Raw genomic sequence first — 144179 nt, forward strand, 5'->3', positions numbered from 1 at the left:
CAACTACACAACTTCATCTTGATATATGTTATGCAATTCAATGTCATGCTTTGAATGAAACGGATATAAGTTCTAGCATTTAGTTCTATCATTATACAATTGCATTCTAAGTAGCAACCAAGCAAGGAATAATGAGATCATGCAACAACTTTAGAAAATAAAGAATCACAGATTATAACTCTCCAAAGAACGTTTAGGCTCAAGTCTCACAAGGTTGTAGCGTTTGTATGAGTTCCTTCCTTCAAGCATGTTACAAAAACGAATTTTTCTTTTATGATTGCATGTGAAGTCATACATTATAACCATAACCAAGCATATACCAAGAGTAAATCACACTTTTCTCCATGTTTATAACTCTTTTTAACAGTCATGCAATTACAAACCAAATCCTTATCATTGTGTTGGAAGGTACCCTAAGACACAAACACACAAAAACGACTCAAAACACTCTTTTTAGGCTGTTCAAAACATGTTTTTCAAATTTTTATGTGATTTTCGGAGTTATAAAAACAAAACATACTAAAACACTCTAAAACAACTTTAAAACACCTTAAAACAGTAAAGAACAACATTTGAAGTTATGGGTGATAAAATCCCACGAATTTGCATCAACATACTTAGTTACCCCCCCCCCCCACACTTAAATCAAACATTGTCCTCAATGTTTTAAGCATAGATTCACACAAAACATAAGTAAACACACAAACAGCACTAAACATACTAAACATGGCAGAATGTAACTAACAAAGAGAAGAGTTTAGAGACGCAAATCTGGAATTGGAGTGCTTTCTCGGTCTTCCTTTGTTGAATGCATGGGTTGATCTAGGTGATTCCACAGGCTTAATCTTGAACTGGTTTTCACCCATCGTTGATTTTCCTTTGTGCTACTCTTGAACTGGGCAGCAGGATTCATTTGGTCTTCCCCGAAGGTCTGAGCTTCCTCCTTTTATCTGTTTCTTTGTTCAATCTTTCCAATTCGTATTGAAGAGGGTTAGAGGATAGCTCAGCATATGCAGTTGTTGCTTGTCTCTACATGCTTCAATGTATCATTTTCACTTGCCTTACTCGCTCCCCTTTGCATAAGTGATCCCTTCTCTGGAAGTGTATCAACCGTTGAAGATGACTACTCGAGAGCAACGCTAGGTAAGCAATCAGGAATAAATTCCAGGCAGTTGGCTCCAGATCGGAAGACTGACTCCAAGTGCCGGCTGATTGCTTCTTTCACTTTGCCATGCGAGTAAGAACAAGGACAAAGAAAAAGACAGGGAAAGAGCATGATATGAGATACTTTTGCTTTTGACCTTGATGATATGAGATACCTTTGCTTTTGAAGAAGCGGTGAATGAATCAGCATATGCTTCAATCCTCCTGGGTCATATGTACTCCAGGCATCTAGTATCATCTTTGGGGAAGAAGAAAAAATTGAGTATTTCGAAAGGCTTTGCTGGGAATGCACCCTCAGAGGTGAGGAAGAGTTGAGCATTTTCTTCAGGTCTGCCTTGCCATAAGAGATGAAGGTCGACATATATAGGGATTTCTCAATAGCAAGTGGTGGTACTGTTTTTTTACCCTTGTCGACAAACGTCTCTTCGATATCTGAACGACGCCTCTTCGATTTCTGAGCAGGCGCCTCTTCGATTTCTAAACGACGCCCCTTCTCTTTCTGAACGACACGTAGTAGTGCGGATGCGGCTCTTTTGACAAAGCTGCACGCGTTTTCTGAAAAGCAGAGAAAGCATCGCCGAACTTTGCGCTTGTCGGCAAAAGACGTGTAGTTGCGATGATGGCCTCCACGTGTTTTCAGCTTTGTCAGAGATCTTTTGACAAAGTTGAACGCGTTTTCTGAAAAGCCGAGAGAGCGTCGCCGAACTTTACGCAGGAAATTCCGTCTTTTTATAGAGCTATCGATCACCCCAACAAACACACTCTGAAGATTTCCCATTCTTGAAAATCGTCTCCGGCCCTTTGAAATTTAACTCCATCCACCCCTTCTCTTTGAACACTTTTGAAAAATGGCAAACCCATCGAACCTTAGCTTAGAATTGAGTCTCAGCGGTAACGTATGGCGCCCTTCTTTCTTATCTTCTAACGGTCCTCTTACAGGTGAAGACTCCGTGATGCAGGACGCCACAACAGCTACAATAGTAGCTAGGAGCCTCCTCACTCCAAAAGATAGTAGGCTGCTGTCAGGACGGTCCGATGAGTTGGCCGTTCAAGAGTCCCTCGCTCTTAGTGTTCAGTGTGCGAGCTCTGTGTCCAACATGGGCCAACGCCTGCTTGCCCGCTCCCGTCAGGTGGAATCATTGATGGCAGAGGTGGAAAGTCTTAAGCAAGAGATCAAGCAGCTGAAGTATGAGAATAGAAGTTTGCATGTGCTTGCAAACAACTATTCGTCGGGCATGAAGAGGAAGCTTGATGAGCTGCAAGAATCCGAAGGTCGAATTCAAAGTGACCGTCAAAGGCTTGCGGCTTATCTCCAGAGGCACCTTTTTCCTGGGTCATCTAGCGTTTGGCCAAGTATTGAGGCCTCGAATGCTCTATCTTCGATGCCTCCCGCTCCTATGTCTTCTGCTCCGATGCCTTCCGCTCCGATGCCTTCCACTTCAAGAGTTTTGCCAAGTAGTGGGGCATCAAGCAAACAACCTTTGTGAAAGTTACATTCTTTTTTTTTTTATTTTTTTTTATTTTTTTATTTTTTTAATCAAATGGCATGAACTTTATCTTTGAATGGAAGGTGATACTTGAAATGATCCGGTAATAGTTTAAATTCAAGATTGGGTGCCTGAATCATTAACCACATGTTAGTATAAAAGAAAATTGAAATTCGGGGAGGCGGCTTACCTGTGTGCTCCGAAATGAACTCCAGAATAAACACCCCTTCGAAAGTTATGACTTGTCCCGTGTCATAAAATCCAACTTCTTTGGGAATTGTGGTTTCAAATATGTCCTCTTTGATGCCTTCTACATCTTCTCCAGCCACTACCTTCTCTTGAATCATTCTTCTTGGTGTACAAAGTCCTTTGAAGAATTCAACACCATCTAAAACTTGCTGTGTTGCACCAAGAATTGGAATAGCATTTTGCACCCTTGGGAAGGCTTCCACGATGTCCTTTTTACTCTCTTCTTGGTTGGGAATCAAAAACCTGCTAGGAAAATGGACATTGGGTGGAATAACATCAGAATAACATGGAATTGGGACGTCCTTACTTGTGGTGGGTGGTTTAGAGGGCTTAGGGGGCTGCGGCAAGGGTTGTTCTACCCTTGCCGTGTGCATGTCTTCTTCCTCCTCCTCAATTAGCAGCTCCTCATCCACTTCTAGGCTATGTTTGGGCATTTTTAGGTCAGCTCCAACCTCCATAACACTTCCCAAAGTGATAGCATTATGGATTTCAAAATCTTCCTTCGAGTTTTCAATAGTTGAGTTGGAGAGTTCACTTTGCTCTTGAATTTGTAAGCCCTGAACCAAACAAATTAATTCATCAAGCTTTTGATTATAATCTATTGACGAACTTGAATTTAATTGAGCATATTGCATATGAAGTTGTGGTGGCTGCATAGGTCTTGAATAGAACTCCTCATATGGCTGCCAATATGCTTCACGTTGAACTTGTTGAGCTTCCCACCACATAAAGTTTGAATGATCCCTCCAATCTCTTTGTGGACATTGATTGGCTTGAAATCCTTGCCTATATGAAGCACCAAATGTAGGGACACTTGATGCGAGAATTATACGCACACAAATTAAACCCTATTTGTGACAATTGTAGTAATGATGTAAGTAGGGATCGTTCTAACCGGGGATTAACTAGGGGTGCTAATCTATTTTGAATTGACTTGAAAACACAAAAACTAAATGTAAAGACTCTTAACAAGACTACTATGACTCAGAATAACTTTGAAATATTCAACTGCCTAAAACAATTAAATTGACTTAAACAGAAACTAGAACTTGATTTAGACGAATTTGAAAGTGTTTATGACTCCAAATGCTTAAAGACACAAAAATAAAACAAATACGAATGATTAAGACTCAACGAAATATGGGGGAAATGTGTTTGGACGATATTTAAATTAAATGGACAGAATATAATTAAGGGCAAAATGTAAATATGAATGTGATGAAAATATGGATGATGGAATAGCCAAGGGGTTCTTCTCCACACATGTTACACTTGCATACAAGATTGATTTTCAGTTGGTCTTTCGATAAGTTATGAAACTCAACACCCCGGGTTAATTAGGTCCGCTTAAATTAACCGTCAAGTTCTCCTTAAGTTAATGAATTGGATGGGTTAGCGCAACGCAATTCACCACATTCTCCAAAAGTCCTTTACGTGAAAAGCACAATAAAGATACAATCAAAGATCATTAAGCATTATGAAAACTATAAGTGTTGACGAGGCATTCGTTACTATGATGAGCATGAAACTAGTGCCAAGAATTCATTTAACGCGATTGTTTATAAGCAACCTCCACTACTTGTGAATATAAGTTCATAACAATTAGGTGAAATTCACTTATATTCTAGCGTCATATTTATGCATGAAAATTAAGCGCGCATTCTTAATAAACATTCATAAATAAGTTATCAATCAAACGGTTAAACAAATTGAATCCACAACTTATGAAATTCCAACGAAAGTTAATCAATTCATATTGCAAATATAAACATAGTTTCGAATCACCCCCTAGCTAAAGGGGGTTTAGTTCCTCATAACTTTGAAATCAAAGAAACACCTAAACATTCCAACAACTCAAACTTGAATTGTATGAACGTTTAGGCCCTCTTATCTTCCATTCCTCATACGTACAAAACAAAGAGAATTAAATTATAACTTTGAAATCAAAGAAACACCCAAACATTCCAACAACTCAAACTTGAATTGTATGAACGTTTAGGCACTCTTCTCTTCCTCTTCGTTGTGGCACAAGGTCTAAGGAGATGTTTAGGGCTTTAAGTGTATGTGGAATGGAGTGGGGAGTGGTTGGAGATGGAAGAATGGATTGATGGGGAAGGCACGGCACAAAAGGGAGTTTGTGTGTGTGAATGGATGATTTTCTGAAATGGAAGAGTGTGTTTTTGTGTATGAATGCATGGGTTTTTATAGGGGGAATGGGAGAATATGTGGATGATTGTTTAAGAGTGAATGTGGCTGTTATGATTGAGATTGCATGTGGATGAAATAATGATGGAAAAAACAGCTAGGAAAATAGGGAATGCATGTGGAAGTGTGGCTGCAAAGATGAAGAAAAGCTGGAAATGTTAGGGGGGGAACTCACGGCATTGATTGTGTTTGATTGAATGTGCATGTGAATTAGGTTGTGAAAGCATGTGGATTAAAGGGGTGTGAATGCATGTGCAATGAGTAATGAAATGGGAAAGCATGGTTGAATGATTAAATGGCTGAATTGGATTAAAGAATGGGAGTGATGCACGGCAAAGGGTGAATGGGTGATGTGTGAATGTGGTTGATTTGTGGTGCAATGATGAAAGGCAAAGTACATGTGCAATGTTGGAGAATGAATGTGTTTGCATGTGAATTAAAACTAGAGTGAATGATGATGAATGCATGTGGATTAAAGAGGGAGAATGTGGTGTAATGATGAAGTGGAATGCTGGAAATGCAATGGGAAGGTACGGTTAAGGGTTGTGGTTTGTGTGAAGTGTGTGTGGATGGTGGTTTTGCATGGCTTTGATGGATTGTTTGATTGGGCTAGAGGTTTTGCATGGCTCAAAGGATTGTTTGATTAGGCTAGGCCCTTTGTTTTATGTCCAAAGTGCATACAAGGCCTTCAAATTCGTCCAACACTTTGGCTCCAAGCATATGCTATCCATTCCAAGCCCAATTTTGCTCCAAAATGCTCCAAAATGCATCTTTTTGCTTCCTTAGCCATATGAACCTAAAAACACACGAAAATGGCTTAAACTACTAAAACAACTAGGAATTAACAATATAAATGCACGAAAACAAGCTAAGTAAGTCGCCTAAATATGCTCCTATCCACACTCTGCATTGTGGTCCTTTCGGCATACGGAGACAATTGAGAAGTAAGATTTGCCAATTGAGCTTGAATGCTAGCAAAATCCATATCTTACTTCTCTAGTACCTAAAATCAAAGAAAGAGAACTAAATCAAATATCAAAAGTAACAACAAACAAAGAAAACAACACTAAGTTAGAAACTAAAACGAAAACAACTAAACCAAAAAGAAAAGAACCAAGGGATTAGCAAAGTTGCTAATCCCCGGCAACGGCGCCAAAATTTGATGCGAGATTATACGCACACAAATTAAACCCTCTTTTTGTCAATTGTAGCAAAATTTGATGCGCGATTTATACGCACACAAACTAAACCCTATTTGTGACAATTGTAGTAATGATGTAAGTAGGGATCGTTCTAACCGGGGATTAACTAGGGGTGCTAAACACTTGATTCAAATAAATAAAACTAACTTTTAAAACACGTAACTTACTTAACAAGAACTCAAAACAAGTACACAAGACTTCAAATACTTGAAAACACAAAAATAAAACAAATACGAATGATTAAGACTTAACAAAAGATGGGGGGGGGGGGTTGAGTTTTTGACGAAATTAACTAAAATGCACAAATTGTAATTAAAGGCAAAACGTAAATATGAATGTGATGAAAATATGGATGATGGAATAGCCAAGGGGTTCTTCTCCACACATGTTACACTTGCATACAAGATTGATTCTCAGTTGGTCTTTCGATAAATTATGAAACTCAACACTCCGGGTTAATTAGGTCCGCTTAAATTAACCGTCAAGTTTTCCTTAAGTTAATGAATTGGATGGGTTTGCGCAACGCAATTCACAACATTCTCCAAAAGTCCTTTACGTGAACAGCACAATAAAGATACAATCAAAGATCATTAAGCATTATGAAAACTATAAGTGTTGACGAGGCATTCGTTACTATGATGAGAATGAAACTCGTGCCAAGAATTCATTTAACGCGATTGTTTATAAGCAACCTCCACTACTTGTGAATATAAGTTCGTAACGATTAGGTGAAACTCACTTATATTCTAGCGTCATATTCATGCCTGAAAATTAAGCGCGCATTCTTAATAAACATACATAAATAAGTTATCAATCAAACGGTTAAACAAATTGAATCCACAACTTATGAAATTCCAACGAAAGTTAATCAATTCATATTGCAAATATAAACATAGTTTCGAATCACCCCCTAGCTAAAGGGGGTTTAGTTCATCATAACTTTGAAATCAAAGAAACACCTAAACATTCCAACAACTCAAACTTGAATTGTATGAACGTTTAGGCACTCTTCTCTTCCATTCCTCATACGTACAAAACAAAGAGAATTGAATTTAAACATTGAAATCAAAGAAACTCCTAAACATTCTAACAACTCAAACTTGAATTGTATGAACGTTTAGGCACTCTTCTCTTCCTCGTTGTTGTAGCACAAGGTCTAAGGAGATGTTTAGGGCTTTAGGTGTATGTGGAATGGAGTGGGGAGTGGTTGGAGATGGAAGCAATGGAGGAGAAAAACTGCAGAAAATGGAAGAGGATGCACGGCATAGAATGGGCAGTTTTGTGTTGTGTGTTGTGTTGTGAATGGAATCAATCAATTGTGGCTGCAATGCATGCTTATTTATAGGTAAATGAGAGGGAACATGACAGCTAGGAATAGGTGGAAATGTGGCTGCAAGTTTGGTGAATGATTATGAGTGAATGCATGTGAATGTGGCTAGGTTGGAAAGCTGGAATTACATGTGGAGTGTGCTGAAATGGAGATGTGAAAGCCACGGCAAGGGTTGGTGTTTGTGTGGCTGCATGTTTGGGTTTGTTTAAAGGGTGCATGTGGGTGAATGTTTATGATAAGTGTATGATATGTTAAGTGATAAGTGAATGATATGTGATAAGTGAATGATATGTGTATAGTGAATGATATGTGTATGATAGGTGGTTATGATAGTTTGGTCTTCAATTTCGTCCATCTACTTGGCGTTTAAGCATATGCAATCCATTTAATGCCCCAAACTACTCCAAAATGCATCCTTTCGTCAAACACGTTCTATGATCCTGAAAACACACAAAAGAAGCATAAAGGACTAAAATAACTAAAGAAACATAACGTAATTGTACGAGAACAAGCCATTTAAGTCGCATGAATATGCTCCTATCAAAGAACTTCTCCAAGAACGCTCTCTTCATGCTCTCCCAAGAAGTAACGGTCCCGGGTGCCAATTCATAAAGCCAATCCTTAGCCTTTTCCACAAGAGAGAATGGAAAAGCTTTCATCATTAGAATGCTCCCATCGACATTTATGGGTGTCATGCTCGAACAAACAACCTCGAACTCCTTGAGATGCTTGTTGGGATCCTCCATGGAAGGCCCATGGTATTTCGGAATGTGGTGCAACAAGCTTGACTTCAACTCGAATTCATTGGTCTTGCCTTGGGCAGCCGCGGGGTATTAAATGCATAATGGTGCGGCATTGGCCAACCCCGAGGCCGAAAGCTCTTTAATGGTCCGATTGTCCGCTGCCATAACTTCTTCTTCCACACTTTCAAACTCAGCTTCGGCCTCTGAACTTGAACTAGGTTCACTAGGTTCGGGATGCCTCCTCTTTCTTCTCAAATCACGTTCAAAATCGTCGTTAAAGTCCAAGATATGTGCATGCACAGTTTGAGAACTCCGCGTCATGCACTAGTACCTAAACAAAACAAAATAAGAAACTAGGTAAATTACACTAAAAACATACGGCAAAAACACAAGGGATTAGCAATTTTGCTAATCCCCGGCAACGGCGCCAAAATTTGATGCGAAAATAGTTAAGCACACAAATTAACCCTCTTGTTGTCAAATTGTAGTAAGGATGCAAGTAGGGATCGTTCTAGACCGGGGATTAGGAGGGCTTGCTAAAACCTCTAAATTGACTCAAAAACATAAAAACAAAGTTAAAAACGTTCACAAAGACTCAAAGGACTCAAAACAAGTTCAAAAGACTCAAAACTGCCTAAAAGCACTAACTAGGCAGTTTCTGACCTTAAACCCAATGTTGGACGAATTTAAGATTATGGCTTGATTCAAAACACTTTTAAAACATAAACTAAACAGATTCTAAGCACCAAGGAACAAGAAAGTAAAGGGGGGTTTTGATTTGACGAAAATTGAATTAACAAAACAAGTTAATAAACTAGGCAGATTGTATAAACGGATTTGAGAAACAAGATGATGGATGGATTAGTTAGAGGTCCATTCTCCACACATGACACATTTATATATGAATCGATTCTCCAATTGCTTTTCATTAACTATGATGCTCAACACCCCAAGTTAATCGTGATGCACTAATGAACTCTCAAATTTTCCTTATGTTATTGAATTGGATGATGCATGCGACAATTCAAATCATTCTCCAATGGTTCTCAACATGAATGCATAGAAGAGATACAATGAGAGATCATTATGCTCTATGAAAATTATAAGTGTTGACGAGGCAATTGTAACTATGAATGCGTGATACTCTTGCCAAGAATTCAATTAACGCGGTTGTGACTAGCAACCTTCACTACTCATGTTTATAAACTTGTGACGATTAGGTGAAACTCGTTTATAAACTAGCATCGAGTTTATGCATGAAGATTAAGTATGCATCCCTAATCAACATACAAAAACAAGTTTTTAATAAACATGATAATTGAATTGCAATCACAACTTAACAAATCACAATTGGAAGAAATCAATTCATATTTCAAACATGTTCATGGCTTCAAACTTTCCCCTAACTAATTAGGGGTTTAGCCACTCATGATTACAACAAACTTAGAGAGTAATAACAAAGTAAACATTGAAATCAAGGAAAGGAAGTACACCTAAAAATTCCAACAACTCAAACTTGAATTGTATGAACGTTTAGGCCTCTTCTCCTCCTCTTTGTTGGTGCGGCACAAGGGGTTTTGGTGAGTTTTGGGGGTTATGGATGATGTAGAATGATGTGTTTAGGGTAGGGATGGATGTAGGGGAAGGCAAGGAGTGTTTTTGGGCAGAAAATATGAAGAATGGTGAAGTATGGCTGTGTTAGAGAGAGGGAATGAATTTCTAGCGTGAATCAATGTTCCCCCTTAGTGCCTTGCTGCAAAGCCTTATTTATAGGGCTAGGAAAGGTAGGAGACAAGGTAGGAGACAAGGTAGGAATTAGGCACCATGTGTGAATAGATAAAGCCTTCTAGAAATAAGGTTTTTAGGCCCCCTTGCAGCTCCCTAACTGAATTCAAGCCTTCAAATTCGTCCATCCTCATGCCTCCATGCTTGCACTATCCAATCTTGGCCCAAAAATGCTCTAGAATGCTCCAAATTGCTTCTTTTTGCATACTTTGACACTAAAACCTTGGCTCCAAACATAAGCTATCCATTCCAAGCCCAATTTTGCTCCAAAATGCACCTTTTTGCTTCCTTAGCCATATGAACCTAGAAACACACGAAAATGGCATAAAGGACTAAAATAACTAAAGAAACACAACGTAAATGTATGAGAACAAGCCAATTAAGTCGCATAAATATGCTCCTATCAATGCTTTGGATCGTTAGATCTGGATCCAATACCTTCTTGTTAAAATTGTATAGAGGCGAAATGTTCGAATCTTTATTCTTTTGGAAAGAAGAAAGAATCACAAAGTTGTTGAGGTTAATTCACTTAGATGTTAGTGGCACTTGTCCACAACATAATACTACTCATGTTGTATGACATTCACCGAAGATCACTCTCGGTTGGACTATAGTTTATTTTGAATAAACACAAGTCCGAATACTTTGCAAAAGGTTTCAAAGAATTCAAGAAATGTAAGTAGATGGGTAAGACATCTAAAGTATTTACCTCCTTAGATTTGATCCAAGGAAAAAGTAACACTTTAGATTAATTTCCTTGAAAAATATCAAGGAAAGTAGCATCGTAAGATAATGAATTTCTCCATTAGGAGAAGAATGAACATGAATAAGATTTAGTTCGTTGGACATTATCAATTACCCATATATATATGATATATACTTCTAAGACAACCTAGTTCCTATACCACAACCTCCAAGGTAGTCCAGAAGGATTTATAAACCGTCTCAGTTGAATGGTTTGAACTTTATGACTATGTCATAGAGTTGCACCTCTTAATTCGAAAGAAATAAGAATGAAAATCCTTATGACTACATTGAGTGTATATACGATATATACTCAAGGAAATGGTAAAGTACCATTTGACCCGAAATAATGAAACCTTCACAGCTAATTGGTAGCTTAAGGTGACTACACTCAAAGAGAATGGTTGACTTTGAAGAAACCATCTTTGACGTAGTCTTGGTTTCAATTAATTCGAAGATTGCTAGCTACAACTAAATGGTGATTTAATGTTTGGACATAATATGGGTTTCCGAAACCATTATTAAGATAGTCTTGATAATATATGTCTAAAACTATAAATCACAAGACAGGTTAGTTGTAGAGATCCATCCATCATGGATCTTAGCAAGCTAGTGGGAGCTATAAGCGTCTTATGAGAAAAGATCAATTGTTTGATTTCTCATAAAGATGTAAATGAATCTTTTGTTTACTAGGTTTACAAAAGATTAGTGGGAGTTAATCGTATTCCTAAATTTAAATATATATATGATATATTAATTTTTGGAAAAGAAAAGAGTACTTCTTCGTTAAAGTTATTCTATAACGATAGAATGTATATGGGAGATATAGTCTATATAATTGAATGGAAATCTATAATGATATATTTCAAGATATAATTGGATTATATCAATCCCTAAAATAGACAAGAGATGCTAGGAAGTTTCTCATTTGATGATAAACTTCAATTAGAATGACAATTCTAGTGAGACTAGGAAGTTGTTCTTCTCAAAGGGAATGTACCCTTTGACTCCCAAAGAAATAATGCGTAAATAGAATCATTTATGCATAAGCAGAAAGGTGATTTATGTATTTCATATTGTATGAAAAACATTGATATAAGATGTACCTAGAAAGGTACAAGACAATATCAGTGCAAGCCCAGGATCAGAACCATGGCAACTGTCAAGTGAGTCCTTAAGTATTTGAGAAATACTAAAGGATATATTACTCAATAATTGAGAAAGAATTAGAGTAACGTAATGGAAGCGTAAATGTATTAGATTATGAATCTAATCCATCATTGGATATTTCTTCATTATGAATGAAGAGATAAACATATATCTCTTTATTATGACTAAAAAGATATTTGGATGGAAACATTAAAGTAATGACTTTAGTGTGTTCCATTATGAATGCAAAATATATTGCCATATAGAAGTTTACAACAATGTTGCTTGGATGGGAAAGTTCATTTATGAACTCTCTATTCGGTTCCAACCAGAAAGTGTATGACACTAATGGGGCGATAGCTCAAGCCAGGGAATCAAGGTCTCATCAAGGTCCGAACTCAAATGAGAGACTGAACCACATGATTAGGAATCATGAATAATGGTGACGTCGTTATTCTCAAGGTTGCTTCTATGGATAACATATAGATATCCATCTTGTTTAGGCCTACTACTCAGCCATTTATGAAATGAATTACAGAAGAGGTATCATCACTGATAACCAAGCTGATTGGCTCTAGTGCAAGTGGGAGATTGTTGGAAATGTGCCCTAAAACCAATCATATGATGATACTTTACGGACATTTCACAAAGTTAAACTAATGTAGTTTAAATGTAAAGGGCAAAGATTATTGTTTGAGCCGTCTCATATAAATGTTATATGCTTAAACGATAAGTCCAAGGAATATGTGATTGGAAGAATGCGATCTAAAGAAGTTAGATTCATGAGACCATTCTTTCGTTGACACATCCTAAACGTTCCTGATCATAGGATTGTCAATTGGGCATTGACAGTCCGTTAAGATCAGTACGTGCTATGTCTTCTCTCAGGGAGAGTGACTAGTCTCGAGTCATTGGTGTGTGTGACATCAAGACAAGTACGTAGATGCTTAATAGAGAATGAGTTCACTGAACACGATCAACGAAGAGTTCTCATATTCATGTCACATGAGAACTCATGGTTGGGATAATGCAAATTAGTCTTTTGACCTGAGGCATCACAGTTGTCTTGTGGTTAGGTCCTTAATCTTTGATTATGTCAAAGTCACTCCATTAGGAGGGTGTCCACGGCATCATTGGGGTTAAGCCACTTAGCCATGGAGGCAAGTGAATGCGCAACAAGGGATCTCTAACCTTCAAACTGTTTGAGGGAGAATACTCTATGATATGATTAAGAATCTTTGGCCAAAGTATGAATGAGATTTAGGAATGTGTTCCAAATCACATTCAAGGTAATCATATAAGCACAAGACTCACATTGGATAGTAGACATGAATAAACTATCAAACCAAACAATGTGGTCAAGAGTATTGTATTAGAGAAAGACCGTATTGCATTTGTAATCCTAAAACTGAATAGGTTCTCCACCTCTTCTGATTAGCTTGGGTAACCATGACATGCTGCTAGGCGTCAACCATGGTTTGTGGAAGCCCTAAAAGTGTATTATCACTAACGGGAGAATTGAAAGTAAGTTTCAATTCACAATCGATTAGAAAGAGTTTTAATCGCCCACTGCCTCGCTAAAAGGAACCTAATGGATCGTTCACCGAGTAAGGTAGAGTTTGAAGAAACAACGGAGATGAGTAAGAATAATTAAATGGTTTAATTATTTATCTAATGCTAGGATTAATTAATATGTTAATTAATCAAACGAATAAGTTCGTTAAAGACCTCGGGTTAGTTTTGGGCCGCACGGCCCAATGGGATTTGAATGTCAAGCCCATTAACTCAAGTTGTATGACAACTTGAATAAACAAAGGGCTTGAAAGCCCAATAAACCCTATAGGCCGGCCATGTTAGAAGAATAGGGCTTTTGGTCCATTAGGTCACTTATTTGAAGGGACTATATAAAGGACTTTATAGCCTAAAATTCATTAAGGGTTGTTTTGGGGAAAGGATGAGAACACAAGCTCTCCTTTCTCTCTAAAATTTCGGCCACCTTGGAGGGATCATCTAGCAATCAAACTCCTCCAAGGTCACTCATTTCTTCTTCATTATGCCTTGGTGATGAATCATTAGAGGTTCTCAATTTTGGGAACTTTGGAGAAACCTTTTTCATCCATCCAAATCCATAGATCTAAGATGCAAGGAATGAAGGCCCTCTCTTTGGGTGATTAGCCTTTGTTTAAATACAAAGAGGAATCTACGAAGGTATATATATTTCAACTCACTTTGTTTTGAGTTGATTATTGGTTCACCATTTTACTAGGCTTTGAACATTCATGGGTAATGTTTTGTTTTTAAGTGCATGCTAGCATGATTCCGCCTTTAATTTGTTAATTGCATGCTAATGATGTTGCTTAAATGAACATGTCATCTTCCAAAATAATCCTTCAGTTGGTCATTTGAATCCAAATTTCATATCGTCATTTTTATCATATCATGGATCGTGTTGGTTTCAGCGCCACAAGGTGAAGAGCTCAGAAAGAGCTACCACTTCGCGAAGACCAAAGGAATCCTGTTCTCGTGTAAGGCTAGGTTGTACAAAGGTATAAACTACACCATAAATTAGGATCTAGGAATTGAGCTTGTGTTGACACTTTGTAAGAATCTTGTTTATACTAATGGATTGGTGACACACCCCGACCCAGAAAGTCCACTTGGACCCTGAATCGAGCTGTGTTGGCTGACACCTGAAAGGTGACAAAGCCATAAAATGTGATAGAGTGTAGAAAAAATGTGAATAATTTGAACCTAAAAATTTTAAATACCAGAGTACGTTGTGAGTGGGAGCGAACCCATTTCACACACGACGTCAGAGCATAATTTGGGTAGTATTGTGTTCATCACACGCGTGATGTGAGCATTCTTGGTTTTGTGTCTAATGCTCGAACTTTGCCACCTCGTCGATTACGGAAAAATATGTTAACTTTTCTTCAGTTTTGGGTAGTTTTGTGGTCTGTACGACAAGACTAGGTGTAAATAAATACACTCAAGTGCTACAATCACGTGAAGACTGTGCGAATAATCGCGGGTCACCTACAGGTTGGAACCATCTAAATTGGTCTGTATAACAGGACTATGCACCTACCTTGGATCCAAGGTGAGCGTAAGGTGCGGGAGGTGAACATCACGTGAAGGGTTGTGCCCTGGCCACAGGCGGGAGCACTAGCACCGAGGTGCAGGTTTATGAGCTATGATATATCTCAACACAATCATACTCGCTACCATCACTATCATCAACATGTACTCACCTGAAGCTTACCTGGGCGTCCGCAGCGTCATTTAGCACTTTAAAGCATTCACAATAGTTAGGTTCAAGTGATATCCATATGAATATGCCATGATGCAATCTAACCCAAACATTTCATGATATTCCCAAAATATATAATATGGTGTAACATGTACAATCAATAACACCCTACTCCCAAACTATTTACTTTTGAGAGTAATCATCAGTGATAAGCCCAATTAGACACTAGTTAAATTAACTATCATTACTTACCTTTCCTTTCTTCAATTTCTTGATTCTTCATGCATTGATTTATGATTACCTTTTAATCACCAAATCATAAAGTTAAATCTCACACTTCCCACCAATGTCCCTCACATTGCTCAATTCACTAAACAAGGCTATTGTCTCGATTATTTAATCTCATTTATTATATGGCTGCGTCTAACATCTTGTTAGACTACCTACGTACCCTAAACAGGGATCAAGCCATTCGTAGTTCGCAATGATTAATTGTAGGTAACAAGCATAGATCACTTTAGAAGTGTTTGTGGAACTATCAATTATATGCCTATGAAAGAAAAAGACCCATTGACCTGGAATCCATGCTATGATTATCTTGCACGCACATCGAGACATCACGATCTATCGTCACCTGTGACCAATTATCAAATCACGTCTCAAAGTTCTTACTAATAGAATACATAATTTACATAAAACATATCATCAAGGACCTTTAAGAATAATTTGAGACCCATTGACCAAAAGTCAACCCTGTATCACTCGATTGGGTAAGGTCTACAACCCTGTATAACTCTATTCGAAAGATCTGCATATCAGATTTCCAATCCGTAATTTCCAAAGATCCACATTATGCTTCTAGATTAATATACTAAAATTTTATTACGATCCAATGGTTGGATCCTCGTCAATTCCCAAAATTGATTAGCGGTTAACGTTTTATTTTATGAACTTATAAATCCAATTCGGAAAGATCTGTATTCGGATTCCCAATCCATAAGTTCCTATGTTCTTGAAATATTATGTAATACAATGTAACGAATTTTGGTGACGATCCAACGATTGGATCGTCGATTCACATAAATACCTATTAACGTATCGTAGAGAATTTAGGTTCTAACGATCAACTTACGTCATTCAAATATCAAGACTAAATTCAAGACATTTAACATAGCCTAAAAATAGCATTGGCAGCCCACTGGCCACGCGCCGCTGTGGGTGGCGGTCAGCCGCCCCGACTCGTCGGAAAATCTAACTATTTCCAAAAATTACCAAAATTTACAGGAATGAAGATCTCAAAGAGAGGAACAACTTTCATACCTACCACAAAGTCCAAAAGGGGACGGAAGATAGTCAATTTTTCCCACGAAGCCGGCGGGTGCCTAAAGTTTCCCAATGTCGATTCGTCGTCTACGGTGATCCAACTGGGTCAAGGTTGGTTGGGTTTTGCTCCTTGGAGGATGGGCTACAAAGCCCAAGTGGTGGCATCTGCCATTGCTTTGCCGATTTGCTGAAAAATCAAAAAGGGTGGCCGGAGCACTGTGAGAACCGTAACTTTCGTGGCCTCCACCTGCCACATACCGTGGTTAATCAAGGTGGTTCTTGGGTGGGTTTTGTAGAGGGGAATGAGAGCTTCAAGATGGTGGTGGTGGCGTCGAAAAACTCCACTGGAGTTGGCCAGAATCGGCCTTGGAAAATGGGTGGTCGCAAGTGGAAAAACCCATGGGAAAGCTGGGAGCTTTCATTTTTTTTTTTTTTTTCTTTCTTTCTTTTCTGATTTCTCATTGGTCCTCCATCCCTATTTAATTTGAGTGGTCCATTTTTCTCTTTACCTAAGGCTGATTAGTTATTCTTCCCACAAGGTGGGAGTTCAAATAATTTAACTACCTTTAAATAACCAACTTCAAACGTCTGTAATTATACCGTTATAATTCGGACTCGCAAATGGCTTTCGCCTATGCATTCGTAGTGGCAAGTACTATGAGGATATGCTAAAAGAATAAGTCATACGTCACTCTAACCGATGATCAACGGAAGTCAAAGTCCTTACCTCTAGGGCATTTTCGTAAATTCACGCTTCTAAAATTAATAAAAACGTAAAATTTGGAACGGGTTGTCACCCTCGTTCGATTACATTTATTTGTTTACTTATTGTTGGGATTAACCCAATGCTATTATACACTTACCTTCAGAATAGGTAAAACCGCAAGTGTGTGGGTGAAAACTCTTAATGTTCAATTTCGATTTAAATATATCTATTTTGACTTGATGCTTTCGTAAGAGACTTTATACTGTAGTATTGTTTTGAAAGAGAATGAAAGTTTGAGTTTTGAGGCATGAAAGAGGAATCACTACACTCTAATCGTGACGGAAGGACATTCTCTTTTGTACAACATCTCTAGTTGATTTCAAATTTCGAGGACAAAATTTTTCTAAGGTGGGTAGATTGTGACAACCCGTTCCAAATTTTATGTTTTTATTAATTTTAGAAGCTTGAATTTACAAAAATGCCCTAGAGGCAAGGACTTTGACTTCCGTTGATCATCGGTTAGAGTGACGTATGACTTATTCTTTTAGCATATCCTTGCAGTACTTGCCACTACGAACGCATAGACGAAAGTCGTTTGCGAGTCTGAATTATAACGGTATAATTACGGACGTTTGAAGTTGGTTATTTAAAGGTTGTTAAATTATTTGAACTCCCACCTTGTGGGAAGGCTAACTAATCAGCCTTAAGTAAAGAGAAAAATGGACCAATCAAATTAAAAGGGATGGAGGACCAATGAGAAATTAGAAAAGAAAGAAAGAAAAAATAAAATAAAATTGAAAGCTCCCAGCTTTCCTGTGGGTTTTTCCACTTGCGACCACCCATTTTCAAAGGCCGATTCCGGCCAACTCCGGTGGAGTTTTTTGACGCCACCACCACCATCTTGAAGCTCTCATTCCCCTCTACAGAACCCACCAAGAACCACCTTCATTAACCACGGCATGTGGTGGGTGGAGGCCATGAAAGTTGACGGTTCTTACGGTGCTCCAGCCATCCTTTTTTATTTTCCGGCAAATCAGCAAAGCGATGGAAGATGCCACCACTTGGGCTTTGTAGCCCATCCTCCCAGGAGAAAAACCCAACCAACCTTGACCCCGTTGGACCACCGTAGACGACGAATCGACACCAGGAAACTTTAGGCACCCGCCGGCTTCGTGAGAAAAATTACCTATCTTCCGTCCATTTTTAGACTTTGTGGCAGGTATGAACGTTGTTCCTCTCTTTGAGATCTTCATTCCTGTAAATTTTGGTAATTTTTGGAAATTGTTGGATTTTCCGGCGAGTCGGGCGGCCGACCGTCGCCCACGGCGGCACGTGGCCAGTGGGCCACCAATGCTATTTTTAGGCTATGTTAAATGTCTTGAATTTATTCTTGATATTTGAATGACGTAGGTTGATCATTGGAACCAAAATTCTCTATGATATGTTAATAGGCATTTATGTGAATTGACGATCCAATTGTTGGATCGTCACCAAAATTTGTTACATTGTAGTACATAATATTTGAAGAATATAGGAACTTACGGATTGAGAATCTGACGTACAGATCTTTTCGAATTGGATTTGTAAGTTCATAAATTAAAACGTTAACCGCTAATCAGTTTTGGGAATTGACGAGGATCCAACCGTTGGATCATAATAAAATTTTAGTATGCAATCTAGAAGCATAATGTGGATCTTTGGAAGTTACGGATTGGAAATCTGATATGCGGATCTTCCGAATCGAGTTATATAGGGTTGTAAACCCTACCGTCGATCAAGGATCGACGGTTGACTTTTGGTCAATGGGTCTCAAATTATTCTTGAAGGTCCTTGAGGATATGTTTTATGTAAATTATGTATTCTATCAGTAAGAACTTTGAGACATGATTTGATAATTGGTCACAGGCGACGATAGATCGTGATGTCTCGATGTGCGTGCAAGATAATCATAGCGTGGACTCTAAGTGAGTGGGTCTTTTTCTTTAATAGGCATATAATTGATAGTTCCACAAACACTTCTAAAGTGATCTATGCTTGTTACCTACAATTAATCATTGCAAACTATGAATGGCTTGATTCTTGTTTAGGGTACGTGGGCAGTCTAACAAGACGTTAGATGCAGCCATATAATAAATGAAATTAAATAATCGAGACAATAGCCTTGTTTAGTGAATTTAGCAATGTGAGGGACATTGGTGGGAAGTGTGAGATTTAGCTTTATGATTTGGTGATTAAAAGTTAATCATAAATCAATGCATGAAGAACCAAGAAATTGAAGTAAGGAAAGGTAAGTAATGATAGTTAATTTAACTAGTGTCTAATTGGGCTTATCACTGACAATTACTCTCAAAAGTAAATAGTTTGGGAGTAGGGTGTTATTAATAGTACATGTTACGCCATATTATATATTTTGGGAATATCATGAAATGTTTGGGTTAGATTGCATCATGGCATATTCATATGGATATTACTTGAACCTAACTATTGTGAGTGTTTTGAAGTGCTAAATGACGCCGCGGACGCCCAGGTAAGCTTCAGGTGAGTTGATGTGATAAATAATAGCACTCAAATTAAACCCTCTTTTTGACAATTGTAGTAAAGATATAAGTAAGGATCGTTCTAGGCCGGGGATTAGGAGGGATTGCTAATCTAATGAAAACTGACTCAAATATACAAAAATATGCTTAAAAACACTTAAACAAACTCAAAGACTCTTAACTAAACCTATATGATTCAAAATAAACTCAAAAGACTCAAAACAACACAAAACAATAAAAAAGACTCAAACTAGACTCTAAGACTTAATTTGGACGAAAATAGAATTGGTTTTGACTCAAAATACTTAAAACACACACAATGGGACATATTTGACTTAGCAAAATAAAGGGGATTGGGTTTTTGATGAATTTAAGATGAAAACAAGTAACTAAAAGACTTAAGTAAACTTTGGACGAATTTGAGAAAACCTATGGACGATTGACTAGCTAGAGGATTCTTTCCCACACATGATACATTCAAATACAAATTGATTTCCAGTTGTTTTTTCGATAAACCATGAATCTCAACACCCCAGATTAACCGTGACATCACTAAGTAACCCTTAGATTCTCCTTTAGTTATTGGATTGGATGACATCATATGACAACCCAAAGCATTCTTCAAAAGTTCCCTACGTGACATCATAATAGAGATACAATCAAAGATCATTACGTTCTATGAAAATCATAAGTATTGACAAAGCACTTGTAACTATAAATCATGATACTCATGCTAGGAATTTACTTAACATGATTGTGAAAACAACCTTAACTACTTGTGAATATAAGTTTGTAACGATTATGTGAAACTCCCTTATATTCTAGCACCAAATTCAAGCATGCAAATTAAGTATGCCTCCCTAATCCACATACAAGAATAAGTTATTGTTTGGACCTAAATTTACGCTATCGGCCCATACAATCAAGGCCGTTAGATGAGTAAAGTTCTAGACCGTTGGATGATAAAGTGGTTGAGATAATTTTCAATTATTATTAAGGAATAATATTGTGGTTTTAATCATAATATTATCTCTTAATATATATTGGATTATCTAAGCCTAATATTGGCTATATCCAGCGGATCGTTTAAAGATAAATGATATCTAAAAGATAGGTTGTTGCTTACCTTGAGAAGTCTTTGACCTAGACTCTAGCTGATGAGTTTGAATTAAAATCAAATTCTACACAAGTGAAGCCGCACCACACATCTGCTTCTATAAATACAAGCCTGCGAACACCATTCAAGAGACCTTCAAATCAGCATACAATTGCCCTACGCAAAACCTCTCAACATCTTGAGATTTTTTCCTTTTCTTTTTCTGCCGACACACCTTCAGTTTGGATAAACAGCACTGTGGAAGCGCCCGGCGAGCACCTTCAGTTTGGATAAACAGCACTGCTGCCGCAGAATCAGCCGACCGAGAAGCATCTTCAGTTTGGATAAACAGCACTGCGTCGAGGTCGACCGATTATCTATCCAAGTCTCGGTCGAGAAAGGTTTTCGAACCTTTGTTGGCAGAGGTCACCTTGCTAAGCTTTCTCGGCATAGTTAGGTGTTACGAATTACATTGCTCGGCGTACTGGTCGCCGAGTGGTTTATGATTGGATACTCACAGGTGAGTTTCAGGGTTCGGCATTCCGACGGCCGAACTACGTTTACCGTCAAGACATATATCACGTTCGAGTACCTGTGCCCATACACCTTGGTCTCGATTCGACGTGCTTATACTCTCACGAATATAATCACAGTGACCGAATCGGGCTCGGACGATTTGTGAACTCCGCAGAATTAGTAGCCTTGTCTTCAGGCTGTAGAACCCAGAGACCGAGAGTGTTCCTTCCTCGGTCGCAATCGCAAGTTAAAGAAGTCAGCAACGCGCTCAAAGCTACATCAACAAATTTTACTCCTCGGCCAGGCTCGGCCGACGAGTTGGCACGCCCCGCATTTGACCGAAGGACGTAGTTAGCTTATTAGTTACTCGGCCTGCGCGTCACGTAGGTTTTGTAATTTTTAGGGTCAACAGTTATCCATCAAACGGTTAAGTAAATTGCATTCACAATTTATGAAATCACAATTGGAATTAATCAATTCATATCATAAACATAATCATGGTTTCAAAGTCTCCCCTAGCTAAAACGAGTTTAGCCTCTCATGTTCACAACAAAACAAAAAAAACTCGAATTCAACATTGAAAACAAAAGATAGATTACACCTTAAAACGTTCCAACACTCCAACTTGAATGCAAAAACGTCCAAGGCTTCTTCTTCTCCTCTTCTTCCTTGCTATGCTGCAAAAATCCAATAAATTCAAGTCGAATTCAAAAGACCAAACAAATTAAACACTATTCCTTCCATCATATCCACATATCCAAGAAATCAAGGTGACATATTACCAGCGCCAAACTTGATGGCGTTCCAAATGTCTGGCTCTTTCGCCCTTGACAGGTCAATGCACTTGGCGTAGCAACCACCTTCGATATTTGACACACCGTTCTCAGTCCAGCAGTGTTCATCATCTCCAATCAAGTACCTATTGTGACCCGTAGACAGAGTTGTCTTTCCAGTACCTAAATAGTAAAATGAAAAGAAAAGGCAAATACCATAAGAAACAATTAAATTGTCATAAGCTAACAGACAGCGAGCAAGAGTAAGAGAGCACATATCATATGGCTGCGAGACCAAGATGACAACCGCGATCTATTGACGATACTATACCTGACAATCCAAAGAAAAGGGCAACATCTCCATCTTTCCCTATATTGCGGCCAGAATGCAGGGATAGGATTTGTCACTTAGGCATGAGATAATGCATGACACTGAAAAGACCTTTCTTCATTTCCCCAGTGTACATGGTGTCGAGGATGACCATTTCCCTCCGAGCAAGATTAAGGTCTATGCTAGTAGAGGATGTCATGTAGTGGGTGTAACGATTACACGGGAACTGGCCAGCATTGTATACAGTGAAGTCCGGAGTACCAAAATTCTCCAGCTCTTCAAGAGTGGGTCGAATACACCTGCGACCCACCAAGTTATAGAATTGTACGTACACTAAGCTAATATCACACGTGTTTGCACCTAGCTATATGGAAACCTACGTGCTTAGGGACGATACATAGAGAATACTCGGAAAAGATTACATGTCAAAACTCATACGCAACGTTAAGAGGACTTATCTGGCAGGCTTACCCAAAGGAGGAGGGAACATATACACTGCAGAGAAAGAAAATTGTTCATAAAAACTCTAAAGCTTTACTTACATGTTGTGCATGAACAATGAGTGATAAGCTTTGGCAGACACGACCCGAACTTTGATTCTGTTTTCTGGATCTCAGTGACTATATTTGACAAGGCATTTAGAAAACTTACCACACTGGATTTCTTCTCTTCATAACCTGGTGAGACTCTTTTTGAAATGGAGTCGGCTAAAGGAGGATCCTCTAGTACATCTACAAGGTTTGCCAAATCAGGTACATCTTGAACTGCTTCAGGTTTATGACGGGGAATGTTTGCATTTTAAGGAAGGAGGGTTCCCAAGTCTAAAGGTATTAGGTATGACAAATTAGGAGTGGAAAAGATTATCACGGATGAGGGAGTAATGCCTTGTCTAGAAAAGTGAATAATCCAGCACCGCAACTTGCTGAAGAAGGTCCGATCAGGCATTGAGCATTTAAAAATTTAAAAGTTGCTAGAATTTTTCGATATGCCAAATGAATTAATCCAGCCACTACTTCCTGATAGTGGGGAAGATCATTGGAAAGTTGCTCACGTTCCAGCAGTTTACTTTTCTTATTGGAGAGGTGGGGCTGGGGATGTGAATTCATTAGAGATGATTCATCCAGTAACTTTTTCTGCCATGAGGAGGCTTCAAATATCCTATGGAAGGCATAGTTTAGGCTATGGCCTATATTTATTTAGTTTGTCATTCGCGGAAGGGGAATTCTAACTCGCAACCTCTTCCAACATTGTGGACGAGAGATAACACTCGACCAATAGAAAGTTGGTGGCTTTGGCCTATGATCAATAATTATAAAGAAGTCTATCATGAATTCATGATCAAGCTTCTATTCCTGCTTATAACTTGAATTAATTCTTGTACTCTTTTACAACTAATAATTTTTGGCTTTTTATAATCATGCTTTCGGTTGACTGAAAAATAACTTCATTTATATGAATTATGCACAGCATCAAACAAAAATCACCGTACATGGGATGGGCTCCTCATGTTCAGTAGTGAATTTCCGAATGTTGTGAACGCCTTCCTACTAGTACACCAGGGAAAATGGTTCCTGAATGTTTTTTAGTTTTTCTTTTCAACCAAAAAAACAAAAGAAAAGAAGACATGTTACCCCCCCCCCCCCCCCAATAGTTTCAGTTTCACTTTAAGCAGTTAATGACTGAATTGACAATAAAAATAAAATAATTGCAATTACCTGGCCTGGGCATGGGCAGGGCATTTCTTAAATATCATTTATCCTTTCCTCTGAAAATTGTAATAGCACCCTATGTGGTTGGTCACAGAAACAAAGACAAAGTAAAACTAAGAGTCCTAGGTACTTCATTGGCAGCCTCCCTACATTGCACCTGAAAACAGATGCTAACTCATCCATTCTCTCTTTGTGAGCATTATTCCCGGCTACCAAATGCTTTGCTCCAATCTCCGTTTTTATGCTTTTCATGGGCTGAGTTGTCATCATTTTTTATTACTTGGAGGAATAGATCTCCTCTGTCTCAGCATTGCATCACATAGCTTTACAGCATCTACATTATCTCTTACATTATGTCCTCTTACAATATTTGCTCCGCCCAGGACTGCGGCAGTGACAGAAGCAACAGTAGCAGCATCTCTCTCAGTTGCGGCAGTGCGATTACAAACTTCACCTAAAAATTTCTTTCTCGAAGGTCCAATTAGCATGGGCGCATGAGACAAAGCCAAACTTCTCCTCCCAATCTCTGCTTGAATATTTGGTAACCCCATCAAGATTTCCAAATTGTGTTCACAGTTCTTTGAAAATCCAAGTCCAGGGTCAATTATCATCCTCCAAGCTGGGATGCCTAATATTTCAGCTTCTCTCACCTTTGAGTATAACTCAGACACAACCTGCTTACAAACATTATCATATTGCAGGTTCTCGCTGTTCTGCATTGTCGATGGATCTCCCCTCATGTGCATTGCAATGTAAGGAACTTTAAGGTCAGCAACGACTTTTAACATGTTAGAGTCCAACTGCCCGGCAGATACATCATTTACAATATGAGCACCCTTACTGACTGCTTCTTCCGCAACTTCTGAATAAAATGTGTCCACAGATACAATCTTTCCCTCTGCTTCAGGCAGCCCAAGAACTGCTTCTAAGACAGGAATTAGTCTATCCAGTTCTTGTTGAACTGAAATCCTAGAAGCCATTGGCCGTGTAGACTGTGCGCCAATATCAATCATATCTGCCCCCTCTAAAATCATTGAACGGACCTGAGAAATTGCTGCCTCCACAGACTGAAACTTTCCTCCATCACTGAAACTATCTGGGGTCAAATTAAGGATACCCATTACCGAGGTTCTTGTTGACCAGTTCCAAAAGCCGTTTCCAATAGGCAAAACCCTCTTCAGTCCTTCCTTTCCAATAAGTGGTTCACCGCCCAATTTCTCCCAAGAATCAAAAAGCCCATCAGAATGGTTTGAGAAAGAATGCCAACAAGAAACTGTATCGCTGTCAATACTTGAACCCAGCAAATCCATTAGTGGGGCCATTACAAATGGTCTTTCCCAAATTCTTTCATGGGGGACCATAAGAATCTCAGAACTGATTCTTTGCTTTCCATAGAACAATATATCCAGGTCGATTGGCCTGGGACCATACCTAATACCATCAGTACGACCCATGTCCTTTTCAATTTTCTTCAGTGCTCCTAACAACTCATGAGGCCCAAGTTGTGTAACAGCTCTAACAGCAGAGTTGAGAAAATTAGGCTGATCAATCACATAGGCTGGTGCTGTCTCATACAAGCAAGCATGTCTTGTGATGTGTATGCCTGATTTTCTCATTAACTGCAAGGCTTCATTGAAATTATGCAGTCTGTCACCCACATTGCTTCCCAAAGCAATCACTACCTCCTGGTCTGGAGAATGAACTTGTGCTGAGAAGTTTGGGGATGAATGTATGAAAGAAGAACATGATGCTGCATTGACAGTGTAAACAAGCATCAGGAAGGCTGTTTAAGCCTCTATACTCAAAATGAAGCATTAGTGATACAAATTCATAGTCTCTTTTCCCATCGACTGCCTTTGTCGCTATTATACATGCAAGGATTTCTTCAACAATGAAAACATATTTTTATATTGCTACGACGTAAAAAACACGAGTGAATGGAACTTGGGTTTACCTCGACAATACTTTGTGACATCATTCAATCGCTTCACTGTGGGCACGAGCTGCTTGACTATATTCATGTTAGAACTAGGAAGCAATCTACAGTCGTATTACTATTACTCAGTTTTTGACATTTCAATTTCTCAAACACTAAACTTGAAAGAAACAGAAATTGAGTGGGGGGGAAATTAACCTCACTCAAAGTTGGAAGTTGAATCGAGCAGAAGAGGAGAGCAGGGCAGCCACTTGGCGGGCGATTATTGTGAATTAGCTTCAAGGTGACCAACTGCTTGGAATGGAGCAGGAGCTAGGGCTAGGGCTAAAGAGGTAGCCCTCCCATGGCCGCAGCACTGCATTGATAATCCATTGAATTATTCTGCAATGGCATTGGGTGTGACTCAGACTCACAACAACAACAGAAGCTAAGAAAACAATCTGGAGAAGACAGCTCTCAACCAATTTCCCAAACCATATCAACACAACACTGCTAATCCCAAATTCACAAATTCTACTGCACCGAAATTTAATAAAGAAAATCACTTGGACCAAAACTAATTGTATATATATATACTAGATAGTTTTGCCTGCGCGTTGATGCGGGATCACAAATTGTGTGAAAAATTTGTTTCAAAGATATAAAAAGATTATATGACAGAAAATGCTGAATAAATCTTTATATACGAAAGATTTGATTGATACAATCTATATACAAAAGATGATGTGCATGTGAAAAAGATTAATCTTTACTTACATTCCTACATTCTTACATTTTTCGAACTCACCTACTTTAACTCCTCCACACTCAATAGGCACGAACCTTCATCTTTCTTGTTGGATTAAAAGCTGGCAAATCGCAGAGCTGAAACCATTTTCATTCAATCACAAAGTTGTAGAATCAAAATATCAATTTACGAAATCACAAATATGCAGATTAAATTGCATGTAAAGAAATGTGTAAATAGAAAAGTATCAAATTGCAAAAGAAATGTTAACACAACACCACTACAATAATAAGAAATCTCAAATATTAACATCTACCACATATGATTTTTTAAAATGGATACCGGTAATAGATAACTTATAGCTTTCACTTGCTTACTGTTGTTAATGAGATACAAAATACAGCCAACAAAAGAAAACATAACAAATACCAAAAGAAAGATTAAGCTCCCAATCAAGTATTTAAATGAAAGAGATGTAAAGGTAGTCAAATAACTGAAAAACATCAATGTTTCAAATAATAACCATCACAAAATTATTCCACTCAAAGTCCCCTAAATAACACATCATGGGCATCCTGCCACGATTATCTGAGAATATATCATTGGTTACTGTTGAAAATATACTGCATTATCTTGAATTCAATGTACAAACAATGAAGAATGCACATGAAGAACACACAATTTCTTTGCAAAACAATTTTATAATGTTATAATGTTGAATTGGAAATTCAGAATGAACTTCATTAGTTCAATATGAAAAATTCAAGAATTTAATTACACTGAAAAATGAAAATCATGAAGCAACGAAGAAGCAAGCAAACTACAGAACTCAAAGAACCAAACATGCCAGAACTGAAACATTAAAAATAGCTTTTACCTATTTCAAAGATAAAAAATCCCAGATATCAGTATATCAGCACTCCCTGCAAAACACCAAAATCAGAAAATTAGAAAAATCTAATTTGATATCATTGTATCTTAAGAAACCACCAAATTTCCAATCAAAGAAAAAGTAATAAAAACCCCTGCATAAAATAATCAGAAGATAAAAGCTGAAATTTGTAAAGCATTTGTGCAAAGCACTTATTAGAGGAACTTACATATGGATGAAAGTGTTGGTCTCTTGTATCATGTTAGAGCAGCATTAGCTGGAATTTACAAATATAATACATTCTGAGCATTCGAATGATTCACTTTGCACAAAACCTAATCATCCAACTGTGCAGAAAAATAAAAAATGCACAATGACAAATTTCAATCTATAGTACTACAATAAAGAACGGAGAAAAAGTTACTTATTACAACCCCAGTTTTTATTGGTGTCATTACCCCCAATCTTGTACCATATACCAAGGTACTGAAAACATACTGTTTCACATTTAATTACACTGTTTCACATTCAACTGTGCACACATAAAATTAGTATCAAATTTATTTCAGTAATGGCTCAATGGTGTAAGGATTCTTTATCGCTTGTTTTGACTTAGACAAATTTTTTCATCATTGCGGCTTTTTTTTTTCTAATACCATCACGTAAAATAAATGCAAACCAAGAATATCTAGAACAATATAAATAAGGAATTTCAAAACATTATAGCAGAAAATCAATTACATGCAACTTTTCTTTAAACACTCTTTAAATGTGACAGCCCGTCCCGAATTAACATTTTCATATGTGTGAAGTGTGTTTAATTATCCTAAATCTTTATTAAAGTTGGACGGTTTGTTTGATTGTGTGGAATGATTAAAGATAGGGCACTGTGCATACACGGGTTGCACGTTTCTTCTCCTTTTCCTTTTCCTTTTCGTGATTTCCTCAAACCTGTTTTTCATTCTTCCTCTCTCCCCGTCAAGCTCTCTTTCTCTCCCTCACTCTCAAACACACGGCAACAACACCAATTCTTCAAAACTTCACGGATCGACGAAAATAAAATCACCATCTTCTTCGTTTCGACGATACGAGTCCAACCATACCAATTTCAGGTAAGAACTATAACGTTTTCACGTCGAAAATACGAACTCCGGTTTAGGTACTATTCATCAACTTTTTATTGGTTGATTTTTCGGACTTTTCAAGCTTATAGGAAGCTTCTTGAGGTCCCAAGGAGGCTTGAAGTAGTTCGTTGGAAGTGTTTGGACGTAAGAACACGGAGAACGACAAGTTCAAAGTTTGGCCGGAGCTTTCGGGGATTTGTATGGTGAATCCACGCCGAGTTAGGGGTCGAGGCAGGTATGGATGTGTTCGTCTCGTCAATACCTTCATTTTGATATAAAGTACGTTGAAAATGGTTAAGAAATAAAGAAGTTATGACACTTTGAAGTTTACCCAGAAATTCCGGCAAAACACCCACCTCCGGCGAAACCAGTCCGGCGACGCGAGGAAGAAGACGCGCGCGTGGGCAGCGCGTATACAGGGCGCGTGAGGGCGCGTGAGAGCTCCAAATTGAGTTCTAAAAATTGCCACGTGTTCGTGACGTCGTGTAGATCACCGTGGTATATTCACACACCCAAATTGAGCAACGTATGAGAAAGTTATTGACGAATGTTTGTGTATGTGCGTTTAAATGATGATTTTATAATTATTCTTTTATAGGTGAAACTTGTACGAACGACGAATGTAACCAAACTAGGCGTGAGGGTTACGAACCGGCTACTTACCAGTGAGTGGGCAGTTATTTTTCAGTATATATATATATACGTATGCTTGACGTATTTCCTAGAAAACGTATTTTAAAAGAAATACGAATTAAATATCCTGTCATATATGCATCATATTTTAATATGTGCATTACCATAATTATGCATACTGTTGCATGGTGCTGAGGAGGCCCAGGTAAGCTACCTTTGAAATACATTTGATATACATTTGATATACGTATGAAATACATTTGATATACGTATGAAATGCATTTGATATACGTACGAAATACATTTGATATACGTATGAAATACCTTTGAAATACATTTGATATACGTACGAAATACATTTGATATACGTATGAAATACATTTGGAATACGATTGAAATACTATGGAAATACAAATGAAATATGATTGAGATATGATTGAAATATGATTGAGTTATGATTGAAATATGATGAATTATATGATTGAGATATGATTGAAATATGATTGAGATGCGATTGTGACATGATCGAGATATGTTTGTGATATGATTGAGATATAATTGAGATACGATTGAGATATTATGCTGATAACGATCATGAGATATGATTGAGATATGAAGAATGATATGATAGAGATGTGATTGAAAGCTCATTTACTTGCACACGTATATTAGTGCTCCCGCCTAGAGATAGAGGCACAGTCTTCACGTGTATGTTCACCTCCCGCACCGCATGCTCGCCTTGGATCCAAGTTAGGTGCACAGCCTGTCGTATACACCACTTATGTGGGTACGACTTGTAGGTGACCCGCGATTTATCGCACAGCTTCACGTGATTGTAGCACTAGAGCATATTATGTTATATACAGTGATGAGTTGCAGACCACGCGAGGTGGTACTGAATGTGTGCAAGATATACATGATGTGATGAGATGATTATGAGCTATATATGCAGCCGAGGGCTGAGTTGATTGTGATGAGATGATTATGAACTATATATGCAGCCGAGGGCTGAGTTGATTGTGATGAAATGATTATGAGCTATATATGCAGCCGAGGGTTGAGTTGATTATGATGAGTTGATTATGAGCTATATATGCAGTCGATGACTAAGTTGATTATGATGAGTTAATTATGAGTTATATATGCAGCCGAGGGCTGAGTTGATTAGAATGAAAGAGTATGAGCTATGTTTATAGCCGAATGTTGAATTGATTATATGTTATTCCATCATATTCACATAGAGATGATGAGCATTCTGTTATGATACTTGGCATGACATACATTCATATTGTCTAGCATAATTTGAGATATATTACGCATATGATTATATACTTTACTTCTGGGAAACTATACTTGTTTTACGGCGAGGGGTTAGTATATTCAAAAGAGAAAAGAAGGTTTTGAATACGTTCGTTTTTGCTGACCCACTCAACTTTGTTTTGCGCCCCTCCAGGTTTAAGATATCAGAGCTTGGTGGCTACGAGGAATCCAACGGTGTTCTGACAGAATGGACAAAAATTAGGACTCACCTTTGGGTGTTTCATCTTAGAAATTGTATTTTTAAAGCTTCCGTACTGTGTAAATGGTTACGTCACTCTCACGTGACGGCCGGCATGCCCTCCTTCAGGACGGGGTGTGTCAGTTGGTATCAGAACTCTAGGTTGCAGTCCTGTATATCTTGAGAAATTCCTAGTGTCTTCTGTCAGAACTTTACCGCCTCGTAGAGAGCCACGTCATTCAGATAAGCCTAGCTTCCCCGATATAGCTCAGTTAAAGGAAACTAATACTATTGTGATTCAGTTACTTAGTCAACGGATTCCTTTTGGGATTGTTTATAAGTTGAAACTGAATCACTTTATGAAATAATGATGGACCTAAGGGAGCAAAGCGATGGCTTAATCATTTGGAAAAGACGTTTTGGATTATGCAAGTTAAGGAAATCTGTCTTTTGAAGGTAAGTCAAGATGACTACCTGGCTTCTGAGTATTGAGTTGCATCCAGGTGGAGACTGGAGGCTTATATGATGTCACCGGAGGAAACAGCTGATTGAAAAAAAAAAAAAAAAAAAAAAAAAAATTGTTTAAAGAATTGGTTAAGAAAAGGTTTATTCCTCCGGCATATATGGATGATAATAAGCAAGAGTTTGCGATTTGAGACAAGGAAAGATGACGGCAAATAAGTATTATAGAAAGTTTACGGACTTGCCTTATTACCATCCGGATGTTGTTGATAATCCGACAAAGATGTCTCATCGTTTTAGGCTGGGTAATAAGAAGAAGTGGCGTTCTTTGGCGACCACTACCTACTGTACTTATTACAAGGAGTTTTACGAGATTTTATTAACAATTAAGGACTCTGAGATTATGTCCAGCGATAATGATGAAGAAGAATAAAGGAATGGGAATCAGAGGAATGATGACAAGGATAAAGGCCAGTCATCTCGAGAACCTCGAAAGATTCGGAACTTCAAAAGAAGTGAAGCTAATTCTAGTTCTTTTGGCAAAGGTTTTAATGCCATTGACCAGAGGCGAAGTGATAGATGTATTGGTAATCCCAGATCTCAGAGACAAGGTGATTTTGGTAAAGGAAATGTACCTTTGTGCTATAGGTACAATAATGGACACTTTTGAGAATGTAGGCGAGAAAGCAGTGGACGCTTTACAAGTGGATAGATGGGACATAGAACTGCAAATTATGTCCAAAGCCAACAGAAGCCCTAGCAGTCTTCTTTGCCACAACTAGCGCCGATCCAGCAAGTTCCTGGATCTATTAATTATGGTCAGTTAGGCCGTGGTGTACATGAGCGAAGTATTTACACTAATAGAGGTTGTGGGAGACGACAACAAGCCCAGGGATGTGTTAACCACACATCACTGCAAGATACTCAGAATTATTCGGATTTGATTAGGAGTACGATAATTATTCTTAATGACTTAGCTAGAGTCTATTTGATAATAATGTAGAAATTTTACGTTATTAATGATATTGCCTAGAAAGTAGTAAATAAACGCGGTTGAGACGTGTGTATGTATTTCCCAATGAGTGGCAAAATAGTAATATTACACCCTCGAGAGTTGTTGCTTACTTATCGAGACAACGATGATTTATCAGTATTGCGGGCTGCAGACCGTAATATTAATAATTTATTCGTGGATTCGTTAAGCAAGTAAACCGGTAGGTTATCCTATGTTAGTATCGTACTTATTCAGAGTGCTCAGTAATAGTAGAGTATGTATTGTTGCCAGCTACTTTTGTTCCATTAGATTGTGGATTTCAATGTTATTCTAGACATAGATTGGTTACTTTATAATCGTGACAAGATAGATTACTATGGGAAACCAGTTATTTTTCATCAGTCTGGATGACTAGAGATTACTTTTGTAAGTATGCAAAGTGGAGTGAGGTAGGCCGTTATTTGTGATGTGAGAGCAAAGAGATTATTATCAAAAGGCTGCCAAGGATACTTATCTCATGTGGTGCTAAATGATGTCACTTCTAGTAATGTGGAAGAAGTGGGAGTAGTCAAACATTTACCTCACGTTTTCCTTGAGAATTTACCTGGATTGCCGCCAGTCAAAGATGTAGAGTTCACTATTGATTTGTCTCCAGGTACAAACCTTATATTATAGAATGATGCCTTTTGAACTAAGAGAATTGGAAATTGGTTGATAAAGGTTTTTATTCAACCTAGTACAGTACGTTGGGGGAACCCCAGTTTATTGGTGAGAAAGAAAATGGACGTTAAGGCTGTGCTTTGATTATAAGCAGTTGAATCGAGTAACAATTGAAAACCGTTATCCGTTACCTCACATTGATGGTTGTTTGATCAGCTTCGAGGTGGTTGTATATTTTCTAAGATGGACTTGAGGTTTGGATATTATTAGTTGAAGATTATCGGTGAGGATGCCCTTATGATAACTTTCAGGACTCGTTAAGGTCATTTCAAGTTTTGGTGATGCCATTCGGAGTGACGAATGCATCTACTACTTTATGAATTTGATGAATGAAGTATTCCAATGATATCTAGACCGATTTGTTGTTGTTGCTATTGAAAAGATTGATAAGACTAGAGCAAAGTATGCTAAATATCTTAAATTGGTATTGCAAAGATCGAGGGAACGTCGATTGTATGCTAAGTTTAGCAAATGCCAATGTTGGATGAATCAAGTAGCATTTTTGAGATATGTTATATCTGCTTCAGGTATTCAAGTGAATTCTTAAAAGGTAGCAGAAATTGAGAATTTAGAACAACCACGAATCGTGATTGGGATTCGGAGTTATACTAGCTTAATAAGCTATCATGGACGGTTCGTGAAAGATTTTTCAGTCATTGCCTTGCCATTGACGAGAAAAGAGGTTAAGTTTGAGTGGGATGATAATTATGAGTAAAGGTTTCAACAGTTGAAGTATTCCTCACTCATGCACGTATTTTAGTACTCCCAGAAGATAGTGGTAATCATGAAGTCTTTAATGATACTTCTTTGATTGATATTGGATAAGTGTTAATGCAGCAAGGAACGAAGGGGAAAAAGGAATGATCCCAAAGTTCGAGAATCGGAATGCATGTTTATACAAGAGAATATGACGTACGTGCCTAATGATGTGGAATTAAAGAAAGCAATTTTGACGATGTACACTGTTCAAATTCTGCAATGCATCCCGGAAGTACTAAGATGTATCATACCATTAGACCATTTTACTATTGGCCAGATATGAAAAGAGAAATTGCAGAGTATGTCAGTTGGTGTACAGTTTGTCAGCAGGTCAAAACGAAAAGGAAGAAACCGTTTGGTTTAATGCAACCACTTCCCGTTTCACAGTGGAAATAGGAAAATATCACTATGGATTTGTGTACAAGCTTCCTCGTACACAGAATGGTTATGATGGCGTTTGGGTGGTTGTAGATCAATTTACTAAGTCAGCGCACTTTATTCTAGTGAGAGAAAAGTATTCTCTGAATAAATGGGCTGAGTTGTTTATCACTAAGATGGTGAAGTATCATGGAATTCCAGTAAGTATTGTTTCGGATCGAGATCCTAGATTCACTTCTAAGCTCTGGACAGCTTTTCAGGAAGCACTTGGTACGAGATTGCTTTATTGTTGATAGGAGCATATTCATGCGACTTAAATAGCTTGTTCTCGTGCATTTACGTTATGTTTCTCTCGTTATTTTAGTCCTTTATGCTTCTTTTGTGTGTTTTCAGGTTCTAAGGGCCTAGGGAGCAAGTAAGTGCATTTTGAGGCCATTTGGAGCATTTTTGGGCATGGATTGGATAGCTTATCCATGGAGCCAAGAGGATGGACGAATTTGAAGGCCTTGTATGCATTTGAAGACACAAAACAATGGCCCTAACCCAATCACATAACACATTATGCCATACAAACCAACCTATTTTAGGCCCATTCTATGTACTTAAACCCTAGCCCTTTAAACTAGTTCATTTATCACTTATCAAACCATTCACTTATCACTCACCACATATCATTCACTTATCACTTAACATATCATTCATTTATTTCACTTCCATACTCCTCTTAATTCCACATGCATTCTCACACATGCACATCATTCACTCACATTTCCACCATTCATTCTTTATTCCTTTCCAAACATTTCACATGCATTTCCACCTTCCTACTTCATCATTTCACCACATTCTCCCTCTTTAACTCACATGCATTCATCATAATTCACAACACAAAACAACTTCATTGCCGTGGGTTCCCATTTCCTTTCCAAACATCTCACATGCATTTCTTCATTATTTCCTAACCCTACATGCATTATTTATTGCATCTTCACATGCATTCACACACACTTTACACATTCAAACCGTGAGCCCCATTCCTATATGCCATTTTCAGATTTCCACCCACTAACCTAGTCATCAACACATGCACTTCCACCTTTCATCCACAATGATTCATGATTCATTCACTTTGCATCCTTTAATTCAATCATATACTTTTCCATCATTAATTAGCCACTTGCATCTTAAACAAACAACCATATGTTCCCTCCACTACTCCTATAAATACCCTTGCATTCATTCATTCAAGAACATCTCATTTTCATACACAACACACCACAAAACACTTCCATCTTCTCCTTAGCCGTGAGCTTCCCATCTCTCCCCTTATAATCCAAAAACCATTTTTCCATTCCCCTTCCACTTCTCCACCACTCCTTTTCCATTCCACACTTCCATCCCCCAAACCAATTATCCCTAGACCTTATGCTACAATAAAGAGGAAGAGAAGAGGGCCTAAACGTTCATACAATTCAAGTTTGAGTTGTTGGAATGTTTAGGCGTTTCTTTGATTTCAATGTTTAATTTCAATTCTCTTTGTTTTGTATGAGGAACTAAACCCCCCTTTAGCTAGGGGGGGATTCGAAATATATGTTTATGCTTGCATTTTGATTTGATTACTTCTAATTGCGTTTCATAAGTTGTGGATTCAATTTGTTTAACCGTTTGATTGATAACTTATTTATGTATGTTTATTAAGAATGCGCGCTTAATTTTCATGCATGAATATGACGCTAGAATATAAGTGAGTTTCACCTAATCGTTATGAACTTATATTCACAAGTAGTGGAGGTTGCTTATAAACAATCGCGTTAAACGAATTCTTGGCATAAGTTTCATGCAATCATAGTAACGAATGCCTCGTCAACACTTATAGTTTTCATGATGCTTAATGATTCTTGCTTGTTTCTCTATTATGCAATTCATGTAGGGAACTTGTGAGGAATGCTTTGGGTTGTCGTATGCAATCATCCAATTCATTAACTTAAGGAAAACTTGACGGTTAACTAGTGATGTCACGGTTAATTTGGGGCATTGTCGTTCATAATTCAATGAAGGAATAACTGGAAATTGATTCATATGCATAAATATCATGTGTAGAGAAAGAACCCTTAGCTAGCTTCCCATCCATTCATTTCCGTCAAATCCATATTTACAATTTGTTTTGTTTCCAAGTATTCATTTTAGTTTAAATTCGTCCAAATCCAATTCCCCCCTATTTCGTTGAAATCTTAGTCTTAATCTTTCTTATTTTTAGTTTTGCTTTCTTCGAGCATTAAATAGTGTTTTATATTGTGTTTTTATGTTTTTAAGTCAATTTAGAAGGTTTTAGCAAGCCCTCCTAATCCCCGGTCTAGAACGATCCCTCACTTATCCATTCTACTACAATTGTCAAACGAGGGTTTAATTTGAGTGTCAAGTAAATCACGCATCAAATTTTGGCGCCATTGCCGGGGATTAGCAACTTTGCTAATCCTTTGTCTTTATTTTTATATTATTTTTTTGTTTTTCGTGCATTCTTATTTCAGATTCTTAGTTTGTTTGTTTCCTTGTTTTTTTTAGGTACTGTGTATGACTCGTAGCTCTCGGCCTATTATAGAGAACATCTCCGACTTTGACGGTGATTTTGAGCGCACTTTGAGGAGAACGAGAAGTCAACAAGAGCCACCACAACCTCCACCACAACCTGGGCTTGAAGAAGACGAAGTAGGTGTAGAAGAAAAGCCCACGGATCAGATTTTTGAAGAAGAACAAGCCATGGCAGCAGATAATAGAACCATCAAGGAGCTTTCGGCCTCGGGTTTGGATAATGCATTGCCTCTTTGTATCCAATACCCCACGGCTGCAGAGGGGAAGACTGAGGAATTTGAACTCAAATCCAGTTTGTTACACCATATTCCGAAGTTCCATGGCTTGTCTATGGAAGACCCCAACAAACACTTGAAGGAGTTCGAGGTGGTTTGTTCGAGCATGACCCCCGTCAATGTGGATGGGAGTATATTGAAGATGAAGGCCTTTCCATTTTCACTTATGGACAAGGCCAAAGATTGGCTCTACGAACTAGCCCCGGGAACTGTGACTTCGTGGGAGAGTATGAAGCGTGCTTTCTTGGAGAAATTCTTCCCTACTTCGAGAGTGATTCTCCTACGGAAGAAAATTAGTGGTATTCAACAGAATCATGGTGAGACATTCCCGGCTTATTATGAGCGCTTCAAGGGCCTTGTAGCTTCATGTCCTCAACATCAAATGAAGGAGGAACTTCTCCTTCAATATTTCTATGAGGGCCTCCTTCCTATCGAACGTCAAATGGTTGATGCATCAGCGGGAGGAGCATTGGTGGACAAAACACCAAGGGATGCCAAGATTCTCATAGCCAACCGAGCGCTCAACGCTCAACAATATGAAGGAGTGGGTCAAAGGGAAGCCCCACGACAACAAAGTGTAAATGAGGTGAGTGCTATTTCTGAAATTCAATCACAACTTGCTAATCTTACTTCTCTTGTTTCTCAGGTTGTGATTGGTCCAAAAGCACAAGAACACCAAGTTTGTGGCGTGTGCTCAATTCAAGGGCATCCATCCGACAAGTGCCCTCAACTAATCGAGAATGGTGGGTGGGAATCTGCCAATGCAATTGGTTTCCAAGGACAAAATCAAAACAACCCATACTCGAACACTTACAATGCCGGATGGAGGGACCATCCAAACTTCAAATGGAGGGAGCCACAACAAGCTGCCCAACAAGGAGGATTTAGGCCAAACCCCCCTGGTTTTTATTCCAAGCCGTATGCACCCCAACAACCTTCGGCATCATCTCATTCAGGTACGTCCTTGGAAAGTGATCAAGCTATGCAATTACTAACCTCTATTTCGCAGGGGTTGCAAAATCAAAACAACCGAATAGCAAATAACGAGAAGGAGATGACGGATATGAAGAAACAAATAGGGCAGATTTCTGAGTTCCTTGGACAGATTAGAGAGCAAGGAAAGCTTCCTAGCTCAACCACAGTCAATCCAAAGGGAGGATTCGAATCCGCCAAGGCCATCACCCTAAGGGGTGGAAAAGAAGTTGGGACCGAGCCAAACAATCCCAAATCTGCCCAGAAAGTAGATGAAGAGACGACACAACCTGAGGCAGATCACCCTAACTCGGCCAAATCAGGTAATTTAAGTTCAAATTCATGTACTTCACGTCCTAATCTGCCCAATGTACCTTTTCCTCGCAGGTTCATGCAAGAAAAAAAGGAAGAAAGCGAGAAGGACATTCTTGAAACGTTCCGGAAGGTGCAAGTGAACATACCGCTTCTCGATGCAATCAAACAGGTTCCAAAGTATGCTAAATTCCTCAAGGACCTATGCAATACAAAGAGAAGAAGGGCAAACAAAGAGGTAGTGAAGGTAAGCGAGAATGTGTCCGCTGTTTTGCAACGTAAACTGCCTACCAAGTGCAAAGACCCCGGTAGTTTCACGATTCCTTGTGTGATTGGACATAATCGTTTTGAACATGCCATGCTTGATTTAGGTGCATCCATAAATGTCATGCCTTATTCTATTTATGCATCTATGAATTTGGGTGAATTAAAACAAGATGGTGTAATTATACAATTGGCCGATCGTTCTAACGCGTATCCAAAAGGAGTTTTGGAAGATGTGCTTGTGCAGGTGAACCATTTAATTTTTCCGGCTGATTTCTACGTCCTAGACATGGAGCATTCAGCCCATTCTACATCTTTGCCGATTCTCCTTGGTAGGCCATTCATGAAGACGGCCCGAACGAAGATTGATGTATACAAAGGCACCTTGACAATGGAATTCGATGGGGAAGTGATTGATTTTAATATTTCTGAAACTATGAGATATCCCGTTGATGACCATTCTTGTTTTTCCATTGATGTTATCGATTCTTTGGCGCAGGTATACCTTGAAGAATTGAACGAGGACGCCCTGGAAACAACCATCACTAAGGCCATAGAGTGCAAAAATGAAGGATTTTGGCCAATGCAAGGCCACGGCAAGGAGGAGGAATTCTTTGCAATGGGTTCTAGTGAAGAAATAATTGAGGTTGTGGCAGCCCTTGAGTCATTGCCACAACAATATGGTAAGGTTCCACTCTCACTTTCAAATTCAGTTTCCACTAAGATGCTACCTTCTGTTGTTCAGGCACCATCGCTTGAACTTAAGCCGTTGCCGGACCATTTGAAGTATGTGTTTTTGGGAGAAGGCGAAACATTGCCCGTCATCATTTCATCAAGTCTCACGGCAATGGAGGAGGAGAAGCTTGTGAGGGTGCTGCGAGAGCACAAAACGGCCATAGGGTGGACTTTGGCCGACATTAAAGGAATAAGCCCTACCACATGCATGCACCGTATACTTCTTGAGGAGGGGGCTAAACCAACTCGAGAGGCTCAACGCCGTCTCAACCCTCCGATGATGGAAGTGGTGAAGAAAGAAATAATCAAGCTTTTGGATTGCGGAGTGATCTACCCTATCTCCGATAGCCGTTGGGTCTCTCCAGTTCAAGTCGTTCCCAAGAAGTCCGGAGTAACTGTTATCAAGAATGATGAGAATGAGCTCGTGCCTACACGCATTCAAACTGGATGGCGAGTATGTATCGATTACCGGAAGCTAAATGCCATGACTAGGAAAGATCACTTTCCTTTGCCATTCATCGACCAGATGCTCGAAAGGTTAGCCGGTCATGCTTTTTACTGTTTTCTTGATGGATACTCTGGATATAACCAAATTGTGATAGCCCCGGATGATCAAGAGAAGACCACATTCACATGTCCCTTTGGAACATTTGCTTATCGTCGCATGCCATTTGGCTTATGCAACGCACCGGCCACTTTCCAAAGGTGTATGGTAAGTATATTTTCCGATTTTGTTGAAAAGATCATTGAGGTTTTCATGGATGATTTCAGTGTATTTGGGAGTTCATTTGATAATTGCTTGGATAATCTGACCTTAATTTTGAAACGATGTGTTGAAACTAACCTTGTCTTGAATTGGGAGAAATGTCATTTTATGGTGAAACAAGGTATAGTTTTAGGACATATTGTTTCAGAAAAAGGAATTGAAGTAGATAAATCGAAAATAGACCTTGTACGTCACTTACCCTCTCCTACTTCGGTTAGAGAGGTACGTTCGTTTCTTGGCCATGAAGGGTTCTATAGGCGTTTTATCAAGGACTTCTCCAAGATGTCCAACCCTCTTTGCCGATTGCTTCAAAAAGATGTGCCATTCAAGTTTGATGAAGAGTGTAATTCGGCATTTAACCAACTCAAGGAGAAGCTAGTCTCGGCCCCCATTATTGTACCTCCAGATTGGAGCCTTCCGTTCGAGCTCATGTGCGATGCATCCGACTATGCATTAGGAGCTGTTCTAGGACAAATAAGAGACAAGCGGCCGCATGTCATATACTATGCCTCTCGGACTCTCAATGATGCCCAATTGAACTACTCCACGACGGAAAAAGAACTTCTAGCTGTGGTTTTTGCTTTAGATAAATTCCGTTCATATTTAATTGGTACTAAAGTAATCGTTTATTCTGATCATGCAGCTTTGAGGTACTTGCTCACGAAAAAGGAAGCAAAGCCGAGGCTTATCCGTTGGATTCTTCTTCTTCAAGAATTTGATATTGAAATCCGGGATAAGAAAGGAAGCGAGAATGTAGTGGCTGACCATTTAAGCCGAATGATCCACGAGGAGCATGAACATGCCGTACCTATCCCTGAAACTTTTCCCGATGAGCAGCTGCTTTCCATTGAGGTAAGTGAACCATGGTATGCAGATTTAGTGAATTACTTGGTGGCTAAACAAATTCCAAATGAACTAAACAAGCACCAACGTGATAAGCTTAAAAATGATGCACGTTTCTATGTTTGGGATGACCCTTATTTGTGGAAGTATTGCTCAGATCAAATTATACGTAGATGTGTGCATGATTCTGAATTTCACTCAATTCTAAGCTTTTGTCACACATATGCATGTGGTAGTCATTTTGGCACACAACGCACTGCCCTCAAGGTTTTAGAGTGTGGTTTTTATTGGCCGACTATATTTAGGGATGCTAGAACCTTTTGTATGTCTTGTGATCGTTGCCAACGAATGGGTAACATAGGTACCAAGGACCAAATGCCGCAAACCCCTGTCTTTAATGTTGAAATTTTTGATGTTTGGGGCATTGATTTCATGGGCCCTTTCCCTCCATCTTATGGTTTCACTTATATCTTGCTAGCCGTTGATTATGTTTCTAAATGGGTGGAAGCAAAAGCCACCCGTACTAACGATTCTAAGGTGGTTGCAGATTTCGTGAAAACTAACATTTTTGCTAGGTTTGGAATGCCGAGAGTAATCATAAGTGATGAAGGGTCTCACTTTTGCAATCGGACCATTGAGGCGTTGCTAAGAAAGTACCATGTCAACCATAAGGTCTCCACACCTTACCATCCTCAAACAAATGGCCAAGCCGAGGTGTCTAACCGAGAAATCAAACAAATTTTGGAGAAGACCGTTGGACCAACAAGGAGGGATTGGAGCTTACGTTTAGATGATGCACTGTGGGCATATCGTACGGCGTACAAAACACCCATTGGGATGTCACCTTTTCGGCTCGTCTATGGTAAGCCATGTCATTTGCCCGTAGAGTTAGAGCACAAGGCACATTGGGCCGTGAAGACTTTCAACATGGACATAGATGCAGCGGGAGTTCATAGGAAGCTCCAATTGAATGAACTTGAGGAGATTCGGAATGAAGCCTATGAGAATGCCCGGATGTACAAAGCCAAGACCAAAGCATTCCATGATAAAATGATTCGAACCAAGACCTTCACAGTTGGGCAGAAAGTGTTACTTTTCAACTCTCGCCTACGTTTGTTTCCTGGTAAGTTGCGTTCTAAATGGATTGGCCCGTTTGTTGTTACTAACGTTTTACCTTATGGTGCAGTCCACATAAAAAGCTTAAGGAATGGCGTAGAATTCAAAGTGAACGGGCATCGGTTGAAGCCATATTACGAGCATGGTGTGGGGCAAGTGGTGGAAGACATTCCTTTCCATTCCGTGGGCTCAAATGAAGATTAAAAGAGGGTACTCGTCCGGCTGAAGGACGTAAAAGAAAGCGCTTCGTGGGAGGCAACCCATGCATCCGAATAGAGAAGAACTTGGAAACCCCTTTAAGAGACTTATTTTTATTCCTTTCTTTTTCTTTACTGCCTTTACTTTGCTTTCTTTCTCGTATTTGTTTATTTGCTTGCTCTGTTGTGACTTTCTGCTTAAAACATTGAGGACAAAGTTTGATTTAAGTGTGGGGGGGTAAACAATTTGTATTTGCATGAATTTCGTGGGATTTATTCACCTATCACTTAGAATGTTGTTTCTTGCTGTTTTAAGCGTTTTTAGAGTGTTTTAGTGTGTTTTATAGTGTCTTGGTATAAAACTCCGAAAATTTGATAAAAATTTTTATAAAAAAATAAAATAAAATAAAAAAAAAAAATTCTTTTCTTTGTTGCTATTTCGTTTATGCCTTGTTAGGTTGTTTAGTTGTTATTGTTTGTTTGTTTATTAATTGTGTGAGTCTATGATTGTAACATTGAGAAAATGTTTGATTTATTGATAGGCATTGCTAAACAAAGAAAGATGGTGCTTCATAAAGGTTGTTTGCTTGAGGCCCCACTACGTGGCTTTACTCTTGAAGCGGAAGGCGTAGGAACAGAAGGCATCGGAGCGGAAGGCGTAGGAACAGAAGGCGTAGGAACAGAAGGCATCGGAGCAGAAGGCATCGAAGATAGAGCATTCCAGGCCTCAATACTTGGCCAAGCGCTGGATGAGCCAGGAAAAATGTGCCTCTGGAGGAAAGACGAGAACCTTTGACGGTCACTGTGAATCCGACCTTCAGACTCTTGCAGCTCATCAAGCTTCCTCTTCATGCCCGTCGAATAGTTGTTTGCAAGCACGTGCAAACTTTTATTCTCATACTTCAGCTGCTGGATCTCCTGCTTGAGACTTTCCACCTCTGCCATCAATGATTCCACCTGACGGGAGCGGGCAAGCAGGCGTTGGCCCATGTTGGACACAGAACTCGCACACTGAACACTAAGTGCGAGGGACTCTTGAACGGCCAACTCATCGGACCGTCCTGACAGCAGCCTACTATCTTTCGGAGTGAGGAGGTTCCTAGCTACTATTGTAGCTGTTGTGGCGTCCTGCATCACGGAGTCTTCACCTGTGAGAGGACCGTTAGAAGAAAAGAAAGAAGGGCGCCATACATTACCTTGACGCGGCGCGGCCGCATCACTGCTAAGGCTCAATTCCAAGCTAAGGTTCGATGAGTTTGCCATTTTTCAAAAGTGTTCAAAGAGAAGGGATGGAGTTAAATTTCAAAGGGCCGGAGTCGATTTTCAAGAATGGGAAATCTTCAGAGTGTGTTTGTTGTGGTGATCGATAGCTCAATAAAAAAAGCCAAGGCGACGCGTCCACCAATTCAAAAAGCCAGATTTTCCGGCGTAATTTAGGCGACGCGTTCTCGGCTTTTCAGAAGACGCGTCAACTTTGTCAAAAGATTTCTTCTTTTCAGACAACACGTGGAGACCATCATCACAACTACACATCTTTAGCCGACAAGCGCAAAGTTCGGCGACGCTTTCTCGGTTTTTCAGAAGAAGTGTGCAGCTTTGTCAAAAGGAGCCGCATCTGCACTACCACGTGTCGTTCAGAAAGCGAAGGGGCGTCGTTCAGAAATCGAAGGGGCGCCTGCTCAGAAATCGAAGAGGCGTGTTCAGAGATCGAAGAGGCGCCATTATTTCAAAAAGCCGGATTTGCGGGATCAAAACGTTTGTCGACAAAGGTAAAAAGTACCACCACTTGATATTATCTCTATATATGTCGACCTTCGTCTTTTATGGCAGGGAAAACCTGAAGAAAATGCCCAACTCTCCCTCACCTCTGAGGGCGCACTCCCAGCAAAGCCTTTCGAAATACTCAATTCTTTCTTCTTCCCCAAAGATGATACCAGATGTCTGGAGTACAGATGACCCAGGAGGAAACAGCACAACAAATACATGTGCTGATTCATTCACCGCTTCTTCAAAAGCAAAGGTATCTCATATCATCAAGGTCAAAAGCAAAAGTATCTCATATCATGCTCTTTCCCTGTCTTTTTCTTTGTCCTTGTTCTTACTCGCATGGCAAAGTAAAACAAGCAATCAGCCGGCACTTGGAGTCAGTCTTCCGTTCTGGAGCCAACTGCCTGGAATCTATTCCTGATTGCTTACCTAGCGTTGCTCTCGAGTAGTCATCTTCAACGGTTGATACACTTCCGGAGAAGGGACCACTTCTGCAAAGGGGAGCGAGTAAGGCAAGTGAAAATGATACATTGAAGCATGTGGAGACAAACATAGGCTGAGTTATCCTCCAACCCTTTTCAATACGAATTGGAAAGATTGAACAAAGAAACAGACCAAAAGGGTAAGCTCAGACCTTCGGGGAAGACCAAAAGAATCCTCCAGCCTAGTAGCACAAAGGAAAATCAATGATGGGCGGAAACCAGTTCGAGAGTAAGCCTGTGGAATCATCAAGATCAAGCCTCAATGCAATCAACAAAGAGAAGATGGAATTTACACTCTATAACCAGATTTGCGTCTCTAAACTCTTCTCTTTGTTAATTACATTATGCCATGTTTAGTATGTTTAAGTGTTTTTTGTGTATTTACTTATGCTTTGTGTGAATCTATGCTTAAAACATTGAGGACAATGTTTGATTTAAGTGTGGGGGGGGTAACTAAGTATATTTGATGCAAATTCGTTGGATTGTATCACCTATCACTTCACATGTTGTTTCTCACTGTTTTAAAACTGTTTTAGTGTGTTTTGTCTTAAAAATTCGAAAATCCCATAAAAATTTGAAAAAAATTGTTTTGAAAAACCCAAAAAGAGTTGTTTTAAAGTTGTTTTTGTGTGTGTGTTTGTGTCTTAGGATACCTTCCAACACAATGATAAGGATTTGGTTTGTAATTGCATGACTGTTAAAAAGAGTTATAAACATAGAGAAAAGTTTGATTTACTCTTGGTATATGCTTGGTTATGGTTATAATGTATGACTTCACATGCAATCATAAAAGAAAATTTAGTTTTTGTAACATGCCTGAAGGAAGGAACTCAAACAAATGCTACAACCCTGAGAGACTTGAGCCTATAACGTTCTTTGGAGAGTATAATCTGTGATTTCTTGTTTTCTAAAATCGTTGCATGATCTCATTATTCTTTGCTTGGTTACTGCTTAGTAGGCGTTTCATCATATAGTTCCAAATGCTAGAACTCATGCCCATTTCATTCAAAGCATGTTATTGATTTGCATAACATATATCAAGATGAAGTTGTGTAGTTGCCACCATAGCCAAATAGCCTCGCTTCCCATATTTCGTATATGTTGTAAGTTTTACCCCCGTTGAGCCATGTTAACCCATGTTCTTTGTTAACCCACTTTATCTTCACCTAACCTAGAATATGACCGTCCTTACCCTTGTTCTTAAAAGATAGTGAGCATGACTTAATTGAATTCCTTTTGAGTTACATTATGAAAGAAAATAAGTGTGGGGGAGAGAATGTCTAAGTGTTTTTGTTTTGAGATTCAAGAGAAAAGAAAGAAAGAAAGAAAAAAGAGCTTAAAAAAAAAAAAAAAAAAAAAAGAAAGAGAAAAGAATAAGTGATTGAAGAAAGGTTCCAAAACACCAATTCTGGGCGTAAATTGTCTAAATTCTCCCTTTTTGTTCAAAAGTTGAGTTTTCATTCAAAAGTGAATTCTAAGTTGATTCAAATGCTTGCTCACTATTTCTTTAAGAACCTTTGTTTTCCATATCCCTTCTTTGTTATCCACATACCCCAAGCCCCGTTACAACCCTTGACTTCTATCTTGAGTGTTGTGTATTTCAATTTGTGGAGTTTGAACTTGGTATGAGCTTATGGTGTCACTGGTTCTCGCGTCTAAGTAGTAGCATTCCATTCATGAGATCATATCTAAACTTGATTATTAACTCTAGAATTTGCGTTCTTTGTGATACATATATGTGAGTGTCGTTTTCATGTTTACATCAATCTTCTCACATATGACTAGATTAGGGTGTGTAGTTAGAAAATCTGAGTAAAAATTGAGTGCATATCTTGAAAGAAATTGAGCAAATTCTCTAAGGCATGTTACTACATTCAAAACATGGTTTTAAATGCTTAATTGTGAACTAGTATATGGTGACTATGATTAAGAATGTACTTAAGTGTGAAGATGACTAAAATCTGTGAGAATGATGATTTTTAACATGTCATGTGCATTGGAAATCCCTAAGACGGTTGTTGGAAGGTTTAGGTTGTGTTTTACGTGTTTAGTGTCGTTTTGTTTATTCGTTTTTATTCTGTTTTGCTCGAGGACTAGCAAAAGCTAAGTGTGGGGGTATTTGATAGGAGCATATTCATGCGACTTAAATAGCTTGTTCTCGTGCATTTACGTTATGTTTCTCTCGTTATTTTAGTCCTTTATGCTTCTTTTGTGTGTTTTCAGGTTCTAAGGGCCTAGGGAGCAAGTAAGTGCATTTTGAGGCCATTTGGAGCATTTTTGGGCATGGATTGGATAGCTTATCCATGGAGCCAAGAGGATGGACGAATTTGAAGGCCTTGTATGCACTTGAAGACACAAAACAATGGCCCTAACCCAATCACATAACACATTATGCCATACAAACCAACCTATTTTAGGCCCATTCTATGTACTTAAACCCTAGCCCTTTAAACTAGTTCATTTATCACTTATCAAACCATTCACTTATCACTCACCACATATCATTCACTTATCACTTAACATATCATTCATTTATTTCACTTCCATACTCCTCTTAATTCCACATGCATTCTCACACATGCACATCATTCACTCACATTTCCACCATTCATTCTTTATTCCTTTCCAAACATCTCACATGCATTTCCACCTTCCTACTTCATCATTTCACCACATTCTCCCTCTTTAACTCACATGCATTCATCATAATTCACAACACAAAACAACTTCATTGCCGTGGGTTCCCATTTCCTTTCCAAACATCTCACATGCATTTCTTCATTATTTCCTAACCCTACATGCATTATTTATTGCATCTTCACATGCATTCACACACACTTTACACATTCAAACCGTGAGCCCCATTCCTATATGCCATTTTCAGATTTCCACCCACTAACCTAGTCATCAACACATGCACTTCCACCTTTCATCCACAATGATTCATGATTCATTCACTTTGCATCCTTTAATTCAATCATATACTTTTCCATCATTAATTAGCCACTTGCATCTTAAACAAACAACCATATGTTCCCTCCACTACTCCTATAAATACCCTTGCATTCATTCATTCAAGAACATCTCATTTTCATACACAACACACCACAAAACACTTCCATCTTTTCCCTAGCCGTGAGTCTCTCCATTTTCTGCACCATTCCCTTCCCTTTCTCCTCCATTTCTTCCATTTCCATAATCCCCCAATCCATTTAACCCACCAACAACATCCCTTAGTCCTTGTGCTACAAAGAAGACGAAGAGAAGAGGGCCTAAACGTTCATACAATTCACGTTTGAGTTGTTGGAATGTTTATGTGTTTCTTTGATTTCAATGTTTAAATTCAATTCTCTTTGTTTTGTAATATGAGAAATGGAAGAGAAGAGTGCCTAAACGTTCATACAATTCAAGTTTGAGTTGTTGGAATGTTTAGGTGTTTCTTTGATTTCAAAGTTATGAGGAACTAAACCCTTTTTGGCTAGGGGTGATTTCAATACCATGTTTATTTATGTGATATGAATTGATGAATTCCGGTTATGAACTCTTGATTCGTGAATGCAATTGGCTTAACTATTTGATGATTAACTTATTTGTGTTTGTTGATTGAGGGTCGACACTTAATTAGCATGCATGAATATGTGACTAAAGTTTAAGAAGGTTTCACATAATCGTTACTATCTTATACTTGAAAGTAGTGAAGGTCGCTTGTCACGATCGCGTTAAGTTTAATTCTTAGCATGAGTAACATGATGTCATAGTTGCAAATGCTTTGTCAATGCTTATGGTTTTCATTATTCTTAATGATCTTCGATTGTATCTCTATTATGATGACATGTAGGGAACTTTTGAGAATGTTTTGGGTTGTCGAATGATGCCATCCAATCCAATAATATAAGGAAAATCTGAGGGTTAACTAGTGATGTCACGGTTAATTTGGGGCATTGTCGTTCATAATTCAATGAAGGAATAACTGGAAATTGATTCATATGCATAAATATCATGTGTAGAGAAAGAACCCTTAGCTAGCTTCCCATCCATTCATTTCCGTCAAATCCATATTTACAATTTGTTTTGTTTCCAAGTATTCATTTTAGTTTAAATTCGTCCAAATCCAATTCCCCCCTATTTCGTTGAAATCTTAGTCTTAATCTTTCTTATTTTTAGTTTTGCTTTCTTCGAGCATTAAATAGTGTTTTATATTGTGTTTTTATGTTTTTAAGTCAATTTAGAAGGTTTTAGCAAGCCCTCCTAATCCCCGGTCTAGAACGATCCCTCACTTATCCATTCTACTACAATTGTCAAACGAGGGTTTAATTTGAGTGTCAAGTAAATCACGCATCAATTGTACGGCGTATCAGAATGACACTGTTATGAAGCTTTATATGGAAAAATCGTGTCGTACACCTTTGTGTTGGTCAGAGGTCGGTGAAAGAGTTTTGGTGGGCCCTGAGATAGTGGAGGAGACTACTCAGAATGTTCAAGTAATTAAGTCTAACTTGAAAGTGGCCCAGGATCGGCAGAAGAGCTTAGCAGACAGGCATGCTACTGATCGAGTATATAAGGTTAATGATTAAGTATTCTTGAAGCTGACTGACGCGTGGATCTCTGGGGCAAGTTTGCCATTTAACTGTACCAAGCAGGTAAGACCACGGGAAACAAAGTACACACCAAGGGGCATTTAAGCCATTGCACTGGTCATCCACAGTAGCACCCTGATTGGGTTTTAGTATATATAGATATATATATATATATATAGAGAGAGAGAGAGAGAGAGTTTACCTTGTTGGGAGATAGGAGAAGTTGACAGTGGAGCGGAGAGCGCATAGAGAAGAGAGAGACGAGAGAGTCAGCGCGGGTTACGTTAAAGAGGGAGAGGCTGCTCGGGAGAAAAATGTGTGGAGCTAAACCTAGGACTCTTCCTAACTGCAGTTCCACCGTTGCTAAGGCCCGGGCTATTCACCGTTTAATCCAGAACAGTAACTATTTTTAATGAACAGTAATTATATTTTACATTTCCATTCTTATATTGAATAGCTTTAGTAATAAGTAATAAAATATTAGTATTTTTTTTTAAATAATACAAACAAAAACCTTTGTTTTTTTTCATATGGTGCCGATGCACTCCAAAATCTTTTTTTTTTAATTATTTTTTTCTTCTTCTTTTCACATGGTGCCAACTAAGGGTGGTTTTGGTCCATTACCGTACCAAAATTTCTGTATCAATTATCATACCAAATATTTGATACGGCAAAATCTATTATCATTACCATACCAAACTTTCAGTATACCAAATAGTTGGGTTGGTATGGTATACCAAGAGTAATTGTCATTTTGTTTTACGCCACTTAGTTTATCCAAAATATAATATTTTTTAAATTAATGTAGAAGTGTAAAAAATATAGAAAAATATATATAAATGCTCGTAATGACAAGCTTTACAACTTTCGTGAAGAGCTTAACTTTGAAATTTGCCATTATAATCATATAAATCATAGATCAAAATTTAACCGTTGATTGTTGTTTACATTCTTCATTTTTCTCATCAAATTTTGTTTTTTTTCGGATTTTCTTTTTTGAAAACATGTTATATTAGATGATGTAGAAAGATGAATTGGATTGTTGATATTATCTTCAGAGTTTTACGGTTAGTGAAAATATTGCTTAATGTTTATAAAGTTTCTACAAACTATATGACATCAACTCATATTTCAGTTAACCATAAATATTGAAACGTGATATCAAAGATCTGACCCATTCATCTTCTTACACCCGCCAGATGATCATGTTTTCAAAAAAGAAAATTTTAAAAATGAAATTCAATAAGAAGAATAAAGCGTAAATGACAATCGCCGGTTAAATATAAATTTAAGGTTTATGGATTATAGTGTTGGATTTTGAAGCTGACCTCTTCATGAAAGTTATAAAGTTTGTCAGTACGAGTGATTGTATATTTTTTTTTTACATTTTTTACACTTCTACAATAATTATTATTAATTTTGCCCTCAAATAATTATATGAATAAATACATAATATAATATTAATATTATTGGTAGGTACAGTATACCACCGGTACTGATTTTGGATACCAGTACTGTACCAAAACAGTATGGTACGGTACAAATACCGTACCATTACCAATTGGTACAAATTTTTGGTAATAATTTGGTATGGTATGGTTGGTAAGGCGGTTGGTATGGTAATTTAGTAAAAATTTCCACCCCTAATGCCAATGCACCATTCCAAAAGCTGTGTTTTTTTTTTCCTTTCTTTTTCAAGCTCAACAGCTCTCTCTCACTTGAGCTCCGAAGGCAGGGCCTCAGACTCTGACAACATCAATAGCCGATCCGCACAAAAATTCACAATTTTTCCTTAGTTCGCCACCTCCTTAGTTAAAATCTTTCTTTCTCTCTCTCTCTCTCTCTCTCTCTCTCTCTCTCTTCCCCAAAAACAAATCCCAAATTGTGACAGTCCGTCCCAGAATATTTGTACTGTAGGTGTGAAAAGACTAAATTGCCCTTGAACGTTAAATTGCGTGTGGGGTGTTGTTTAGTTTGTTTTTTTGGTTGTTGACTCAACTAAGACCACACACACACACCCACATACACCTAAACACCCGTGGACCCTCCCTCTCTCTCCTCCTTCTCGGATTTTTTTGCATTTCCGTACAAGTCGTACGGACATCACCCAAATCAACCATTTTAGGCACGGATCGACGTCTAAAAGGTAAGATTCGAACTCCTTGCAAGTTCTTGAGTTCATTTATACCATTTGTGAGACTTGAAACCTTCGAAAACCTCAAGAACCCTAACCCCAGATTTCATGCATTGTTCATGCACACATGATCGTGAAGTTTTTAGGAGTTTTTAAGGTCATATAGAGCTTTAGAACACTCTCACAAAGCTCAGAGAAGAAAGTTGAAGTGTTTAGGACATAGGGAAGCCCAGTTTCAATGAGTTGCAGGTTTGGTTGGAATATCGTGGGTTTTTTCGGGCGAGATTCCGTTGGTTTTAGGTCCCCAAAGTGGTAAGGTTTTGTTCTACTCTTCGTAAGCTTCATTTTCATACAAAATTCGTGAATTTTGATTGAGAAACGAGTGAGGTTTGAATGGAAGTTTTTCCCAGTTTTTCGACGACAGCGACGGAGTCCGGCGGCTAGTCGGAGAAGAAAGGGGAATATTCCGTTAGTTTTAATGGAATATTCATAAAGACAGTAACGGCGTCAGGTTAGTTTTAACGGAATATTCCTAATGGCATTAACTATCGCCGTCAGTGTGCTAGGCACGTGCTTGCGCATGGGCGGCGCGTGTGGCCGTGCCTTGCCCGACACGTGGGTAGTCAGAAAATTATTTTAAAAATATGGGGATGTTCATGAGGTTGAGTAGATCATGTTGGTATATTCAAACACCCCGTTTGAACATTGTATGAGAAGTTATTACTTAGTATTGGTTATGTGCTTTAAATTAACATTTATATAGTTGTTTCGCATATAGGTGAGACCTATCCTGAGGACGAGCGCAGTCACTCGAGCCTCGAGGGCTACGACCCTTCCACATACCAGTGAGTGGGCTTTTGGTTTTCCGTATATATCTATATACTTGAGAGTTTTCCCAGAAAATGAAATTGAATGTTTATTTGTTTTAAAATGCCATGCAAAGTGTCTGCCTATTTATTTATGCATTAGTAGTTGCATATATGTATGTTTGGTGCTACGGACGCACGGGTAAGTGCCAGATAAGTTTATAGTTTATGGTTGTGAATTAGTGGTTATGTGAGATGCATTGAGAGTTCATAAACCTGCACCCCGGTGTTAGTGCTCCTGCTTAGAGTTAGGGCACAGTTCTTCACGTGATGTTCACCTCCCGCACCACACGCTAATCTTAGATCCAAGTTAGGTGCACAGTCCTGTCGTACATACCACTTTAGGTGGTTCCGACTCGTAGGTGACCCACGATTATTCGCACAGTCTTCACGTGATCGTAGCACTCGAGCGTATTTATTTACACCCAGTCCTATCGTACAGACCACTTTAGGTGGTTCCAACTCGTGTGCAGGTATAGTTGTTGAGATGTGGATTCGAGCTCTACATTCAGCCGTACAGGTCACATTAGGTGACTCCGGCTGACATATCATTTGCATTGATTGATATCACCTGGTTTACTTATACTTTATGCTGAGAAATTTGTCGTGACATATTTATGAATGTTGTTATTCTGAGCATGATTTCGTTATATTCATATATTCTATTTTCTGGGAACTTATACAGGTTTTACGGAGAGGGGTTAGAACTTTTGAGAATGAAATGATTTTGAAAAGCTTTGTTTTTGCTCACTCACACTTTCTGTTTTGCGCCATTCCAGGTTTTAGGTAGAAGCGCTTTGGTGGCTCACGAGAACTTTGACGGTGGTTCTGACAAACAACACAAATGTAGGATCACCTTTGGGTGTTGTGTAATTAGTATTCGTCCTACTGGACTGCACTTAGACTTTTTGTGCTCTGATTATATTTATCACACTTAGTCGTACACTAGCGTATTACTTTAACTAGTTTATCTAGTAGTTTGGTTTTTATTTATTCGCTTTTCTATTATTATTTATACTTCCGCACTGTGCACATGGCTACATCACTCTCACGTGACGGGCAACATGCCTTGATTTCGGTCGGGGTGTGTCACAAATCATGCGATCTGGACGCGCGAGTGGAAGAAAGGGGATCGCGAGTGCGTGGAGGTGAAGGCAGTGTGAGGTGTGGCAGCAGCTGCAGCGGAGGAGGGACTGGGGTGCGACGGCAAAGGAGGGGGATCGCGAGTGCCCGTTGGGTTTTACATTCTTTTAATTTTTTTAAAATTTTAAATTTTTTATTAATATTTTTTATTTTTATTAATTTTATATTGTGGTTGACGTGAGCCCATGTCACATTGCCTTCAGGAGCTCGGGCTAGCATGAATCATCGGGCCTTTCCCTAGGGCCTGCTCAGGCTCGCTTGCCAGCACACGCTGGGCTTCATCACTTGGGCTACATGGCCCTGTTCTTGCGCCTATCCCTTGGGCTGGAGCACACAGTGGACTTGCTCTAATTAAGTTTAGATACTTCTATTTACACACATTTTTATTTCTCACTTTTTAAAATTTTTTGTTATTAATCTTTTTAAATTCATTTGATCCAACAGTATTGTGTGATAAGCATCATTCTAAAAATTCTCACCTAATGCTACTTAGCCCTAGTCTTGATACTAGGCAGCTGACTACCGTCTTGATTAGTTCATAGATGTTTGAAAATTAAAAAAATGCGCCTACATCTACTTAGCCGTCTGCCTAGCTCACCTAATCTCACAAAGAATCTTCGTTCAATAAGAATAAAATGACAAAAATTCCCTTAGTTTTTGTTGGATTAATTTGGTTTATTTTTTTTATTCAATACGAAATGATCAAAATGATTAACGGTGAACAATCTCAATGACAACTTCTATCAATTTCAAATCACAATGACAAAAATGAAAAGTTAGCCAATCTCAAGGGTCATTTCAAGCTAAAAAGCCAAAGATTTATAATAAAAGTACTAGTAGAAACACTTGTGAGCAACGCTACTTTCTGCTTTCTTGAAAGAAGCAATCTCCAGCTGCAACGGGCACCAGAGAATACAATTTTGTCAAAGCTGAATTCATGCAACCAACCCTAAAACCTAAAATACATGTCACACAAATACTCTGATGCAATGTAACCCCATTTTGGCAATGCACGCACTGCAAAAATGAAGGATTTTTAGGTTCAAACGGTCATCCATCAGCGAGTAACAGAACACGAAACATTTACGGCGAAATGAACTAGTAGCGAGAAGGAGAAAATCATTAAAACTAATGAAAAAGCATAAAGTTAGGTTATCTAAGGAAAGGAAAATTCAAAATACAAAGGTATAACGACAGCGCGTTTTAATCGATTCACCACGTCTCTAGGCATGCCATGCCACTAAACAATGGAGTATTACTCCCAAGTACAGTACACAAGGCCGCTCCTTCCAGGAAAATGATTCAACAAAAAAGCATCACCAATAAGAAAAGCAGCATAAACAAAGTTGGCCCGAAGTGCTCAATCAACCGAAAACTAGTGTTTCCTGGCCGCCCTTGCATTTTGAACCCCCCGTTTTTCCGATAAGGATTTGTTACACTAGGCAGAAAATAAAGCAAGAGGCGACTCAAGACGCAACCAAATCAGGTGTTTCCGCCTCGATCGATAACAAAGCAGTATGGACTTTGTCCAACCAACCGTCTAGCCTATCACGCAAAGATTGGATCTGTGGAATCCCCAAAACTCTTGGTTGCACCCAGGACACATGCACCGTCTCCTCAACCTGATCGATTATTCCCTCAATCAGATGAACCTGCAGTCAACATCTCTCCCATAATTATTAAATAGAAAATAGAAAGAAAGCAACACTTTCTAACTACAGAATAAGCGAATAAGTCATCTAACACCCTGCTTGTCTGCAATATAGAAAATCCAAATGCAAATCAGATTAACAAAGAAACTACCAAAAACCATACGATACATAATAATTACCAAATCATAACGTATTCAGTCTCCTTTTATTTATAAAATTAACAGTGCCAAGTCTTAAGTAAACCCCGCAAAAACAGAAAGAAAAAAAATCCGATTAATTACTTCCTTGTTAAGGTAGAAACTACTATCCTAAATCTTCCCTTGTTACAACTATTGTACAAGACAGCTATACAACTACAAAACAATTGGATGCAATAAAGGCCTTAAATTTATTGTCTGAAACTAAATTGTATGTAAAATAATATTACAAATAAATACAAGAACAACATATAATTATTTATACTCATTTGCATGTCACATGCTGCATGCTGCATGCAACATACAATATATCCTAGGTCAGTTATATTGAATTGAAAGTGTGGAACCCACAACATATGTGCAAATAAGATTTGAAATGCCAATACCATATACATAGGATCTAACATGTCTCAAACGTGTTCAAGTGATCAACTTTAGAATACTAGCACTTTACCAAGTAAAAAGTTCAGTCTCTCAAATCATAAGCTTCTCATTTTTTTTTTTTTTTAAATTCCTATTCTGAATGCAAGAGTTATGAAAAGTATCGTTGTGAGTACTTAATCTATACTTGTTACTAAGACATGCATTGAGAACTGTCGTCATAAAAACCATTCTTCTCTACTGGTATACATTTGCAAGTGGGGAGAAATGAAAAGGCAGGGGTTGTAGAACTTTAGTTTGGACAATCCAAATTAATTCACTGTCCATCAAGTTTAAGAATACAGGAACTTACGGAAAGGCTCTTCACAAGAAGATGCTCCACATCCTAAACAGAAAGTTTGGTGCGCTCTGCAATGATACTCAATGGTATAGTCCGATCTTCAGATGGCCGGCTGCAAGGACCATATCAATTTAGTGAATAGTAGTTCAAAAGCACACACCTTTGTTACAGATTACAAGTGAAAGGACAATCTAGAACACACAAACCTGAAGATAATTTCCATCAAGCACAGAATGTTAATCTTCTCCAAAAGCTTCTTCTCATTTTCAACTAATGCTGGTTGTGCTCTCAAAGCAGCATTGTGTACACGACATAATTCTTGATACCGAACTAAATCACCAGAGTTGAACGCTTGAAGAATATAGTAAAGCCACTCTACCTTTGTCCCTAGAAGGCTCTTAATCTGGATAGATTGTTAAAATTTGTCATCTATTAAAAAAGAAAAGTGAAGCACAGATAACTTATAATGTAGCCTACAGGCTACACATATCAGAAGAAACACATGGCAACTACATAGAAACTTTTTAGGTATGTAATTAATATCTATATAAGCAGTAGGTCATCCACTAAAACACTAATGGACGGTGCAAGCGTCCACGGTAGGGTAGATAAGAGAAATTCAGATCCTAAAACCACATGGTTCACTAAACCATTATGCAAACCCAATGTACAAACATTTATCCATGTAAAAAGAACCAAGTATGCACATATCATACAAAGATCCAGGCAACTAGGTTTGAGATGACAATCACTTCATGATAGTCTATAGCAGTAGAAATCAAAAGTAATTTATCAGGCTCTAGGTGGGAAAGTGAAAATAAAACCAAAGTAAAAAAAGGTACATGAATTGCGGTAATAACTGGTGACTGTACAGTGTATGATAAATAGCAGTATCAACAAGACTGCATTGCGAATCTACATACAGGCTTAGTTGCGCATGCATTACTTAGTTTCTGATCAATTTCAAATCCAATGTCCTAGTATTTGGTGCAAAAATATTTCATATAAAGTAACAAAAACACCTTGTGCATCTTGAAAGGGAACTCTTCCACGTAACACGCAGTGCACAGGAAGCAAAATATTATGAAACCAAACAAAAAACCCAGCAAAAATGTTCTTACGATAGGATGCGCAAGCAGCTCTCCAAAGTTGTAGATATTATCTCCCAGGAGTGCAGAAAGGGACAAATCAAATGCCAGATCCTTAAATACGATGCAAACAACCAAACCGTTAAAAATTATCATGGATTAAACAAAATAAACTACCAATCAGTCACTCAGAAGTAAAAGTAAAATTAAAAAGTTACCAAATATGAACAGTTGACTCATAGGAATCTGAAAGATAAATATTACTGTCGGCAGAGGCTATCACTCACACCCTAATCACAACTGTTCAAATGCAAACTGAACCAGTAAAGAGTAAAAAAGTATGAAATGAGACCCTTAATTAACTATGGGTTGAACAGAGTCAATGTTCAAGGAAGCCTGCACACTACAAGTGCACTTAGCCAAGTTAATGGATTCTCCTAGAAGGGTACTAACATGTAACTACAAACCTTTCCAGTTCTTGCAAACCAGAAATGCCCAATTAACTGACAGAATGTTTCCGACCAAGAGCATCAGCCACAACATTAGCATGCCCAGGATGGTACTCGATCGAATAGTCATAATCACTGATAAGCTCCATCCACCTTCTCTGTCTCAAATTCAGCTCCTTCTTGGTGAGAACATACTTAAGACTCTTATGATCCGTAAAAATATGACATTTCTCTCCATATAAGTAGTGCCTCCAAATCTTCAAAGTGAAAATCACTGCTCCTAACTCCAAATCATGAGTGGGATAATTTCTTTGGGGAAGTTTTGGTTTAAATTCTTCGGGAGATTGTGGGGAAGTTTTGGTTTAAATTCTTCATATGAAAAGGGTATAGTTTTCCTCTGTGCATTCATGTATTTGTGCCCTATTCTTAGTGTAATCTGTTTATTCTTGGTGTAATATGTTTCTTCATATGAAGTAGTCTCATTATTCAGCTCGAAAGCATAAGGAGATAGAGAGACTTCTCATCATACATATACTTTCGACATCCTTTGTAAAACTTATAACATATTCCCCTCAGTGACTCTGCACTTTCTGTCAAGCCTTGTATATGTTTCCAAAATAGCATAATAGCATACATCAATAAGCAAACATCAAAACTTCAAGTGCCCAAATTGTGCAGAGTAACAAGTGTCGGTTAAAAGGTTTTTTTTTGTTATGATCACTGTTACTGTTAGTCACAATGACCATCTGCAAAGTTGTAAGCTTTCAGTATATTGTTACGTGCTTGCTGCTATAGTCAACATTGTATACCTCTGCGTTTTGGTTCATTGGAAATGCTGGTGTTGGTTTGACCTTTTATCGTTACCATCAACATTCATATTATTGCAATGTATTATATTGTTTTCAGTTTTTAGAACACCAAGTTTACATATGCAACGAAACTGCAAAGAAAAAGAATTTCTTATATGTATATTGTAACGACACGTCCCCAATTATTACGATTTTTATAATTTTTAAATGTGAATTTACGAAAATGCCTTCGAGGAAAAGTGTTGACTTTTGTTGACTGCCGTGTCATGTCACATAAGGTTCATTTCTTGGCGTATCCTTGTAGCACTCGTCACCACGAACCCGTGGGCGCAAACGGATCGTGATTTGGAATTATAACGAAGGAGATATTAATCTTTAAAGCTGGGGGCATTTTAGTAAATTGGTTATTTTATGGAATATTCTAGATTTTGGAGAAAAATCTAGTAGCCACATGTGTGGCCCAGATTAAAGCAAAATGGTGATGAGCGGTGAAGATAGGAAAGTAAAGGATAGAAGAAGGGAGAGGTGTGGGCAAATGGGGAGATGAGAGAAAAGAAAGTGCCCAATCAGAAATAGAGAAATAAGGGGAAAGGAGAAGGGTGAGAAGCACAGGATCATGGATCCCTACCGGTTCTCTACAACCCGACCCACGGAAACTGTGAAACCCGATGGGTTTCGATGGGTTTCCGGCCAATTTCCGACGATTTACATTGAGTTATCACCTGGGAACTTCTCACTAGCCTTCCCTTTTTCAATTTTCCACACAAATTAGACAAGATTTGGTATTGGTTTCATGAGAATGGCACCGGCGGCACCATGGTGTTCTTGGTGGTAATTCGCCAATTTTTGAAGCAAAGTCCTTCGATCTCTACCACCATTAGGCTCCTTGAACCTAGAAACAATGCCCAATCATTGGTTAAGGCGTCAGAGCTTGTATGGAGTCGAATCAAGAACCACCCATTTCTAGGGTTCCAACGGGTTTTCGTGAAATTAGGGCTTTTCCCAGTCAAATTGGCCTTACTCACATGTATGAAAGTTGCTCTAGTCATTGAGATCTTCATTCTTGTAAAATTTGGTAATTTTTGGAAATAGTTGAATTTTCCGGCAAGTCTGGGCGGCCAATCGCCACATGCGGCTACACGTGGGCCGAGACGTCCCCTGACCTTCCTAGGTTAAATTTGAATACTCTAATTCTATTGGTGAAGTCCGATTGACGAATTTCCATCATTTGAACGTAGTTCCATGAAAGTTCGCCGCTTGATTATTATAGTAATCGACGATCTGACCGTTGAATCGTCACCAAATTTTGATACATTATAACACGTAATATTTGAGGATATTAAAAACTTATGGATCGGGAATTCGACGTACGGATCTTCCTAATTAGGACATGTAAGTTATATATTCTATTGATAAGAATTCTAAGACATGATTTGATAATTGTTCTAGGCGTCGATCGTTCGTGACGCCTTGACGTTTGTGCTAGAAGTTGTAGCGTGGACTCTAGGTGAGTAGGTTTTTGGTTTTATATATATATATATATATATACACGTATATATACTTTACGTTTTTCCTAGAAATTGTTTTAAATGAAATGTGATTGAAATGTCATGTCATACTTGTGTTATATTTTAGTATATGCATTAGTATAGCTTTGCATAATGTTGCATGATGCTGCGGAGCCCAGGTAAGCTACATGTGAGTACATTATGTTGTTAGTGGTTGTGATGTATATGGTTATGCTTGGATGCATTTGGTACTCATTATCCTGTACCCTGGTGTTAATGCTCCGCCCGAGGTCAGGGCCAGCCTTTACGTGATCGTTCACCTCCTGCACTGTATGCTCACCTTGGATCCAAGGCAGGTGCCAACTTATCGTACAGACCACTTTAAGTGGTTCCGACTCATAGGTGACTTGCGATACTTCGCACAGCCTTCACGTGATAGTAGCACTTGAGTGTATCTATTTACACCCAGCATGTCGTACAAACCACGTTAGATGACTCCAGTTGGCATATCAGTTTACATTGATTTATTTCACATGGCTTACTTATTTCATTGCTAAGATACTTAACATGGCATATACTTGGTTTTCACTACTCTCGGGCATGATTTCTATATATGTATGTATTATTATTTTTTGGAAAATTATACGGGTTTTACAGCGAGGGCTTATAATGTTTTCAAAAAGGTTTTTATTAAAAACTTTATTATCAGGCCCACTCACCCTTGTTTTTGCACCCTTCCAGGTTTTAGCTGCTAAAAGTCGATATTGACAGGGATTTGTGGCGAATCTCAGTATAGGTGGCTACCTCTAAGAGTATGATCCTTACCCACACTACTGTACTTTACTTATGCTCTGACGTTGCGTGTGAAATGGGCTCGTTCCTGCTCGCAGTGCACTCATGTCCTTAGGCACTTTTAGGTTTAAATTTATTCACATTGTCCACATCATTATACTTTATTGCTTCGTCACCTTACAAGTGTCGGCCAACACAGCTCGATTCAGAGTCCTAGTGGACATTCCGGGCCGGGGTGTGTCATATATATTATAATATTATAGTTGCAGTAGTTACCTAATTGCCCCCTAAATTTCTGATAGAGCGTCCATAACCTTCGGTAGTTGAACCCCATCACCTGAAGTTAATGTATTGAGAAACTTGATGTATTGGCATAGGAACATGATGCTGTTTCTTTGGCCTGGTAACACCAAATTTAGTGAACTTAATATTTATGCAAAAAGATTGGATATTAGTCTATTATCTTTAGTAATTGCCTGAGTTTTAACATTAATAATCTGTACTGCAGAAAATGCTAAAGAACTTCTTTTTACGTAGGAAGTGTGTGAAAGTGAATATCAGTCTTTTGGTCTTAAGTGAATGTAGCTTTTAGCTTTGTATTAATTTCGATGTTTCTGTTTACATTGTTTTAGCACGTGTTTGAGGGATGTCAAACAAGGACTTTGCAAATGATCTTGATGATAAAGCTAATTGGCCAAAACCTATTGAAGACTACTTTATTAGTATGTTGTATGAAGAGACAAAAAAAGGTTTGCAAACCAACACTTTAGAAAAGAATCAGTGGGATGCTATTGGCATGAAGTTGTTTGACAAATATGGTAATAGATACACTCGTGAAAAATTGAAGCAAAAATATAATCAGTTGTGGAAGATTCACCGTGAGTTGGCCAAGCTTGTTAATCATACTGGGATGGGTTAGGACCATGTTGTAAACACTGTTCAAGCATCGGACGAAGTTTGGGCAATTTATATTAAGGTATTTATTATATTATATAATGGTTAGTAAGATGACTATGGATATGCTTTTGTGTTTGGTATTGAGATATTTTGCTTTATGATGAACTATAATTAAATGAGTACGGAAATGACTATTTTGGTAATATGATTAATGTTATGTTAATATCCTATAATATTATCTTGTCACTTTGTTTAGCTATTAATTACTTGATAGTTGTATAATATAATTATTTGTATGTCTATATAGGATGGAATGTATTTAAATCATCATTATATATACTAAAACTCAGTTGAGTTTTAGCACTGTTCAGAAATAGTAAAAGGGCAGAAATGCCCTTGGCTTTTTTGTTTGCTTTGCCGTTTTGCTGCTGCTTTGCACAGTTAAATATCCGTTATGCCCTTGATTGCCACGCGTTGATCATCCTTCGTCTGTGCGGTTAAATTCCGTCACAGCGAATAGACGACGTTTCCCTTCTAGCCCACGCGTCCATCATCGATGGCCCTTTCAGTTCGACTTCTTCTCGATTTCGCTTCTCTCTCGCCGTTCTCATCTTTTGGGTATTTTGGAACCTAGGTTTATTTCTTTTCCGCATCGCCGTTTCACTTACTGTTTAGCGTTGTCATCTTTCTCCAGATCGACAGGCCAATAAAACCTGGCGAGGTCAGCATGTACTTCTATGGAATTTACCGCCTGCGATCTCAGCCATTCAATCTCATTATTTACATGTTTAATTTAATATTCATGCAATTAATTGTGCTTTGGATTAGGGTGGAAGTTGATATGTTTGATTTTATGCATGTACTTTATTTTTTATGTTTTCTGTTAGAAATTAATTTACTTTTCCTTTGAAATTGTTGAGCTGTTAGAAATTAATTTACTTTTCCATTTCTTACCCACATAACCTAGAGTCTCCTGATGAGTTTTTCGTCTTTCTCAGTGTGCCTTATTTAATTTTTTTTTGTTGTTTTCGATTTACAGATGTATTTTGTGTTTAAATTTTCTTTTTATAATTTTGGAGGTTTTGTTTGTGTGCTCTGATGCTGTGTGTGGCTGTCTGATTTCGTTCTTTTTTTGCTTTAAGGATTTTTCTGGAGGGCTCCCTTTGGAATTGCCGAATGCTGTTGTTTGTCGGGTGGAAGCAGAGTTAATTGCTACTAAAAAGGTATAGAAGCTTAGCTAAACCTTAATTATCATGTAAAGAAGTAAATAACTATAAAAGTAGCTTCACTATGGTCTGTAATCATATACCACACCTTTGCATGGCTCTTATCTACCTTTGAAATTGAATTTGGGATTTGATTATTTCAATTAATTTCTCCGGTTTATATTTCAAGGTCAGCCGGTTTTGTATTTAGCATCAATTAATTGCTTTTTTCTTGGTGAGTACCTAAATGTTTACACTTTCTGTTCAACAGAAAATGACAAATTGAGACAAACTTGGAACCTAATAAATCAATATTAGCAAGCCCATAAACTTATTTCGTGACTATCACAATATTCTTTCAATATTCTACGTTTTGCTTACAATTCTGTTCTCTCTAGGACGTTAAAGTGCATTTTTGGTTTTTGAAGTTTCGCATGTGTGGCTCTTGATTGAAATTTGATTTGCCAAGAACTGGAGATGGTCTTGGTTTTAAGGTTAAAATTGAATCATCCATGATTTTAAAAATATGGTATTTCTGATTAAACCTATAACGATGGACACATAGGTTACACATGGAGATTGTCACATTATTGTAGTTCTCAATTCATTTATGGTAGGTAGTCTTAACTCTTCATCTATGTACCAATTTTTTTATTTTATTTTAATGCTCAGGCAGAAATTATAGAGGAGCTTATTTGTTGGAGATTTGAAGAGTAAAACTTAACAGTGCGGTACCACTGGAAGTAGTAATTGCTAATTAGGTTTCCACTCTTTTTTCTGTTCGGCCTTTCCCGACTAAAACAATATTTTGCATTTTGGTTGCTCAGTTAATGAATTTGAGATCTGCTGGCACCTGTGACGCTCTTCTTATATTTTGGATAAGTTTTATGTCCTGCTTTTTTCCAGTTTTAAAATGCATTGATAATTGTTGGATTCAAATAGATTTATAATTTTTGCGAAGAAATGAGAGGATTCGTTTGAATTTTGGAAATCTTTGTCTTCATGTTTCACGAACAGGGAGAGGAAGAAAGAAAACATTAGTTTAGATTGCAATTTTAAAACTTTTTATGTTGTTAGTGCTGGAACCAATGTGTTTTGTTGCGAAATTGATAATATGTAAAGTTATTAGAATTTTGGAAAACTTTGTCTTTCTCACTTTTATCTGGCAGAGGGAACACAACTCTTACGTATATGATTTCAAGTTTTTCCTTTAGAAATTCAAGCTCTATTGGATACATGAGGTATAAGAGTCTGTTTGGGATATTTTCAAGTTTTACTGATTCCTGAAAAAAAGCATGCTTAAGAGTAATCATATTTCAGTTTTTATTGAATTCAGGTAACCATCTTCAGTTTTTTGCTTTGATCTGAAGGCTTTGTTTTGTTCAGATATCAAAGTTGAGCATGATTTCATATGTTTTTCAATGTTTTTATTTCGATTTAATAATGTGATTTAATGGTGCGATGCTGATTTAGGCTATAAATTCAGAGGCTTTTCAATAGGCAAGTTTGCAACATGGAATTCAGAGGCAGTTGTATCATTGGTTGAAATATACTAGATCTAATCCTTAGACATCATTTTTCACTTTGATTAAGATGTGTGCCTGCCTTCTCAGTACAAAACTGGCTTACATATCATTTTACACCATATTCTCATCTTTTTTTATGCATTTTTACATCCAGTAGTTTCAACACCCGCAGCAACGCGCGGGCACTATTGCTAGTTTTATTCCGAAAATTGGACTCTTCGTTTCAGAGTAACCGGTCGAACCCCAAAGCTGTACAAATTAGGGCTTGCAGATTCTCTCCTTGAGAATTCTGATCGAACTTGATTTTCGAACTTGATTTTCGATGCCTAGGCCTTGATTTTCGAACTTGAGAATTCATATCCATTTGTCTTCAAATCGAACTTGATTTTCGATGCCTAGGCCTTGAAGGCAGCATGATAAAAATTAGGGTTTTCTTTTGTGATTTTTCAGGTACTTTGCATTTGTAATTGTTCAATTCGAGAGGGAAATGCGGGGATATGATAGAGATGTAAGTAAATTTTGGATCTTCGTCTATCTGTTTTTTATTATATGTAAATTTTCGATGTTGATACTCTATTATTATTTGGAGAAAATTAGTTTGACAATTTTTTTGGGATAGGATTATGGTCAGTCAGGCGACGAATATGAGGATTATGAGGACGATGAGGATGGTGAAGAGTATGAAGAGGAAGAGGAAGATCCAAAGCCTACCAAGGAAGCATTGGCATACCTTGAGTTGAGACAACGCTTGAAAGAACAATTACGAAAGAAGAAGAGTGGTTCTTCTTTGGCCAACTCCAGTAATAAAAAGGAGCTCCCCTATGAAAAGTGAGTAACCACTATATAACCGCAGTTTTTCCTTCGTGGAAAATCCATGCTTTCTTAGTAAGACAAGGTAGGCGGTTCTGTTTGTTTCTGCTACTAGGTTCAATGCTTCCGTATTGGAAGTAACCAATGATTATTTGATGAACAATATCTAGCCTTGTTATCTGAAGTTGTAGGGAAGCAGGAAGTGATGCAACTAAAATAGTTCTGTAATGTATTGATTTGCTTGCATTCTACCAGAGCCTGTAACGATATAGGTTTTATAGTTGCAATTTCTAGGACAGACTAATGTTTTTTTTTCTAGGGTATCACTGTCTGAAAGTAGTATAGAGAAATGAGAATACATTCTGAAGAGTTGTCATCCTTGCAACTTTATTTGCAGTTCCTTGTTTTCTTTTTTTGTGATGAGGTTATCAGATAGATGATTTGTTTCATAATTTTTCTGTGGACAATATAGTGGTAATTGGTAAAATAGAAGTTTTGAAATTGATTTTAAATTGTTTCCCTACTTATTCTGCAGTTTTGGATCTTTCTTTGGCCCATCTCAACCAATTATTGCTGAGAGAGTGATTCAAGAAGGCAAATTGTTTTTAGAAACCAAGCACCTAACATCCAGTGCTACCAACTCTGTCCATCATGTATGTATTATTACTCCCTCTTTTTGATATAGCTCATAAATTCATAACATTACTTGCTCACATTGACTTTTTTCTGTACCTGTCATATACAATTGGTCTACACTTTACACATATAATGAGTCCACTTCCCAAAATGATTATGAGATAGTTTTGGCCCTGTAATTTCTGTGTTATGTCGTATCCTGTTATTTGTGGAAATTTTTGGGAACTTTAGTTTGTTCAAAGAAATTGATTTGACGTGCATATTATTTGAGATTCTTCTTTCCATGTGATGTAATTTACAATCTTATTGTTACTAGAACCATTTTGGAGTTGCTTTTGCTTTCCACCTCTTTTATTGGTTCTAATCTTAAATTTGATGAAAGGGTTACCGATCACTCGATTCTTGGTGAGGGTCTGGGAATTTCTAGATTTACCCGTATAGGTTTATATCTTGAAACTTTATGACTTACTTGGCATGCCTGATTTGTGTCTTGCTGCTTATTTTGTTTAGTTTTTAACCCCGGCATTAGCTATTCCTTTTTATGTAACAAAAAAATATTTTCTTGGAACTCTCTTCATTTTATGAACATACTAATGTTTACAATGATATGCTTAATAAGATTTTTTACATGCCTAAAATCTTGTTGCAGAAAAATATTTTGTTGGAACTCTTCTTTTTTGTTTTGACACAAAAACAAGTCTATAAGTTATAGTGCATTAATTTGATGATGGCACTTGCCTCTGCAGAACAAGAAGGGGTCTGGATCAACCTCTGCTGGATCAAAATCTGTATCGAATTTTGAATTTGAAGACAAAGTTATCAACTTGTTCAAAAATTTCATGGCCAGGTAACTCTGTTTTTATCTTTTATCACTAGAAGAAATTCGCTTTTTTCATCCGGGCAATCTTTAAAATTCATCAATTCTGCAGACTCGGCAATTTTGACGAGTTGGTGGCCACTGGAAGCACATTACTTGTCAACTTTCAGCAGGGGCTGGGTAAGTAGTATTCTGGGTTTTGTTTCAAATTTGATTTAGTTTCTTAGAAAGTAATATTTTTGTTTTTGTAGAGTTTCTTCGACGACCTCAGATAGATGAGACATCGGATTTGGTTAAAAATGTAATCCGAGGTAAGGAAACAAAGAGGGTTAAGTCATATGTTGAAGCTGGATGTCTCAACGCTGACGATGGCAGGCGAAATATAAGCAAGTGTGAGTGCAATTCTGTATATTTTCTTATGCTTTCTTTGGATAGTTGGTTAGATAATTGAGTGTTAAGACCCTCCCAAGCTCTTATCAGTTTTATATCAGCAAAGATTTATAATGTTATAGAAATATGCTTAATTATTTGTTAAAACTGTTATCTTTCACAATTTACTGGAAATAATTGGAATGAGTTGATAGCTTGATAGTTTCTTCTTTCTCTTTACTTGAATTCAGTTCTCCATTAAAAAAATTTGGATATCGGTTAAAGGCCACTGATAGTACTTATGCTCCCGCAGTAGTGACAGTTTATTTGTAATTGGCTGATAATTTGTAGCGTTGATTTACTGAGTATCCAACTAACGAGCATGTTTTTCTGATATCTGCCCTTGAATTACTATCCTTTGTTTTTGTATGGTGCTGTTCCCTTACTTTGAGTTCTGCCACTTTCTGATACATTATTGGTCTGGACTATGAACGTGATGTATTTCTTATACATGGTGAAATTCTTGTAGAGAAGTGCATACATGCCAACTTGGACTTTGTGACCATCTAAGTAAAGGTAACATGTCTTTCCAAAATTGTCAGTATTGTTTCTTTTATTATATATCACAAAAGAATCTTGTTAAAGGGAAAGCGAAGTGGTGATGCCTTTACATCAATGAGCTGTTTTATCTGTTCGTAGTAGTAGTTCTTTCATATCTCGTGTGCTGCAGTTTGTAGTTTGAATGTCTGATATATGTTGCAGTTTGTAGTTTGTTAATGGTACATTTCCCTACTTGATGTACTCTTGAATTTTTTGTTTAAGAATGCAAGTGCTGTTGTAGGCAAAAACGTACTTAATGAACTTGAATGCTGATAGGAGCATATTCATGCGACTTAAATGGCTTGTTCTCGTGCATTTACGTTATGTTTCTCTCGTTATTTTAGTCCTTTATGCTTCTTTTGTGTGTTTTCAGGTTCTAAGGGCCTAGGGAGCAAGAAAGTGCATTTTGAGGCCATTTGGAGCATTTTTGGGCATGGATTGGATAGCTTATCCATGGAGCCAAGAGGATGGACGAATTTGAAGGCCTTGTATGCACTTGAAGACACAAAACAATGGCCCTAACCCAATCACATAACACCTTGCCATGGGCTTAACACATTATGCCATACAAACCAACCTATTTTAGGCCCATTCTATGTACTTAAACCCTAGCCCTTTAAACTAGTTCATTTATCACTTATCAAACCATTCACTTATCACTCACCACATATAATTCATTTATCACTTAACATATCATTCATTTATCACTTAGCATATCATTCATTTATCAATTATCAAACCATTCACTTATCACTTCCATTCACTTATCACTCACCACATATCATTCATTTATCACTTAACATATCATTCATTTATCACTTAACATATCATTCACTTATCACTTATCATACTCATAATCATCTACACATTTCAACCATTTAAACATATGCATTTCAAATCACATGCACACCCACCTCTTTCCACCTAATCCACATGCATTCACACACATGCACATCATTCATTCTTCTTCCTAGCCGTGCCTTCCCTTCCACTTTCCAACCACATTCTTTCAATTCCCACTTCATCATTACACCACCTAAGCCACATGCACTCCCATTCTTTAATTAAGCCACTTAAACCACAAAACAATCACACAACACACCAACACACATGCATCCTGAAATTCTTTGCCATGCAATCACATGCATTTCCCTTGACATTTTCAGCCATCACACTTCATCATTACACCACCATTCACTCTTTAACCCACACACACTTCACACAAACAACATTCACATGCATTCACATGCATTTCCAACACAAAACACACTCAAAACCGTGGCCACCTTTGCATTTCAGGATTCCCATTTGCATTTTCAGATTTCCAGCTTTCCCTTTTATTTTCCAGCTTTCATTCTTCATCATTGCAGCCATTCCACATGCAATTCTCCATCATTCCTCCACACAAACACCTTAAACAAATAGCCATATACATCTCCACTCCTCCTATAAATACCCTTGCATTCCCATCATTCAAATCATCTCATTCACAACACAACACCCCTCAAACACTCCCATTCTTTCTTTAGCCGTGAGTCCCCCCTCCCTACTAATCCAAACACCAACCATCTTTCCATTTCCATCACTCCTCACTCAATTCCACACTTCCATTCCCCCAAACCAACTATCCTTAGACCTTATGCTACAACAACGAGGAAGAGAAGAGGACCTAAACGTTCATACAATTCAAGTTTGAGTTGTTGGAATGTTTAGGTGATTCTTTGATTTCAATGTTTCATTTTAATTCTCTTTGTTTTGTACGTATAAGGAATGGAAGAGAAGAGTGCCTAAACGTTCATACAATTCAAGTTTGAGTTGTTGGAATGTTTAGGTGTTTCTTTGATTTCAATGTTATGAAGAACTAATCCCCCTTTAGCTAGGGGGTGATTCGAAATAAATGTTTATGCTTGCATTTTGATTTGATTACTTCTAATTGCGTTTCATAAGTTGTGGTTCAATTTGTTTAACCGTTTGATTGATAACTTATTTATGTATGTTTATTGAGAGTGTACACTTAATTTTCATGCATGAATATGACGCTAGAATATAAGTGAGTTTCACCTAATCGTTATGAACTTATATTCACAAGTAGTGGAGGTTGCTTATAAACAATCGCGTTAAACGAATTCTTGGCATAAGTTTCATGCGTATTCCATAGTAACGAATGCCTCGTCAACACTTATAATTTTCATAGAGCGTAATGATTCTTGCTTGTATCTCTATTATGCAATCATGTAGGGGACTTGTGGGGAATGTTTTGAATTGTTGTATGCGCTAACCCATCCAATTCAATAACGTTAGGAATATTTGAAGGTTAATTAGTGCATCACGGTTAACCCGGGGTGTTGAGTTTCATGGTTTATTGAAATGCAATTGGAAATCTTTTTATTATGCAAGTGTAACATGTGTGGAGAAGAACCCCTTAGCTAGCCATACCATCCATTCATTTCCGTCAATTTCATATTTACAATTTGTTTTCTTTACAATCTATCCATTTTAGTTTAAATTCGTCCAAAATCAATCCCCCCATATTTCGTTTAAAGTCTTAGTCTTAATCTTTCTTATTTTTAGTTTTGAATTCTTCGAGTTTAGTATAGCATTTTAGTTTGTGTTTTTAAAAGCATTTTGAGTCTTTTGATTTGTTTTAGTGTTTTAAAGTTTAGTTTTACATTCTTTGAGTCTAGTTTAGTGTTTTATATTATGTTTTTACGTTTTTAAGTCAAATCCAAGTGATTAACAATCCCTCCTAATCCCCGGTCCAGAACGATCCCTACTTATACTTATACTACAATTGTCAAAAAGAGGGTTTAATTTGTGTGCGTATAAATCTCGCATCAAATTTTGGCGCCGTTGCCGGGGATTAGCAACTTTGCTAATCCCTTGGTTCTTTTCTTTTTTTTGGTTTAGTTGTTTTCGTTTTAGTTTCTAACTTAGTGTTGTTTTCTTTGTTTGTTGTTACTTTTGATATTTGATTTAGTTCTCTTTCTTTGATTTTAGGTACTAGAGAAGTAAGATATGGATTTTGCTAGCATTCAAGCTCAATTGGCAAATCTTACTTCTAAATTGTCGCCGTATGCCGAAAGGACCACAATGCAGAGTGTCCCTACATTTGGTGCTTCATATAGGCAAGGATTTCAAGCCAATCAATGTCCACAAAGAGATTGGAGGGATCATTCAAACTCTATATGGTGGGAAGATCAACAAGTTCAACGTGAAGCATATTGGCAACCATATGAGGAGTTCTATTCAAGACCTATGCAGCCACCACAACTTCATATGCAATATGCTCAATTAAATTCAAGTTCGTCAATAAATTATAACCAAAAGCTTGATGAATTAATTTGTTTGGTGCAGGGCTTACAAAATCAAGACAATGAGGCTCAACAAGAAGGATATTGGCAGCCGTATGAGGAGTTCTATTCAACGCCTATGCAGCCACCACAACCTGCCCAAAGTAATGTAGGTAATTCAAATGATAATGATACGATTTTTCAATTACTTACTACTCTGGAAAAGCAAATTGGGCAAATAGCGGAGTTCGAAGGACAATTTTGCGACCAAGGAGAACTCCCTAGTTCAACCATTGCAAATCAGAAGGGAGAATTTGAAACCACCAATGCTATCATGTTGAGAAGTGACAAGGAGGTTGGAACGGACCCTCAACCATCAAAATCAAATCACAAGGAAGAGGAATACACCCAACCCATGGAAAGGGTGGAAACACCTTTACCGGAGGCACCTATTGCTCCTATGCCATCTAATACAGGTATGGTTGTTCCAAATTTCATTATTTTTAACCCCGTTCCAACAAGTCTCCCTATTCCTTGCAGATTCATGACTTCCAAGGAAGAAGAAGGTGAAAAAGACATCTTGGAAGCCATTCCAAAGGTGACAAGTAGGGAATGTCATGAATCCATCAAAGAGGACGTTCTTGAAACCACAAAATCCAAAGAAGTTAAATTTGATGACATTGGACAAGTAATAACCATCACTTGCAATCTGGCCAAGTCCAATATCCCTGAAACTTTCAAAGGAGTGGTATTTGTCATTGAGTTCTTGTCGGACAAAACAAGTAAGTATTTTTTTCCAAATTCCATTAGATTTTATACTAACTTGCTATTTTTTTTGAATCAGGCACCTACACTAGAATTCAAACCAATGCCGGTTCACTTCAATTATCACCTTCCATTCAAGGACCAATTCCATGCCGTTTGATTTTATTTATGTTAATAAAAAAAGAAAAAAATAAAAAAAAAAAGAAAAAAAGAAAAAAAGAAAGATACTAAACATGGAGAAAGGTGGAGCTTCACAAAGGTTGTTTGCGTGAAGTCCCACTACGAGGCGCAGAAGCGGAAGGCGCAGAAGCGGGAGGCATAGAAGCGGGAGGCATCGAAGCGGAAGGCATCGGAACGGGAGGCATCGGAGCTAGAGCATTCCAAGCCTCAATACTTGGCCAAGCGCTGGATGACCCAGGAAAAAGGTGCCTCTGGAGATAAGACGCAAGCCTTTGACGGTCACTGTGAATTCGACCCTCAGATTCTTGCAGCTCATCAAGCTTCCTCTTCATCCCCGACGAATAGTTATTTGCAAGCACATGCAAACTTCTATTCTCGTACTTAAGCTGCTGGATCTCTTGCTTAAGTCTTTCCACCTCTGCCATCAACGATTCCACCTGACGGGAGCGGGCAAGCAGGCGTAGGCCCATGTTGGACACAGAGCTCGCACACTGAACACTAAGTGCGAGGGACTCTTGAACGGCCAACTCATCGGACCGTCCTGACAACAGCCTACTATCTTTTGGAGTGAGGAGGTTCCTAGCTACTATTGTAGCTGTTGTGGCGTCCTGCATCACAGAGTCTTCACCTGAAAGAGGACCGTTAGAAGATAAAAAAGAAGGGCGCCATACATTACCTTGACGGGGCGCAACCGGATCGCTGCTGAGACTCAAATCTAAGCTAAGGTTCGATGAGTTTGCCATTTTTTTCAAAAGTGTTCAAAGAGAAGGGGTGGATGGAGTTAAAATTTTCACAAAGGGCCGGAGTCGAGTTTCAGGAATGGGAAATCTTCAGAGTGTGTTTGTTGTGGTGATCGATAGCTCAATAAAAAAGCCAAGGCGACGCGTCCACCGATTCAAAAAGCCGGAATTTCCGGCGTAATTTTGGCGACGCTTTCTCTGCTTTTCAGAAGACGCGTTCAACTTTTCAAAAGATTTCTTCTTTTCAGACAACACGTGGAGGCCATCACCGCAACTACATATCTTTAGCCGACAAGCGCAAAGTTCGGCGACGCTTTCTCTGCTTTTCAGAAGACGCGTGCAGCTTTGTCAAAAGGAGTCGCATCTGCACTACCACGTGTCGTTCAGAAAGCGAAGGGGCGTCGTTCAGAAATCGAAGCGGCGCCTGCTCAGAAATCGAAGAGGCGCCACTATTTCAAAAAGCCGGAATTGCGGGATCAAAACGTTTGTCGACAAGGGTAAAAAGTACCACCACTTGATATTATCTCTATATATGTCGACCTTCGTCTTTTATGGCAGGGCAAACCTGAAGAAAATGCCCAACTCTCCCTCACCTCTGAGGGCGCACTCCCAGCAAGGCCTTTCAAAATACTCAATTCTTTCTTCTTCCCCAAAGATGATACCAGATGCCTGGAGTACATATGACCCAGGAGGAAACGGCGGATTGAAGCATGTGCTGATTCATCCACCGCTTCTTCAAAGCAAAGGTATCTCATATCATCAAGGTCAAAAGCAAAAGTATCTCATATCATGCTCTTTCCCTGTCTTTTTCTTTGTCCTTGTTCTTACTCGCATGGCAAAGTAAAAGAAGCAATCAGCCGGCACTTGGAGTCAATCTTCCGATCTGGAGCCAACTGCCTGGAATCTATTCCTGATTGCTTACCTAGCGTTGCTCTCGAGTAGTCATCTTCAACGGTTGATACACTTCCGGAGAAGGGACCACTTCTGCAAAGGGGAGCGAGTAAGGCAAGTGAAAATGATACATTGAAGCATGTGGAGACAAACATAGGCTGAGTTATCCTCCAACCCTTTTCAATACGAATTGGAAAGATTGAACAAAGAAACAGACCAAAAGGGTATGCTCAGACCTTCGGGGGAGACCAAAAGAACCATCCTGCTGCCCAGTTCAAGAAGTAGCACAAAGGAAAATCAACGATGGGCAGAAACCAGTTCAAGAGTAAGCCTGTGGAATCACAAAGATCAAAAGCCTCAATGCAATTACCAAGGAGAAGATGGAATTTACACTCTATAACCAGATTTGCGTCTCTAAACTCTTCTCTTTGTTAATTACATTCTGCCATGTTTAGTATGTTTAAGTGCTTTTTGTGTATTTACTTATGCTTTGTGTGAATCTATGGTTAAAACATTGAGGACAATGTTTGATTTAAGTGTGGGGGGGTAACTAAGTATGTTGATGCAAATTCGTTGAATTTTATCACCCATAACTTCAAGTGTTGTTCCTTGCTGTTTTAAATTGTTTTTAAGTTGTTTTAGAGTGTTTTAGTATGTTTTGTTTTTATAACTCCGAAAATCACATAAAAATTTGAAAAACATGTTTTAAAAAGCCTAAAAAGAGTGTTTTGAGTCGTTTTTGTGTGTTTGTGTCTTAGGGTACCTTCCAACACAATGATAAGGATTTGGTTTGTAATTGCATGACGGTTAAAAAGAGTTATAAACATGGATGAAAGTTTGATTTACTCTTGGTATATGTTTAGTTATGGCTATAATGTATGACTTCACATGCAATCATAAAAGAAAAATTCGTTTTTGTAACATGCTTGAAGGAAGGAACTCATAATAACGCTACACCCCTGTGAGACTCGAGCCATTACCTTCTTTGGAGAGTTATATTCTGTGATTCTTTCTTTTCTAAAGTTGTTGCATGATCTCATTATTCCTTGCTTGGTTGCTACTTAGAATGCAATTGTATCATGATAGAACTAAATGCTAGAACTTATATCCGTTTCATTCAAAGCATGACATTGAATTGCATAACATATATCAAGATGAAGTTGTGTAGTTGCCACCATAGCCAAATAGCCTTACTTCCCATATTTCGTATATGTTGTAAGTTTTAACCCCGTTGAGCCTTGTTTAGCCTTTATTCTTTGTTTACCCACATTTTCCTCACCTAGCCTAGTTTAGGACAATCCCCACCCTTGTTCTTAAAAGATAGTGAGCATGACTTAATTGAATTCCTTTTGAGTTACATTATGAAAGAAAATAAGTGTGGGGGAGAGAATGTTTTGTTCTTAAGTGTTTATGTATGTTTTGAGAAGTCAGGAGAAAAGAAAAAAAAAAAAAAAAAAAAAATTGTGAAAAACATATGAAAAAGAAAAACAGAAAAGAAAAGAAAGAAAGGAAAAAGAGCTTGTTCCCCCTTGTTCAAAAGTTGAGTTTTCATTCAAAAGTGAATTCTACGTTAATTCAAATGCTTTGCTCGCTATTTCTTTAAGAACCTTTGTTTTCCATATCCCTTCTTTGTTAGCCAAACACCTTTAGCTCCGTTTCAACCCTTATGCTTCTATCTTGAGTGTTATGTGTTTCAATTTGTGGAGTTTGGAATTGATATGAGCTTATGGAATCACTGGTTCTCATTCTAAGTAGTAGCATTCCATTCATGAGATCATATTCATGTCATTATCGTAAATCCAGAAAATGCTTTCCTTGTTATAACTTATGTGAGTGTTCGTCTACATGTTTACATCAATCTTCTCACATATGACTAGATTAGGGTGTGTAGTTAGAAAATCTGAGTGAAAATCGAGTGCATATCTTGTAAGGAATTGAGCAAATTCTCTAAGGCATGTTACTACATTCAAAACATGGTTTTAAATGCTTAATTGTGAACTAGTATATGGTGACTATGATTAAGAATGTACTTAAGTGTGAAGATGACTAAAATCTGTGAGAATGATGATTTTTAACTTGTCATGTGCATTGGAAATCCCTAAAGACGGTTGTTGGAAGGTTTAGGTTGTGTTTTACGTGTTTAGTGTCGTTTTGTTTATTTGTTTTTATTCTGTTTTGCTCGAGGACTAGCAAAAGCTAAGTGTAGGGGTATTTGATAGGAGCATATTCATGCGACTTAAATGGCTTGTTCTCGTGCATTTACGTTATGTTTCTCTCGTTATTTTAGTCCTTTATGCTTCTTTTGTGTGTTTTCAGGTTCTAAGGGCCTAGGGAGCAAGAAAGTGCATTTTGAGGCCATTTGGAGCATTTTTGGGCATGGATTGGATAGCTTATCCATGGAGCCAAGAGGATGGACGAATTTGAAGGCCTTGTATGCACTTGAAGACACAAAACAATGGCCCTAACCCAATCACATAACACCTTGCCATGGGCTTAACACATTATGCCATACAAACCAACCTATTTTAGGCCCATTCTATGTACTTAAACCCTAGCCCTTTAAACTAGTTCATTTATCACTTATCAAACCATTCACTTATCACTCACCACATATAATTCATTTATCACTTAACATATCATTCATTTATCACTTAGCATATCATTCATTTATCAATTATCAAACCATTCACTTATCACTTCCATTCACTTATCACTCACCACATATCATTCATTTATCACTTAACATATCATTCATTTATCACTTAACATATCATTCACTTATCACTTATCATACTCATAATCATCTACACATTTCAACCATTTAAACATATGCATTTCAAATCACATGCACACCCACCTCTTTCCACCTAATCCACATGCATTCACACACATGCACATCATTCATTCTTCTTCCTAGCCGTGCCTTCCCTTCCACTTTCCAACCACATTCTTTCAATTCCCACTTCATCATTACACCACCTAAGCCACATGCACTCCCATTCTTTAATTAAGCCACTTAAACCACAAAACAATCACACAACACACCAACACACATGCATCCTGAAATTCTTTGCCATGCAATCACATGCATTTCCCTTGACATTTTCAGCCATCACACTTCATCATTACACCACCATTCACTCTTTAACCCACACACACTTCACACAAACAACATTCACATGCATTCACATGCATTTCCAACACAAAACACACTCAAAACCGTGGCCACCTTTGCATTTCAGGATTCCCATTTGCATTTTCAGATTTCCAGCTTTCCCTTTTATTTTCCAGCTTTCATTCTTCATCATTGCAGCCATTCCACATGCAATTCTCCATCATTCCTCCACACAAACACCTTAAACAAATAGCCATATACATCTCCACTCCTCCTATAAATACCCTTGCATTCCCATCATTCAAATCATCTCATTCACAACACAACACCCCTCAAACACTCCCATTCTTTCTTTAGCCGTGAGTCCCCCCTCCCTACTAATCCAAACACCAACCATCTTTCCATTTCCATCACTCCTCACTCAATTCCACACTTCCATTCCCCCAAACCAACTATCCTTAGACCTTATGCTACAACAACGAGGAAGAGAAGAGGACCTAAACGTTCATACAATTCAAGTTTGAGTTGTTGGAATGTTTAGGTGATTCTTTGATTTCAATGTTTCATTTTAATTCTCTTTGTTTTGTACGTATAAGGAATGGAAGAGAAGAGTGCCTAAACGTTCATACAATTCAAGTTTGAGTTGTTGGAATGTTTAGGTGTTTCTTTGATTTCAATGTTATGAAGAACTAATCCCCCTTTAGCTAGGGGGTGATTCGAAATAAATGTTTATGCTTGCATTTTGATTTGATTACTTCTAATTGCGTTTCATAAGTTGTGGTTCAATTTGTTTAACCGTTTGATTGATAACTTATTTATGTATGTTTATTGAGAGTGTACACTTAATTTTCATGCATGAATATGACGCTAGAATATAAGTGAGTTTCACCTAATCGTTATGAACTTATATTCACAAGTAGTGGAGGTTGCTTATAAACAATCGCGTTAAACGAATTCTTGGCATAAGTTTCATGCGTATTCCATAGTAACGAATGCCTCGTCAACACTTATAGTTTTCAAAGAACTTAATGATTCTTGCTTGTATCTCTATTATGCAATTCATGTAGGGAACTTGTGGGGAATGCTTTGGGTTGTCGTATGCAATCATCCAATTCATTAACTTAAGGAAAACTTGACGGTTAATTTAAGCGGACCTAATTAACCCGGGGTGATGAGTTTCATAATTTATTGAAATGCAATTGGAAATCTTTTTATTATGCAAGTGTAACATGTGTGGAGAAGAACCCCTTAGCTAGCCATACCATCCATTCATTTCCGTCAATTTCATATTTACAATTTGTTTTCTTTACAATCTATCCATTTTAGTTTAAATTCGTCCAAAATCAATCCCCCCATATTTCGTTTAAAGTCTTAGTCTTAATCTTTCTTATTTTTAGTTTTGAATTCTTCGAGTTTAGTATAGCATTTTAGTTTGTGTTTTTAAAAGCATTTTGAGTCTTTTGATTTGTTTTAGTGTTTTAAAGTTTAGTTTTACATTCTTTGAGTCTAGTTTAGTGTTTTATATTATGTTTTTACGTTTTTAAGTCAAATCCAAGTGATTAACAATCCCTCCTAATCCCCGGTCCAGAACGATCCCTACTTATACTTATACTACAATTGTCAAAAAGAGGGTTTAATTTGTGTGCGTATAAATCTCGCATCAAATGCCTCCTGGAGGATGTAAATGGCGCAATGCAAACTGCAATGGGAAATTTACCTGACTTTCAGGATGACAGTTTTGTGGACAGTTTGAATGAAGAAGCATGCAACGGTGACAAGGTAGTCTTTATCCTTCTTTTCTCAAGGAATATCTTGATACTGTTTGTACATTGAGTTCTGATATGTTTCTCATCTCTGTTTGTTCCTTCTCCTAGTATAACTCTGTTCTAACCTTTGCACTTGTATGCTAATACTTCTCTGTATTACTGAATACCAATGTTTACAAAATCACAAATCACCTTGCATTGCACAGATGACAAGTATTAATACCTGACTCGCAAGCTAAGGTTAGCCATAACAGCTATAACCAACTCCTAATATCCATCCAACAAACACTAAACAACTAAACCAATGACTACATGACACTTGGCAATCAATATCGACAGATTATTTGTACAATTATCAGCATCGTATCATCTACCCTCCCTGCCTCCGAGTTCAGTAATTATCGTTGCCCATCATTGGACTTCTGTCCAATTGTCCGTACATTTCTGTTGTATTTGTACCCGTATACGCACAGACACATGTATCAGTGGTAATCACTGATTTGAATGTATCACTAAATTACTCTGATAATTGCATGCTTGGAATTTTGTTAGGGTTTTAGGCGTCTAGCTGAAACATGTGTGCCTCTTTGTAGCTTTGGTGTTTAAGGAGTTACTATTGGGTTGGAGATTTTAGGCAATCTTTACTGTTATTGAAAATCAGAGTGCCTGCACTTGCCTATAAGCATGGTTTAATCTGCAGAGTTTCGGTCAAAGTTATATGATCCGTCATTCACATGTCTCCTTTCACTACAAAATTCTTAGTGCAACATTTATACTGTTTATCCGGCTTAAATATCCTCCTTTCTTTACAGTTTTTATTTCACTCTTGCCTATTTTGAAGGTCAATCCTTAATATCTCTGATTTCCAGATTATCCTTTATTTTACAAGTTTTTCTATTCATTTCCTGATCGAGTTTGCTATGGTTGGAAAGTAGGAAGAGGAGCGGTACATAGAAGTGTTGAATGCATATTTCTGTCGCAAAATATTATGTTAAGAAAGTAAGATTTTTCGGGAATGAGGGAGCTATATCTTTGAGTTCTAAAGATATTTGGCTGATCTTTCCATCACCTAATTTTCTCTCCTTTTTTCTTTTCTTTCTGAATGTTCATTCCACACTAAGTATTCCGTTCCTAGTTCAGATTTGCATACTGCTCAGTAAAATTCTTACGCCAATTCTGATTTCTTATGGTTGATGATAAATTCGAAACACCTCTTACTGATGCCTAACTTCTATAGGAGGAATTTACGTCATCCCATCCCAAAAGAAATGAAGTTACCGATTATGCTGTCGTGATGGGGGTCATTTACAGTATGGTCAAACAAGACTATATGATGCAGGTAATTAAGCTCTTACCCTATATTCCCCGCTATCTGTGCCCTTTGGTATGAACTTTTAAAACATCCAATGTAACAACTTGATGCAGGAGAGGATCGTCTCTGCTCGTAATCTCAAGTCATCTTCGGGAGAATTAGAGAGCTACTGCCTGATGTGGTCTTTGCGTCCGTTCATAAATAATGAAATTATGGATTATGCTTGGAAACTTATTCCCTGAATGTTGCGGGAATCTGAATGCCAAGGTTTGCTTACTGTCAGATTGTTAAATTAATTGTCATAATTTAGTTTATTTCACAAAACTATAAATAGAACTTTGAAAAAAATTTAGGGCTTTTTCTTTAACAAGGAAATAGAACTTTCTTTATATTGAATATTAGTTTACAAGGTTAGTGTAATTTACAATCCATTGACCATCCCGAAACCCATCTGATAAAATTAGGTGATATTTTACAGTTTTGCCGGCGTTTAGAAATTGCGACCGGCTGCTGCTAGTATCCACTTCTGTTAGCTTGTTTTCCACACCAATCTGATAGTGAAGGTCTTAAACTTGTTCTTGAATAGACCAGCCAACTTCATCGGTGTCTCATTGTATGCATTCCTGTCCGACCACTGCGAAACCCGAAAAAAAAAAATGAGAGTGAGAGAGGCAAGTCGGATTGGAACTTCCTATTCTTACCAATTCCAATTTGAAAGTCATTGAGTTTGGAACACCCAAATCAAATTAGACATTTGAAATTGGGTTCGGAGTTGGACTATTAGTATTAGGAATATGTTCCGATTTTTTTTGAAAATTCTGAGAATTCATGTAAGGGTGGTACTGTACCCACAAACTTGGCAAATTTGCGCATCCACTTTATATTCATTTGTTACGAACATTTGCACTACTGGATAGGTGGGAAAATAAGACTGGTGAGTACGAACATCAGCACTCTTCTGAAATCGGAGTCAATGTTGAATTCAAGTAGTTTCGGCTTAGAATTGGAAAGCAATTATCGTTCAATATTTTTGGATCCGAATTGACTCCCTAGTTCGATCAGACTGTTCGAAATTCAGGCGTTCTTATGAAGATATTTGAAAGTGTAGTCATACGTTCCACCAAACCAGTACTTGCACCATGCTTCTGCGTCTTCTCAGTCAACATTGCTGCGTACCTGGTAGGATGCAACATAAAAATGATGCTCCTTAATACCCTCTTCGGATCCAGCAACCTTGTAATTAATCAATAATACAGATAATAATAATGTATTCGATGGGGTAGGCTGCACGATTGGATATGAGAAATGATTTTCATGCTCTCTCGTTACCTGTACGAGATTTGTTTGAATAATCCACCACCCGGGCATGCTCGTCGAACACGACGTTTTCCAACACTGCCCCAAACTTGATGGCTTTGAAAATGTCAGGCTCCTTCTCCCTTGAGAGGTCAATGCACTTGGTATAGCAAGCACCTTCGATGTTGGACAGACCAGTCTCACTCCAACAGTGGTCATCGTCTTCAATTAAGAACCTATTGTGATCCGTTTACAGAGTTGTCTTTCTTGTACCTAATTATTCAAACATGCTAGCAAACATTTATCAGAACCAACTAGCCTCTTAGCATGCACTCTACGATCAAACATCAGTTGGTTCTATATCCCAACAATCCAAACAAGAGCACGACATCTCCGTCTTTCCCCATATTGCAACCAGAATGTAGGGAGAGGATACTGTCCGGCATTGTAGATGGTGAAGTCCGGAGTTCCGAAATTCTCCGGCTCTTCAGGAGTGGGTGGGATACACCTGCAAATGTACACTAATGAAGCTCATGCACGAGTTTTACAATGACATCAAAATCAATCGTTCGTGAGTCTTTATGTCTCTTCGTGCAGGTTTCCGACGTGGAACATGCCTCAAAACTTGCATGTTGCGCATGAACAATGAATGGAAAGCCCTGGTAGACATGATCCGCACTTTGATTTTATTTTGTGGATCGCATCATCCCAGTTCAAGAATTGATCATTTAGAAAGACCTGCGAATCGAAAATTCAAGACACAAACAACAATCTTGTACCTTGTTGAGAAGAACGACACCGTCTTCGCTGGCTACCAATGAGGGAGGCGGGGTTCTTGCAAAAAATACTGTCCAAAACTACTCAATTTTGTTAATTGCTGACTGGAAACTGCCTTCTTTTCTTTGTTTCCCTTTAAATTTGTGTCCAGAATTTCAAAAATTAACTTCGAAACAGATGAATTTTGAAGAAAATGAGGGGAAGGAAATGGAGAGAAACAACCTCCTTTGATTATATATATTAATAGGACCTTAAAAAGTACAAAAGAACCGTTTAGCATATCTAATGAATAGAATAACAATACGCCTACTTCTGAGTCTGTCCAATTCTTATTTCCATCAATTGCCTTGCCCCCCCAGCTTCCCTAGAGTTTCTAGTTATTCTTCTTTTCTGCGAAGGTTTTAGAAATTTGTTCCGGCCGCAAGTATCTCCTCGGTCAGCTTGTTGTCCTTCCCAATCTTGTAATTTGTGAAAGTCTCAAAGTTCCTCTTGAACAGGCCAGCCAGCTTCATCAAGGTTTCATTGTATGCATTCTTGTCCGATCACTGCAACCACAAATAAAGATTCGGATATCACATTAACAATGAAGGTCAAGACCGAACAAGGAAATGGTATATAGAGAGAAAACCAACTTACAGTGTTCACTGGATCCAGTATTTCTGAAGGCACTCCCTCGACCTCAGTGGGGATTTCAAGTCCAAACACTTCAGTCTTCTTGTACTTCGCGTTTAAGAGGCTGCCGGAGTGGATGGCGTCAATGATTTTCCTGGTGTAGGGCAACTTAATGCGCTTTCCTGATCCATAGCTGCAGGAAAGAAAGATGTTTGTTTGGTTAATATTTTCTCACGGAAATGATTCTCTAAAATTATGATGATAATCGAATGCACATATACCTTCCACCGGACCAGCCAGTGTTAACCAGCCATCCTGTTGCACTGTGCTTCTGCATCTTCTCAGCCAGCATTGCTGCATACTTAGTAGCATGCAACATTATAAATGCTGCACCGAAGCATGCTACGAATGTTGCTGTTGGCTCCTTGATACCATCTTCAGTTCCAGCAACCTATAAATTTATCAACAATTAGTTAATATAGTAACCGAAATGTTAAGTGTTCACGAGTACAAATAGAGAATTTGAATTTACCAGAGCAGTGTAGCCACTGATGAAGTGGTACAGGGTCTGAGCAAGGTTTAACTTGCTCACAGGAGGGAGCACACCAAATGCATCGCACGCCAAAAGTTTGACGTTCTTTGGATGTGGACCAATGCATGGTATCTTTGCGTTGGGAATGTATTCGATGGGGTAAGTGATGCGAGATTTATACGCACACAAATTAAACCCTCTTTTTGTCAAATTGTAGTATATGTATAAGTAGGGATCGTTCTGGACCGGGGATTAGGAGGGAATGCAAATCTCTTGGAAACTGACTCAAAAACGTAAAATAAAGTTTAAAACACTAAACTAGACTCAAAGAATGCTTAATTAAAGTTTAAAACACTAAGACAAACCAAAAACTCAAAATGCTTTAAAAAAAACACAAACTAAAATGATTTCTAACTAAATTGACATTAAAGTAAAGGGGGATTTAAGTTTATACGAAATTAAATTAAATGAACAAATTAAAACAGAATGTAAATATGGAATTGATGAAATGGAATGAATGGATGATAGAATAGCTAAGGGGTTCATCTCCATACATGTTACACTTGCATAATAAAAAGATTTCCAATTGCATTTCAACAAATCATTAATTCTCAACGCCCCGGGTCAATTAGGTCCGCTTAAATTAACCGTCAAGTTTTCCTTAAGTTAATGAATTGGATGGGTTAGCGCAACGCAATTCACAACATTCTCCAAAAGTCCTTTACGTGAAAAGCACAATAAAGATACAATCAAAAATCATTAAGCATCATGAAAACTTTAAGTGTTGACGAGGCATTCGTTACTATGGAATACGCATGAAACTTATGCCAAGAATTCATTTAACGCGATTGTTTATAAGCAACCTCCACTACTTGTGAATATAAGTTCGTAACTATTAGGTGAAACTCACTTATATTCTAGCGTCATATTCATGCATGAAAATTAAGTGTACACTCTCAATAAACATACATAAATAAGTTATCAATCAAACGGTTAAACAAATTGAACCACAACTTATGAAACGCAATTAGAAGTAATCAAATCAAAATGCAAGCATAAACATTTATTTCGAATCACCCCCTAGCTAAAGGGGGTTTTAGTTCCTCATTACGTTGAAATCAAAGAAACACCTAAACATTCCAACAACTCAAACTTGAATTGTATGAACGTTTAGGCACTCTTCTCTTCCATTCCTTATACGTACAAAACAAAGAGAATTAAAATGAAACATTGAAATCAAAGAATCACCTAAACATTCCAACAACTCAAACTTGAATTGTATGAACGTTTAGGTCCTCTTCTCTTCCTCGTTGTTGTAGCACAAGGTCTAAGGTGAGGTTTGGGGGATTATGGAAATGTGGAATGGAGTGAGGAGTGATGGAAATGGAAAGATGGTTTTGGATTCTAAGGGGACTCACGGCAAAGAGAAGGAATGGAAGTGTTTGTGGTGTGTTGTGTATGAAATGAGATGATCTTGAATGAATGAATGCAAGGGTATTTATAGGAGTAGTGGAGGGAACATATGGTTGTTTGTTTAAGATGCAAGTGGCTAATTAATGATGGAAAAGTATGTGATTTAAAGGATGCAAAGTGAATGAATCATGAATCATTGTGGATGAAAGGTGGAAGTGCATGTGTTGATGACTAGGTTAGTGGGTGGAAATCTGAAAATGGCATATAGGAATGGGAGCTCACGGTTTGAATGTGTAAAGTGTGTGTGAATGCATGTGAAGATGCAATAAATAATGCATGTAGGGTTAGGAAATAATGAAGAAATGCATGTGAGATGTTTGGAAAGGAAATGGGAACCCACGGCAATGAAGTTGTTTTGTGTTGTGAATTATGATGAATGCATGTGAGTTAAAGAGGGAGAATGTGGTGAAATGATGAAGTAGGAAGGTGGAAATGCATGTGAGATGTTTGGAAAGGAATAAAGAATGAATGGTGGAAATGTGAGTGAATGATGTGCATGTGTGAGAATGCATGTGGAATTAAGAGGAGTATGGAAGTGAAATAAATGAATGATATGTTAAGTGATAAGTGAATGATATGATAAGTGATAAATGAATTAGTTTAAAGGGCTAGGGTTTAAGTACATAGAATGGGCCTAAAATAGGTTGGTTTGTATGGCATAATGTGTTTGATTGGGCTAGAACCATTGTTTTGTGTCTTCAAGTGCATACAAGGCCTTCAAATTCGTCCATCCTCTTGGCTCCATGGATAAGCTATCCAATCCATGCCCAAAAATGCTCCAAATGGCCTCAAAATGCACTTTCTTGCTCCCTAGGCCCCTAGAACCTGAAAACACACAAAAGAAGCATAAAGGACTAAAATAACGAGAGAAACATAACGTAAATGCACGAGAACAAGCCATTTAAGTCGCATGAATATGCTCCTATCAAATACCCCCACACTTAGCTTTTGCTAGTCCTCGAGCAAAACAGAATAAAAACAAATAAACAAAACGACACTAAACACGTAAAACACAACCTAAACCTTCCAACAACCGTCTTAGGGATTTCCAATGCACATGACAAGTTAAAAATCATCATTCTCACAGATTTTAGTCATCTTCACATTTAAGTACATTCTTAATCATAGTCACCATATACTAGTTCACAATTAAGCATTTAAAACCATGTTTTGAATGTAGTAACATGCCTTAGAGAATTTGCTCAATTCCTTTCAAGATATGCACTCAATTTTTACTCAGATTTTCTAACTACACACCCTAATCTAGTCATATGTGAGAAGATTGATGTAAACATGAAAACGACACTCACATATATGTATCACAAAGAACGCAAATTCTGGAGTTAATAATCAAGTTTAGATATGATCTCATGAATGGAATGCTACTACTTAGACGCGAGAACCAGTGACACCATAAGCTCATACCAAGTTCAAACTCCACAAATTGAAATACACAACACTCAAGATAGAAGTCAAGGGTTGTAACGGGGCTTGGGGTATGTGGATAAAGAAGGGATATGGAAAACAAAGGTTCTTAAAGAAATAGTGAGCAAAGCATTTTAATCAACTTAGAATTCACTTTTGAATGAAAACTCAACTTTTGAACAAAAAGGGAGAATTTAGACAATTTACGCCCAGAATTGGTGTTTTGGAACCTTTCTTCAATCACTTATTCTTTTCTCTTTTTTTTTTTTTTTTTTTTTTTTTTTCTTTTGAATCTCAAAACAAAAACACTTAAACATTCTCTCCCCCACACTTATTTTCTTTCATAATGTAACTCAAAAGGAATTCAATTAAGTCATGCTCACTATCTTTTAAGAACAAGGGTAAGGACGGTCATATTCTAGGTTAGGTGAAGATAAAGTGGGTAAACAAAGAACATGGGTTAACATGGCTCAACGGGGGTAAAACTTACAACATATACGAAATATGGGAAGCGAGGCTATTTGGCTATGGTGGCAACTACACAACTTCATCTTGATATATGTTATGCAAATCAATAACATGCTTTGAATGAAATGGGCATGAGTTCTAGCATTTGGAACTATATGATGAAACGCCTTCTAAGTAGTAACCAAGCAAAGAATAATGAGATCATGCAACGATTTTAGAAAACAAGAAATCACAGATTATACTCTCCAAAGAACGTTATAGGCTCAAGTCTCTCAGGGTTGTAGCATTTGTTTGAGTTCCTTCCTTCAGGCATGTTACAAAAACTAAATTTTCTTTTATGATTGCATGTGAAGTCATACATTATAACCATAACCAAGCATATACCAAGAGTAAATCAAACTTTTCTCTATGTTTATAACTCTTTTTAACAGTCATGCAATTACAAACCAAATCCTTAACATTGTGTTGGAAGGTATCCTAAGACACAAACACACACACAAAAACAACTTTAAAACAACTCTTTTTGGGTTTTTCAAAACAATTTTTTCAAATTTTTATGGGATTTTCGAATTTTTAAGACAAAACACACTAAAACAGTTTTAAAACAGTGAGAAACAACATGTGAAGTGATAGGTGAATAAATCCCATGAATTTGCATCAAATATACTTAGTTACCCCCCCACACTTAAATCAAACATTGTCCTCAATGTTTTAAGCATAGATTCACACAAAGCATAAGTAAATACACAAAAAACACTTAAACATACTAAACATGGCATAATGTAATTAACAAAGAGAAGAGTTTAGAGACGCAAATCTGGTTATAGAGTGTAAATTCCATCTTCTCCTTGGTAATTGCATTGAGGCTTTGATCTTTGTGATTCCACAGGCTTACTCTTGAACTGGTTTCTGCCCATCGTTGATTTTCCTTTGTGCTACTTCTTGAACTGGGCAGCAGGAATCTTTTGATCTCCTCCACTTGTTGATTTTCCTTTGTGCTACTGGGCTGGAGGATTCTTTTGGTCTTCCCCGAAGGTCTGAGCTTACCCTTTTGGTCTGTTTCTTTGTTCAATCTTTCCAATTCGTATTGAAAAGAGTTGGAGGATAACTCAGCCTATGTTTGTCTCCACATGCTTCAATGTATCATTTTCACTTGCCTTACTCGCTCCCCTTTGCAGAAGTGGTCCCTTCTCCGGAAGTGTATCAACCGTTGAAGATGACTACTCGAGAGCAACGCTAGGTAAGCAATCAGGAATAGATTCCAGGCAGTTGGCTCCAGATCGGAAGACTGACTCCAAGTGCCGGCTGATTGCTTCTTTTACTTTGCCATGCGAGTAAGAACAAGGACAAAGAAAAAGACAGGGAAAGAGCATGATATGAGATACTTTTGCTTTTGACCTTGATGATATGAGATACCTTTGCTTTTGAAGAAGCGGTGAATGAATCAGCACACTTCAATCCGCCGTTTCCTCCTGGGTCATCTGTACTCCAGGCATCTGGTATCATCTTTGGGGAAGAAGAAAGAATTGAGTATTTCGAAAGGCTTTGCTGGGAGTGCGCCCTCAGAGGTGAGGGAGAGTTGGGCATTTTCTTCAGGTTTGCCCTGCCATAAAATACGAAGGTCGACATATATAGAGATAATAGCAAGTGGTGGTACTTTTTACCTTTGTCGACAAACGTTTTGATCCCGCAACTCTGGCTTTTTGAAATAGTGGCGCCTCTTCGATCTTTGAATACGCCTCTTCGATTTCTGAGCAGGCGCCCCTTCGATTTCTGAACGACGCCCCTTCTCTTTCTGAATGACACGTGGTAGTGCAGATGCGGCTCCTTTTGACAAAGCTGCACGCGTTTTCTGAAAAGCAGAGAAAGCGTCGCCGAACTTTGCGCTTGTCGGCTAAAGACGTGTAGTTGCGATGATGGCCTCCACGTGTTTTCAGCTTTGTCAGAAATCTTTTGACAAAGTTGAACGCGTTTTCTGAAAAGCCGAGGGAGCGTCGCCTAACTTACGCCGGAAAATCCGGCTCTTTGAATCGGTGGACGCGTCGCCTTGGCATTTTATAGAGCTATCGATCACCGCCAACATACACACTCTGAAGATTTCCCATTCCTGAAACTCGACTCCGGCCCTTTGTGAAATTTTTAACTCCATCCACCCCTTCTCTTTGAACACTTTTGAAAAAAATGGCAAACTCATCGAACCTTAGCTTAGATTTGAGTCTCAGCAGCGATCCGGTTGCGCCCCGTCAAGGTAATGTATGGCGCCCTTCTTTTTTATCTTCTAACGGTCCTCTTTCAGGTGAAGACTCTGTGATGCAGGACGCCACAACAGCTACAATAGTAGCTAAAAACCTCCTCACTCCAAAAGATAGTAGGCTGCTGTCAGGACGGTCCGATGAGTTGGCCGTTCAAGAGTCCCTCGCACTTAGTGTTCAGTGTGCGAGCTCTGTGTCCAACATGGGCCTACGTCTGCTTGCCCGCTCCCGTCAGGTGGAATCGTTGATGGCAGAGGTGGAAAGACTTAAGCAAGAGATCCAGCAGCTTAAGTACGAGAATAGAAGTTTGCATGTGCTTGCAAATAACTATTCGTCGGGGATGAAGAGGAAGCTTGATGAGCTGCAAGAATCTGAGGGTCGAATTCACAGTGACCGTCAAAGGCTTGCGTCTTATCTCCAGAGGCACCTTTTTCCTGGGTCATCCAGCGCTTGGCCAAGTATTGAGGCCTGGAATGCTCTAGCTCCGATGCCTCCCGCTCCGATGCCTCCCGCTCCGATGCCTTCCGCTTCGATGCCTCCCGCTTCTATGCCTCCCGCTTTTGCGCCTTCCGCTTCTGCGCCTCGTAGTGGGACTTCACGCAAACAACCTTTGTGAAGCTCCACCTTTTTCCATGTTTAGTATCTTTCTTTTTTTCTTTTTCTTTATTTTTTTATTTTATTTTTTTATTTTTTTATTTTTTTTTTATTAACATAAATAAAATCAAACGGCATGGAATTGGTCCTTGAATGGAAGGTGATACTTGAAGTGAACCGGCATTGGTTTGAATTCTAGTGTAGGTGCCTGATTCAAAAAAAATAGCAAGTTAGTATAAAATCTAATGGAATTTGGAAAAAAATACTTACTTGTTTTGTCTGACAAGAACTCAATGACAAATACCACTCCTTTGAAAGTTTCAGGGATATTGGACTTGGCCAGATTGCAAGTGATGGTTATTACTTGTCCAATGTCATCAAATTTAACTTCTTTGGATTTTGTGGTTTCAAGAACGTCATCTTTGATGGATTCATGACATTCCCTACTTGTCACCTTTGGAAGGGCTTCCAAGATGTCTTTTTCACCTTCTTCTTCCTTGGAAGTCATGAATCTGCAAGGAATAGGGTTAAAAATAATGAAATTTGGAACAACCATACCTGTATTAGATGGCATAGGAGCAATAGGAGCCTCCGGTAAAGGTGTTTCCACCCTTTCCGTGGGTTGGGTGTATTCCTCTTCCTTGTGATTTGATTTTGATGGTTGAGGGTCCGTTCCAACCTCCTTGTCACTTCTCAACATGATAGCATTGGTGGTTTCAAATTCTCCCTTCTGATTTGCAATGGTTGAACTAGGGAGTTCGCCTTGGTCGCAAAATTGTCCTTCGAACTCCGCTATCTGCCCAATTTGCTTTTCCAGAGTAGTAAGTAATTGAAAAATCGTATCATTATCATTTGAATTACCTACATTACTTTGGGCAGGTTGTGGTGGCTGCATAGGCGTTGAATAGAACTCCTCATACGGCTGCCAATATCCTTCTTGTTGAGCCTCATTGTCTTGATTTTGTAAGCCCTGCACCAAACAAATTAATTCATCAAGCTTTTGATTATAATTTATTGACGAACATAAGTTTGGTTGGGCATATTGAATATGAGGTTGTGGTGGCTGCCAATATCCTCCTTGTTGAGCATTTTGAGGTTCCCACCACATAGAGTTTGAATGATCACTCCAATCCGAATTGTAAGTATTGGAAAACACGTTATTCCTTGATTGAAGATTAAATATATCAACTCTTTGCATTTGGGACCTTTCCATGAGTTGTGACAAAAGAGAAGCATTATTAAGTGCCATCTTGTTCTTAACAAACAAAACACAAATAAAAAAAAACTAAATCTAAAAGACAATACAGAAACAAACAATCCAAGGGATTAGCAAATTTTCTAATCCCCGGCAACGGCGCCAAAATTTGATGCGAGATTTATACGCACACAAATTAAACCCTCTTTTTGTCAAATTGTAGTATATGTATAAGTAGGGATCGTTCTGGACCGGGGATTAGGAGGGAATGCAAATCTCTTGGAAACTGACTCAAAAACGTAAAATAAAGTTTAAAACACTAAACTAGACTCAAAGAATGCTTAATTAAAGTTTAAAACACTAAGACAAACCAAAAACTCAAAATGCTTTAAAAAAAACACAAACTAAAATGATTTCTAACTAAATTGACATTAAAGTAAAGGGGGATTTAAGTTTATACGAAATTAAATTAAATGAACAAATTAAAACAGAATGTAAATATGGAATTGATGAAATGGAATGAATGGATGATAGAATAGCTAAGGGGTTCATCTCCATACATGTTACACTTGCATAATAAAAAGATTTCCAATTGCATTTCAACAAATCATTAATTCTCAACGCCCCGGGTCAATTAGGTCCGCTTAAATTAACCGTCAAGTTTTCCTTAAGTTAATGAATTGGATGGGTTAGCGCAACGCAATTCACAACATTCTCCAAAAGTCCTTTACGTGAAAAGCACAATAAAGATACAATCAAAAATCATTAAGCATCATGAAAACTTTAAGTGTTGACGAGGCATTCGTTACTATGGAATACGCATGAAACTTATGCCAAGAATTCATTTAACGCGATTGTTTATAAGCAACCTCCACTACTTGTGAATATAAGTTCGTAACTATTAGGTGAAACTCACTTATATTCTAGCGTCATATTCATGCATGAAAATTAAGTGTACACTCTCAATAAACATACATAAATAAGTTATCAATCAAACGGTTAAACAAATTGAACCACAACTTATGAAACGCAATTAGAAGTAATCAAATCAAAATGCAAGCATAAACATTTATTTCGAATCACCCCCTAGCTAAAGGGGGTTTTAGTTCCTCATTACGTTGAAATCAAAGAAACACCTAAACATTCCAACAACTCAAACTTGAATTGTATGAACGTTTAGGCACTCTTCTCTTCCATTCCTTATACGTACAAAACAAAGAGAATTAAAATGAAACATTGAAATCAAAGAATCACCTAAACATTCCAACAACTCAAACTTGAATTGTATGAACGTTTAGGTCCTCTTCTCTTCCTCATTGTTGTAGCACAAGGTCTAAGGTGAGGTTTGGGGGATTATGGAAATGTGGAATGGAGTGAGGAGTGATGGAAATGGAAAGATGGTTTTGGATTCTAAGGGGACTCACGGCAAAGAGAAGGAATGGAAGTGTTTGTGGTGTGTTGTGTATGAAATGAGATGATCTTGAATGAATGAATGCAAGGGTATTTATAGGAGTAGTGGAGGGAACATATGGTTGTTTGTTTAAGATGCAAGTGGCTAATTAATGATGGAAAAGTATGTGATTTAAAGGATGCAAAGTGAATGAATCATGAATCATTGTGGATGAAAGGTGGAAGTGCATGTGTTGATGACTAGGTTAGTGGGTGGAAATCTGAAAATGGCATATAGGAATGGGAGCTCACGGTTTGAATGTGTAAAGTGTGTGTGAATGCATGTGAAGATGCAATAAATAATGCATGTAGGGTTAGGAAATAATGAAGAAATGCATGTGAGATGTTTGGAAAGGAAATGGGAACCCACGGCAATGAAGTTGTTTTGTGTTGTGAATTATGATGAATGCATGTGAGTTAAAGAGGGAGAATGTGGTGAAATGATGAAGTAGGAAGGTGGAAATGCATGTGAGATGTTTGGAAAGGAATAAAGAATGAATGGTGGAAATGTGAGTGAATGATGTGCATGTGTGAGAATGCATGTGGAATTAAGAGGAGTATGGAAGTGAAATAAATGAATGATATGTTAAGTGATAAGTGAATGATATGATAAGTGATAAATGAATTAGTTTAAAGGGCTAGGGTTTAAGTACATAGAATGGGCCTAAAATAGGTTGGTTTGTATGGCATAATGTGTTTGATTGGGCTAGAGCCATTGTTTTGTGTCTTCAAGTGCATACAAGGCCTTCAAATTCGTCCATCCTCTTGGCTCCATGGATAAGCTATCCAATCCATGCCCAAAAATGCTCCAAATGGCCTCAAAATGCACTTTCTTGCTCCCTAGGCCCCTAGAACCTGAAAACACACAAAAGAAGCATAAAGGACTAAAATAACGAGAGAAACATAACGTAAATGCACGAGAACAAGCCATTTAAGTCGCATGAATATGCTCCTATCAGTAAGCTACACGAGTGTTCTCTGCAACCAAAAGAAAAACAGCTCAATATATTATATGGTCCATCAGAATTATGTATAAGCATAATCAATCACCGTATCATGAGATTCAAACTCAAATTGTGTGAATTTTGGGATGAAAATAATTGATATTTACCTGTAGTAGATTTGTCAGAATAGTCCACCTCTCGTGTATGCTCATCAAACACGATGTTTTCCAACATTGCCAATGAAGAGTTTTTGGGTGATTTTGGATGTATTTCTGGGTTAAGGATGAATTTAGATTGGTAGGGGATGCGGCAAAGGTTTGGGAATGGTGTATGAGTGTTTGGGTGAAGGTATGGAAGTATGGGAATGGTGGAAGAGAGGATGAAGGCTGTGGTAAAGGTTGGTGGACAGGATGAAAGATGGCAGATTGTATGAATGAGTGAATATGAATGAATAATCTTCTATATGGGTGCAGCAAAGGCTTATGGAAGGCCAATTAAACTTAGCTATTTTGTCCAAGAGCCTTAAAGGTCAGAATCTCCTCAAAATAAGTAAGTAAAATTAAAAATTAAAGGTAATATGAATGTGACTTGCGGCAAGAAAAGAATAGGAAAGGGAATGTGAGTTAAGGCTGAAATTAAGCAAGGATTTAGGATAGAATAGGTATGTAAGGTGCGGCCTTGAATAGCGTGAAAGAGGAATGTGATCTTGTGACACAAAATAGGAAATAGGCATTCCCCTTGCACGGCAAGGAAGGGGCAGTTTATGGAAGGCACGGCAAGGGACATAAGGATGCAAGGAAGGTTTAATTTGTGTCCTAAAATGCATAAGACTCCTCAATGTTGCTAGAACCTAGGGCCTTTTAGGATTAGGAAAGGTTAAACCAAAATAGGAAACCTTGGCTTAACTTTCCTACTTCAAATAGGAAACCTTCTTTGACTAGGAATCCTTCTTTGATTAGGAATCCTTCGTTGATTAGGAATCCTAACATCTTTAGGACTTCAATTTCGTCCATTCCTTTTGCTCCAAGCATATGCTATCCATTCCAAGTCCAATTTTGCTCCAAAAGGCTCCAAAATGCACCTTCTTGCTACCTTAGCCAAATGAACCTATAAACACACGAAAATAGCTTAAAATACTAAAATAACTATGAACTAACAACATAAATGTAAGAAAACAAGCTAACTAAGTGGCCTAAATATGCTCCTATCAAATTTCCCCACACTTAGCTTTTGCTAGTCCTTGAGCAAAACAAAACAAACAAAACTAGCAAAACACACTCTAGACCTTCCAACATGTACCTCAGGGATTTCCAATGAACATGACACATTAAAGAACATCACTCCCATAGTTTTTGGCTCTCTTTACACGTGAGCAAACACTTAACCATAGTTACAACTTACTAGTTCACATTTAATCAATTAAAACAACATTTTGAATGTAGTAACATGCCTTAGAGAATTCCCTCTATTCCTCACTAGGTATACTCTCTATTTTCACACAGATTTTCTAACTACACACCCTACAGTAGGTATATGTAAGAAGATTGATGTAAACATGTAGACTAGCACTCACATATGTTATAACAAAGAAAGCATTTTCTGGAATTATGACAATGATATGTATATGATCTTATGAATGGAATGCTACTACTTAGAATGGGAACCAGTGATTCCATATGCTCATACCAAATTCAAACTCACACATATTGAACACATAACATCAAGATAGAAGTTGAGGGTTGTAATGAGGCTAAGGGTATTGGCTAACAAAGAAGGTAAAGGATAAACAAAGGTTCTTAAAGCAATAGGAAGCAAAGTAATGAAATTGACACTTAAACTCACTTTTGATGGCAGAAATTAACTTTTGAACACAAGAGAAGATTCATGCAACACTTAGGGTCAACAACCAATACTTGTGAGATTATTCTCACTTATTTTCCAACTCTTTTTCTTTCTTTTTACCACTTTCCTCTTTTCTTTTTATTTTTCCACGAATTTTTTTTTCTTTATTTTCTTTCTTTGCCGTGCCCTATTACCTTCCCCCACACTTGTTTTCTGCAATATGTTGACCAAAAGGAATTCATTCTAAGTCATGCTTCACTATCCTTTAAGAACTAGGGTATGGAAAATCCTAATCTAGGCTAGGTGAGGATAATGTGGCTAACAAAGAAAATAGGCTTGAAAAGGCTCAAAAGGGTTAATCCTACAATACATAAGCAAAAGGGTTAGGCTCTTTGGCTTTGGTTTAACTAAACAATTTCATCTTATTGTATGTTATGCAATCAATAGCATGCTTTGAATGAAATGGGCATGAGTTCTAGTATTTGGAACTATAATGATGAAATGCATTCTAAGTAGCAACCAAGCAAAGAATAATGAGATCATGCAACGACTTTAGAAAACAAGAAATCATAGATTTATACTCTCCAAAGAACGTTTTAGGCTCTAGTCTCTCAGGGATGGTAGCTTTAGTTTGAGTTCCTGAAAAGTCGAGAGATCGTCGCCGAACTTTACGCAGGAAAATCCGGCTCTTTGAATCGATGGTCGCAGCGCCTTGGCTTTTTATAGAGTTATCGATCACCTCCAACATACACACTCTGAAGATTGCCCATTCTTGAAAATCGACTCCGGCCCTTTGAGATTTAACTCCTTCCAACCCTTCTCTCTGAACACCTTTGAAAAATGACTAACTCATCGAACCTTTGCTTAGATTTGAGTCTCAGCAGCGATCCGGTTGTGCCCCGTCAAGGTAATGTATGGCGCCCTTCTTTCTTATCTTCTAACGGTCCTCTTACAGGTGAAGACTCCATGATGACGGATGCAACAACAGCTACGATAGTAGCTAGGAACCTCCTCACTCCTAAGGATAGCAGGTTGCTTTCAGGACGGTCCGATGAGTTGGCCGTTCAAGAGTCCCTCGCTCTCAGTGTTCAGTGTGCAGGCTCTGTGTCCAACATGGGCCAATGCCTACTTGCTCGCTCCCGTCAGGTTGAATCGTTGATGGCAGAGGTGGAAAATCTCAAGCAAGAGATCAAGCAGCTGAAGTATGAGAATAGAAGTTTGCACGTGCTTGCAAACAACTATTCGACGGGCATGAAGAGAAAGCTTGATGAGCTGCAAGAGTCTAAAGGTCGGATTCAAAGTGATCGTCAAAAGCTTTCGTCTTTCCTCCAGAGGCACCTTTTTCCTGGGTCTTCTAGCGTTCCACCAAGTATTGAGGCCTCGAATGTTCTATCTTCGATGCCTTCCGCTCCGATGCCTCGTAGTGGGGCTTCACATAATCAACCTTTGTGAAGACTCCATCATTCTGCCATGTTTATTTTTATTTTATATATATATATTTTTTTTTTTTTTATTCTACTTTTTTTTTTTTTTTTTTTTTTTCTGAATCAAATGGCATGGAATTTATCTTTGAATGGAAGGTGATACTTGAAATGATCCGGTAATAGTTTAAATTCAAGATTGGGTGCCTGAATCATTAACAACATGTTAGTATAAAAGAAAATTGAAATTCGGGGAGGCGGCTTACCTGTGTGCTCTGAAATGAACTCAAGAATAAACACCCCTTCGAAAGTTATAACTTGTCCCGTGTCATAAAATCCAACTTCTTTGGGAATTGTGGTTTCAAATATGTCCTCTTTGATGCCTTCTACATCTTCTCCAGCCACTACCTTTTCTTGAATCATTCTTCTTGGTGTACAAAGTCCTTTGAAAAATTCAACACCATCTAAAACTTGCTGTGTTGCACCAAGAATTGGAATAGCATTTTGCACCTTTGGGAAGGCTTCCACGATGTCCTTTTTACTCTCTTCTTGGTTGGGAATCAAAAACCTGCTAGGAAAAGGGACATTGGGTGGAATAACATCAGAATAACATGGAATTGGGACGTCCTTACTTGTGGTGGGTGGTTTAGAGGGCTTAGGGGGCTGCGGCAAGGGTTGTTCTACCTTTGCCGTGTGCATGTCTTCTTCCTCCTCCTCAATTAGCAGCTCCTCATCCATTTCTAGGCTATGTTTGGACATTTTTAGGTCAGCTCCAACCTCCATAGCACTTCCCAAAATGATAGCATTATGGATTTCAAAATCTTCCTTCGAGTTTTCAATAGTTGAGTTGGAGAGTTCACTTTGCTCTTGAATTTGTAAGCCCTGCACCAAACAAATTAATTCATCAAGCTTTTGATTATAATCTATTGACGAACTTGAATTTAATTGAGCATATTGCATATGAAGTTGTGGTGGCTGCATAGGTCTTGAATAGAACTCCTCATATGGCTGCCAATATGCTTCACGTTGAACTTGTTGAGCTTCCCACCACATAGAGTTTGAATGATCCCTCCAATCTCTTTGTGGACATTGATTGGCTTGAAATCCTTGCCTATATGAAGCACCAAATGTAGGGACACTCTGCATTGTGGTCCTTTCGGCATACGGCGACAATTGAGAAGTAAGATTTGCCAATTGAGCTTGAATGCTAGCAAAATCCATATCTTACTTCTCTAGTACCTAAAATCAAAGAAAGAGAACTAAATCAAATATCAAAAGTAACTACAAACAAAGAAAACAACACTAAGTTAGAAACTAAAACGAAAACAACTAAACCAAAAAGAAAAGAACCAAGGGATTAGCAAAGTTGCTAATCCCCGGCAACGGCGCCAAAATTTGATGCGAGATTTATACGCACACAAATTAAACCCTCTTTTTGACAATTGTAGTAATGATGTAAGTAGGGATCGTTCTGGACCGGGGATTAGGAGGGATTGTTAATCACTTGGATTTGACTCAAAAACGTAAAAACACAATATAAAACACTATACTAGACTCAAAGAATGCAAAACTAAACAACGTAAAATAAAGTTTAAAACATAAAACTAAACTCAAAGAATGCAAAAATGAACCAACGTACAATACTAAAACAAATCAAATGACTAAGGCTTAACAAAATATGGGGGGGGGGATTGAGTATTTGACGAAATTAACTAAAATGCACAAAATATAATTAAAGGCAAAACGTAAATATGAATGTGATGAAAATATGGATGATGGAATAGCCAAGGGGTTCTTCTCCACACATGTTACACTTGCATACAAGATTGATTCTCTGTTGGTCTTTCGATAAATTATGAAACTCAACACCCCGGGTTAATTAGGTCCGCTTAAATTAACCGTCAAGTTCTCCTTTAAGTTAATGAATTGGATGGGTTTGCGCAACGCAATTCACAACATTCTCCAAAAGTCCTTTACGTGAAAAGCACAATAAAGATACAATCAAAGATCATTAAGCATTATGAAAACTATAAGTGTTGACGAGGCATTCGTTACTATGATGAGCATGAAACTCGTGCCAAGAATTCATTTAATGCGATTGTTTATAAGCAACCTCCACTACTTGTGAATATAAGTTCATAACGATTAGGTGAAATTCACTTATATTCTAGCGTCATATTCATGCATGAAAATTAAGCGCGCATTCTTAATAAACATTCATAAATAAGTTATCAATCAAATGGTTAAACAAATTGAATCCACAACTTATGAAATTCCAACGAAAGTTAATCAATTCATATTGCAAATATAAACAAAGTTTCGAATCACCCCCTAGCTAAAGGGGGTTTAGTTCCTCATAACTTTGAAATCAAAGAAACACCTAAACATTCCAACAACTCAAACTTGAATTGTATGAACGTTTAGGCACTCTTCTCTTCCATTCCTCATACGTACAAAACAAAGAGAATTGAATTTAAACATTGAAATCAAAGAAACACCCAAACATTCCAACAACTCAAACTTGAATTGTATGAACGTTTAGGTCCTCTTCTCTTCCTCGTTGTTGTAGCACAAGGTCTAAGGAAATGTTTAGGGCTTTAGATGTATGTGGAATGGAGTGGGGAATGTTTGGAGTGGCTGCAATGGAGGAGAAAAATGTGCAGAAAATGGAACTTATATACACGGCACAAAGGGATTTGTGATGGTGTGTTGTGTGATTGTTTTGTGGTGAATGGAATGAATGAATTGTGGCTGCAATGCATGCTTATTTATAGGTAAATGAGAGGGAACATGACAGCTAGGAATAGGTGGAAATGTGGCTGCAAGTTTGGTGAATGATTATGAGTGAATGCATGTGAATGTGGCTAGGTTGGAAAGCTGAAATTGTGATGGAGAGTGCACGGCAAAGGGAGGAATTTCTGTGGCTGCATGTTTGGGTTTGTTTAAAGGGTGCATGTGGCTGTTTGTTAGGTTGGAAATGCATGTGCAATGCTGGAATTAAATGTGTTTTGGACGGCAAAGATGGGTTGATTGATTTGAGTGTGCATGTGGCTGTTTTATGAAGGGAATGCTAGGTTGGAAATGCATGTGGAATGCTGGAATTGAATGTGTTTTGGACGGCAAAGGGTGTGTTGGGTGATGGGTGCATGTGTTGGCTCAATTATGTTGTTGGGAAAACATGTGGATTAGGTGGAAAGAGGTGGGTGTGCATGTGAGTTGAAATGCATCTTAGATCCATGGATTTGGATGGATGAAAAGGTTTTTCCAAGTTCCCAAAATTGAGAACCTCTAAGTCTCCACACCAAGGTAAGATTGGAGAAGAAATGAGTGACCTTGAGAAAGTAAGATTGCTAGATGTTTTTCTCAAGGGTGGCCGGCCATTTCTAGAGAGAAAGGAGAGTTTGTGTTTTTCCAATTTCCCCAAAAAACAACCCTAAATGAATTTTGGCTATAAAGTCACACTTATACCTTAATTCATTTGAGTGGCAAACTTGTAAATAAGTCCAAAACCCACTCTTTCTCTAAATGGCCGGCCTTAGGGTATTCATTGGGCTATTTGGGCCTTTGTGAATCATTATTCATTAAGTTGTCACACAACTTAAGTCAATGGACTTGACGTTCGAAGCCCATTGGGCCTTAATGTCCAAAACTATCCCGAGGTCTTTTAACGAACTTATTCGTTTGATTAATAATCATATTAATTAATCCTTGCCATAAATAATTAAACCATTTAATTATTCTTACTCATCTCCGTTGAATCTTCAATCTCTACCTTACACGGTGTACGATCCATTAGGTTCCTTTTAGCGAGGCAGTGGGCGATTCAAACTCTTTCAAATCGATTGTGAATTGAAACTTACTTTCAATTCTCCCGTTAGTGATAATACACTTTTAGGGCTTCCACAAACCATGGTTGACGCCTAGCAGCATGTCATGGTTACCCAAGCTAATCAGAAGAGGTGGAGAACCTATTCAGTTTTAGGATTACAAATGCAATACGGTCTTTCTCTAATACAATACTCTTGACCACATTGTTTGGTTTGATAGTTTATTCATGTCTACTATCCAATGTGAGTCTTGTGCTTATATGATTACCTTGAATGTGATTTGGAACACATTCCTAAATCTCATTCATACTTTGGCCAAAGATTCTTAATCATATCATAGAGTATTCTCCCTCAAACAGTTTGAAGGTTAGAGATCCCTTGTTGCGCATTCACTTGCCTCCATGGCTAAGTGGCTTAACCCTAACGATGTCGTGGACACCCTCCTGATGGAGTGACTTTGACATAATCAAAGATTAAGGACCTAACCACAAGACAACTGTGATGCCTCAGGTCAAAAGACTAATTTGCATTATCCCAACTATGAGTTCTCATGTGACATGAATATGAGAACTCTTCGTTGATCGTGTTCAGTGAACTCATTCTCTATTGAGCACCTACGTACTTGTCTTGATGTCACACACACCAATGACTCGAGACTAGTCACTCTCCCTGAGAGAAGACATAGCACGTACTGATCTTAACGGACTGTCAATGCCCAATTGACAATCCTATGATCAGGAACGTTTAGGATGTGTCAACGAAAGAATGGTCTCATGAATCTAACTTCTTTAGATCGCATTCTTCCAATCACATATTCCTTGGACTTATCGTTTAAGCATATAACATTTATATGAGACGGCTCAAACAATAATCTTTGCCCTTTACATTTAAACTACATTAGTTTAACTTTGTGAAATGTCCGTAAAGTATCATCATATGATTGGTTTTAGGGCACATTTCCAACAGAGATATGGATAAGTCGTACAGGTCACTATAGGTGACTCCGACTTATATGCTAGCCATGATGGATAAGATATAAATAAGTCATACAAGTCATTATAGGTGACTCCGACTTATATGCTAGCCATGATGGATAAGATATAAATAAGTCATACAAGTCATTATAGGTGACTCCGACTTATATGCTAGCCATGATTGATAAGATATAGATAAGTCATACAGGTCATTATAGGTGACTCCGACTTATATGCTAGCCATTATTGATGAGATATGGATAAGTCATACAGGTCACTATAAGTGACGCCAACTTATATGATAGCCATGATTGATGAGATATGGATAAATCACATAGGTCACTAGAGGTGACTCCGACTGATATATCATTTTGTATTGATTAAGTTCATTTGGCTTACCTATTAATGCATGGTGGAGTTAATGGACAAGGCAACCCGTGGTTTTGGCCATGTTATTGAGTATGGTTTGGATATATGTATATATGTTGTATTGTCTTATGGAAAACGATACGGGTTTTACATTGAGGGGCATTACTTTTAGAGAGGTAAAAACTTTGGGAAGCTTGGTTTTATTGCTCACTCACACTCTTTCTTTGGTGCCCTCCAGGTTTTAGCTGCTGAGTTTGTATCGACAAGGATATGTGGTGAATCTTAGTATTGATGGATACTTCTGAGGGTATGATTCTTACCCACACTTCTGTACCTTACTTATGCTTTGACGTCGTGGGTTCGCTCCCGCTCACAACGCACTCTGGTATTTAAAATTTTTAGGTTCAAATTATTCACATTTTTTCTACACTCTATCACATTTTATGGCTTCGTCACCTTTTAGGTGTCGGCCAGCACAGCTCGATTCAAGGTCCAAGTGGACTTTCTAGGTCGGGGTGTGTCATTTTGGTATCAGAGCCAGGTTTCGATCCTGGGACCTGTGGGCTATGGGCCCACCAAGCTTCCGCTCCTCCACTCTGATCGTAACAGAAGAACATTCTCTTTTATACAACATCTCTAGTTGATTTCAAATTTCGTGGACGAAATTTTTCTAAGGTGGGTAGATTGTGACAACACGTTCCAAATTTTACGTTTTTATTAATTCAGCTTTCCCGTGGATTTTTCCACTTGCGACCACCCATTTTCCAAGGTCGATTCCTGCCAACTCCAGTGGAGTTTTTCGACGCCACCACCACCATCTTGAAGCTCTCATTCCCCTCTACAAAACTCACCCAAGAACCACCTTGATTAACCACGGTATGTGGCGGGTGGAGGCCATGAAAGTTGACGGTTCTCACGGTGGTCCGGCTACCCTTTTTGATTTTCTGGCAAATCGACAAAGCGATGGTAGATGCTACCACTTGGGCTTTGTAGCCCATCCTCCCAGTAGCAAAACCCAACCAACCTTGACCCCTTTGGACCACCGTAGACGACGAATCGACACCGGGAAACTTTAGGCACCCGCCGGCTTCGTGGGAAAAATTAACTATCTTCCGTCCACTTTTGGACTTTGTGGCAGGTATGAAAGTTGTTCCTCTTTTTGAGATCTTCATTCCTGTAAATTTTGGTAAAATTTGGAACGGGTTGTCACAATTGGACTCAGTGGGAGTCTCCGGTTTTTTAACCCAAAGATGGATATTATTACAAAAATATATCCACCATGTTTTTGTGATAGTACAGAGAGTTGTATTTGTAGACCAGATGTTACTATAACTTTGGCCAAGATTAACATAAGAGATTTTAGATCATGACATTTTACTTATGAGCATCAGAAGAAGCATAATGTAGTAGAAGTTATCTCAGCCTTACTATTAGAGTTTGGCTATCTTAATAAAATATTCATTAACATTGATCTTTGAGAGATTAGATAGAATTGTTGTAAATGATTTCTGGTTGTTTCAGTTTCCTCGAGCTAGCCTAGAAAATTTCCCTATTTTAGATTCAGATCATGTATAAGCTTTATTACTATTCACCTGCTGAGTATGTACATATGCATAAAGAGAAAGCCAGACATATAGTCGTAATTAATGAAGAGTCATTTACCCTAACCTCTGTCTCTCCATACATATGGACTCTTTCATACAAAAATATTTTGAGATATCGAGGAATCCAAGTGTTAGCTTTAGATGAGTTTGAAGATTTTAAGTATGATATGATATTAGAGCGAAGAAGAAGAAATGTATAGCAAGGCAAAAGTCCATCATCAGCCTTACTCGAAGCCTTAAAATTTTAAAGGAGAAACATCAAATATGTATTACAAGATAAAAGAAGATAGAGAAAGAGAGGCAGAACTGGTAGAAGGAGATTAATAGTACTGGAACAATTTGACACAAGAGTAGCTGCACAACATTAACAACATGATGGAAGCATGAAGAGCTGACAGCAGATTAGCAAAAGATGAAAAGTAGCATAAGCAGAATAGCATTATGCAAAGTAATGAACTTTAACTAGACAAAAATGTGTTCATCATTGTGGACCCCTCTATAATAAGGATTTAATGACATAAGAGTAAATAATAAAAAAAAGGCTTGACCCAAACTTTTCATACCAAAAACCCATTATGGACTTTTCATACAAAAAATGTTCTTATGATTAAGATTGAATGGTAGAAAGACTTTCATTAAAAGTGTACTTTTTTTTTTTTTTTTGTGTGTGTGAATTTTTATTTTGCAAGCCACATTTGTGATTTTTTATTTTGCAAGCCACATTTGTGATTTTTTATTTTTGAATTGTTTAAAACGCATTAAGTAATTTTCAGGAAATTCTCATGCTTAAATTTTCAAATTTTTTCTTTGAATAGAAAATATAAATTATAATAGAGCATGACATGTTCTGTCCTGAATAGAGCTGTAATGAAAGGGAAGCAGCATATGTATATATAGATAGCTATAGTTATATTTAGATCTGCACATGTTTATTAATCAAAATTGGCCTTTTTACTTATACACTTCAATTATACACTTCAATCATATTCTACTTCTACAAATTCTACTAAAAAAAATAGGTAAATTGCGGATCGGATCATCCATATAATATACAAAAAGAAACTCCAGATATTTGATATCTTTCTCTTTGAATGAGATCTCAATTCCAGCGACGGTTTCATTAAATATCTTACAACTAGAATGACACACCCCGACCGAGATCAGGGCGTGCTGGCCGTCACGCGAAGGTGACGTAACCATGTGCGCGTGCGGAAGCTAATAAGAAGGTAAAATAAAAGTACGAATAATTAAAAACCTAATAGCATACAAAGTACTAGTGTATGTGAGACACAATTCAGAGCAAATCTACAGCAGTCGAAAAGGAAAAGATACGACATATGTACACCCGAAGGTGACCCTACAATGGTGGATGTCTGTCAGAAATGCTGGGACGCCCTCTGGGATAAACCACCGAACCTTCTAGACCACTAGAACCTGGAGGGGCGCAAAAACAAAAGCGTGAGTGGGCAAAAACAAAGTTCTTTGAAAACTCTTTAGCAAAATACATTCTAACCCCTCGCCATTCATGCTTTGCAATATGCCATTCATGCTTGAGAATATGCCATTACAGAATATCATAAACAAATATAAATGCTCAAGCGTAATTCACATCGAATATATATTATCTGGCAGCCGGGAGTCACCTAACGTGACCTGTACGGCTGAATCTAGAGCTCCACTCTCAACTCAATAACTGAATCTGCACACGAGTCGGAACCACCTAACGTGGTCTGTACGACAAGCTGGGTGTATTATATATATGTATGCTCTAGTGCTACGATCACGTGAAGCTGTGCGATAATCGCGGGTCACCTACAAGTCGGAACCACCTAATGTGGTCTGTACGACAGGCTTGCACCTATCTTGGATCCAAGGCGAGCATGCGGTGCTGGTGAACATACACGTGAAGGCTGTGCCCTGGCCCTGGGCGGGAGCACTAACACCGGGGGTGCAGATTATGAGCTCTCTAAACCTCTCAAACTACTATTGCATAATGAACAGGAATGCATAACCACATGAATACTGCTTACCTGGCACTTACCTGTGCGTCCACAGCACCAAATACACATATATATATGTATGCCACTACTAATACATGCGATGATGCGTAAACAATATTCAAATGATGCATGGCATAAAACATATAACCTTTTCTATATAATTTCTGGGAATTAATATGTATATAGGTATATACGGAAAACAAAAGCCCACTCACTGGTAATTAGAAGGGTCGTAGCCCCCTTGCCTCGAGTGTGAACGTTCGTCCTCGGAAAACGAATCACCTATACGCGACAAAGTTACGAAAACATTAATTTAAAAGCACCTAAGAAACTTCTCGTAATAACTTCTCATACATTGCTCAAATTGGACAAATGAATATACCAACGTGATCTACACAACCTCAGGATCACGCCCATATTTTTAGAAAAAATTTTGGACTACGCACGCGCCCCCACGCGCCTGAACACGCACGGACCTACGCGCCCCCACGCGCGGCCCACGTGCACTGCACACTGACGGCGTCAGTTGACGCCGTCAGGAATATTCCGTTAACTGACGGAATATTCCGTCAAATCTAACCGGATTCTCTCACTGCCGTTAGGAATATTCCGTTAGACTTAACGGAATATTCCCCTTTCTTCTCCGGCGAACCTCCGGCGCCGGCGACGGCGCCGGAAAACTGGGAAATTTTCTAACTTTGTTTTCTCCTTCGTTTTTCAACCAAATTTCACGTTCTTTATACCAAAATGAAGCTTAGGACTAGTAGAATCACGTTGGACTACTTTTAAGGCCTAAAAATCAAGGAATCTCACCTGCAACAACGATCCAAGTTCGGCCAACTTTGCACAGGACGATCCCGACGTCCAAACTCACCCAACGAACCACTCCGAGGCTCCTTGGGACCTCACAAACACATCTACAAGCTTAGAAATTCCAAAAACACACTAGTTTAGGTTTGCATGAACAATGCAATAATTCGGCCATTGTTGAAACGACGTGAAAACGTTCGAATTCTTACCTGGAATTGGTATGGTTGTGCTCCTCACAACCTCACGAGCACGAGGGTGGTCTTGGTTTCTTAATTGGTGCAGGTTTGGTATGTTTGTATGTGTGTCCGTGTGTAGAAGGAGAAGAAGAAGAAGAGAGGAACTCGGGGAGAGAGAGAGAGACTGAGACAGAGACAGAGAGACAAAGAGTGAGGGAATGAGGGAGAGAATCCCGGGAGAAAAGAGAGTGTATGAGTGTGTGTGGTCCCACAACCCACACAACACAAAACTACCCGAAAAAAACGAACTAGGGGGTAAAACGGTAATTTCACACGTACGTTTCTTTAGTTTCGGGACGGGATGTTACAACCTACCCACCTTAATAGAATTTCGTCCCGAAATTCAAAATAACTAATTACACCCCTAACGGTCAAAGAATAATCTTGGATACAAATCCCTCATTCTATTTTCTGTCTCCCATGTCGCTTCTTCAACTGAGTGATTCCTCCACAAAACTTTCACCAAATTCACCGTTTTGTTTCTCAGAACCTTTTCTTGCCAATCCAAGATCGTTAATGGTTCCTCGTCGTACGTCAAATCTGGATTTATCTCTAACGGTTGAGGAGGTATCACATGCAATGGATCGGCAACATAGTGTCGGAGCATAGACACGTGAAAAACGTTATGCACTTTAGCCAACTCCGGAGGCAACTCTAACCTGTAAGCTACCTCACCAACTCTTTCTGTGACTACGTACGGTCCGATGTACCTGGGACTCAACTTCCCTTTCTTTCCAAACCGCACAACACCTCTCCACGGTGAAAGCTTCAGAAATACCCAATCTCCGACCTCATACGTTCTGTCCGTAGCATGCCGATCTGCTAAACTTTTCTGCCTGTCTTGAGCTGCTTTCAGGTTAGACCTAATTACCTGAACATTTTGAGTAGTCTCCTCGACAATCTCCGGACCTACCAAGACTCTTTCGCCAACCTCTGACCAACATAACGGAGTGCGACAAGATCTACCATACAAAGCTTCGAATGGCGCCATGCCAATGCTCGAATGGAAACTGTTGTTGTAAGCAAATTCCATCAAATCTAGCCGCTGGTGCCAAGCATCACTGAACTGTAACACTGATGCTCGCAGCATATCTTCCAAGGTCTGAATAGTTCTCTCGGACTGTCCGTCCGTCTGTGGATGATATGCCGTACTGTAAAGTAGTCTCGTACCCAAAGCTTCTTGAAAAGCTACCCAAAACTTCGATGTGAATCGTGGATCACGATCTGAGACAATACTTACAGGGACACCATGGTATTTCACAACCTTTGAGATAAACAATTCTGCTAATCGGTTCAAAGAATATCTCTCTCTTACTGGAATAAAATGTGCTGACTTAGTGAGTCGATCAACGATCACCCAAATGCCATCAAAGCCATTATGTGTACGCGGCAACTTGTACACAAAATCCATAGTGATATTTTCCCATTTCCACTCTGGAACGGGAAGCGGCTGCAACAATCCAAACGGCTTCTTTCTTTCTGCTTTAACCTGCTGACAAACAGCACAACTGCTCACATACTCAGCTATCTCCCTTTTTATACCCGGCCAATAGTAAAATGGTCGAATGGTATGATACATTTTAGTTGCCCCTGGGTGCATGGCATAAGCCGAGATATGTGCTTCATCAAGAATTTCCTTCTTCAAATCCACACTACTAGGCACGAACATTCTACCCTCTAACATCAACATGCCATCAGAATCACGGACTCTGAGATCTCGCCTCCTTCCTTGATCTCGAGCTCGAATTAGTTCTTGAATCTGTTCATCAGCTACCTGAGCTTCAAGCACCCGATCCACCAAGATTGGCCTAACTTGAAAATTAGCAAGTAACGCCACTTCTCGATCTTCTGCTTCTAACCTTACTCCCGTAGCACGCAAGTCCACCAAAAGAGGAATACGACTAGCGTACAACGCATTGATACGGCCATGTGACTTCCTGCTAAGTGCATCGGCTACTACGTTCGCACGACCTGGGTGATAATCAATCGTGCAATCGTAATCGCTGAGCAACTCCAACCACCTCCGTTGACGAAGATTAAGTTCCTTCTGGGTGAAAAGATACTGAAGACTCTTGTGATCTGTGAAGATCCTACACTTCTCTCCGTAAAGATAATGTCTCCACAACTTCAACGCAAAGATGATAGCAGCCAACTCCAAATCATGTGTAGGGTAATTCATCTCATGGGGTTTCAATTGCCGCGAAGCATAAGCAATCACCCTACCATGCTGCATCAATACACATCCCAGACCATTCAAGGAAGCATCGCTATAAACCTCGAAATCACCACTATCGTCCGGGAGTGCCAAAACAGGTGCATGAGTGAGACAATGCTTCAATTGCTGGAAACTCTGCTCACACTTATCATTCCACTCGAACTTAACATCTTTCCTTGTTAACCTCGTCAGTGGCAAGGCAATCACCGAAAAATCCTTAACGAATCTCCGATAATATCCCGCCAAACCAATGAAACTTCTCACCTCAGTGACGGTTCGTGGTTGCTCCCAACTTTCCACAGCTGCAACCTTTTGAGGATCAACAAGAATACCTTGAGCAGAAATGATGTGCCCCAAAAATGCGACTTGATCTAACCAGAACTGGCACTTGCTAAACTTAGCATACAATTGGTGTTCCCTCAACCTTTTCAACACCAAAGTAAGATGTCGGACATGCTCTGCTTTGGACTTAGAATACACCAGAATATCGTCAATGAAGACAATGACAAATCTATCCAGGTAAGGCTGGAATACCCGGTTCATTAAATCCATAAAGGCTGCTGGTGCATTCGTCAACCCAAACGGCATAACTAGAAATTCGTAATGACCGTAACGAGTCCTGAACGCCGTCTTAGGAACATCATCCCTACTAATCTTCAGCTGATAATACCCAGACCTCAAGTCTATCTTAGAAAATACACAAGCACCTCTCAGCTGATCAAACAAATCGTCAATACGAGGCAATGGATAACGGTTTTTAATCGTCACCCGGTTCAATTGCCTGTAGTCGATACACAGCCTCAAAGTCCCATCTTTCTTTTTCACAAACAACACTGGAGCGCCCCAAGGTGAAGTACTAGGCTGGATGAATCCCTTATCCACTAATTCCTGTAACTGCACTTTCAATTCCCTTAACTCAGCGGGAGCCATACGATAAGGAGTTAACGAAATAGGATTGGTACCTGGAAGCAACTCAACATTGAACTCCACATCTCGATCTGGGGGTAAACCAGGTAAATCTTCAGGAAAAACATCAGGGAAGTGTCTAACCACTCTCACATCCTCAATTCTGCTAGGAACGGCCTCCTCTAGCACCACATGAGCTAGATATCCCTGACAACCTTTATTCAACAGTTTCTTCGCTTGCAAAGCCGAAATAACACCATGTCTTACTCCACTTTGCTCACCCACAAAAGTAACCTCAGGTAATCCAGGACGGTGAAACGTAACTACTTTCCCGTAACAATCAATGTTGGCACGATAGAAGTGCAACCAATCGTTGCCCAAAATCACATCAAAATCGACAATATCTAACGGGATAAGATCAACGGGCATAACAACACCCTCTACTATCACTGGACATCCTGGGTACATACGATCTACAACACATCTCTCTCCTCTAGGCATAGCGAACTCTAAATCGTACCCTAGAGGTGTGGGGTGAGGTTGCGTTACTTGAGCAAATGTATGAGAAATAACGGAATGTGTAGCTCCACAATCAATTAAGACTCTAGCAAAATAACCAAGAATGTTTAACGTACCCATAATCAAGTCCGGGTTGTTCTGAGCATCCTGCAGGGAAATATTGTGAATACGCCCCTGGCCCTGCTGTCGTCCGCCACGACCTCTGCTCGCTTGAACACCGCGACCTTGAACTCCACGCCCCTGACTGGGCTGACCCATCTGTCTCGAAGACCCTGCACTACTAGTAGCATTCTCATTCTGCTGATACTGTCCTCCTTGGTACCACTGAGAACCACCCGTTGGAGCTGGAGGATACGGCATGAAGTTACTGGGATACGGGGGATAACCACCTTGTGAATACGGGTCCTGGGGGTACTGATACGGTCCCGGAGCATAGGGAACAACATCACCCTGATAGTGATAGGCACCACCTCTACCTGCTTGACCATAATTACTCGGACCTTGGATTTGTCGAATCGGTGCAGGTGGCGGCATAAAGGTCTGCTGCGGCTTCTGCTGCTGACTCTGGGGACAATTCACCGCTCTATGTCCCACCTGTCCACATGTGAAACAACTACCGCTAATCTGCCTGCACTCGCCGAAGTGTCGGTTATTACACCTACGGCAAAATGGGGGTCGGTTTCGGCCACCATCACCTTGTCTCTGGCCTCGAGCACCTCCATAAAACCTACTTCCACGTCCTTGTCCAGAGGCACTGAAACCACCACTAGACGAACTCGAACTGACACCACCCCTTTTAAAGTTCTGAGTTTGGCGAGGCCCAAGCGACACTTGACTTTTCCCTTTGTCATCTTTCTTTTCATCACTGTCACTCGACATATTCTCTGAGTCCTCTACCCTCAACAGTATTTCATAAAACTCCTGGTAGGACTCACAGTGCGTAGTAGTGGCCATAGAACGCCATCTCTTCCTAGTGCCCAAGCGAAAACGACGAAGCATCTCCGCCGGATTACCAGCGACATCAGGATAGTAACGAGACAAATCAGTGAACTTACGATAATACTCGTTAGCCGTCATCTTTCGCTGTTTCAATTCAGTGAATTCCTGTTTCTTACGGTCAATATACTCAGGGGGTACAAATCTCCTTTGAAACACGTCTTTGAAAACATTCCAATCGGTCCTCTTAGCTGGAGTCAACCTACGAAGTTCTTGTTCCCACCAAGCTGCAGACTCCATCTCCAGAAACCAAGAGGTTGTCTCAACCCACCTTTCCATAGGAAGGTTCCCCTGGTTATGCAACACCCGGAAAGTCTTCTCTAGGTGTTCCAACCAACGTTCTGCGCCTTCGTGACCCTCGTTACCTTTAAACTTATCCAACTTCAGGTTATACATAGTCTCCAGAGGAGTCCTCTGGGGAGGGCGCATCACTGTTTGAAGGGTTGTGGCAATCACTTCCCCCAACTGAGTAAGATCAGGAAAACTAGACTCATCTGAGCGACGTAGTTCCCGACGAGGCGGCATGATTCTGACAGAAGACACCAACTATTAGAATACTCACAAAGACACAGGACTGCCAAACCTAGGCTCTGATACCAAGCTGACACACCCCGACCGAGATCAGGGCGTGCTGGCCGTCACGCGAAGGTGACGTAACCATGTGCGCGTGCGGAAGCTAATAAGAAGGTAAAATAAAAGTACGAATAATTAAAAACCTAATAGCATACAAAGTACTAGTGTATGTGAGACACAATTCAGAGCAAATCTACAGCAGTTGAAAAGGAAAAGATACGACATATGTACACCCGAAGGTGACCCTACAATGGTGGATGTCTGTCAGAAATGCTGGGACGCCCTCTGGGATAAACCACCGAACCTTCTAGACCACTAGAACCTGGAGGGGCGCAAAAACAAAAGCGTGAGTGGGCAAAAACAAAGTTCTTTGAAAACTCTTTAGCAAAATACATTCTAACCCCTCGCCGTAAAACCTGTATACTTCCCAGAAAATGAACATATATACGTATGTATAGATATGTCAATCATGCTCCACCATATGCCATTCATGCTCACAATATGCCATTCATGCTTTGCAATATGCCATTCATGCTTGAGAATATGCCATTACAGAATATCATAAACAAATATAAATGCTCAAGCGTAATTCACATCGAATATATATTATCTGGCAGCCGGGAGTCACCTAACGTGACCTGTACGGCTGAATCTAGAGCTCCACTCTCAACTCAATAACTGAATCTGCACACGAGTCGGAACCACCTAACGTGGTCTGTACGACAAGCTGGGTGTATTATATATATGTATGCTCTAGTGCTACGATCACGTGAAGCTGTGAGATAATCGCGGGTCACCTACAAGTCGGAACCACCTAATGTGGTCTGTACGACAGGCTTGCACCTATCTTGGATCCAAGGCGAGCATGCGGTGCTGGTGAACATACACGTGAAGGCTGTGCCCTGGCCCTGGGCGGGAGCACTAACACCGGGGGTGCAGATTATGAGCTCTCTAAACCTCTCAAACTACTATTGCATAATGAACAGGAATGCATAACCACATGAATACTGCTTACCTGGCACTTACCTGTGCGTCCACAGCACCAAATACACATATATATATGTATGCCACTACTAATACATGCGATGATGCGTAAACAATATTCAAATGATGCATGGCATAAAACATATAACCTTTTCTATATAATTTCTGGGAATTAATATGTATATAGGTATATACGGAAAACAAAAGCCCACTCACTGGTAATTAGAAGGGTCGTAGCCCCCTTGCCTCGAGTGTGAACGTTCGTCCTCGGAAAACGAATCACCTATACGCGACAAAGTTACGAAAACATTAATTTAAAAGCACCTAAGAAACTTCTCGTAATAACTTCTCATACATTGCTCAAATTGGACAAATGAATATACCAACGTGATCTACACAACCTCAGGATCACGCCCATATTTTTAGAAAAAATTTTGGACTACGCACGCGCCCCCACGCGCCTGAACACGCACGGACCTACGCGCCCCCACGCGCGGCCCACGTGCACTGCACACTGACGGCGTCAGTTGACGCCGTCAGGAATATTCCGTTAACTGACGGAATATTCCGTCAAATCTAACCGGATTCTCTCACTGCCGTTAGGAATATTCCGTTAGACTTAACGGAATATTCCCCTTTCTTCTCCGGCGAACCTCCGGCGCCGGCGACGGCGCCGGAAAACTGGGAAATTTTCTAACTTTGTTTTCTCCTTCGTTTTTCAACCAAATTTCACGTTCTTTATACCAAAATGAAGCTTAGGACTAGTAGAATCACGTTGGACTACTTTTAAGGCCTAAAAATCAAGGAATCTCACCTGCAACAACGATCCAAGTTCGGCCAACTTTGCACAGGACGATCCCGACGTCCAAACTCACCCAACGAACCACTCCGAGGCTCCTTGGGACCTCACAAACACATCTACAAGCTTAGAAATTCCAAAAACACACTAGTTTAGGTTTGCATGAACAATGCAATAATTCGGCCATTGTTGAAACGACGTGAAAACGTTCGAATTCTTACCTGGAATTGGTATGGTTGTGCTCCTCACAACCTCACGAGCACGAGGGTGGTCTTGGTTTCTTAATTGGTGCAGGTTTGGTATGTTTGTATGTGTGTCCGTGTGTAGAAGGAGAAGAAGAAGAAGAGAGGAACTCGGGGAGAGAGAGAGAGACTGAGACAGAGACAGAGAGACAAAGAGTGAGGGAATGAGGGAGAGAATCCCGGGAGAAAAGAGAGTGTATGAGTGTGTGTGGTCCCACAACCCACACAACACAAAACTACCCGAAAAAAACGAACTAGGGGGTAAAACGGTAATTTCACACGTACGTTTCTTTAGTTTCGGGACGGGATGTTACATAGAAGCCCTACAAATAAATGAAAAAAATAATGAAAAGTGGTTTAAAATTAAGTTTAAACCAAAAGCAATGTATTAAGTTTATTTAATAGTAAGACAAAAATGAAAAACAAACAAACAACGGCGCGTGCACACACGCCAACCAAGCTTTATGAGTTGCTACCACAGTTTCTATACTCCTAACAAAACCTTGGAACCACCGTTTCTGTTCCATTTTGTAATTGTATATGATTTTCCTTTTCATTTTTGTAATTGTGTATAACTTTCCTTGACGTCATCTTTAAAGATTAGGATGGATGACTTGTGTTATTCTTTCTTTTTCTTTTTGTAATTGTATATAATTTTTGTTCTTTCAAATTTTTTTTAATTTTTTTTTTTTGGGTTTTAATTGACTTGTCCAAAGTGGAAAAAAGGGTTTCGTTAACCCGAAAGGTTGGCTTCTTTTTTTTTTTTTTTTTTAATTTTTTTTATAGCTTTTTGAGCTTTATAAATTCTTAACAAGCATTTGTCAATGAGTTTTGTTTGTCATTGTGAAATAATCAAATCAAAGTTTTCCCTTTAACAAATTAAAAGAGTCTAAAAAGTGGTCACCGTTTGTAGAAATAGTTCAACGTTTACAAAAATGGTGACACAATTTCTAGAGGTAGTATTACTATTCCTAAAAATAGAATCACTTTTTTTCTTAAACAATGTCATTATGACAGCTCGTCCCGGACTTTTCGTACCGTAGGGGTGAAATGACGGTTTTGCCTCTAGTATGGTTTTTTCGTTGTGTGGCATTTTTGGGCTTTGTGTAACATCCCGTCCCAAATTTCATTTTAACGTACATGGGAAATTACGATTTTACCCCCTAATTCGTTTTTATCACATTAGTTTTGTGTAGTGTGGTGTTGTAGGACCACACACACTCACACATCACCCTCACTCTCCCGGGATTCCCTCCCTCATTCCCTCACTCTGTCTTTCTCTTTCTCTTTCTCTTTCTCTCTCTCTCCCCCGAGTTCCTCTCTTCTTCTTCTCCTTCTACACACGGACACACATACAAACATACCAAACCTGCACCAATTAAGAAACCAAGACCACCCTCGTGCTCGTGAGGTTGTGAGGAGCACAACCATACCAATTCCAGGTAAGAATTCGAACGTTTTCACGTCGTTTCAACAATGGCCGAATTATTGCACTGTTCATGCAAACCTAAACTAGTGTGTTTTTGGAATTTCTAAGCTTGTAGAGGTGTTTGTGAGGTCCCAAGGAGCCTCGGAGTAGTTCGTTGGGTGAATTTGGACGTTGGGAAGGCTAGGTTCGAAGTTGGCCGAACTTTGAAGTCGTGGACAGGTATGATCTAGCAATTTTTAGGCCTTAAAACTAGTCTAACGTGATTCTACTAGTCCTAAGCTTCATTTTGGTATAAAGAACGTGAAAAATGGTTGAAAAACGAAGGAGAAAACTTAGTTTGAAAATTACCCAGTTTTCCTTTCCGGCGCCGTCGCCGGCGCCGGAGGTTCGCCGGAGAAGAAAGGGGAATATTCCGTTAAGTCTAACGGAATATTCCTAACGGCAGTGACGGAATCCGGTTAGATTTGACGGAATATTCCGTCAGTTAACGGAATATTCCTGACGGCGTCTGTTGACACCGTCAGTGTGCCTGGCACGTGGCCGCGCGTGGGGGGCGCGTAGGTCCGTGCCTTGGCCGGCGCGTGGGGGCGCGTGCGTGGTCCAAAAATTTTTCTAAAAATATGGGCGTGATCCTGAGGTTGTGTAGGTCACGTTGGTATATTCATTTGTCCAATTTGAGCAATGTATGAGAAGTTATTACGAGAAGTTGCTTAGGTGCTTTTAAATTAATGTTTTCGTAACTTTGTCGCGTATAGGTGATTCGTTTTCCGAAGACGAGCGTTCACACTCGAAGCAGGGGGGCTACGACCCTTCTAATTATCAGTGAGTGGGCTTTTGTTTTCCGTATATACCTATATACCTCTAAATTCCCAGAAATAGAATAGAAAAGGTTATATGTTTTATGCCATGCATCATTTGAATATTGTTTACGCATCATCACGTGCATTGGTAATTGGCATACATATATATAAATGTGTATTTAGTGCTGTGGACGCACAGGTAAGTGCCAGGTAAGCGGTATTCATGTGGTTATGCATTCCTGTTTATTATGCAATAGTAGTTTGAGATGCTTAGAGAGCTCATATTCTGCACCCCCGGTGTTAGTGCTCCCGCCCAGGGCCAGGGCATAGTCCTTCACGTGATGTTCACCAGCACCACACGCTCGCCTTGGATCCAAGTTAGGTGCAAGCCTTGTCGTGCAGACCACATTAGGTGGTTCCGACTCGTAGGTGACCCGCGATTATTCGCATAGTCTTCACGTGATCGTAGCACTAGAGCGTATATATATTACACCCAGTCTTGTCGTACAGACCACGTTAGGTGGCTCCGACTTGTGTGCAGATTCAGATGTTGAGTTGAGATTGGAGCTCTATAGGCAGCGGTACATGTCACGTTAGGTGACTCCCGGCTGCCAGATTTTATGTTATTGATGTGAATTACGCTTGAGCATTTATATTTGATTATGAGATTCTGTTGTGGCATATTCTCGAGCATAAATGGCATATTGTGGAGCATGAATGGCATATCATGGAGCATGATTGACATATCTATACATACGTATATATGTTCATTCTCTGGGAAGTATACAGGTTTTACGGCGAGGGGTTAGAATGTTTTTTTTGCTAAAGAGTTTTCAAAGAACTTTGTTTTTGCCCACTCACGCTTTTGTTTTTGCGCCCCTCCAGGTTCTAGTGGTCTAGAAGGTTCGGTGGTTTATCCCAGAGGGCGTCCCGGCATTTCTGACAGACATTCACCATTGTAGGGTCACCTTCGGGTGTATATATGTCGTATCTTTCCTTTTGGACTGTTGTAGACTTGCTCTGAATTGTGTCTCACATACACTAGTACTTTGTATGTTATTAGGTTTTTAATTATTAGTACTTTCATATTACTATCTTCTTAGCTTCCGCACGCGCACATGGTTACGTCACCTTCGCGTGACGGCCAGCACGCCCTGATCTCGGTCGGGGTGTGTCACTTTGGTTGGTGGAGTTTGGACCACACACACACCACACTCATTTCCTCTCTCTCTCTGCCCTGTCTTGAGTCCCTCTCTCTCTCCCTTTCCTATTTTCTTGTACGGACAACATCCAAAACCCTTGAAAACTTCACAGATCGAGGACACAAATTACATAGTTGTGCTCGTGAGGTCCTTAGGAGTTCAACCATACTCATTTCAGGTAAGGATTCCTTCGTTTTCACGTCGAACTCGTGATCCCCCGATTAGGTCACTGTTCATGCACACGTTAATTCTTGTGTTTTTGAGAATTTCAAGCTTGTAGGAAGCTTGGTGAGGTCCTTAGGAGGCTTGGGGTGGTTCGTTTGAAGGTTTTTGACGTCGGGATCGTGAGTTGCAGGTTTGGCCAGAGTTGGTGGTGTTTTTCCGGCGAGATTTCGTGGGTTTTAGTGCTTGAAAGTGGTATGGATTTGTTCCTCTTGTTGTAAGCTTCATTTTGGTACCAATTTTGTGAAATTTGGTTGAAAAATAAGTGAGATATGAAGTTTTGAATTTTTCCCGGTTTGCTGGCGCCGGAGTTTGGCCGGAGAAGATGACGGAATGTTTCGTTAGTTTGGACGGAATGTTCCTAACGGCATTCACGGAATATTCCTAACGGCGTTAATTGATGCGGTCAGTGTGCCAGGCACGTGCCTGCGCGTGGGCGGCGCATGTGGCCATGCCTTGGCTGGCGCGTGGGGGTGCGTGCGGCGTCGAAAAATTATTTTAAAAATATGGGGATGTTCGTGAGGTTGAGTAAATCACGTTGGTGTATTCATACACCCCTTTTGAGCATTGTTTGAGAAGTTATTTCGTAATGTTGGTTATGTGCTTTAAAATTAACGTATTTATAGTTGTTTCGCATATAGGTAAGACCTATCCCGAGGACAAGCGCGTTCACTCGAGGCAAGGGGGTTACGACCCTTCTACATACCAGTGAGTGGACTTTTGGTTTTCCGTATATACCTATATACTTATGGTTTTTCCCAGAAAGTGAAATGAAACGTTTATACGTTTATATGCCATGCATTATGTTTACCCATTTAATTATGCATTATTAGTTGCATATATATATATATAGATATATATATATATATATATATATATGTGTGTGTGTGTTGGTGCTGCGGACGCACAGGTAAGTGTCAAGTAGGTTATGGTTTATGTTTATGTTCAGTAGTGATTTGAGATGCATAGAGAGCTCATAACCTGCACCCCTGGTGTTAGTGCTCCCGCCTAGAGTTAGGCACAGTCCTTCACATGATGTTCACCTCCCGCACCACATGCTCATCTTGGATCCAAGTTAGGTGCACAGGCCTATCGTACAGACCACTTTAGGTGGTTCCAACTCGTAGGTGACCCGCGATTATTCACCCAGTCTTCACGTGATCCTAGCACTTGAGCGTACTTATTATACACCCAGTCCTGTTGTACAGACCACTTTAGGTTGTTCCGACTCGTGCGGAGGTATAGTTAGTGAGTTGGAGATTTGAGCTCTAGATTCAGCCGTACAGGTCACGTTAGGTGACTCCGGCTGACAGATTACATGGCATTGTTTGGCATTACCAGAGTACTTGCATTTTATTTCGAGACATTTGGCATGGCATATTTCCGAGCATGATTTATATATATATGTATATATTCTATTTTTCTGGGAAGTATACAGGTTTTACGGCGAGGGTTTAGAACTTTGTTTATGAAATGGTTTTTGAAAAACTTTGTTTTTGCCCACTCACGCTTTCTGTTTTGCGCCCCTCCAGGTTCTAGATTGGCTAGCACTTTTGGTGGCTCCCTAGAGGATTTTCTCGGCTTATCTGACAGATTATCACCAGTGTTGGACCACCTTTGGGTGTGTTTATTTAGTGTTGTTTCTCCCGGACTGCATTAGGTCTTCCGTGCTCTGAACTTTGTTTCTTACACTTACGCTTGCACATGTATGTTATTTACTTTGTGTATGGGTTTTTATTTATTCGTACTTTTATTATTATTTATTAGCTTCCGCACTGTGCACATGGTTACGTCACTTCCACGTGGCGGCCAGCATGCCCTGATCTCAGTCGTGGTGTGTCAGTCATTGTTTCTAGAAATGGTGTAACAGTTTCTAAAAATAATTTACCATTTCTGAAGAAACTAAAAAAACTAACAGGACTAAAAAATTGACTAATATAATGAGAAAATAACTTGAATTTTGGTTAATTTTCTTAGAAATGTATTATTCTTTAGATACAATATTCCTTATTAATAAAAAGTATTAAGTGTTTTCTATTAAAAATTTGCTAATATCAACAAAAAAATAAAAAACAAAACGGAGAGGGAGGCAGGAGTGACATCAGAGAGAACAAAATGATAATAGTGATGGGTGAACAAGAGAGAGATTATAGTGATAGGTAAAAGAGGAGAGAGATGATGGTGATGGGTAAAAGATGAGAAATAATTGTGATGAGTGAAGAGAGAGATGATGATGGGTGAATAGAAATAAATGATAAGGGTGAGAGAATGTGGACGAGAGAGAAAAGAGGGGATGCGTAGGTCCCACACGTTATTTTTGTTTTAAGTTTTTTTTTTAATCATTTTATAATTTTGTCATTTTCATTAAAGTTTAAGTCATTTTCATTAAAATTCAATTCCTTTTTATTAAATAAAGTTATTAAGTGATTTTTTTTTTGTTAGAAAAAAGTTCGGAGAATCCCTTTTCATTAAAGCTCCTAATAGGAGCATATTTAGGTGACTTACTTAGCTTGTTTTCGTGCATTTATATTGTTAATTCATAGTTGTTTTTGGCGTTTAAGCCATTTTCGTGTGTTTTTAGGTTCATGTGGCTAAGGAAGCAAAAAGATGCATTTTGGAGCATTTTGGAGCAAAATTGGACTTGGAAGGGATAACTTATACTTGGAGCAAAAGGAATGGACGAAATTGAAGAGTTGATGTCACAAGGATTCCTACTTGAAGTAGCCACACACCTTCCACATTTCAGCCACATGCACTTGTTCCTCCATCATTGCACCAACAACAACATTGCACATGCACTCCCTTTAATTAATTAACCCACATGCACCCTTTATTCTTTCATCATTCCAGCCACTCCACATCCCTCACCAAGAAATCATTCAACACATGCATCCATAATCATTTCTCCACACCAAAACCGTGCACATGCATTCCCCTTGTGCAATTCCATCATTCCACACCTCCATGGCAGCCACCAACCAACCTAGCTGTCATGTTTCCCCTTTAATCATTCAAACATTCACCCACATGCATTTCTAACCCACATGCACCCTAGATTCTAATCAGCCATTCACATTTAATCATTCATTCCCATCAGATTTCTAGCATATTCACATGCATTCCATCCTTTAAAACATTGCACATGCACTCCACATGCATTCATCCTAGCTGTCATGTTTCCCCTTTCATCATTCCCTCACATTCTTTAAATCAGCCAACACATGCATCCACCTTTCTCCCATCAGATTTCCAACATTGCACATGCATTCCCCTTACAATTTCAGCCATCCTAGCTGTTTTGCACATGCATTCACTTAACCTAGCTGTCATGTTCCATCTCCCATCCATTCATCTCCCTATAAAAACCATACACACTTCACACAACATTCATTGACACTCATTCACACCTCAATTCATCCCACACTTCCATTTCAGAAATTCATCCATTGTACATACCACAAACACTTCCCCCTTTGTGCCGTGAGTCTCCCTACAAATCCAAACACCATCCTTCCATTTTCACCACTACCCAAACCATTCACACCATCAAACTATCCTTAGACCTTGTGCTACAACGAAGAGGAAGAGAAGAGTGCCTAAACGTTCATACAATTCAAGTTTGAGTTGTTGGAATGTTTAGGTGTTTCTTTGATTTCAATGTTTAATTTCAATACTCTTTGTTTTGTACGAATGAGGAATGGAAGAGAAGAGGGCCTAAACGTTCATACAATTCAAGTTTGAGTTGTTGAAATGTTTAGGTGTTTCTTTGATTCTCTTTGTTTTGTACCATGAGGAACTAAAACCCCCTTGGCTAGGGGGTAATTCGAAATATATGTTTATGCTTGCATTTTGATTTGATTACTTCTAATTACGTTTCATAAGTTGTGAATTCAATTTGTTTAACTGTTTTATTGATAACCTATTTATGTATGTTTATTGAGAGTGCACGCTTAATTTTCATGCATGAATATGACGCTAGAATATAAGTGAGTTTCACCTAATAGTTATGAACTTATATTCACAAGTAGTGGAGGTTGCTTATAAACAATCGCGTTAAATAAATTCTTGGCATATGTTTCATGCAATCATAGTAACAAATGCCTCGTCAACACTTATAGTTTTCAAAGAACTTAATGATTCTTGCTTGTATCTCTATTATGCAATTCATGTAGGGGACTTGTGGGGAATGCTTTGGATTGTCGTATGCAATCATCCAATTCATTAACTTAAGGAAAACTTGACGGTTAATTTAAGCGGACCTAATTAACCCGGGGTGATGAGTTTCATAATTTATTGAAATGCAATTGGAAATCATTTTATTATGCAAGTGTAACATGTGTGGAGATGAACCCCTTAGCTATTCTATCATCCATTCATTCCATTCCATCAAATTCGTTTTACAATCTGTTTAGTTTATTAACTTGTTTTGTTATTTCAATTTTCGTATAAATCTAAATCCCCCTTTACTTTATTGTCCAATTTAGTTAGAAAGTATCTTAGTTTGCGTTTTTAAGAGTTTTGATTAAATTTATTTCCCAATTTCGTCCAAATTCACCAAAGTGCTCAAAACTGCCCAGAAAGTGTTTTTAAGGCAGTTTTGAGTGTTTTGGGTGATGTTTGAGTCTTTTGGTTTGTTTTAGTGTTTTAAAGTTTAGTTTTGCATTCTTTGAGTCTAGTATAGTGTTTTATATTGTGTTTTTACGTTTTTGAGTCAAATCCAAGTGATTAACAATCCCTCCTAATCCCCGGTCCAGAACGATCCCTACTTATACATATACTACAATTTGACGAAAAGAGGGTTTAATTTGTGTGCGTATAATTCACGCATCAAATTTTGGCGCCCTTTTTTTTTTTTTTTTTTTTTTCTAAAAAGAGTGTTTTGAGTCGTTTTTGTGTGTTTGTGTCTTAGGGTACCTTCCAACACAATGATAAGGATTTGGTTTATAATTGCATGACGGTTAGAAAGAGTTATAAACATAGAGAAAAGTTTGATTTACTCTTGGTATATGCTTGGTTATGGTTATAATGTATGACTTCACATGCAATCATAAAAGAAAAATTCGTTTTTGCAACATGCTTGAAGGAAGGAACTCAAACAAACGCTACATCCCTGTGAGACTCGAGCCATTACTTTCTTTGGAGAGTTATTTTCTGTGATTCTTTGTTTTCTAAAGTTGTTGCATGATCTCATTATTCCTTGCTTGGTTGCTACTTAGAATGCAATTGTATCATGATAGAACTAAATGCTAGAACTTATATCCGTTTCATTCAAAGCATGATATTGATTGCATAACATACAATAAGATGAAGTTGTTAGTCAAGCCAAAGCCAAAAAAAGCCTATCCCTTTTCACATGTATTGTAGGATTACCCCTTTTGAGCCTTTTCAAGCTTATTTTCTTTGTTAACCCCTTGTTCTTAAAGGATAGTGAAACATGACTTAGAATGAACTCCTTTTGATCAATATACTGCAGAAAATAAGTGTGGGGGAAGATAATAGGGCACGGCCAAAGAATGAAATAAAGAAAAAAATTGTTGAAAAAAAAAAAAAAAAAAAAAAAAAAGAGTTGAAAAATAAGTGAGAATGATCTCACAAGCATTGGTTATTGAAGGAAGGGTCCAAAAGAGTGAATTTGACCCTAGTTGTTGCATGAATCTTCCCTTGTGTTTAAAAGTTGATTTCTGCCATTAAAAGTGAGTTTAAGTGTCAATTTCATTACTTCGCTTCCTATTACTTTAAGAACCTTTGTTTTACTTTACCTTTCTTTGTTAAACCATTACCCTTAGCCACGTTACAACCCTCAACTTCTATCTTGATGTTATGTATTCAATATGTGGAGTTTGGAATTGATATGAGCTTATGGAATCACTGGTTCTCATTCTAAGTAGTAGCATTCCATTCGTGAGATCAAATTCATATCATTATCGTAAATCCAGAAAATGCTTTCTTTGTTATAACATATGTGAGATGCTAGTCTTTCATGTTTACATCAATCTCTCACATATAACTAGTGTAGGGTGTGTAGTCAGAAAATCTGTGTGAAAATAGAGTGCATTCTAGTAAGGAATTGAGGAAATTCTCTAAGGCATGTTACTACATTCGAAACGTGTTTTAAATGCTTAATTGTGAACTAGTATGTGGTGACTATGAGTAAGAATGTACTTAAGTGTAAAGATGGCTAAAATCTGTGGGAATAATGATTTTTAACTTGTCATGTGCATTGGAAATCCCTGAGACGATTGTTGGAAGGTGTAGGTTGTGTTTTGTTCGTTTTGTTTTGTTTTTCTGTTTTGCTCGAGGACTAGCAAAAGCTAAGTGTGGGGGAGTTTGATAGGAGCATATTCATGCGACTTAAATGGCTTGTTCTCGTGCATTTACGTTATGTTTCTCTAGTTATTTTAGTCCTTTATGCTTCTTTTAAAGCTCCCAATAAATAATATGGTCAGTCCGATATTACAACCAAACACCTGAGGAATTTAGTCAGTACTATTCGATTATTATTTAGCCTATTCAAGTGAACTAGCCAGCACAATTCTAGCTACCCAAACGAGGCATAAGTGTTTACTTATATGTGTGTGTGTGTGTGTGTGTGTGTGTGTGTGTGTGTGTGTGTGTGTGTGTATTAAATAATACTATACATGTATTTGGAAACATATAAAGTACTACAATTTATTGAAAACATGAATAATGAGGAAACTATGGTAGGGAGTGACGCATATAGTCTTAGAGAAAGAGTCTAACCATTTTTTTTTTTTGTTTTTTGTATGAGAGTGTTGGAAATGTGCACCAAAGGTAATCATGAGATAATACTTTATAAACATTTCACATATTAAACTAATCTAGTTTAAGCTAAGGGTAAATATTATTGTTTTACAGCCATGTCATTAAGTGTTGTATGCAAGTCATCTCATATTAAACAATAAGTCCACGTAATATGTAATAAAGAGAATGTGATCTATAGATATTAGATTCATGAAACCTTTCTCTTTCATACACATAACCTAAACGTTACAAACCATAGGATTTCCAATTTGGCATTAAAATCCAGATAGATCAACATGATACACCTAGACCTGATTAGGCTTTAGCTAAGGGTGGAAATGTACTGGCCATCACTAAATTGACAATAAAACCCCACCATAGAGGTGACGAAATACCATCAACTTAATGACGAAGCCATGAGTAAGAAAATTGTGATGTGAAATATTTTGAACTAGAAGGCTCATTTGTTAATTATTTAATCTTATCATCTAGGTTCCCTATGTGAAAGCCCGTTCCTAGATTTCACTGTTATAATTTACGTATTTGTATTATTGAAATTTTATATTGTTTTTCACGAAATTATATTAATTTATTTGAATTTAGATTTCATTAACTAGTTACGTAGTTTGAAATTTGGAAATTAATTATCTAAAATCCATAGACCTTTCAAGGTCGTGATTTATATTTTTGAATAGATCTCAAAAGCACCAGCATATAGGCAAAAACTGTTTGCGAATCCGGATTATAACTGTGATAGCCCGTCCCAGACTTTTCGTATAGTAGGGGTGAAATGACGGTTTTGCCCCTAGTATGTTTGTTTCGTTGTGTGGTCAATTTTGGAAATTGGTTGGTTGATTTTGAACCACACACACACCCACACTCATTCCTCTCTCTCTGCCCTGTCCCGTATCTGTCTCTCTCTCTCTTTCTCTCTTTTCTTCACCATACGTACGAACAACACCAAAACCATTAGAACCGTTACGGATCGAGGAAACAAACTACGTATTTGTGCTCGTGAGGTCCTTAGGAGTTCAACCATACCCATTTCAGGTAAGGAAACCTTCATTCTCACATCAAACCCGAGAGGTGTAAATCGGGGTACTATTCATGCACACGTTAATTCTTGTGTTTTTGGGAATTTCAAGCTTGTAGGAAGCTTGGTGAGGTCCTTAGGAGGCTCGGGGTGGTTCGTTTGAAGGTTTTGGATGTCGGGATCGTGAGTTGCAGGTTTGGCCGGATTTGGTGGAGTTTTCCCGGCGAGATTCTGTTCGTTTTAGTGCTTGAAAGTGGTAAGGATTTGTTCCTCTAGTTGTAAGCTTCATTTTGGTACCAATTTCGTGAAATTTGGGTGAAAAACAAGTGAGATACGAAGTTTAGAAGTTTTCCCGGTTTTCCGGCGACGGCGACGGTGTCGGAGTTTGGCCGGAGAATATGACGAAATATTCTGTCAGTTTGGACGGAGTATTCCTAACGGCGTTAATGGAATCTGTTAGACTTAACGGAATATTCCTAACGATGTTCATTGACGTCGTCGGTGTGCCAGGCACGTGCCTGCGCATGGGTGGCGCGTGTGGCCGTGCCTTGGCCAGCTTGTGGGGGCACGTGCGGTGTCAGAAAATTATTTTATAAATCTGGGGATGTTCATGAGGTTGAGTAGATCACGTTGGTGTATTCATATACCCCATTTGAGCATTGTATGAGAAGTTATTTCGTAATGTTGGTTATGTGCTTTAAAATTAACGTTTTTATAGTTGTTTCGCATATAGGTGAGACCTATCCCGAGGACGAGCGCAGTCACTCGAGGCAAGGGGGTTGCGACCCTTCTACATACCAGTGAGTGGGCTTTTGGTTTTCCGTATATACCTATATACTTGTGTTTTTCCTAGAAAGTGAAATGAAACGTTTATACGTCTATATGCCATGCATTATGTTTGCCTGTTTAATTATGCATTATTAGTTGCATATATACATATGTTTGGTGCTGCGGACACACAGGTAAGTGCCAGGTAAGTTATGGTTTATGTTTATGGTTAGTGGTGATATGAGATGCATAGAAAGCTCATAACCTGCACCCCCGATGTTAGTACTCCCGCCCAGAGTTGAGCACAGTCATTCACGTGATGTTCACCTCCCGCACCACACGCTCATCTTGGATCCAAGTTAGGTGCACAGTCCTGTCGTACATACCACTTTAGGTGGTTCCGACTCGTAGGTGGCCTGCGATTATTCGCCCAGTCTTCACGTGATCGTAGCACTTGAGCGTACTTATTTACACCCAGTCCTGTCGTACAGACCACTTTAGGTGGTTCTGACTCGTGTGCAGGTATAGTTAGTGAGTTAGAGCACTTGAGCGTACTTATTTACACCCAGTCCTGTTGTATAGACCACTTTAGGTGGTTCTCGTGTACAGACCACTTTAGCTGTACAGGTCACGTTAGGTAACTCTAGCTGACAGATTACATGGCATTGAATGGCATTACCTGAGTACTTGCATTTTATTTAGAGGCATTTGACATGGCATATTTCTGAGCATGACTTATATATACGTATATATTCTATTTTCTGGGAAGTATACAGGTTTTACGGCGAGGGGTTAGAACTTTGCTTATGAAATGATTTTTGAAAAGCTTTGTTTTTGCCCACTCACGCTTCTGTTTTGCGCCCCTCTAGGTTCTAGTTTGGCTAGCACTTTTGGTGGCTCCCCAGAGGATTTCTCGGCTTATCTAACAGATTATCACCAGTGTAGGACCACCTTTGGGTGTGTTTATTTAGTGTTGCTTCTCCCAGACTGCACTAGGTCTTCCGTGCTCTGAACATTGTTTTTCACACTTACGCTTGCACATGTATGTTATTTATGTGTATAGCTTAGTTTTTATTTATTCATACTTTTGTTATTATTTCTTAGCTTCCGCACTGTGCACATGGTTACGTCACTTCCACGTGACGGCTAGCATGCCATGATCTCGGTCGGGATGTGTTAATAACGGTATAATTACAAACCTTTGAAGTCGTTGTACAAAACTTTAGATGATCAATTTAAATAAACTCCCACTTTGTGGGAATTTGGTCCTACCAGGTATGACTAAAATTGGATCCATTCAGACAAATGGATGGAAGGGAATTTCCCCCTTCATTCCCGTGACCCATGTAACCCGGTTTCCACCCGGCTTAATTCCCGCGATTCTGTCATTTTTCCCGTTGAATCACCACCATCCAACACCTGTAAAATTCTCAGTAACTTCCTATCTTCCATTTAGAAAGGTTTAAGGTCTAATTTCGTGTAAAACTTCACCAGAGCACCGGAGGTCTCAACGGCGATTTCACCGTTCCAGTAAATTACACCACCTACCACCACCCTTAATCAACACCCCTTTGACCCAGGAACAAGACCCAATCAATTGTTGACATACCTCGACCCGAAAAGTCCACTAGGATTCCGAATCGAGCTGTGCTGGCCGACACCTGGAAGGTGACGAAGCCATAGAAGGTGATAATGTGTAAAATGTGAATAAATTTAAACTTAAAAGTGCCTAAATACACAAATACGCTGTGAGTGGGTATGGACCCATTTCACGCGTGATACGGAGCATAAGTAAGCACAGTAAGGTAAGATAATGATTATACTATCACAAGGAGCCACCTGAACTGGGAGTGCCACAAATCCTCGTCGATACAGAACTTTGCTATTAGAACCTAGAGAGGTGCAAAAATAGAAAACGTGAGTGGTCGAAACAAAGATTTTCAAAATCATTTCTGTTATCAAAGGTAGTAACCCCTCACCATAAAACATGTATAGTTTCCAATAAATCATACTACGTAAAAGTATGAAATCAAAAGTATACTAAAAGTAAACCCGGAAGTATACCACTATCCATCATCTCATTAGCAATATAAATAATCACATGCTTAATAAATGATACTAGCATGCAAGTCAGAATCACCTATGGTGACCTGTACAACTGTACACATATGTCACATCAATCAATGCTAGCACATCAATCAGAGTCACCTATAGTGACATGTACGACTTATCTGTATCTCATCATTTATAGCTAGAATATAAGTCGGAGTCACCTATAGTGACCTGTACGACTTATCCATATCTTATCAATCATGGCTAGCATATAAGTCGAAGTCACCTATAGTGACCTGTACGACTTATCTATATCTCATCACATATCTCATCATTTATAGCTAGCATATAAGTCGGAGTCACCTATAGTGACCTGTGCAACTTATCCATATCTCATCACATATCTCATCAATCATGCTAGCCAATAACTCAATAACATGCTAGCCAATAGCTCAATAAGTATACCTGCACACGAGTCAGAACCACCTAAAGTGGTTTGTACGACAAGACTGGGTGTAAATAAATACGCTCAAGTGCTACGATCATGTGAAGAGTGTGCAAATAATCGCAGGTCACCTACGAGTCGAAACCACCTAAAGTGGTCTGTACGACAGGACTATGCACCTACCTTGGATCCAAGGTGAGCATAAGGTGCGGGAGGTGAACATCATGTGAAGGACTGTGCCCTGGCCACAAGCGGGAGCACTAACACTGGGGTGCAGGTTTATGAGCTATAATATATCTCAACGCAATGATACTCACTACCATCACTATCATCAACATGTACTCACCTGAAACTTACCCAGGCATCCGCGGCATCATTTAGCACTTCAAAGCATTCACAATAGTTAGGTTCAAGTAATATACACATGAATATGCCATGATGTAAATCTGAAATTCAACTATATCATAATACTTCCAGATATATAAACATATATACAAATGGCATGAAATGCATAAACTGTAACACCTCGCTCCTGAACTATTTACTTTCGAGAGTAATCATCAATGATAAGTCCAATTAGACACTAGTTACATTAACTGTCATTACTTACCTTCCTTACTTCAATTTCTTGATTCTTTACATCTTAATTTATGACCAACATATAACTACCAAAACCTAAGGTTATATCTTGCATTTTCTACAAATCTTCTTCACACTATTCAATTCCTCAAACAAGGCTATTGTCTCAATTATTTAGTCTCGTTTATTCTATGGCTGCATCTAACGTCTCGTTAGACTACCTACGTACCCTAAACAGAGATCAAGCCATTCGTAGTTCACATACATTATTTGTAGGTGACATGCATAATTCAATTTAAAAGCGTTTGTGGAACTATTAATTATATGCTTATGATAAAAGGTAAAGACCCACTCACCTGGAGTCCATGTTATGATTCTCTAGCACGAGCATCGAGGCATCCCTAATGATTGGCGCCTAGAACAATTATTGAATCATATCTCAGAACTCTTATTAGTAGAATATGTAATTCACATAAAACACATCCTCAAGGACATTCTAAAATAGTTTGAGACCTACTGACCATAAGTTAACAGTCGATCAAAGACCGACGGTAGGGTCTACAACCCTGCATAACTCTATCCGAAAGATCCGCATATCAGATTTTCAATCTGCAACTTCCAAAGATTCACATTATGCTTCTATAATAACATAATAAAATTTCATTTCGATCCAACGGTCGGATCTTCACCAATTGCCCAAAACCAAGTGGCGGTTAACATTTACTTTATAAACTTACAAACCCAATTTGGAAAGATCCGTATGTCAGATTCTCGATCCGTAAGTTTCTATGATTCTCAAATATTATGTACTATAACATATTAAAGTTTGGTGATGATCCAACGGTCGGATCATCGATTCATATAAATACCTATTAACGTATCGTACCGAATATAGGTTCCAATGATCAACCTACGTCATTCAAATATCAAAACTGAATTAAAGACATTTAATATAGCCTAAAAATAGCATTGGCGGCCCACTGACCACGTGCCGCTGCACGCGCTGCCACCGGTGGCGGTCGGCCGCCCCGACTCACCGGAAAATTCCACTATTTCCAAAAATTACCAAAATTTACAAAATTGTAGGTCTCAATGAGTAGAGTAAACTTTATACCTGTGGCCAAGTCTAATTTTGTCGAGAAACACTTCAATTTTACATAATTCCGCCGAAAACCCTAAAGAAGGTGTGCTTCGATTCGACCTTCATGCTCACTCCGACACCTCCACAAGTGTTTGGGCTTTGTTCCTGAGGTTGAGGGGAGTCTATTTGTGGTGGTAATAGGAGGAGGTAGCTTCAAATCATGGTAGAATGAAACCCAACCCGTGCGCCCCCTTTTTGCACGGTTTTACCCAAAATTCACCAATTTCCACCCAATTTTTACATGAAAATGGAAGAGGAATCAGTTGGCCTCGTGGTAAGGGTCATTTTACACTAACCTTGTCGTCCAAGGTGGCCGAAGATGGGAGAATCCACCGGGTCGGGTCATGGGTTGAGGGAAACCCGGTTTCCCCCCTTTTCTTTTCTCCCTCCTTTTTCCTCCTTGCTTTCTTCCCTGGTTGGTCCCTCATTTCTCTTCTCTTCCTGATTGGGCAACAGCCCTTCCCTTCTCCTCCTTTCCTCTTCTCCCCCCATTCTTTTTCTTTTTCTCCCCCATTTCCGTAAAAAACGCACGCACACACTCACACACACACCTTATGTCCTCCTTTTAGCATATATTAAAATAATAAAAATAGAATAGTTATTTTTTCAATATACTTTCGGTTCTTAATTCCAAATTCACTTTTGCTTGTGCTTACTCGTTCATATCGTCGAGTACTTCAGGAATATACTAAAAGAATATTTAGTACGTCTCACAACACGTTGGTCCATGAAAGAAGATAATAAAATTTAGTACGTCTCACAACACGTTGGTCCATCAAAGTAATAAAATTTTGTAAATTCACATTATAAAATTTATAAAATAATAAAATTTGGGACGGGTTGTCACAGTTGTAGAGGCGTTGGAACATCGAGGAAGTCGAATCGAAGAACACCCATATTAGGGTTTCCGGTGGGTTTGAGGGAATTTGGGGCTTTTTCTGGCCAAATTGGACTTGGCCATAGGTATGAAACTTGCTCTACTCATTAAGATCTACATTTTTGTTAAATTTGGTAATTTTTGGAGTTAGTCGGAAAATTGGGTTTCCGTTCGCCGGAAACCGCCACCCGCGGCGGCGGGTGTGGCGGTGCATGGCCAGTAAGCCGACGATGCCTTTCTAAATTCAATTAGATGTCCTGATTTTGTATTTGATATTTGTATGACGTGGATTGATCGTTTGAACCTAATTTCATTACTTGATTAAAATATCGATGATCCGACCGTTGGATCGTTACCGAACTTTAATACCTTATAGTACATAATATTTGAGGACCATAGAAGCTTACAGATCGGAGATCCAATGTATAGATCTTCCTAAATTGAATTTCTAATTTTGTAAAATCAAACGTTGGCTGCCACTTGAATTTGTAATTAGTGAAGATCCGACCGTCAGATCATGATGGAATTTTAGTAGGTTGTTTGACAGGAGCATATTTAGGTGACTTAGTTAGCTTGTTTTCTTACATTTATGTTGTTAGTTCATAGTTATTTTATTATTTTGAGCTATTTTCGTTTGTTTGTAGGTCCAAATGGCTAAAGTAGCAAGAAAGTGCATTTTGGAGCCATTTGGAGCAGTTTTGGGCATCGAATGGATAGCTTGCCTATGGAGCAAGATGGATGGACAAAATTGAAGTCAAGAGTTGCTAAGAACATGCTACAAATGAGGAGAAACAAGTTCAAAGACAAAGAAGATAAGGAAAGAGCAAGAAATAAGGAACATTATCTAACCTTATCCTATCCAATCCTATCTTATCTAACCTTATCTTATCTTATCCTAACCTAATCTTGTTGCACCTTAATTCTAGCTGCAAAGAGGACATAATTTCACATTAAAACACCTAGATATATGGTTCTAGAACACCCTATCTATTCCTAATGCCACACCCTTTATCCCTTCTAGAAGTCCAATTTCTGCCACAAAACACATTGTTTCTAGAATCCCTAGAAAGGTGGCGCCTCTCCCTCTTTTAGAAGCTCTAGAACCTACAATCCTTTTCGCTTTCTTCCTTGGTCTTTGCCGTGGAACCCTAGTCTTTTTCCCCTAGGATTGTGTAAACCTTTTCCCACCTGATTTCTACCACACCCTAATCTGATTTCCCTAGGGTTTAAGCCGTGTAACACACACACACACACATATATATATATATACACATGCTTATGCCGCAGAAAATATATCCATCCATTCACTCATTCATTCATACATACATTCAGCCATCAAACACCATAATTCACACCACATCACCCTAGTGTCGCAAGGAAGGAAGGAAGGAGAAGAAGACTTGTGCAATCTGCCATCCAAGGGAGTGCCGTGCATGCCACTGGAGTGTGGAGCATTTCTTGGTTCTTTCTATCCTTAGCTTTAGTTCAATGTTTATGTTAATTTGGTTTTCAATTATGATGAACATGTGGAACTAATTTCTTTTTAGTTAGAGGTAAATTCGAAGCCATGATTATATGTTTTATATGAATTGATGACATCTAGTTATTGTTTCTTAAGCCTTGAATTGGATTTGCTTATCTGAAGTTATCAAAACTTGTTTATGTATGTTGATTGGGGTCGATACTTAATTTGCATGCATGAATTTGATGCTAGAGTATAAGGGAGTTTTACCTAATCGTTATGAAATTATATTCACAAGTAGTGGAAGTCACTAGTCATGATTGTGTTAAGTAAATCCTTGGTATGAGTATCATGCTTTTCATAGTTACGAATGCCTTGTCAATGCTTATGGTTTTCAAAGAACTTAATGACCTTTGATATGATTTTCTATCATGCTTTTCATAGTTAGGGAACTTGAGAAGGATACTTTGGTTGTGATGCGTATCCCATCCAATTCAATGAATTAAGGAAAATCTGAAAGTTAATTTGTGCTATCAAGGTTAATTTGGGGCATTGTCAGTCATAGTCTAAAAGAATAATAACTGGAAATTGGTTTGTATGCATATGTCATGTGTGGAGAAGGACTCTCTAACTAGCCTTTCACCCATTTAATTCACCCAAATTCGTTTTTACAAAGTGTTTTATGCAAAGTTTCTGTTTTAAGTTTTAAATTCATCAAAAACAATCCCCCTTTCATTTAGTCCTATTATTTGAGTAAAAATCTGTTTTCTTTTAGTCTTTTGAGTCAAGTTACGTTTTATTTTTGTCAAAATCACTTGTTAGGTCTAAAATTGAGTCTTTTTGATTGTGTGTTGCTGTTTTGAGTGTTTCAAGTTAGTTTTGAGTCTATAGAGTCTAGTTTAGTATTTTTGAGTCTTATTTGTGTTGATTAGCATCCCTAGTTAATCCCCGGTCTAGAACGAACCCTATTTGCATATATACTACAATTGTCACTAATAGGGTTTAATTTGTGTGTCAAGTTAATTTTCACATCATTGTTTTAGAAGTATAATGTGGACTTTAGAAAGTTATGGATCCAAAATCCAATGTGTGGATCTTCCTAGTCAAATTATGTAGAATTGTGGACCCTACCTTTGACCGAGAGTTGACTTTTGGTCAACATGTCTCGAAACGTTCTAAATACTAAAATTAGTACTAAGGGAGACTTAAGTGACTTGAGTGACTTATCATATGTGATTTGATGTGTATATTTGAAAGGTGGTTGATTTGCATAGATGGTATGATATGATGAAATGTGAGTGACTTTAATATATGTTAATATGAAATGGTTTTATAATTATGTTTCCTATAAATTGTTAATTTTTATATTTAGTCATCGATGTAGTTTTATGAAGTGGGATTTGACGTGCATATTGGAAATATGGTTTGTTTTGTATGATTGGCTTGATGTGATGAAAGGTGAGGCTAGTGGCGGACCGTTAACCCATTGTCATGGGGTTTGTTGCTTCAAAACGTGTTTCACCCCTCGTTTCATTATTTCATTTCTTGTTTCGTTGAGCTTTTATAACTTGAGTAACTTGATTCATGTCTTGTTTCATTGATTGGTTGTTATGCATTGTACTTCGCGATTCCGTTGAGTGATGGTCTGGAATTGTATCCTGGTTTGGATTCTGTTGAGTGATGGTCTAGAATCCCTCCTAATCCACTCCGTGATTCCGTTGAGTGATAGTCAGAAATCCCTCCTACTCCACTCCGCGATTCCGTTGAGTGATGATCCGGATTCGTATCCTGGTTTGGATTCCGTTGAATGATGGTCTGGAATCCCTTCTACTCCACTCCGTAATTCTGTTGAGTGATGGTCCGAAATCGTATCCTGGTTTGGATTCCGTTGAGTGATGATCTGGAATCCCTTATACTCCATTCCACGATTACGTTGAGTAATGTTCCGGAATCGTATCCTGGTTTGGATTCCCTTGAGTGATGGTCCGGAATTCCTCCTACTTGGTGTTTTAGTTCCGTTGAATGGTCTGAAACCTGATGTTGATGGATTTCTTTGAGTGATCCGAAATTACATCATTTGACTTGTTGGTTACTTGGATTCGAGTTCAGCTTCTGAGTTGTAGGCTTCGGTCGAATTGTGTCGCACTAGCCCTGCATTTTGGTGTATTGTATTTTATTGATGATGTGAATGTGGAATTTTGTTGATTGTGACTGTGGGCACTATGAGTAGATTTGTTGATCAATATGGTTAGAGAATATGATTGTGCTTCGTTGTTTGTTCTTTGAAATATTGCATGATATGCATTGTAGTATATTATTGAGATATAGTGATTTATGTGATGAATATTCTAGTGTAGTGAATTGACAAACTACGAATGACTTGATCCCTAATGAGGGTACGTAGGCAGTCTAACGAGGAGGTTAGATGCAGTCATAAAGTATACGAAAAATTACTATACTATTCGATTCTCTAGTTGTGATTTGCCATATCTCGGAGGCAGGGTATGTTGAGATACGAGTATTTGGACCGTCACAATTCGATCTTGGACGCATGTCGGGATCGGAGCATGACACCCTACAAAACCTCCCCGCTTGGGGACACATTCTAGAACTAAGTTCCATTTTTTAATTGGTATCACATCATCAGAGCATAACAATAGTGCATATAACAGTAAACCACAAAAGTATTGTGTTGTGTCGTTTATAGTCAAAAGTAAATTCATACAATTGATTATAACTTGATAAAGATATAACAGAGTTTAAACTAAGGGTGTGCAAAACAAAGTGTGAGTGGATCGTATTTAGTTATCAAGTCAAAATCATTTTCAACAACCCCTATTTTGTAAAACACACACACACACACACACACATATATATATATATATATATATATATATATATATAGTTGTAAAACTACATAATAGTATTTACTACCATAATAGTAAATGAAATCACATCAATTTCAATAACAGAAACATTCAATCAATCATACTGTTACTCAATCAATCATACTAGCGTCCACTAGCATAAGTATAGCAAGCAAGATATATATATATATATATATATATATATATATATATATAGTTGTAAAACTACATAATAGTATTTACTACCATAATAGTAAATGAAATCATATCAATTTCAATAATCAAAACGTTCAATCAATCATACTATTACTCAATCAATCATACTAGCGTCCACTAGCATAAGTATAGCAAGCAAGATATACTAGCCTCTGCTAGCTAAATTCTCTATCGGTAATAACATTATTCCTAGCATCTGCTAGAAATATAACAACTGCAAATAATCTACGGTCGAAGGTAAGTATACAAAATATATAAGTGACCATGTTGTGAAAATAAATCACTAACATAGACTAATTAACTATATGGTCATTCAACCATAAATAATTAAGGCTCATCTGAGACTAGCACAAACATTTAAATTCATCTTATAAAATCCATTTAAGCTTATGCTAAAACTAGGTACATAAATCATTTATAAAAAATGTTTAATCGAAAGCAAAGTGTAGTTTTAGAAGGGATCCACTCACCGATAATGGGAGCATAATCAACCATAGGTGCCCTTAACCATGTTTGTACATCTTATAATTGCACCTATAAAATATTAATTACTTTAACCAATTTCTAACATTTTAGACAACCTTGGTTTAGCGCAACTTTCACCCAGATTACAAAAAAAATTCATGTAAATGTTTAGGAACCCAAACATCAAGTTCTTACAATAGGGTGGATTTCATCTTGGATTCACAGACGTCTCACAAGAGACTCTTGTGGGAAGAACTGGGACAAGAACACATAGTATAAACAGAGATTAGAATCCTAAACTTCACTTTCAATCCTCAGCTAATCACAACTAGAAGCACGTAGAGAGGACTAGAATTTACCTAAGCTTTAACTTGGGAAGATTTTTGAACAACTAGTCTCGGATTCGTTGAGACTTATTTAGTAGTACTTCACTAGTTTCTGAGCAAAGCAAGACAGAGAGGTCGTGGATCCAATCCTTCATATTTTGAGTTCAAAGTTTCCCAAAGAATTCAGAAACACAAACCCCACCCCCCCCCCCCCCCCCCCTCCCTCTTTTGGCCTTGGAAGAGTTCTCGCCGGATTTACTTATCAGTAAAACTGAGGCAAGAATACGAGTTTGACAGAGGTTAGAACCTCAAATTTCATTTGAATTTCGCTCGAATTCAACCTAGAAAAGTTTTAGAATTTTACCAAAAGGCTGACTGTCGACATTTGGGGGCTGACTTCACCTTGGTTTCACTAAAATTTAGCCAAAGACGTTGTCGGGAAAAACAACAGTAAAAATCAGGGATTCAAACTCACATTTCACTTTTAATCCAACCCAAATTCGACACATAAGGGTTTCAGGACATCACCTAGGTGTACGATGTTGGACATTAGGGATGAACTCAACCTTGAACTCATCGAAGTTCAGCCTGTTGGACTCGCCGGATTCTGGAACGGAACACGGAACTTGCAGAGGTTAGAACCCCACACTTTCACCTTGAATTTTAACATGCAGAGTACGAGTTCCTTACTAGAAACCAGATGAGAACAACCTCGAGTTCGATCAATTGTTAGTTTTGTCGGATTGCAACAAGATTTCGTCGGAGAACTCAATGTTCCGAATTTCTTCCGTGATGAGATTGAACATGCAGGACCACTAGTGTGATATTCACGTGGATTCGACTAAGGATTTGTAGTTTTGGGGGTGGGTTGTAGCTAGATAAGAAGGTCGTGATGATTTTCTCTCGTGGGAGGGAGGAGGAAGTGACAATGAGAGTTTTAGAGGGAGAGAGAGTCTTCGTACAGTGAGAGAGAAGATGACCGAGAATGTCTCGATGAAATCGAGAGAGAAGGGAACCAAAACGGGAATTTGGACCCACTTAATAATTTCCCACGGGGAATTTACAATTTCCCTCCAATATTTAAAAATTTCAATTGAATACCTGTAACTCCGAATTTGAATTCGCTTTCGCCTATGCACTCATTGTCACATCCCGGCCCGAGGCGGACCACTTCCCAGACCCGTTCCACCACCGTAGCACGATATTGTCCGCTTTTGGCTTACCATTCCCTCACGGTTTTGTTTTTGGGAACTCATGAGCAACTTCCCAGTGGGTCACCCATCATGGGATTGCTCTAGCCCCCTTCTCGCTTAACTTCGGAGTTCCTACGGAACTCGAAGCTAGTGAGCTCCCAAAAGGCCTCGTGCTAGGTAGAGATGGGAATATACATATAAGAATCACTCCCCTGAGCGATGTGGGATGTCACAATCCACCCCCCTTAGGGGCCCGACGTCCTCGTCGGCACACACGCGCGCCAGGGTTAGGCTCTGATACCAATTTGTCACATCCCGGCCCGGGGCGGACCATTTCCCGGGCCCGCTCCACCACCGTAGCACGATATTGTCCGCTTTGGGCTTACCATTCCCTAATGATTTTGTTTTTGGTAACTCACGAGCAACTTCCCAGTGGGTCACCCATCATGGGATTGCTCTAGCCCCCTTCTCGCTTAACTTCGGAGTTCCTACGGAACCCGAAGCTAGTGAGCTCCCAAACGGCCTCGTGCTAGGTAGAGATGGGAATATACCTATAAGGATCACTCCCCTGGGCGATGTGGGATGTCACACTCATGAATACGAAAATGATTTTAATCAAATAGGAAGATATGAGAATAAAGATTTAGTTTATAGGTCCATATTTACTCAAGACACCTGCTAAGGGCATTTTGGTCATTTCATGTCATTCGAGAATAAAATTTAAAATATGATCTATTTTAAGGTATGTGTTGTAACACATCACGTACTATGTCTTCTCCCCTTGAGAGTGACTGATCTCAAGTAATTGGTGTGAAAGGCACCAAGGCAAATATGTAGGTGCTTAATAGAGAGAGACCATTGAACACAGTCAACCAGGATTTCTCATATTCATATCATATGAGAACTCAATAGTTGGGATAATGATAGGTAGTCGTTTGACTTGAGACACCAAGTTACCTTATATGGGTACATCTTTGAACATTTGACAATGTAACATAGCCAAACCTCATCATGTTCCTTGTTGAAAAATGTGCCCTAAAACTAATCATAAGATGATACTTTTACGAACATGTCACATGTTAAACTAAACTAGTTTAATCTAACTGTATAGATTATTGTTTAGAGCTATTTCATTAAATGTTATATGCTTAAGCAATAAGTCTCATTTCACATCTCACATTAGAACTCATAGTTGGATAATGAAAAGTAGTCATTTGACCTAAAATATCATAGTTGTCTTATGGTTAGGCCCTTGAGGGTGTCCACAACATAGTTGAGGTCAGTTACTTAATCATGTGGTCATGTGAATGTATAACAAGGGATTTGTAAGCTTTAAACTATTGAGGGATAATACTTTATGATATAATTAAGAATCTCAGGGTAGAGTATGAATGAGATTTAGGAAGTCAACCAAATCATATTGAAGGTAATCATATAGACAAGAGAATTACATTGATAGTAAACATAAATAAACTATCAACCAAACAATAATCTGATCAAGAGTATTGATTTAGAGAATGGCCGTATTACATGTGATCCCAAACTGAATAGGTCATCCAATCTCTTTTGATTAGCTCATATAGCTAGGACATAATGCTAGATGTCACTCATGATTTGTGGAAGCTTTGAAGATGAATAATTACGAAAGGGAGAATTGAAAGTAAGGTTCAATTGATAATCAATTAGTAAGCTCTAATTGCCCACTGTCTCGATAAAAAGGAACCTAATGGGTCGTACATTGTGTAAGGTAATGATTGAAGAATCCAATGGAGTTGAGTAAGGATAATTAAATAGTCTAATTGTTTGGTTAAGATTAACTAAAATTTAATTAATTAAAGACGAGTAATTTTGTATTAGGCTCTAAGTTAGTTTTGGGCTTCAAAGCCCAAATAAGCCTGAACCTTCAAGCCTCACAAGTTAAATGGTGTAACAAATTAGAACTAAAGGCCCAAAAAGGCCCACTATTGTAGTATGGCCGGCCATAGTGAGAGAGCCCAAGGCTTTCTCACTTAATCACAAATTGGTAGGACTATATAAGTGGCATTATAAGCCAATTGCTCATTAGGGTTTCATGAGGCAAAAGAGAGAAAACATTATTCTCTCTTTTCTTCAAGGAGGCCACCAAGGAAGACATTGCTAGCATTTTGTTCTTCCTTGGTCACTCATCTCATTCCTCTCACTTGGGTGATTAGCCTTTATTTTTGCAAAGATGAATCTACAAAGGTATATGAAATCTCAACTCTTTCTCTTTGATTTGAGTTGAGCCTTGGTTCACAAGTACTAGGCTTTGAATTTAATGTTGACCCTAAAAATTACAAAATATGAGCTAACTACATCCTTCTTGTGAATGCGGGCATAACTTGCAACTGAGCTTAGTCAGACGAGTAGGATAGGTGTGGTGGTGTTGAATGTGCTATTGACTTCTACACTTGAGTGACTATTGCCGAGGAAGGAACACGTCTCAGCCTTGGGGTGTAGAACCTGAAGACATGGTTAACTAATTCATTGCAAAGTTCATGATTTCCTGCCCTAGGGTTCTGCTGCCTCGACTATATTCGTGAGGAGTAGCGATCATTACTTGTCCAAACTGAAGGTGCTCCTATGCTACTTAGTTCTATGATGCCAATGTTGTTTACTTATCCAAACTGAAGGTGTCGCCAGCTGTCAACATTGTGCTGTTTACTTATCCAAACTAAGGATGTTTTGACTGGGGGTTTAGGATAATGTGAGACAAGTTTCGTGTAGAGTGAAGGTTTTCAACTAGAGTGTTTTTAGTTGTGTGTTGAGTTCGAGGTCTTTTTCACGTTGTTGAACCTCTTCGTGCCCACTTGACATTTATCTGGATATTCCACAATTATCCCTTCCTTAGTTGAAACCTAAACCTTATCCAGCCTCAGCTTCTTTTATTTGAACTAGGACTTTGAACCTAGTCCTTTTATGCCCTTTATTCATCATCGTTTGATTAAGCATGAATTATGTTCCCTAGAGTGGTTCACATCTAAACATAGCCCATTTTGATGCATGGTAATTTTAGTTCATGAAGGACTGACCGAGCAACGTTTGAACTTAATCCTTTCACAATTCTACCTTCATAAGGACTTGGTCGAATTAGCCCTTGTTGGGCTGAAAGCACACTTGCCTTGGAGATCTTTATTGGGATGAGAACTATGACTTTCCAAACCAAGTTATCCACTCTCGGCCCAAACCTGTATTTAAGGCCCAAACGAATTGATACCAAATAATAAAAAAATGTTTGTAAAACGCTTAAAAGAGTGTGAAAGTCAACACACTCAATAAGTCAAATATCAAGGCCTTAACAATCAAAAGTACGAAGCCCTTGTTTTAATTGCAAAGAAAATTGTGTACAAGTGTACTGTTGGCCCTTTGTTTTAAGGGAGTTTTAACGAAAAGCCTGTGGTACTATTCACTTTAACGAAAAATCATATTTTTACACTAAAATGTCAAACCTGGTACTATTCACTTTACCATTTATTTTGTCATTATCGTTAAAACTTAAAGTTTTCAAGCCCTTTTTATTAGTTTTTATTTGTTTTAATTGCAAAGAAAATTGTGTACAAGTGTATTGTTGACTTGAGACATCAAGGTTTTAGTCAACATTTTCATTAATTCAACAAGCAGTAGTCATGCATTTTTACATATAGTCGTTTCTTCACTCTAGAAGCTGTCTATGAATCTGTCCTTTCAATCCTTCGTTTCTAAAGTAAAAATAATCATGCATCCATTAATGCATTTCATACAATATTCTCATTTTAAAGTGTCCCAATGTTTTTTATTCCAAGTTTTTAACTGGTTAAAATGGCGCTTATTTCTCTTAGCATAGCTATTATGTGACAGTATTTTAGAGGAGACGAATGATTTGAAGAATCGATTCTATTTTTTTTTTGCCGGTAGCAATAACGCGAAGGCAATATGGTGGCTCATGAATTGTAAAACATGAAATTAGTAATGGAGGATTTAATACATGGATAGAGGTGGAACCACTTTGGTTTTCTGCATTCATTGATAAACCTGCTGAAAGAACTCTTTTTTATTTTTATTTTTATAAGGCTTCTCTTTCTCCCACAAACTATTCGAACTGTGTGTTTATGCAGCCATGAAAATATCAATTTTATCAAAAAAACCAACAAAAAAAAAAACCCGAAAAAAAGAAGCTATTATATGGTCGGCATTAGTAATGGTGACACAATAATACAAGGGTAATGATTTATAGCATGGGTGGTGCGATCACTAATCCCTCCTTTGCTTCGCATGCTAAAATATAATTATTTAGCATTCATTGAGAATAAGTAGGATCAATGGAAACTTATGATATGGCTTAAAACAATTATAACTTGGATTTTCCTTTATTTAAGACGCTTTGCGAAACTCATACAAAAACTCAAAGCATTATTTTTATATATTGTAGACATGATTGTCTAGGACAGAACCCTTTCGTCTATGCATTCAAATTCGAATGCTCCTTCAAATGATATGAAAAACATTTTCTATTCGTGAGATTTCTTTAACCAAGTTTCGTAGATGCATTAAATTTATATTTGGCTCTTTGACTTAAGTATGAATACGATTTTTCACTTTGACAAAATATGGAATTTGATTATTTTGCATACACATTTATCTAGATTGATTGCTTCCATATACAAAAAGGGTCATATTCGAAACGATACGAGTTCACATCAGCAGTACTGAAATTGGGTAAGGCATATTAGAACATATTTTCTATGCATCTTCACAGACATGTCTATTTCACCGAGCTTCTTTTCGAGACAGTATCTAGGTCGTTATGTTTTTTGTATGGGTCAGAAATTATTGATCCTTACACTTATTTCAAACAATATTTGGTAAAACATATTAGAACATATTTTCTCGAAGAGAGAACCTTTTTCACGTCTTAAATGTAGGCACTTGGCCAACTTGCCTTTAAACATTTGGTAAGACTAGTGTTTCGATATATATACCATGATTCATGATGTTCTTGCTAAGTAAGTTGGGTCATACCATATTGTCGGCCTAATAGATGTACCCGAAAGGAAACATTCGATTAGCTAACATTGTGGATATTTATAGTTTAATACCCTTTATATATATATATATATATATATATATATATCTATATATGAGCTTGGAATTGCTAATTACGAGCATCATAAAAATATTAATACTACAATGAACAAATAAATAAAATAAAAACAAAAACACGAGAATTTAATGACGTATTCGGATTCTCGTGATATTCATTCTTTTCATATTCCTGTGGCCACCTAACAACCAAAACCTGCTCCTCTTCATCCTCAATTACTAAGAGTGAGAGGGGCACCATCGTCAGACAAGGCTCTTCTACGTTAACCTGACTTCCAAGCAAACCCAGAATTTTAGTGACCATTTTGCCCCTCATGCAAATCAAATCAGCATAAAAAAAGTTCTCCTGTGACATTGACTAGTACATTAGTTAATAAGCTGTCAGTGTGAATCGTTGATACAATACTTTTTTGTTTAAATTGTGATTCGAATTGACAATTTGCTAACATATTATATCAAACCATGTGACAAAAGAATATTTACCTAAAATCATATAATCATATTCATGGGTTAGGGGACTAGGGACATGATATTACAGTGCACGCATGGCACATGATCAGAAATTGCCTCTCACATTTGTGTACAGTGCGGCGTCTTTGCAGCAACACTTGCATGGTCCTTGCAGCTCAATACCTTGAGCAGTTTCCAAGAGCCCTTACCGGAGCTCCGATTGTCAGGGGCTTCACTGTGGAAGAGCGTGGAAGGGTTTCGTCGAATCTGCCGGTTCTTGATATCGCTGAGGTCCATCTCAGCCTGAAATCTCACAATCCCAAACATGAGTAAAAACCACTTTGGCTTGTTACCACACTTCTTATCGTATTTTCCAACACTCTTCACGGAAGAAATCCTCTCCATCTCTGCCGGGGTCGGGGAGACCACCGAGGATTTCCGGTGAAGCTTTTGATAATCCAATGATCTGCTGTTTCTCATCATGATCTGATTCTTTGTGCTGCTTGATCTTGCCACCGAGCTTTGTAACCCGGGCAGTGACTCCGACCTCCTTCGGAAAGATGAATCTTTTTTGTGATAACCATTGTTAGTACAGGTCGTCTGAGGGGCTTCATTTGGGTGATCTTTGAAGGGTATAAGTTTCCCACAGACGATGATGTCTTCGGCTGAACACATGAAGCTGTCGGTGCTGAACTCGCTGAAGAACTCGAAAAACTGATCAGCGGAAGAACGACGAGCGTGTAGGTGCTTGGAGGACATGTCGTGGAATTCATTGACTTGATCATGGATATTGTCTAGCGGAAGGTCGCAGAGAGAGAGTGCTTCTTCTGCATCTTCTTCTTCTCGATAACAAAGAATATTCTCAATGTAATTTTCGTCCTCCATTGTGAAGAGATGATGAGGAAAATGAAGGTTTTAGGTTTATTGGGTATTTTAGAGAAGAATTAAGAACGGTTTTGTGTTGAAAAATGGCTTGTATATATTTCTAGAGAATTGAGAAGAGAGCAAAGGCGAATATATACATAAATAAATGGGTACCACCAAGAGAGAGAAATTGTATTGTCGATGATTTCTTTGGAATTTTATTTAGTCCTAGATTTTATTTTATTTTTATTTTGGAGTTTTTACAAAGTTGACATAATTGTGCACATGGTTACGTCACTCTCATGTGACGGCCAGCACGCCCTGATTTAGGTTTGGGTGTAAAATTTTTTGTTCTGGTGCTGTTTACAAAATACCCTAACAAAGTAGTTTCCAATAATTAAAAAAAAAAAAAAAATCCCTAACAAAGTTATTAGAGTTTACTAGTATTTAACATGAATACGCAACATAATACTATGATTTAGTGATATTTCTCTCCACTTGTAAGTGAGAGATTTTAAGTTCGATTCTCGTCAAAAGGTGAATTTGAATCACATTATTGCTAGCACATTGTGAGGTTAAGGCCACCCTCTCCCCTTAGTGTAGAATATCGTTTGTTCAAGGACAAAAAAAAAAAACATGAATAAAAAATAACATGATTTGAAAGCCAATACGACGAGACAACAGCATGACTTGTTTGGTGAAGTGTAACTATCACCTCCCCATACGGTCTAATTTAAGAATATTGTTGATTTGTCTCTCAATAACCCAAATTTTCGTTCAAAAAGAAAAAAATATATATCAAAAACACGTTTTTGTTCTTTTCCTTAAAAATCGAAATATGGAATTAGGGAGATACCTGCTGATATGAATTATAATGTTAATAGATGCTTTTGCACTAAGCAATATTATTTTTTATTTATTATTAACAAACGATAGAATATGTACATAAATGCTTTTACAATACAAGTACATCTAAAATACCTATCAATAAAGATCTCTAATGGTAAATTGAGGGATGGAG

General features: G+C 38.5%; 4 protein-coding genes and 5 long non-coding RNA genes across 10 annotated transcripts; 2 read left to right on the forward strand and 7 right to left on the reverse strand.

Moving 5' to 3' along the window:
• Nucleotides 1–21934: 21934 nt before the first annotated feature.
• On the reverse strand, nt 21935–24147 carry LOC148690155 (uncharacterized). Its single transcript, XR_015957915.1, has 3 exons — nt 22591–24147; nt 22269–22442; nt 21935–22163 (listed from the first exon to the last, which is right to left on the reverse strand). It is a non-coding gene; the product is annotated as an uncharacterized LOC148690155 (long non-coding RNA).
• Nucleotides 24148–24292: 145 nt separating this feature from the next.
• Nucleotides 24293–49681, reverse strand: LOC137733480 (folate synthesis bifunctional protein, mitochondrial). 2 transcript variants are annotated; one of them, XM_088688038.1, is made up of 4 exons: nt 49499–49681; nt 26434–26616; nt 26254–26339; nt 24293–26049 (listed from the first exon to the last, which is right to left on the reverse strand). In XM_088688038.1, the coding sequence occupies exons 3-4, from the start codon at nt 26318–26320 to the stop codon at nt 24566–24568; spliced, it is 1551 nt and encodes a 516-aa protein (XP_088544164.1). In that variant the 5' UTR covers nt 26321–26339; nt 26434–26616; nt 49499–49681; the 3' UTR covers nt 24293–24565. The 2 variants fall into 2 exon arrangements, with proteins under 2 accessions (XP_088544164.1, XP_088544165.1); XM_088688039.1 differs by having other exon boundaries at nt 24329–26049; nt 26434–26590.
• Nucleotides 49682–54541: 4860 nt separating this feature from the next.
• On the reverse strand, nt 54542–57290 carry LOC148690156 (uncharacterized). The gene is made up of 4 exons (XR_015957506.1): nt 57131–57290; nt 56216–56412; nt 56022–56121; nt 54542–55091 (listed from the first exon to the last, which is right to left on the reverse strand). It is a non-coding gene; the product is annotated as an uncharacterized LOC148690156 (long non-coding RNA).
• A 6253-nt stretch (nt 57291–63543) lies between these two features.
• On the forward strand, nt 63544–67788 carry LOC137732844 (uncharacterized). The gene is made up of 7 exons (XR_015957475.1): nt 63544–64791; nt 64903–65746; nt 66476–66576; nt 66659–66726; nt 66798–66938; nt 67450–67491; nt 67757–67788. It is a non-coding gene; the product is annotated as an uncharacterized LOC137732844 (long non-coding RNA).
• A 10385-nt stretch (nt 67789–78173) lies between these two features.
• Nucleotides 78174–80483, forward strand: LOC148690157 (uncharacterized). Its single transcript, XM_088687835.1, has 4 exons — nt 78174–78275; nt 79500–79601; nt 79688–79841; nt 80053–80483. Exons 1-3 carry the CDS (start codon nt 78189–78191, stop codon nt 79814–79816), a joined length of 318 nt encoding a protein of 105 aa, XP_088543961.1. The 5' UTR covers nt 78174–78188; the 3' UTR covers nt 79817–79841; nt 80053–80483.
• A 1363-nt stretch (nt 80484–81846) lies between these two features.
• Nucleotides 81847–92825, reverse strand: LOC148690158 (phosphoenolpyruvate carboxykinase (ATP) 1-like). The gene is made up of 5 exons (XM_088687202.1): nt 92759–92825; nt 82792–82988; nt 82541–82710; nt 82284–82452; nt 81847–82192 (listed from the first exon to the last, which is right to left on the reverse strand). The coding sequence occupies exons 1-5, from the start codon at nt 92823–92825 to the stop codon at nt 82190–82192; spliced, it is 606 nt and encodes a 201-aa protein (XP_088543328.1). The 3' UTR covers nt 81847–82189.
• A 12033-nt stretch (nt 92826–104858) lies between these two features.
• Nucleotides 104859–105685, reverse strand: LOC148690159 (uncharacterized). The gene is made up of 3 exons (XR_015957779.1): nt 105648–105685; nt 105442–105552; nt 104859–104910 (listed from the first exon to the last, which is right to left on the reverse strand). It is a non-coding gene; the product is annotated as an uncharacterized LOC148690159 (long non-coding RNA).
• A 6413-nt stretch (nt 105686–112098) lies between these two features.
• LOC148690160 (uncharacterized) lies at nt 112099–112925 on the reverse strand. The gene is made up of 3 exons (XR_015957778.1): nt 112888–112925; nt 112682–112792; nt 112099–112150 (listed from the first exon to the last, which is right to left on the reverse strand). It is a non-coding gene; the product is annotated as an uncharacterized LOC148690160 (long non-coding RNA).
• A 29129-nt stretch (nt 112926–142054) lies between these two features.
• LOC137732846 (uncharacterized) lies at nt 142055–143247 on the reverse strand. Its single transcript, XM_068472107.2, has one exon. The coding sequence runs from the start codon at nt 143177–143179 to the stop codon at nt 142415–142417; it is 765 nt and encodes a 254-aa protein (XP_068328208.2). The 5' UTR covers nt 143180–143247; the 3' UTR covers nt 142055–142414.
• Nucleotides 143248–144179: the final 932 nt, after the last annotated feature.

Source organism: Pyrus communis, chromosome 16 (assembly GCF_041283825.1).
Source record: "Pyrus communis isolate YQ-2024b chromosome 16, ASM4128382v1, whole genome shotgun sequence".
NCBI classification, from domain to species: domain Eukaryota; kingdom Viridiplantae; phylum Streptophyta; class Magnoliopsida; order Rosales; family Rosaceae; genus Pyrus; species Pyrus communis.

Bases quoted from the DNA above. Each gene is read 5' to 3' on its own strand.
- LOC137733480 (XM_088688038.1), bottom strand. From the start codon at position 26,320: ATGAATATAGTCAAGCAGCTCGTGCCCACAGTGAAGCGATTGAATGAT. The intron at 26,050-26,253 runs GTAAACCCAAGT...CTGTCAATGCAG, and splicing joins TGTCACAAAGTATTGTCGAG to CATCATGTTCTTCTTTCATA.
- LOC148690157 (XM_088687835.1), top strand. From the start codon at position 78,189: ATGCAAACTGCAATGGGAAATTTACCTGACTTTCAGGATGACAGTTTT. The intron at 78,276-79,499 runs GTAGTCTTTATC...TAACTTCTATAG, and splicing joins AAGCATGCAACGGTGACAAG to GAGGAATTTACGTCATCCCA. The intron at 79,602-79,687 runs GTAATTAAGCTC...AACTTGATGCAG, and splicing joins AACAAGACTATATGATGCAG to GAGAGGATCGTCTCTGCTCG.
- LOC148690158 (XM_088687202.1), bottom strand. From the start codon at position 92,825: ATGTTGGAAAACATCGTGTTTGATGAGCATACACGAGAGGTGGACTAT. The intron at 82,711-82,791 runs GTAAATTCAAAT...ATAAATTTATAG, and splicing joins TCAGTGGCTACACTGCTCTG to GTTGCTGGAACTGAAGATGG. The intron at 82,453-82,540 runs GTATATGTGCAT...TCTTTCCTGCAG, and splicing joins ACTGGCTGGTCCGGTGGAAG to CTATGGATCAGGAAAGCGCA.
- LOC137732846 (XM_068472107.2), bottom strand. From the start codon at position 143,179: ATGGAGGACGAAAATTACATTGAGAATATTCTTTGTTATCGAGAAGAA.